Consider the following 143,526-nt stretch of genomic DNA (forward strand, 5'->3'; position numbering starts at 1 on the left):
CCCCGGTTTATGATCTCTTTGGGTGGTTCTGTGGTTTGACTTGACAGAGTTAGCTCCCAGTGCCAGCAATAAATAAATCTTTAAAAAAAAAAAAAAAGAACATTTCCTGAAATGGTCCCATTTCATGAAAGTGAAGGCAATATTCATAAAGCAGTGTTTCTGACTGCCAGGCTTGTGTTAGATCGAAATAGAAATCCTTCCAACATGTAATTAATTAGTCACACTTTTTTCTTTACAATTTACTGAGGTGTAATTGTCCTACAATAATCTATCTGCACATGATTAAGGTGCATATACATACATATACCTATGAAACCACTATCTATAGTTAAGAAAATAAACATATCCATCATTGTCAGAAGTTTCTTCTAAGACACCTGCATCCTACCAAAATGCCCATCAGTAGAGGATTGGATAAGAAAGCTATGGTTCATCTACTCCATGGAATACTACTCAGCTATTAAAAAAAACAAAATGCAGTTCTTTGTGGCCAAATGGGCCAAACTGGAAACCATAATGCTAAGGGAAATGAGCCAATCCCAAAAGGTTAGATACCACATGTTTGCCTTAATTTAAGAGGATATGATGTTATGTAAAACATGTTATTTTATGAATATTATGTTATATATTATGCATAAACTAAAATTGAAATGTCAATGAGGTGGTCACAGAATGCGGTTGAGAACCCGCATTTATTTTTAACATATTGGTTACTCATTGCTATGTCAATTAATTCCATAACAATGTAAATGTTTTGCTGATGGTATATTGGAAGGGTCTCCCCAAAAAGCCATCGAACTAGGCTGGACAGTAAGATGCTGGACTCTATGTTTGGTATATGCTTGCAGTGAGGGAATCTCAACTGAACTTCACCTGTGGTCATGTAACAGAGTGGAGCAATCCACCAAGGGGGGAGGGTGTGGGAAGGGGTGGGGGAAATCCCAGTACCTATGAAACTAATACAATGTAATTAATGAATAAAAATAAATAAATAAATAAAAGTATTATAGTAAATATATAAACATTAAAAAAAAGACACCTGCATCCTGTACTGGAGTGCCCAGGTTCAAGTCCCTGTGCTGCTCCCTACTGCAGCTTCCTGCTAATGTGCAGCAGCAGGTAATGGCTCACGTAACTGGTTTCCTACCACCCTTGTGACACACTCTTCTGTTACTTCTGCCCGCCCACCTCCACCCATTCTTTCTGTCTCCCACCCTGGACAATCACTGATCTGATTTTTTGTATCTAAAGATTAGTTTGATTTTCAATAATCTTATAAGTCTTTGCACAACTTTCTCATTTTTTTGCCTAATTTCTTTTATTCAGTATGATTTAGCTTGATCCAGATGCTGTGTGCTTCCGTCCCTTTCTTATTGTTCAGTAGATAACCTATAATTTGCTTTCCATTAATGTGGGAAAGATGTGATGTATTTTTTTATTTATTTCCTACTTGGGTCTATAACAAATAATGTAATATTTACGTGTAGTGTTTTTGTACCTGTTGTTAGGTCGAGCAGAACAAACTCCTGAAGGGGCTGACTGCATCAATGGACAAAGAAACTCATCACAAGCCAGGAATACCTGGTGACCTTGGAACACCAAGCAGTAGACGGAGTCCCGGTGCTAGCTCTCCTTCCTGCCTCCCCCTGACAGCCATCAACAGAAGAGAGCTTCACTAGCCTCAGTGCTATCTCTGCTGAGGTCAAACAGACACTCCAATACAGAAATGTTTCAAATGCGCAGAAAATCAACACCCACCATGATGACACGTCAAAGTCACAAGCATGAGCAAACTGAGGAGCATACTGCCTTCCCCCAGCCCCCACACCTAAGATGGGTAAAAGCCCAGGGCAGCCATTTCCCTCATGGGTCACCCTGTCATGTGGAATGGTCCTGGGGTGTCTCCCATCAGGGAGCAGTCTGTCAGACTCTCTCTCTGCTATCTCCTCCCCCACAGTCCCCAGGGGCGACTTTCCTGTAATGCCGTCTGTGCTGGAGCAGTGAACCCTCCCGGGAGCTCTCCTAGTAAAGTCTGCTTTGAGCTCAACAGTACTTTGTGTGGTTGTCTGACTCTGAGCCCGAAATCAAACCTGACACCTATGAGCTTTCATTTCACTTGAGTCAATTCCTGGGACTGGAAGGGCTAGAAAATGTGTTCAGCTTTTAAAGAAACAGAGGCAGGAATTCGGTTACCAGTTAAAACACTACATCCCACATCCAAGTGCCTAGTTCAAGTCCTGACTAACACATTCCATCCAGCTTCCTGCTAATGTGTGCCCAGGAGAAAGCAGATAATGGCTCAAATACTTGAGCATCCACACGGGAGACCTGCATGTGGAGTTCAAGACAGAAATATCTTCCATCTGCTCTTCTACTCCCTAAATGGCTACAAGGGCAGGGAGTGGGCCAGGATTAAGCCAGGAGCTTTATCTGGCTCCCCCACGTGGGTGGCGGGGCACAGGGGCTCAGGCCATCATCTGCTGCTTTTCTTGGGCCATCAGCAGCGAGCTGGTTCAGAAGAGGTGCAGCCCGGACCCTAACAGACACCCACATGGCATGCTGCCACTGCTAAGTCACAATGCCCCTCCTTGTACTAATATGATCAATGATGTTGAACATGTGTTTATATTAAAAATTTCTGCTCACTTTAAAAACTGGGTCACAGCCTCCAAGTTACAGTTTTTAAAAATATAATCTTTTTTAAAAAATATTTATTTTTTGCTACAAAGTCAGATTAGCAACCTGCTTCAAATGTGTATTTCCATAGATACTTTCTACAATAATTTACTCTTGATATTTTTTGAAAAGCAGAAGTTTCTCCTGTCTGAAAAACAGAAGTTTTAAATCCGAAGAAACTAAATAAACAGCATTGCCTGTAAGGTGTATGAAGCAGTATTTGGCACACAAGAGAGGCCGGATGATGGCAAGTGCTACGATACCCTGAAAAGCAACACTAACCGTCCACTTGTTATTCATGAGAAGAACTGTGCCAAATTACTTCCCACGTGAGGGTAACCATAAAGAAACAAAGGCATCAGTCGCGGGTTGGTGGCCTAGTAAGTGGCTTGGAACCCAGTCCTTAACAAGACCGCGGCTTCCCCTACACCCGCTGTCACGGTGGCGTCAAGAGAGCCGAATACAAGCCAGCCCACGCAGCCCTTGCCTCGAGGAACCCGCCAAGCAAGGTCTCTCCAGATGCCATTTGGCAGGACACCCTCCTTCGACCTGGCCACCGTCCCGCCCCTCTCACAAGGCTTCCCCGGCTTCGCCTACCTGGTCGCCCAGTGAGGCGCAGCGCCGGGGAGAAAGGCTGGGCCAGCGTTTCCAGGCAACGCGCCGCGGGACCGCGTGACGTCACCGAAGCGCGACAGAGTCGCCGACCGAGCCGCCGGCGTCCGCGGGTCTGAGCCGCAGGCGCCTCCGGAGCGCGATGCCTTGAACTTGGGGGTGAGCTCCGCAGGCTGTTTTTCCGCTCTGTCCCTTCGTAGGTGCTCTACGACTCTCAGGCGGAGAGTAGAAACTTGGGCCAGCCCTCTGCTGTCAGGTCGGGCTCTCGAAGCGAGAGCGGCCTGGCCCCGCCGCTCTTCCCAGGCCTCAGCTTGGGCTGTGAGGCTGCCCGTCTGCAGACCTGGCGCTGTCCAATTGCCGGGGGTGGCAGTGCCCTGTCCTGCAGTGGGGGTGATTCTGGGGAACCCAAAGAGGGTTTTGCCTGAGTGAATGCATACCGTTTTTTTGAATATTACCGCCGGCGCAGCCCGTTGGCCACCGGTACTTGGCTGTTTGTTCAGATTCCGGGCGCGCTTTAGGTGGGTCTGAGGCCGCGGTGAAGAATGACCGCCGCGTGTCTGTGGGGTAGGCCGCTCCCGATAAGAAGCCCTGAGCCTGGTCCTGCAGCTCGGCGGCGGCTGTCCACCTGCCTGACCAGCCCCACCGTGGCTATATTAGCAATGGCTGATAGCTTCCCAGCGGCCTCTGCTTCGCAGACGAGCTGCTACCCTAAAACCCACCTGAGGAAAAAACGCTTCCCTGCTAGCAATTGTAATAATTACGTGACGAAAAGAAGCCTTGTGTGTTCGCCTTTGCAATTATTTCTCATCAGTTGTTTGTGTCTTGGTAGCGGAAGTGGACAGACACACTGTTATTCCTTTGTCCCCAATCACCCTTGTTAATTGGCGGTACACTTCCGTAGCCTGAGTCTGACCTGCCAAAGGATACCTAGCTTTTTCTCGGGCATATTTAAAAGCTGCTGGAACTCGCTTCCAGCTGCTTATGATTCTTCCACCTTGGCACAGAGTCACACCTTTTCACATCCCCTTTTCTTGTTACAAAATGAGCTGCAGGCATTCACTATTTCAACTGGGACATGAGCTGCCCCAGACCAAGGATGCTGAATTAAGGATCTCTGTGTTGAAGTTACCCCTCTGACCGGTGAGGATTTCTCTATCCAGAACTCCAAAGCAGTATGGAATTTTTTTTCCTGTTCTGCTTTCTTGCCGGTCGGTTTCAGTTTCTGATTATTTTACTTGGAGAATGCAGTTGCTCTTTCCTGAAGTTCGTTAATGCTTTGTCATTTGGAGTGAGTGAACTTTTTCTTTGCCACTTCTTGCTTCCAGTCTAGATACGAATACACTTCCTTTGCCTTTCTCCCCAAAAGGCAAGGAAGATCCAGAGAGAATTCTTGCAAACCTAATATGTTTTTTCTAAATACGAAATGTATGCAGTAAATGCGATGTTAGAATCTATGTGCTGCTAGAAATCTGTGTTCTTAATCTCTCAGTACTCTCAAATCCTCTCTAATGCTTTCTGTAATTTTTGTAAGGTCTTTTCAGCCAAACATTCTGATTGGTGATCATGGCCTGGTTGTTTTAACTGTGTATAACTGCATTGCTTTTTTCATCTTAAACAGCTGATGTCTGCTTACAGTGCCAGAGATTGAGTAAGAAGTAGTTATAGTACTTAGTATTTACTTAGTGGTGGTAAAGTAGTGATAAGTATCTATCTTATAAGTCAAATTGCTAGAAAATTTGATGGAGAATAGTTTTGGAGAAGTTTTCTGAATACCACAGTATTTGTCATCTCTGTTAAATTTTCAATTCATACTTTACAGTTCTTGTTTAATCCTTCCATGAATGGATTGTTGTACATTTTGGAGTTTTGTGTAAGTTTTTTGGTTTTGCTGCCTTTGATGGAATATATACTGTGGGGATGAGGAGAGGCCCGAAGGCGACACGGGGAGATTGATAGATTGATTTTGAGATTGTACCCCCTTTGCCCTTAACTGCTAGTTCATTCCCCTAATGCCTTCAAGGACTGGGGGCTAGTCCGTGGTGAAACCAGTAACCTAAAACACAGTATCAGTCTCACATAAGTGACAGGAGCCTTGCCACGCAAGGGCTGTCACCACTGGTTCCCGGGGTCTGCATTGGCAGGAAGCTACTGTCAGAAACCAGAGCTGGGGAGCGAACCCAGGGTCTCTGATACCAGCTGTGGACATTTTAGTGACTAGATTAAATGCTTGCTCCTGAGTTGTAAATTAAATTTTTTTTCTTTTTAAAATTTTTGGTCTTTGAGTTATGAGGCATAATTGAACTACAACAGTTTGTTTGTTAGAAAAAGAAGTGATGAACTGTACGAGGATGTACCACCCACTAGAGAATGTAGCGTTTTTGGAATTCCTGGTGTTTTTGTGAGTTTCAAAATAACAATTCTTTTACTTAGAAAAATCCTTCAAATTTTTTTTTGTCTTTTGAAAGCACATGGCTCTATTATAGGAAGCTCTGTAGTTTGACATCCTCCAGTTCTTTGAGAAATCAGAACTACATATCCTTTGCTGAATTCTGTACCAGTGCTTTGCAGACCGTGTTCCTGTGCAGGATGCTTGCTCCATGATCTACAGTGGGCTGTTTTGTTCATTTGAAATAATGAACATTTCCAACTTGTATAAATAACATATTGACAAGCTGGTTTTACAGTTTTCTTTTAAGTGTCTTTGACTTGTGCTTCTAAGTTAGCAATAAGAAATGAACACATTTACAGGAGTCAAAAGAAATGCCAGGTGAATGACAGAACCTCTCAACAGTATGCACTGCATTGATTCAGTAAGCTTTTGCTGTGTACCGGAGTAGCTGCCAGGAGAGAGAATGCAGCTGCCATCCTCAGGATCTCCCAGTGGGGCAGGCCTGCCACTTCCCTGGTTCCAGTGCCATGCTGGAAGTCTATGCAGAGCCGTGGAACCTGGACTCTGGAAACGGCACTACGGCGCAGGACTGTTGTGAGCATGCAGCTTTAGCTGTGGTTTTATATTGCATAGAGCACAGTGTGCAATTTTTTTTGTGCTGGTGATGGACATTCATGTGTATCAGTTTTCAAAATAAAAGTTCTAGGCCATCCCCTCCTGAACCAGGTTGAAAATCAGTATTTCAGGCCGTCTTGTTCAGGTGGTGACTATTTCTGTATTTTGATCCAAGTTGTTAGTAACGAGGTCTCCTTAATACCAAACACAATCACAGGATGACAAACTGAGATACTGTCCTGCATTGTAAACCTTATCAGTCAAAGGGCACCAGAATAAAACAACACAGAAACAAAGGGAAATATTTTAAGACTCAGTAAGGTACTGAGATTGTTGTAGTATGGGTTTGATCGACAGTGTAGGGGAGTGAAATATGCCACCCCAAATATGCTTTGCGGCTTAAGGATTATCTTGGTTACAGGCACTTTTTGAACAAAAAAGTTTTGTTTTTATTGGAAAGGTAGATATGCAGAGAGAAGGAGATACGGAGAGAAAGATCTGCCTGCTGGTTCACTCCCTAAGTAGCCGCAACAGCCACAGCTGAGCTGATGCAAAGCCAGGAGCATCTTCCAGGTTTCCCATGCAGGTGCAGGGTCCCAAGGCCTTGGGCCATCCTCACCTGCTTTCCAGGCCACAAGCAGGGAGCTGGATGGGAAGTGGAGCTGCCAGGACATGAACTGGCGCCCATATGAGATCCTGGCATATGCAATGCGAGGAATTTAGCCACTAGGCTACCATGCTGGGCTGGTTATAGGCACTTTAAAGAGCAGCAGATGTAAGAGGACAGGTTGACCTTTGTTTTTCTTCCTGAAAGTAGAATAAACTCCTTTGTGAAAGATCCCCTCCCACAGCAGGAGGAAGGAAACCTTGCGGTCACCAGGGCTGGCCATGGACAGCCTTTTTTTGTTGTTTTTCTAGGTACTATCCCACGGTATCCTGCTCTGACCCAAACCTCTTTGGTCACATCTTCACACTGTACTGTTCTTTTTCCAATCCAGTTTGAATTACTTTCAGCCTTCAGTGTCTCAGTTTTTGGGTCTTCATTTTTTTTTTAAAGATTTATTTATTTTATTACAGCCAGATATACACAGAGGAGGAGAGACAGAGAGGAAGATCTTCCGTCCGATGATTCACTCCCCAAGTGAGCCGCAACGGGCTGATGCGCGCCGACCCGAAGCCGGGAACCTGGAACCTCCTCTGGGTCTCCCACGTGGGTGCAGGGTCCCAGTGCTCTGGGCCGTCCTTGACTACTTTCCCAGGCCACAAGCAGGGAGCTGGATGGGAAGTGGAGCTGCTGGGATTATTACCGGTGCCCATATGGGATCCCGGGGCGTTCAAGGCGAGGACTTTAGCCGCTAGGCCATGCCACCGGACCCGGGTCTTCATTTTTATTGTCAGAGTTCATGTACATGTACAAATCACTAAATAAGACTGTGCTTCTCTTATTAATCCATTGTATAATGCTTTAATTCTTAGGCCCAGCCAAGACCATGAAAGGGTAGAAATCTTTACCTCTTCCACAGCACATTGATTCAATTATTGGGCATATGTATATGTGTGTGTGTGTGTGTGTGTGTGTGTATATGTATAGATAGATAGATACTGAATGTTGGAACCATATTTTAAAGTTTCCTTTATTGAGTAATGTAGGTAGAGTCAAGTTGATTAGACTCAAGCTATAGTTTAACTGGGTTGGTACAGGAAAGTTGTAGGAATTTTCTTTAGGGCAGTAAAATACTAGGTTAAAACTGAGCTGATCTGAAACCAGGAACTTCTTCTGGATCCCCTATGTGGTTGCAGGGACCCAGGTACTTAAGTCATCCTCCATTGTGCTCCCAGGCCACAAGCAGGGAGCTGGACTGGAAGTGGAGCAGCCAGGACACAAACGCACCCATATGGGATACCAGCACCTCAGGTGGAGGATTAGCTTTTTACTCCATAAGCTGGCCTCAGTTCTTTCATTATTTGAACAAAGGTATCATGTTATTACCAAACTATGATTATTTTGAGCAAATTACTTTGTTACCTTTCCTAGACTCTAACACTTTGAATATGTTTTAATTCACTGGTATCCTTTTTAAGTAAGGCTTCTCAGAGCTGAATTCAGACTTCAACATGATCTAGCCATTGCAAAGCGATGTCATGGAAGGTTCCTTATTCTGGACCTCCACTTCTATCAAGAGTAAGGCATATTTAACCTAATTTGGTTAAAACTAAGCTCAGGCCTTTTATATTTTAACTTCTTTCAAATATAATATTATCTTTGTTTTTATATAGTTGGCTTTTCAGACATTTAGTATTTATTAGACACATGAATATTATGTATTTAGTTTTAGCAGTTTCTTTTTTTTTTTAAGATTTATTTATTTTTATTACAAAGTCAGATATACAGAGAGGAGAGACAGAGAGGAAGATCTTCTGTCCAATGATTCACTCCCCAAGTGAGCCGCAATGGACTGATGCGCGCTGATCCGAAGCCGGGAACCTGGAACCTCTTCCAGGTCTCCCACGCGGGTGCAGGGTCCCAAGGCATTGGGCCGTCCTCGACTGCTTTCCCAGGCCACAAGCAGAGAGCTGGATGGGAAGTGGAGGTGCCGGGATTATTACCGGTGCCCATATGGGATCCCGGGGCGTTCAAGGCGAGGACTTTAGCCGCTAGGCCCAGCAGTTTCTTTTTCAATCTGGAGTCTGTTATTCAATTACTATCATTTGTTTTGGTTTTGGCCATTTATATATTGGGCAGGTGTGTAGTCTTGTCTTCCAGTCATCAGTAAAATGTTAGTCCATCTATTGTTGCCATTCTGTAATCTCCCTACCACACTCCTGTCCCCAAACTGGCATGATCTCAAATCAGTGTTGTTTGACTTCCTGGACATGAAACTGAAGCCTCCTGTAGCAGTTTCACTTAGCACTTCTCATTTGGTTGCTGCAGCTTTGTGTTACTATTCTCTTTGTATATGGAAAGCTTGGTGCTATCAACAAACCTGTTGCTGCTGCTCACCATTGTAACTTCAGCTATGTCCCATGACAAGAAACACAGAGGCTCCTATCACCTGCCACCATTGGCTGCTTGCAGTATTTTGACAAGATTGGATTAGAACAATAAGGGCAATTTATAGTGTTGAAATACAAATTTATATGTAGAATATTTCTGGTAAATTTCTTTTCTTTGGAATGACTTTTTTTTCTTTTTTATAAAATTTATTTGTTTGTTTATTTGAAGGAGTGACGGAGGATAGATAGGAAAATCTATCCACTGGTTCACTCCCCATATGACTGTAATGCCAGAGCCTGGCATTCCATTCTGGACTCTCATGGGGGTATCTGGGGCCCACGTCCTCCTTTGAAGAAACATCAACAAGGAGCTGAGTTGGAAGTAGGGCACCCAGGGTCCTAACCAGCACACATACAGGAGTCCAGTGTCCCAAACAACCCAGCCCCACTGTACCAACACAGGCCCCGAGACCTCTGCACTGTAAATTCTTATTATCCTTATAATCACCGCTATAAACCTTTCAGATTATACTTTTTATGTTTTATAAGGTTTTTTTGTAGGAGGGGGGGCAGGTAGTTTTCAAAACTGCCCCTGATTGGCCCAGCACGGTAGCCTAGCGCCTTAAGTCCTCGCCTGGAAAGCACTGGGATCCCATATTGGCACCAGTTCTAATCCTGGTAGCCCCGCTTTCCATCCAGCTCCCTGCCTGTGGCCTGGGAAAGCAGCTGAGGATGACCCAAAGCCTTGGGACCCTGCACCCATGTTGGGGACCCAGAAGAGGCTCCTGGCTGCTGGCTTTGGATTGGCTCATCTCTGGCCGATGCGGTCACTTGGGGAGTGAATCAACAGACGGAAGATCTTCCTCTCTGTATATCTAACTTTCAAATAAAAATAAATCCTAAAAAAAAAAACTGTCCTTGCTTAGAATAAAAAGAGGCATTCAATACTGTGTGCTTTGAAATATCCCTAGTCTGTAACATTCTAATCCCTAGTGTTGAACACTCTGAATACCTCTTGTAAGCTAAGGTCTTTAATTGTTTCTCTTTGGATACAGTTGCTAAAAATCCATCTGGCTATATTTAAAAGTATGATTTTGTCTTTAGACATTTTTTGTTTGGATGTGCTTGTTTTTAGTGGCTTGGATTCTCATCAGCTCCCTTTCATTATCTTTTTAAAGTAGGCTCAGATTCATAACAGTAATTGTAGAGTTTATCCTTTTATTTATTTATTTATTTTGAAGATTTATGTATTTTTATTTGGAAAATCAGATATACAGAGAGGAAGACAGAGACTTTTATTTATTTTTTAAAGATGTATTTATTTTCATTGCAAAGTCAGATACACAGAGAGGAAGAGAGCGAGGAAGACCACAAATGGCCAAAGCTGTGTCCATCTGAAGCCAGGAGCCGGGAACCTCTTCTGAGTTTCCCACGCGGATGCAGGGTCCTAAGACTTTGGGCCATCCTCGACTGCTTTCTCAGGCCACAAGTAGGGAGCTGGATGGGAAGCAGGACCACCGGGATTAGAACCAGAGACCATATGGGATCCCAGTGCTTTCAAGGCGAGGACCCTTAGCCACAAGGCCACCGCGCTGGGCCCGAGTTTTCCTTTTTTAGTATAAGTGCACTTTTCCTATGTTTAGGGTAACAAAGAATAAAACTCAGGTGCAATGCATTAAATTTTCTTAGCAAGGCAGAATTTATGTATTTATTAACTTTACATGTTTAAGTTATAATTCTATTTTCTGATTAAATGATTAGGTAAGTTTCCTGGCAGTTTTTTCCATAAAACTGATACTATTATGCCTGATTACATGGTATGAGTGTTAGGTGAAACAAAATGATAATCTTGGACAAATAAATAAAATAGAATTTCTTGGGGGATAACCAGATAATTTTACCATTGATTGGGTTTTCATTTTCTGTATTTTTAAATACTGAGGAAAAAACACCCTGTGATTACCTCATGTGACTCTGGTAAGTCCTTTTAGCCTCTGTGTGCCTGTTTCCTCCACTGTCCTATTCATCTGAAAAGAGATTAGCAGGGAGTTTAAATGAATGCATTGGTGAGCATATGTAGAGTGAGTATGTCACACAGGGGAAGTGGTCCACAGATATGAGCTCTTTGTACCATCAGAAGTGGTTGTGTTTGTATTGAGGAGATTACCTATATCACAACAGGCAAATACTGAAATGTTAGCTTATCATCAGTTCTAACCACATGCTCAGGTCATTGCCTGATATTCTGGTAAAATATTATTTTCCAGAGAAAAAGAGATATCTGTAATAAACACATGCAACTCTTCACTAGCCATCATACATGAAGTTGTACCTTTAAAGGCTTTGCAAGATACAGGATGAACTGTGGTTAAATTTTAAACTCAACAAATTACTGATCCATATTGATAGAGATGACATAAGTTGTAATCTAACTTTTTAACTGAAATATTTCCATTTGTATAAAACAAATGCTTTTTTTTTTTCCTTTGTATTTATTGGAAAGGCAAAGTTAGAGCAAGCTAGACACACACACACACACAGAGAAAGAGAGTTGCTCCATCTGCTGGTTCACTCCACATACAGCTGCAGTGGCCGAGCTGGGCTGGTTTTCCACACGGTGCAGGCCTTGCCCAAGGACCTGGGCCATCCCTCTGCTGCTTTCCTGTGCACCTTAACGGTGAGCTGGAACAGAAGTGGAGCAGCCAGAATTAAATGAGTTCCCGTATGGGATGCCAAGGCCAGAACACTATCCCCAGAAAATAAAGTATATAAATTCTAAATTGAAAACACCTAGAGGAATTAAAGAACAAAAGAACTATCATTTTTTTCCCTAGGCGGAAAATGTGAGGAGGCTAAACTTTCTAGCATTTTAGAAACCAAAAAATATATTTTTAAAATTTAAAGGAAGTTGCACCTTTATAAATAATCCCAAAACAAAGTTTTTAGTTGCTGTAATTCAATCTCATGAGGCAGTCTATCACCATGGGCATGAGTGCAAACACTGGAATATGAAAACCAGAAGTTCAAAGTTCATTTTCAACAGTTAGTGACTGTACAACTTAAAGACACGGAGTTCCATTTCCTTACCCAGAAAGTAGATATAACTGCTCATTAAGAATATTTAAGAAATAAATGATGTAACAGGTAGATAGTTATTGTCCATAGAAAAATTAAGTAAGGAAAATAAGCTTCCTGTTGAGCAAAATCATTCAAATGCTGTTTGTGTGCATATATGTGTTAGTAGTTTTTTGACATGGCAAAATTATAGGATTTAGAAGTTTGTCACTTTCCCAATAACATTTGTGATTTTTTTTTCATTTAGCTATGTGATTCTGAAAAAAAAATAGAAATATGTCTTTAAAAATTGTCATTTAGTAAGACTTTTAGACTCAATGTAACTCTGCTTGCATTTTTAGCTTTTTATTTTTTGAAGGATGGATACATTATTGTTTTTATATATTGCTGTGTAAACATAACTTTTATATATATTTGACAGAAACTATGTGAAGCAACATTCTTTGGATTCTGAAAGACATCATTTCATCATGGGACAACAAATTTCGGATCAGACCCAGTTGGTTATTAGCAAGTTACCAGAGAAAGTAGCAAAACACGTCACATTGGTTCGAGAAAGTGGCTCCTTAACATACGAAGAATTTCTTGGGAGAGTAGCTGAGCTTAACGATGTGTAAGGCTTGCTCTTTTACATGTTACTTTTTACCCCCACCCCACCTGTGCCCATTATTGTCAGGGCTGTGTCAGAGGTAACCAGAAGAACTGTTTGGTTAGACAGTGTGTTCAGTTGGAGATAGCAAATACTTCCTGCATGTCTGTTACAACTAGACTTTCTGTGTAACTGTAAATTTGGGATGAGAACAGAAGAAATGGAAGGAATTTAAAATGAAATCTTGAAATGCAGACCACAAGCACATTGACACAGTTCTGAGTTACGGTAGTACACAACCATCTCCGCAGTTGTCTACTTAAAGACTATAAATTGATTCTTGCTTGAAAGCACTAAAGGGGTCCATAACAGAAGTGGATGTTGCTGATTAGCTACTCTAGACAAGACTCCCAGTAACACTGAGAAGGTTTCTATACAGCAGCCAGTTCCCTTGGATGTGTATGTCCTGTGTGTGTTTACGTAGTCATTATTTTATCAGGAAAAAATACATAAAATACACATATATATGATAGATTCTTTTCATCACTGAGGAATAAGATACTCATTTATATTCCTAATTAGTCAACACCTTTCAGTTAACTTTGTTGAATAAATTTTCATCTAAAAATGGAATATGAATTTCTCTGCCTTTTTAGCATACCTAATAGGACTTAGCCTTCTGTGAATTTATTCTTTATTTAATCAGTTTTTATATAATCTATAAGTTATTAAAATTCAGAGCTCTTTGTTGCTGAATGACCACAGACTTTTGTAATTTTTAAATACTGCCTTTTTGCATTTTTTCTGCCTTATAAAAAGGTGAGAAGTCACTTCTTTCTATGAAATCTTGCTCTGATACTGCTCACATACCTTTTCTTTATGTATTTCTATCCCTGGAATTACTAGAACTTATTACAGATGCCTTATGAGATCCTCCACTTTAACCAACACTGACTGAACTCACATAGTGAGTGTACAAAACACTGCTGAGGATTGAACATTTGGTTGCCTCGATTGTCCAAATATTGATAGCTGAGCCAGCTTTCTCTGAGCCTGAAGCTCTTTCTGTTGTCTATATTATCTTTCTTTTAACCCAAAAAGCCAGATAAAATCACCTGCCAGTCCAGGACCATGTGGTATGTAAACTCAAGATACTGAATTCACTAATAGCTTAGAGTAAGGTATATGAACCTACTTCTTAGGTTTTATATTAGCTTTATTAGATGACAAGAGATACACTTGGTAATCTGGACTACATTATATTAAAATGGAACACCACCTGAATAGACATGGCTGCAGTCTGCTGCTAGTAGTCAAGAATGAAAAAGGAGGGTTGGCATCTTGGCACAATGGTTAAGACTGCCACTTGGGATGACTGAACTCCTTATCTCAGTGCTTGGGTTAGAGTCATCCACATCTACAATCCCAGCTTCCTGATGATGCAGAGCTTGGGAGGCCACAGGGGATGGCTCAAATGCTTGGATCCCTGCCATTCACCTAAGAGACCCAGATTGAGTTCCAGGCTCCTGGCTCTGGCCTGGCCCACCTCTGGCTGGCACAGGCATTTATTTGCATGGCAAATCTTCCCTTACCTCTTTTTCCTGCCTCCTGAACAAAATGAAAATAAAAATTTACAAGAAAAAGATCTCCTAAGAGATCATTTCTTTAAATTATCGTAGATTTTATTCATTAAAAATTGATGTGGAGATACATGTATGTAAAAGTAAGCTAGACGAGGACACACCAAAATATTCCCTATACTTGTCTCAGGAACAGGAGAGGAGCAGGGAAAGGAAGCAGTGAATGGGATTGTACATTTTACTATTTGTATCTTGTCTGATCTCACATAAAAATATAGTCATAGGTTTTAAGAGTTTGGTGTTTGATTGCTTTCAGCCACCCAAATGGTATGTGTAAAACATTATTTCTGAGACTGTTTTAAAGTAAAATAGGATGGAGAATTTAATAGTGTATTAAAAATAGAGTACTTTTAATGTCTACTCATGAACAGTGATCACTGACATTTGCCATTCCTTTAGAGTCTTAGAATAGATGCACGCAAAGCCATCTATTATATAAAATTTGGCCTTTTGGCCAAATATATTTGATAAAATGCTCCTATGAGATCATGCACAGGGCAGGATACTGGATAATACAGAAGTGATAATTAAGAGTATTTACCTTTTGTTTGTTTAATACAGGACACTTTGAACTGGGTTTGATGCTTGAGACTAGTTGCCATAGGTCATTGTGGGCCTTTCACAAATGCAAGACTGTGAGAGCTGTAAAGTTACACCAGTGTGGGAGAAGTATAGCTTGGTGGCGTCTTTGCACTGATAGACTATTTCCTAAGACAAGTTGCTCAATTTTGATTCTCTTATTTTATTTAGCTGTGTTAGTCACTTAGATGTGATATCCCCACTGGTGCTTGGAGAGAAATCTTAACAATGATAAAAGGAAACTGCAGCAAAACAGTAGATCTTTGAACTCATTATCTTCCAAACAGGCTACATTTTTATATTAGATCCTTTGGCTCTCAAATTACTCTGGTAGGAGAAGACGGTAAAGCTATACTTAAGATGTCACAAATAATTTGTTTTCCTTGATCAAGTCCCAATTATCTTTAAGAGATAAACTTTTACAGAGATGTATTGTGCTGATTAAATAAGAACTCAACCAAGAACAAATCAAAATTTGGATGAGTAAAACCAGCTAAAATTTTTTTAAAGATTTACTTTATTTACTCAAATGGCAGAGTGACAGCAAAAGAGGGAGAGAAGTCTTCCATCTGCTGGTTCACTTGCTAAATGGCTACAACAGCTGGGGCTGGACCAGGTCAAAGCCAGGAGCCTGGAACACCATTCTGGGCTTCCACTTGGGTGGCAGGGCCCCAGTATTTGGATCATCTGCAGGTGCATGAACAGGGAGCTGGCTCAGAAGGCAGGCAGTCAGGACTCAAACCAGTGCTCTGATTAAAAAGTGCTGACATTATCACAATGCTAGCCAATAAACTTTTCCTTTAAGCACCTGATTCGTTGGACTTGTGTTTCATAAATGTTGTAGAATCTTAAAGGCCATATAGATAGAAAAAGATATGTATAAATATTCCACTAAGTTGTTAATTTTAAAACCTTGAAAATCATATTGTGTTTATGTTTGAAATATTATGTATCCCTATTTTAAGAATCTGATTATTACAATCATTATTGGTGCAATTCTTTGCATATTTCCTGATGTTTGAAAGTACTTCTTGAATCTGGATTCATAGCTCTGTTCTGTAACATTTTATAAAATTAATAAATGTACTTGTCTTTTTTTAGAACTGCTAAAGTGGCTTCTGGCCAGGAAAAACATCTTCTCTTTGAGGTGCAACCTGGGTCTGATTCCTCTGCCTTTTGGAAAGTGGTTGTACGGGTGGTGTGTACCAAGGTGAGCCTGAGAGAGACTTCCTTTGTGGAGCTTACATTATTTTGATGGTTAGAACCACATCTAATAGTATGGTGCAGTAGTATTTTGGTGGTCTTATAAAACATAATTTTGATACTATTATTGCTTTCTAGTTAATTGTTTGAATCTCACCAATTGTGGATTTTTTTTGTGACTGAAGAAAATGATAATAAACTTTCATCCTTATCAACCGCTTCTCTGTCAGGATTTTAGGTGACTATGGAGTTGTAAGATAACACTGCTTAGTTCTAAGATTGTATCATTAAAATTATCTCAGGAGATCACTTCTTTTAAGAGCACATTTTAGTGCTTGTTCATAATTTTCTTTTTAAGTAGAATAAGTTCTTTTGTTGTTTCTTATTTAAGAAAAAAATTTTATTTGGAAGCCAAGGCGAGAGAAAGAATCTTCTATTTACTGGTTCACTCCTGAAATGAATGGTTGGGCCGTTCCTGAGGCAGGAATCAGAAACTCCATCTAGGTTTCCATGTGGGAGACAGAGACAGAGACTCAAGTATTTGAATTACCATCTGCCGTGTCCCAAAATGAACTTCAGCAGGAAGATGGTTTGGAAACACAGTAGCCAAGATTCCAACTGGTTCTTGTGTATGGGATGAAGGCGTCCCAGGCAGGAGCTAAAGCAATTGCGCCACAACACTGCCCTACCTGAAAGGCAAAAGACAGAGAATCAGACTGATGGAGTCATGTGCTAGGTAACTCCAAAAATGCCTGGGCCAGCCATGATGGGCCAGGCCGGAGCTGGAACCAAGGGCTCCAGCTGGGTTTCCCACATGGTTGGTAAGGAATGAGTACTCTGTCTCTTTCACCTGCTTCCCAGGATGCACATCAGCAGGAAGCTCGATGGGAAGCAGAGGAGCTGGGGTTTAATCCAGGTGCTCCCACATGGGAATGTGAGCAGTCCATGTGGTGACCCAAGCACTGTGCCAAACGCTCACCCCCATTTTTTAAAAATCCATTAGAAAACGTGATTACCAAGATTAGTTTGGATCAGACTAACTAGGAATGCTCCTGAATCATTTTAAAAAGTTGTAGATATTAAAACAGATTCAGACTCTGCCAACCATGTTGAGTGAGAATGGTGTTGCCCAATCGGTCAGTTGTTTCTGCCGCATTCTGCATTTACAGTGTCTTTAAAGGTCCACCTCCAATACCATCTTATCTGCTTTATGGGGTTGAGTGTTGAATGATGTCATAAATACACGGAACCCCATAGATGTAGGTAATGCAGTATTGTTCATTAGAAATCGTGTTTTTGGGCCCTGCGTCGTGGCCTAGCGGCTAAAGTCCTCGCCTTGAAAGCTCCGGGATCCCATATGGGCGCCGGTTCTAATCCCGGCAGCTCCACTTCCCATCCAGCTCCCTGCCTGTGGCCTGAGAAAGCAGTCAAGGACAGCCCAATGCTTTGGGACCCTGCACCCGTGTGGGAGACCTGGAAGAGGTTCCTGGTTCCCGGCTTCGGATTGGCGCAGCACCGGCCGTTGCGGCTCACTTGGGGAGTGAATCATCAGACGAAAGATCTTAAAAAGATCTTCCTCTCTGTCTCTCCTCCTCTCTGTATATCTGACTTTGTAACAAAATAAAATAAATCTAAAAAAAAAAAAAGCGTGTTTTTGTTTTTGGGGGTTTTTTTTAGGTCCTTTACAGACTTTGAAAACTTATTTTCTAGGATGTTTGATTAAATATTTGTTTTCCCCTTTCTTGGAAAGTTAATCAGAGAAACAACTTTTCTTCCCATCTTCTTTGTGTGTTTAGATTAACAAAAGTAGTGGCATTGTGGAAGCATCACGCATCATGAATTTGTACCAGTTCCTTCAGCTTTATAAAGACATCACAAGCCAAGCAGTGAGTGTGCTGGCCCAGAGATCCGCCTCTCCAGAACCCGAGGAAGATTCATCCTCTGGAGCGTCTTGTCAGGCCAGTTTTTGGATGGGAAGGTATGCTATTCCTGAACACCTTGTGGCACTTCTGTTTCATTGTGCAACCGCTGAAATCTCACTAATGGTTTTCTTAGTGCTCATTGTGGCCTCTTACATCCTATTGTCTGAACTAATACTCCCTCCCAGATCAGTTCTTGGATTATTCTTGCTTTAGACACTGTTCAAGTGCTAAATTAGAATAGCTCAGTACAGTGTTTCTGTCATCCCATTCTTCAGGAATCCACTCTCTGTGTTTGCATTTAATGACCAAGGAGGTAATTATGTCCCCTTGTAACAGGCATTCAAGGTGTTAGACAGTCAAATCTCCTTAAGGAAGTAGCTCCAAAGAATTTATCAAAGTCATTCCAGACTAATTGAGCACTCAGCTTTGGAACATTCACACCAGGACTTGGCAGTCCATTCAGGAATGAACAAGTACTGGGTGCACATACTGTATATACTGAGTTGCCACAAGGAAATGAAGTCAGCCAGGATTTTTTGTGATGGTATTTGTTTACTCAGGCTTAATGTGTTACTATTCTGTATAAACTTTCTTTTCCTTCTCTGTTATGCTTTTGGTGTGTGAAAGCCCCCACCTGTTGCCATCTGACAGTCACGACCATAATTTAAATCTGTAAATGTCTCATTGGAAAAGAGATTTACGGGATCCAAACATGTTGACATCCTGTCTTTCTGTCACACCAAGTAGACATCAAACATCTCTATTGACAGTGTCATTTACTTAAGGAATGTGTTTAACACAAATTTCTTTTCATTGTTCCTCTTAACAGTTGTATTTTCTGGTACATTCTTAACCAGTCAGCCTGCAAATACTGTGTAGTAAATCATGTTTCCCAGTTACTGTTTCCTGCTTCTCTTTAGCAGTTTTCTAGCTTTGAGCTGTACATATATTACTGCCATGCCAAGTTTATACTGTTGGAGTATAGGTAAATGCTATGATAGTATATTAATATGCTAGAACAGTATGTTTTTATTGGGCAGTGTGAGATTCCCTTGTGCTGAGGAAAACTGCTACTTTGCTAGGCCAGGAGGCGCCCGGACTTTGAGAGGATTCCTCTTCAGTGATAAATCTGTTCTTTGCTGCCTCGCAACTTTGTGAACCCAGGTGCAGGGGGTAGGCGGGGGGAGAGCAAGTATGCAATTCTTCTTGGTCCCAGGAACAGGAGGAAGATGAGGGTGTGAGAATGGGATGAGCCATAAAGATAGTGGGCATGGGAACGGAACAGGCTCCCTGTGCCTGAAGGCCATAAACAATTAACATGTCTAAGGTTGTTACTTTTGATGTATTTCCCAGCCCAGAAGGGCCTATATAATCTTCTGTCTTGGGCTCGTTTGGGGTCCGACTGCCCTGCTTGGCTGGCCTGTGTGCCCCAAGTGCGATCTGACCCCAGCATGCTGGCGCAATAAACTCCGGGGGCTTTGGCCCAGACTCTAACAATACCATTCTAGGTTGTGTTGAGGCTTCTCGTTCAGTGTCTCATAGTTAATCTTTAAAGACAGGGATTCCCTCTTCAGAATGATGATTTTTTTTTTAACTGTTTTGAAAGCTAAGGATGATGTTTACTCATAGGTTTACAATAATATTTTTTTCTTCTGCAACTTTAATTATGTTCATGAAGAATATGTTGTCTCTTCTCAGATGCTCTCAAAAGACTGGGAGACATAATAATGCCTGATTGTTTAGCTAGGACACTTTCTTGACTTCTTGTGATTTTTTGCTTAGTTTTCCATGGCACCTGACAGTATTTACTTGTATGCCCATTATCAGCATCAGCATTATCCGAGCCTAATGGCAAGAACTGTGTTTTAAAGAACTTTGTATCCGGTATAGTAAATACATTATATATTGTTTGAATTCATTTATGTAAATCCAGTGTGATTTAAATGGGCTGAGTTATTTTCAGAAGGACTTATTTCCTGTTTTTCTTCATTTTTATTTAGTCACTATAGAATTTATCTTTTATCCAGTCTGAAATTTACCTCTTAGTACTTATTCCATAATACATTTGCTATCTCAAAAATCTCTGATTTTGCACATATACTATGCTTTATATAGTGCATTTAAAGAAGCTCAATAATGCTTTTTAAAACCTCAAAAATGAAGTATAAAGCATAGTGAGAGAGAATATCATTGTTTCAGCTCAGTTTTCCCATTGCAGGGTCAAGCAGCTGACCGATGAGGAGGAGTGTTGCATCTGCATGGATGGGCGAGCTGACCTCATCCTGCCATGTGCTCACAGCTTTTGTCAGAAATGCATTGATAAATGGTAAGTTATCCATGGCCTGGATGGAATGGACAAAGATCAAATGGAAAACTACCCATGAAGAAACTTTGTGAAGTACAAACATAATTAATGTGAGATTTTACTCTTTAGTACTTTAAATTTTATGGTTTGCATCCTACTGTTTAAAACTTATTATAACTGAAATTTATTAGATGTAGGAATGTAACTTAGTTTTGACACTTCTATTATAAGGAGACTTGGGACTGGCTTGAATCTAGAACGAAACACTTCCCTTTTCTGGCTTTTTTCTCATTTCTTTTTTTAAAAAGATTTATTTATTTGAAAGGCTGAATTACAGAGAGAAAGAGTGACAGATCAATATTCCATCTGTTGTTTACCTCCCCAAACGGCTGCAATGGCCAGGGCTGGGCCATACCGAAGCCACAGCCTCAACATGGATGCAAGGGTCCAAAAGACTTGGGCCGTCTTCTCCTGCTCTCTCAGGGGCATTATCAGGGAACTGGCTTAGAATTAAAGCTACTAAGACAAACTATTGCCCATTTGGGATTCTGGCATTGCAGACAGAGGCTTAACCCACTTGCCACAATGCTGGCACCTGTCCTCAATTCTACATATATCCTTTGTATGTATTGAGAAGGGCTAAATCCCTGAAAACTGGATCTGGGGCAAGCTTCCAAGGTCAGCTAGTAAAGATCATCATTTTAAAAGCATTTGAGAGAACACTTCTTTGTATGCATTTGTACATACTCAAAAATATCATTACAGTCAAGAAAACAAATCCATCACTCTGAAGATTCCTTCCACTCCATTTTAAAGCCTCTTCACCCTTTTATTCCTGATTCTTGATATCTGCTGGTCTGCTTTCAGTCACTACAAAGCAGTTTGGGTTTTCTATAATTTTTTTGAATGAAATCAGACAGTATACTTTTTCTGGTCTAGATTCTTTTGATCAGTATAATTATGTAGGGTTGTTTGTGTACATGAGGTACCATGTGATAAAAGTTCATTCCTTTTTATTACTGAGTACTGTACATATTTAGATATACCACTGCTTGCTTAGTCATTTTCCTATTGGTGAAAAATGGATTGTTTCCAAATTTTGGCTGTTAACAAATAAACCTGGTAAACCCATTTTTGCAGACAAATGTTTTTTGAACATAGGGATTTTCTTACATAAAAATCTAGAATTGGGATGGCTAGATCAAGTGTTGGGTATGTGTTCAACTATTGAAGACATTGCCATTTTTCAAAATAATTATGCTATTTTACATACACCCACCAGCATCAGTTCTAGTTGCTTCAAATTTTTGCCAATATTTTTTAGCTTTTCTTTTTTTTTATTTTTAGTTTTTCTAATAGTGTATAGTGGTATCTCTTGATTGTAATTTGAATTTCCCTATTGACTCAAAGATGTTGAGCATCTTTTCTTATACTCATTTACTCTGTATGTCTTTTATGGTGAAGCGTCCATTCAAATCTTTGTTCATTTCTTTCTTGGGTTATTTCTGTGTAACTGAAAAATGAGAGTTCTTTATGTATTACAGATACATGTCCTAAATCAGAAATAATGTGATTTTCAAATATTGTCTTTTACTCCATGGCTCATTTTACATCTTCTTAAGAATGTCTTTAATAGGGCCCAGTGCGATAGCGTAGTGGTTAAGGTCCTTGCCTTGCACACGCCGGGATCCCATATGGGTGTCGGTAATAATCCCAGCAGCTCCACTTCCCATTTAGCTCCCTGCTTGTGGCCTGGGAAAGCAGTCAAGGACGGTCCAAAGCTTTGGGACCCTGCACCCGTGTGGGAGACCTGGAAGAGGCTCCCGGCTTCGGATTGGCTCAGTTCCAGCCGTTGTGGCCGCTTAGGGAGTGAATCATCGGACAAAAGATCTTCCTCTCTGTCTCTCCTCTCTGTATTTCCACTTTTCCAATAAAAATTTAAAGAATAAAATAAATCTTTTTTTTTAAAAAAAGAATGTCTTTCATAGTGAATGTTGTGGAACAGTAAATTAAGCCACCACTTGGGACAACCTGCATCCCATATCAGGGTGCCAATTTGAATCCCAGAACCTCTGCTTCTGACTCAATTTCTGCTCATGCATCCTGTGAGTTAACAAGTAATGGCTCAAGTCCTTGGACCCCTGCCACCCACATGAGTTGCAGACTCCTGGTATCAGCCTGGTGTAGCCCTGGCTGCCAGGCGTTTGTAGAGAAAACCATCGGTTAGCAGCTTTCTTGGTCTATTACTCTAGCTTACAAGTAGATGAAAATAAGTCAGTAAACACAAAAAGGAGTAGCTTTCACAAAAAGTAGTTTTTAATTTTGAGGAGGTCCAGCTTACCAGTTTATGATGTGTAGTGATTTTAGTGTCCTCTTAACCTGTATTTATTTTTAGTTTGTTTACCCAAGATCATGGAAGCTGTTTCTTCGACAAGTTTTATAGTTTTTAGTATTACATTGAGGCATTTAGATGTGTGACCCACTTGAGCTTTTTTTTTTTTTAATATATACTATAAGATGTAAATCAGATTCCTTTATCCTTTGGTTACCGCTTTGCTCCAACACAATTTATTGAAAGACTTTTCTTCACCTATGTATCTTTGTCAAAAATCAGTTGTTGAAATATAGGTCTATTTCTGGCTCTTCTATTCCATGTATGTATTTTGTATAATACTGCTGACTAGCGTCTCTTTATAATAATACAGTCAGGACACATTTACCTACTTTGTTCTTTTTCAAAATCATTTTGGATATTTGAAATTTTATTCATTTCAATATAAATGTTAATATCAGCGTATCATTTTCTACTGAAAGTTTGTCAAGATTTTGATTGATTGTGTTAAAAAAAAGATCAATTTGGGGAACATTGACTTAGAAATATTGAATCTCATCAAAACACAGTATGTTTTCCTATTTATTTATTTATTTATTGCTAAGTATTTCACATTTTATGCTTTGTTTGAATTTTTGATGATTGCTAAGATATAGAAATGTGGTATTTTTGTGTGTAACAATGTCGTGTCCTGCAGTCTTACTTGAATTCATCTATCCATTAGTTCTGTCTGTGTAGCAGCTTTTTGCAGTTCCCTGGGGTTCTCTGGATGGTCTGGACATTGTTAGGTATAGAGTTCTAGACCTGGAGGATTTGCATTACCTTATTACTGTTCCTCCACCTTCATTCGGCCTGCATTGTCTCCCTGAGGGGCTGCCCTCTGTGGGTAATGTGCCCTTTTACCCTTCTCGCTACTAAGATTTTTCTTCAGAGCTTTGGGCAATTTGGATTATGATTTCCTTCATGCTGCTTATACACTTATGGAACTTGTTGGATTTGTAGGCTTATGATGCTCAGATCCTGCCTATTAGAACACTTGGTGATATCATTTTCCTCTCTGGGCAGTCTGTTTTGAACCTCTCTCTGTGTTTTAAGTTGAGATAGTTGCTGTTACTATGGCTTTTCAAATTCACCACTCCCCACATTGTCTAATCTGCCAGTAATCCCATCCAGAGCGTATCTTTTTTTTTTTTTTTTTTAGCTTCAGATACTAGTTTTCATTTCTAGGAGTTTGATATTTTAACATCTTCTGTGTCTCCTGAATGTCTGCTCTTTTTTTTTTTTTGTTAACGTATGAAACATACTTGCAGAGTTGGTGGATGTGGCACAGCAAGTGTAGCTGTTGTTTGTAATGCCGGCATCCCATAGCAGAATGACAGCTTGAGTCCTGGCTGCTCTGCTTCCAGTTCAGCTTCCTGCTAGCACACTTGAGAAGGCAGAGGATGGTGGCCCAAATACCTGGGCCTCGGCTGCCATTGGCATTCCTGTCTCTTGGCCTTGGCCTGACCCAGATCTGGCTGTTGTACCCATTTAGGGAGTAAACGAGCTAAAGGAAGCTTGCTCTCTTTCAAAAGATTTTTTTAAAAACAGAAAACCAAATACACTTGTAGTTTTCTTCTAATTCTGATACCTGTATTAGTTCTAGATGGTTCTGATTGATTTTTCTTCTCATTATGGGTTATGTTTTTCTGCTGCTGCCTGGTAGTTCTTAAAAGGATGCCAGACATCATGAATCTCACCTTTTTAGGTCCTGATGTTTCTGTATTTCTATAAATATTCCTGAACTTTGTCTGGAATAGTTAAGTTACTTAGAAACAGTTTGATCCTTTTTGGGTCTTGCTTTTATGATTTGTTAGGCGGGACTAGTGCAGTGTTTAACTTAGACCTTGTTATGCCCCATTTATCCAGCAAACTCTTCTGAGTGCTCAGCACCCCAGAATTAGGAGGCTTTCCCATCTGACTAGTGGGATTTCTTGGAGGTTGTCTCCTCAGTCCCGGGTCAGGACTGTGCCGTCTGTGCAGTGGGTCATAGGATGTGGGATTCTCTGGGTAGCCCTCCATGCCAGTGCCTTGCCCTGGGAACCACACTGCCTTGGCCTCCCAAACATCAGCTCTGTCTCTTCAACGTGGGGAGCTGGCCAGGCTCTGGCTCAGTTTCCTCTTCTCAGATGGGCTCGAGGAACTCTCAAGGCAGCAAGCTGGAATGATTTTGTCATGTGTTTCAGTTGTTTTAAGTGGGAAAATAAATCTGGTTCCTGCTAGCCGGAAGCACAGCTTGACAATTTTTAAATTGTGACGTTTAGTGTACAGAAGAGCACACATAATTATCTTGTAAAATCTCTCTCAAAGATCCAGGAATCAATCTGAACAGTATATGTCAGCTCTAGCTTTCACATTTAGTTTTTGACAGATTTCTAAATTTTTGCACAGATGCCCTCCCCCCAAAAAAAGTTGATATAATTCTATTACTTTAGTCTTTGATTTTACTGAAAGGTAAGAAAAAAAATAATTTTTCTGGCATAACATGTGTCTGGTTCAAATATTGCATTTCTGAATTCCAAAAAATCAATGCTGATTAAAAAAAAATACCTTTGGAAAACAGATTATTTAAGTGATCCATGTACGTATGCTCTTACCCTATCAGAAAAATCATCGTCCATCTCTTTATTCAAATGTTGCTCCATTTTTATATTTTATTAGATCTTCTTATTGCTTGTTAATCAAAGGGGCTTTCCTCAGTCCTTTTACCAGTGTTATATTTTGAGGAAAATAAGTAGTAACCCGTTTCTGGCTACTGTATTCCACTGGCTTCCATGTAAACCACCATAAAATTAGAATAGGTCCCAGCAAAGTAGCCTAGTGGCTAAAGTCCTCACCTTGCATGCTCTGGGATTCCAAACGAGCACCGGTTCATGTCCTGGCTGCTCTACTTCCTGTCCAGCTCCCTGCTTGAGGCCTAGGAAAATAGTCAAGGGTGACCCAAAGCCTTGGGGCTTTGGGGAGGTTCCTGGCTCCTGGCTTCATATTAGCTTAGCTCTGGCTATTGTGGCCACCTGAGGGAGTGAATCAGCAGATAGATCTTTCTCTGTATCTCTCCTTCTCTCTGTAATCTGCCTTTCCGATAAAAATAAAAATTTTAAAAAACAATAAATAGCTGTAGTATGGGCAAGCCTGTTCAGCCTGAGGCTGTCTTGAGAGGAAACTGATTCTAAGAAGGTGGTAGAGGTGGGTGGTCCCTGAGAGGAGAACTGAAGAGGATGGGAAGGGGAGATTTTTCACTGTGTAGTTTTGTGCTGTTGGTTTAAAAGAAATAATTTATTAAGTAAACCCTGTTGGAGAAAATGTTTTGCTATCTCTCACAGGAGTGATCGACACAGGAATTGCCCTATCTGTCGGCTACAGATGACTGGAGCAAATGAGTCTTGGGTGGTGTCGGATGCGCCCACTGAAGATGATATGGCTAACTACATACTGAACATGGCCGATGAGGCCGGCCAGCCGCACCGGCCGTGAGCCCCGGGAAGAGCTGCTGCTGCGGGCCACGCACTTCGACCACGGACGAAAACTGCTGTGGCACAGATAAACAATAAGTTTCTCTACCTTCCTATTTTTGCTATACTCACACGATGCCCCATGTTTTTAATATAAACTATCCATGTCTTCCACTGATCATAAGCTAAAATTTGCTGTTTCAGACCATGTTTCCCTATTTATTTGTTTTAGAGTGCATTAGAACTAATTGCTCTTGAGTCCTTTGCTAGCCAATAACAGCAATATTTCCAGAGGCTTTTGATCACACTGCGGTTTTTCAGGGCAAGAATATTCTGGAGTCTAGATTTAAAATAAGCCGTGAAATTAAAAACTGGAGAAAGCGTTAAGTGACTAAACATGTGGGCCACATCAAAGTGTGTGGTACTACTTAGGTTGTGTCTTTCTGCTGGGCTCTAAGGACTGTGTCTGCCCCCTTGTGGTTAATTACCGCTTTTAATTTTTACTTGAATGCTCCATCCACCGTTTTCAGGACTTCAACAATGTGTTTTGGAGCTGCCTAGTGTTGTTGCTTCTAAAGGTGGTGGTTTTTGCCCTGCTGTGTAAACTGGATGAGGACTGTAGAGCTGGGCATGGCCGCTTCATAAACAGACCTCCACAAGGGACGCTCCGGGGCTGTTCTGGAAAGGCCTTCCCCCAGCAGAGCAACTGCTCTCATGGCTTCCGGGAATGCTCACAAACTGAGTCTCAGAAGGAAACTTTTCCTCATCACAAACACTAAACTTTATATTCCCAGCTGTGATAAGTCATTCAATATTGGTTTGTGGTATCTCTGTTTTCTCAACTTGAAAGTGTGTTTCTAGGTTTCATGGTCCTCAAATTTCAAAGATTGAGAGGAGAATATAGGGTAAGCCAACCCCCCTTTTTTGAACTACATAGTGTAAAACACTTCTGAAAATGACAAATTTTGCTTACTCTTTCACTGTACTACTTTGAAAGTGTCTGAACAAGTATATAATTATCCTTATTACCTCAAAACGTTTTTCAAAATTTTTGTCTATAGCGTACAATCCTTAACATTAGCATTTCAGCATATAAAAACTAGGGTTTGACATCACCTTTTAAAAATTTTGTCACTGTCCATGTAAGTGTTCTGACCTCTTATTGATAATTTGCAAATGCTATTTTCCGAAGTACCCAGGGATCATTGTGTAAGTCACTGCTTATTAATGACAAATTTTGAAAGCTAAGATTTTAATAAGCATGCCTGTAAAACCCATCTCAAAAGTTTGACTGAAAGTAGCTTCATTTTTACCTCTGAGAACTAGCCCAACCCATTAACATGCGTGATGAGGACAGTGAAGTACCAAATGGTTAAGTACTTCACCACAGCTGTTGAAGTCTTGCCAGCCTGCGGATACACTTGATGGTTGTGTGACCTTGAGAAAGTTTCTCATATTTCTAAGTTCCTACTTTAAGAATTGACTTCATCTGTACTTTTCCTGATATTTCAACACTTGAGCCTTTTCTTCCCCCAGGCAAAAATCTTAGAGTTATTATATACAAACACCCTATCTCACTATTTTTAAAAACAAAATTTCATTAGTACAACTTTCCTCATATGAACTTGATATACTATAGTAACTAAAGTCAGCCAATGAAAACAGAATAAAGCATTCTAGTACAAGTGTATTAAAATTTGGTAACAAGTCTGTAATGGGAGTTGTATTTGTTTACACACACACACAAATTCAGGTCAACTTTACAGAAGCCTGAATCTCCTGCATTTATTCCTAGCAGTCCATGGATGAGGATTCTGGAAGCCTTGGGAGAGATGATTCTCTGAGAACTTCAGTTGGGATTAGACCTGCTGAGTCTAACTCAGGTTGCCTAACTTTAAAACGTTTCTGAAATGCAGTTGCTTTACAGATGTTTGATCTTTCCAGAGACAGTGAAGATTGTCTCCTAGAATTCTTCCTGTCAAGGAGTTATATCATAGCAGCCCAGCAACTCAACCTTGCCCAACCCTTTTTACTTTACAATATGAACTCCAAGATATTAACTGATCTACTGTGAAATGTGGAGTGTTTTTATTAGCCTTATCAAATCAATGAGCACAGTTCTTGCTCACTCCATTAAATTGGGTGGTAATTCTTTAGATGTGAATGTTCGGTAGGTTCTACTGTAATAACTAATCATGAAAGTTGTAAATTTGTTTCGTGGATGAAATGTACACTTTTTGTATTCTGTATAGCTTTTTCTTTTTAAAATCAGAAGTACTTAAATGCACTCACTATGATAGATATAATGTGTGCCTTCTAGGATTTGTGAAATGGTCTCATGAACTCTAATTCGTATTATAGATCATACAGATTTTCCTAACTCAATAATGAAGAGTTTACTTGTATTATAATGCTATAAAACTATGGTTTGGGAAAATGAGTTTGCTATGTATTGAATTTAGAGGCGAGAATGTTAGTTTGGTTTTATTCTTAGGACAGACTAATAAATTGTGCAATAACTAATCTTTAGCCAGAAAATGTTAGCTAATTGAAAAATGTTTTTCTTACCATGTAACTTCACATTCTTACATATGAAATGTTTATATTCCTTAGAGGACTATTTTATATTGTGCTCTGGGGGGCGGTGATGTTTGTGTGCTGTTTTAAAATTCATTTCAAGTTGGACTTGATTTTATGATTGTATTTAATATTTTTCCGATAATAAGGTTGCTTGAAAATATGTTGGTTCAACAGTATTTTTTAACATCGGGATAGTTGGGCTCATTAAAATGCGGTCTAAATAATTTGCACTTTTAATTTTTTTTAAGTCAAGCTTACTTCAACTAGGAAAAAGAAAACTACTTGGAAAGTAGGGAAATCAGCTTTTATGATGACATGGTAATACAAGCGATTAACAGCTGTATTCATGGCTTTTTACTCTGTGGGACAGTAAAAAATAATAAAATATCAACCCCTGAGGTAGTTTAATTTCTGCCCTACAAAATCATTTCCAAGATGCATTAAGTGACTAGAGAGGCATCTTAGAGCTGAGGGAGACATTTATGAGACCAAGTTTTGCAGTTTCTGACTACATTGACTGATGCATGTCAGCCTCACAGGCATTCTGCTGTCACACGAGAGAAGCCTCCCCAGATGTTCCTCCTACAGCTGTTTACCATCTCAGTCTCCCTCTAAGTTACAAGTAAATCATTCTTTAGAGTTGGAAGGTGCAGATTTCCAAGGAACTATGTGTGTTGTTCATGTTCTTTTATTGGAGTCAGAACAACCCTAGTTCAGGTAGAGAGTGCTTGGCTATATTGCCAACATTATCATCTTCCCTATGACCACGCCCAGAAAAAGAGGAACAAGCTTTCAGCACCTCAGCCCTCAGATCCACCTGAAGAGAGGAGGCGGCGTGGGCTCTCAACCCTGCTTGATCCAAGGGAGAGAGGAGGTCCCACACAGACCTTGAGAACTACCGACTCCGAGGCAGTTTTTCACGCAACAGAAAGCAGTGGCATCCATCGTTTCAAAAATAGAATGTAAAGCAACAGATGAACTTGAGCTCTTTAGAGCTCAAGGTACCATGAACTCAAACACCAAGCCCTTCAAAAAGTAGATGAGTATATAGCTGCCTTTGCTTCCACCTGTGATCAAGGAAGGAGGACTCTGCCCCCTGAAAGGCCAGTTCAGTACAGTGGTGGCAAACAGGCACACAGGGCTGTAGAAAGAGGTGCCTGCAGAGCTTGTAGAGTAGGTGAAAACACAACATGTTGGCTAAATGGAATAACATCCACAGAGCAGGAAATGAACATGTGTGGCTTCACAGATGAACGGATTAGAAGTTAGAGAAATGTAAGTTTACCTCCAGAGCCTCATGTGCTGTAGTTGGAAAACTGTAAGTTGCCTAGTACCAATCATCCGTGTCCAAATCAGGGAAATGACAACAGCTACTGGTGGCTTTTTGTGATGCCCTGTTATAAAGCAAAAGTCCTGAACATCTGCTTTGACTATTAACTTGAATAGGTTTACATTATTGAGCCAGTCCTAATAAACTTTATTTAATAATTTAAAAAAATCGTTACAGATAAAATGACAATGAAAAACTGTACAATACTTGCTGTTTTGGGCCAAATGTTTACAAATGGGGGGTCTTTCAAAGACAATGAGCCCATAAGAACAATGGGCTGCATTCAGTTTCCTGATTTGCTGTAAGATATCATGTACTTGGCCTTGTAAAAAAGAAGACTGCATTAGCAATTCCATAAGCTAAATTGGCCAGGGGAGGAGACAAGAATCAACGTCATAGGGCGACATAACCATGTTCATGAGCAAAAGTAGGGTACTTCTAAGTTGATGATGTCTCAAATGACTTCCTGTAGCTTAAGTTTGCCTGTGGAAATACACAAAGTCCTCGAGTGGCTCAAGCACTAGGAGCACTTATCCTTAGCAAGTTGCCCCCAAAGAAATTCATTGTTAGTTTTTATTCAGCACCTACTACATACTAGGCACTAGTAACATAAAGAATACATTGATAAAGCTCAAATTCAGACTGGTCTGAAGAAATACCCTTTATCTAGCCCCTGAGACCACTGTATTATCTCAAGTCTTCATGATTAGGTAAGGGAGAAGTTGCTTTAAAAAAAAATGCAACAAGGTTACAGCAATTTCAAATTAAAAAATATATATATCAACACTTGTGAAGCCTAGCAAAGTAGGAGGAGACTGGATTAGGAAATCTAGTTCTCATTACTTATTCACTGTGTTACCTTAAGCAAATTGCACTTCTCTGGCCCTAACTCCTCCTTTGTAAAACATTAACTAGGCTACAGTTGTAGAATATTAGAGGCAAAAGATTCAGGGCTCATCTAGTCTCGGACCCTTCAAAGCCCCCAGTTCAAATGAAAATGTTCTCCAGCGGCCCCATTATAAAGCCAGTAAAAGCAGTCACTTTCTTTCCTCCCAGTCCTGAGGTGGCCCATGAGGGGACCCCAGAACACTCTCTGGAAACCACTCAGCCAGGCCAGCCAGGAGGAAGTGGGTGCCTGGAATAGGAATGACCGCTTCAGCGCATTCCTTTGGCTTCCGAGCTGGGAGCAAGGGTGGAGGCATGTGTAAAAGCAATTTAGGAAATTTAAAAAAAAAAATTTTAAGGAGGGAATCTTCTATTTTCATTCTCTCCAAGTGGTCCCTTTATGAAAGGGAGCTTTGAAACTGCTTTTAAGGCAGCCAGCAAGAGGCTGAAAGGAACAATTTCCAGTTAGCCTGCAGGGCCTGAAGGGGAGCATGTGGCAGCAAACCACACAGATCTCATGTCCCTTGGCATCAGACTGTGGAAAAGCCTGGCCCCAATCATTCACGCCCCAGTGGTTTCAAGAGAAATATTTCGAAAATCAGCAACAAGTATAGACAAGTGCCCAGCTCCTGGACTGTCTGAGAAGCTGCCATCTCTTAGGCAGAAATAGCATCAGAAATAGGTGGGTTAGCTCTTAAAAACAGGGCAGCCAGAATCATACGCTGGACATCTCTCTAGAGGCCTCCTCTTCAGGGAGGAAAGCCCTCATTGGTGTCTTGACCACTGTTTGGCCACAGCAAACCTGAAACAGAACCGAGCGTTAGGATGCACGCCAAGGGGGCCGGGCCTTATTTGGCAAAGGCTGTGATCTCCTCTGACTTCATGGCATCGGACAGGAAGCTGAGCTCATTGCACAAAGTCTCGTAGCGGAACGCCATCCGGATCTGAGCCACGTTTGTCTTCCGAATGTCATTGCCCTCAGGGCCTTCTTTGTAATAGTTTTGTCCCAGGAACTTCTGCTTTTCCTGGGGACCAAGAGAAAGCCATGTGAAAACACACCTTAGGTTGACTTTATGAATCCACATGGGCAGCTCTGACATGAGACACAGCAGGTCACACCAAGTCACCGGATGTAGATCCTCAGGTGGCATTGTTGTCTATGTCCCCCTTCTTAACCACCTCCCTTATCCTCTTCCCCAAGAACCCAGAAGGCACCAGTGTGGGAAGGGCAGGCTGGGCGGGCTGGGCCCCATCAGCCCTTACCTGATGTGAGAGGCCACTCTGCAGCACACTGTTGCGGGCGATCTCACACAGGTCACATGTACTCAGCTTCCACACTTGAGCTGCAATGGCATATTCTTCCATCAGGGCTTCCTAGACCCCTCCCCCAAAGTACACAGATTAGACAGGGAACAACAGGGCCAACACTGCACACATGGCCAAAGCCACATGTAGCCAACTTGGCTGACTTTTTCTCCCCCTTAATCATCTGACTGCAACATGCCTTCAGTCCAGATTCCTAAGACCTCTTCTGGTATGAGATCACAAGCAGAAATCACACAAACACCCCAGAAGGCAGGTTCTTTCCCTGAGAGCCGGTCACGACCACAGCCAAGGCCCCAAGGCCAGTTCTGGCGGCCCCCGGGCTGCCAGGCTTTGGGGACTCCTCTAGTCACAAGGCTCTTCTTGATCCCTGCTCCCCACTTCTGCTTTGCACTTAACACCCTATGTTCTACAGACTGTCAGAATGCAAAAGTCAAGAGAGGCCGTGTACTAAGAGACAGGACACAGAAGCAGTAGGAGCGAGTGCTCTCCAAAGGCTGGAAGCTCGGCCTGCAACTCTGCTGGACTAGCTCTGGGACATAAGCTAAGGGCCACTTAGCACCAACCGGCCCTGGTCTCTCCTCCCACGCCTGCTGTCATCTCAGTCTCTCAGAGCCGTGATTCTCAAAGTGGGCTCCCCAGGGTGACCGAGGCCTCTCTGGCCCTTTTGAGAAGTCCTCTATTTGCCAACTCAGTATCTTTATGAGGCAAGATTGTTTTCACATACTTTGATAGAAACAACCAAATTGAATGCAGAAGCAGATAGCAGCGTCCAGCTGACTCCTATTAAGAATGATGGTAAAGAGGTTTGCAGAGGTGCAAAACACCATGCTCAGTATTTTTATGTTGTTTTTTTTTTTTTTATGTTGTTTTGAAAAACCATTCTTTTCCATAAAAACTGCTATGTAGGTAACACCTAATATGTTTACTGCACTTTGAAAGTCCACCTTGTTTTCTAACCAAGTATCCATACATGGAACTCTAAGGGCTTCCATTTTCAAAGGGGCAGAGGCCGGAAGGTCGGAGAAGCACTGTTCTGGAAGACTAGTCTCTACTTTGGCTAACCAGGGGGCTGGACCTGCCCACACACCATCAGAGTGGACAAGGACTGTTCTGCAATGTACTCCTTGAATGCACAGTCCTTCCCTGCCTCTCTTCACTTTTCCCGGAGACCCAAAGCACAGCAATGACACAGCTAGCCTTTGTTAAAAAGGTAGCTACTACATCGCATGCATGCTACAGGCACATCCTCCATTAGACTCTTTTGTGCAAGGTCTCAATTAATCACACAATAAGATAACAGTAGAGACAATTTTTCCCCATGATGCAACACTCAGTCTGGAGAGGCCGAACCACTCAAGGTCACAGAATAGGAAATGTTAAAGACAGAACTGAGACATGCTAAGCAATGGGATTGTGCCTTGAAGCATCCCAGGACCCCCAAGAGAAGGCTTCTGCATCAGACAGCCTTTTTTTTTTTTTTCGGTCATCAGCAGTGTCGTTCCTCTTGTCCCCCACTGAGTCACCAACCCCATCTCACAGAGCAGGATGGAGCCATGGATGTGAGTGAGTGGGGCTGGAGGGCGGGCCAGGGCACTGCTGGCCAGTCCTAGGGTGCTCACCTTCGTGTAGTGGAACTGCATGGGGTCATCCGTGGACAGTGACACATGCAGTCCCTTGTGCAGGAACTCCCTCAGGGGGTTCTTGGAGTACTCCAGGAACAGACTGTTGTTGCTGAGCGGGGACATGGCGATGGGGATCTGGGCCAGGTAGTAGAGATACTGCAGCACCGGGCTCTGCAGGGGAACCACAGGTTCTCATCACAGGGCCAGGCCATGGAGAAAGGTGCAGGAAGAAGCGGGGATGGGGAGAGGTGGCAGCAGTTCCTAGCAGACACCACGGGTACCCACAGAGCTCTGTAGCCAAGCCCAAGCTCCCTCCCCGACTCCTATTCCTCTCATTCCCACTTCAGACGTGTAGCCCTCCTGGCCACTGTCCTCCTGTCCACACCCAGCCTGGCCCCACCCTGGGATACCCACAGCTTTGGGCAGGAAGGGTTGCTAACTCCAAGTCCCATCATCCTCATCTCCCCTTCTCCAGGCCCTGGCTCCCATTAGGCCAGGAGATGCCACTTAAGCTGTTTTTTTTGTCACCTGGACCATAAAACTTCCAGCTCCTAGGGTATTGGGAGGGGCAGACCTTGCCAGGCGAGCCTGGTCTTCTGATGTGGCACCTGCTCCCAAACTCCATAGAAGCGCTGATGCTACCCAGACCATGCCAAGACTACAGTGTCCCTGAGGAAGTGACCCAAAAGGCAGAGAACACAACAAGGACTTCATGTCAGCCCTGTTTCCACAGTGAGGTGGATGGACGCAGTGCGTCCAACTACTGGGGACTGACCAAGGCCGTTACAGACCAAGTGACAGATGCTCATCTGTGACAGGAGGCGCAGGTGCGCTCTGTCGGCGGGATGCAAAGTTCTGTGTTCATTATTGTCATTATGAGCATAAATACATTAGAGCCACATTCTGCCTAAAAGATGGGAAATGAGAAGCACGCTAACGGGCATTTCCAGTTTCACCATGAGCAATAGGGCTTTACATCTCCATGTGTTGGAAAATCTACCTTACAAAGTGTATGATGATCTTGTTTTCCATAATCTTAAACAAAACCATGATGACCCTAGCCCAGGAAAGAGCGGCCTTGCCTGGGGCCTTACAGGGGACAGGCAGGAGCGCCAGGGAACCCTGGGCCGAGCAGTACGTCCAGGTTGGGCTCCTGGGAGTGGCCTGCTTACCTTTTTGAGGAGCAGCCCATGGGAGATGTTGTCAGCAGTGAGGAAGGCAGAAACGAGGTGGGTGATCGAGCCGGCCTCCCCACAGTGGGGCCGGAAGAGGAAGGTGCTGAGCCCTCGCTCCCTGTGAGGGAAGGTGGCCCCGGGTCACGAAGGCAGCTGCTACATCCACAGCTCAGGGTCAAGATCAGCACCCTGGAGACTGTTCTTTCAAACCCAGAGCCCCTCAGGCCCAAAAGGGGCTGGGGAGGCTAGAAGGCCTAAGTGTGTCACAAGCCTGTCCCTCCCCAACTCTCCCCAGTCCCTGGTCCCACATTCAAGGCCTCCACAAATACCAGTAAAGGCCACACGAAGCCACAGACTCCAACCTTCTGGTCATAAACATGGGCAAACCAAGGCCCAGAAACTGGTGTGTGTGTGTGTGTGTGTGTGTCTGTCTGTCTGTCTGCAGCCATGTGAGGCAATGCCAGAAGCAGAAGCCTGTCTCTGAGAGCTCAGCCATGACAGCCGACTTCCTTGAACCACAGCCCCAGTGAAAACCTCCATTCTCACAAGCCTGTCCAGGATCCTACTGGAGATGGTTCGGGTCCTGCTACCAGGGGCATCCAACTCCTGCCCTTGTGGGCCTCATCTCCACATGACTAGCATGACGGGAGTGCCTTGCATGGAAGACCATGTATGACAGCGTATGTGGCTTTAGCATGTCATGCTCTCTGTTGTATGCCCAGTGCCTATAGTGCTTCAGCGAGATCACCTGCTTGAAGCACAAACGCCCAAGGGAGCACTGTTGGTGTGCTAGGATATGAACAGGTGTATGAGTAGACGTTTCCTGTTTCCTCTTCCCCTGGAGTGCCACAGCTACACCTGGAGCCATGCAACAGTGTTCTGGTGCATATGTGAACTTGTGAACAACATGTATCTGCATGGTGGTGGCATGCTTTGCGCGAGAGGAGGTGTTCCGTGGACCCTAGCCTTGTGAACATGGTCTGGGGGTATCTGTTTTGCAACACATGGACAGGTGTGTTGGTCCAAGTTCACGTAGACATTTGGATCACATGTGAATGTAGGCGTGCGCATGCCTGAGTCCTTGGACCCACCTGCGCAGGTTGTTGAGCACCATGATGTTGGCATACATGTAATACAGGTAGTAGCTGTAGGGCGGGTTCTGCTCACTGGTCCAGATGTCTGGGCTGGGGCTCTTGTCTGAGAACATGTGGTCGCTGTGCTTGGACTCATCATCCACGCTGTCAAATCCCGTCACCTGGGTGGGGGGTTAGAGTGATTCTGAGCATCATGCCCGAGGAAAAGCCAGGCCCAGCACTGAGCTGCCAAGGGCCTGGGAAGTCAGGCCTCGCAGGTGCTCCCACTTCAGCTGGGATGCAGAGTGGGTACAAGGTCAGGTCCATTCCCTCCAGGGCTTCTCAGGTATGCAGGAGGCCAGGTCAGTGAGTGCCAAGCCCTCCCCATGACAGTAGAGGAAATAGACTGGGGCAGAGAGAGGCAGCCCCAGCCTCCCTAGCCTGTCCCTCTGCAGCCATTAGTAACAGGGCCACACTGCGGTGGGGCTGGGAGTGGCCAGTACCACATAGTTCCAGTCCTGTAGGGCTTGGGCCAGCAGCAGAGAAACACCACAGGCCATGGCTCATATGCAGGCAACACGGGCTTGGGACATCACCCAAGAGAGGCTCCAGACTCCCAGCCCAGCCAGGCTCTGGGTCTGGCCTCCCTGAGGCTATAGGCAAACACAACCCTAGTGCACATACATACATGGCAGTGAGGCACCTGCAGCCCTGTGAGCAGACCGAGAACCTAGCAAGGCTGAACCAGCTCCTGGAGGCCACACTGCCACCAGTCTCCAAGCAGGATGCACCTGAACCAGCTCTGGGCGCACTGAAGGAACTGTGCCCCCTCCACTGGGACCCAGACCGGACACATGGGGCTGGGCTCCACTGGAACCCAGACTGGAGACACGGGGCTGGGCTCCCTGGGGTCAAGGCCCAACCAGGAGGGCTCCTGCTGAGAACACAGCTCTCAGGCAGCCTCCTGCGGTGAACTGCTAAGGGATTCCCTCCTACTCAGCCACAGCAGAGCTTCAAGAAGGGGCTCCCCACAAGCTGGGGGCTACTGGGCTGAACCCCAAACTCTAGCCATGTCTGCCAGGCCTGCTACTTCAAGGAAGAGCTAAGCAGTATGAAGGGCTTAGCCAGAGTCTCCTACTGATGGGCCTGGGAGCCAGGACAAGCCTTGAAATGCATCCTGGACAAGCAGGTTGGCATGGGGACGATGCCAGCTCCCTTTCTGAGCTCCAGCCACCTAGCCAGGCCTCACGCTAGCCTCTCACACAGGCCTCAAACACAAACCATGTCCAGACTCCAGCTCTTCCTCCTCCACCTCCACTGTGAACCTCTTCTTCCCGCATTACCATGGGCTCTCACAGGCACCTCTCAGTGTGCCCAGGCCCTGTGGCACATACACAGCCCACCTCTGCCCAGGGTCACTCATCTGACTTTGAGGCCACCCACACAGCAGGGGTCCAGGGCATGCCCTCTGGAGTCAGGCGACTGGCCAGGCTTCCAGGCACACAGCCATCCTAGCTTTCAGATCGCTCTGTTTTAATCTCCGTGTGTGCCAGCTGGAGCTGGCGGCTGCCAGGGGCTGCCAGGAAGGTTACACGAGAGGTCCTGTGGGCAGGGAGCACTTCGTACAGGTCTGACATATAGCAAGCCCCAATGACCCCAGGTTCTGTGGCAAGCACTCTGTCCCTGCCATCCCTCCCCTACCCCTGCCCCAACTCTCCACTCGTCCCCTCCCACAGCATCAGCTGTACTCTGTTCTGGACCATATCCCACACGATGGCCACACGCTGTGTGTCTAAATTGAAGATTCAGCCCGTGCCCCTCTACCTGTCCAAACTCCCCTACACACAGACTCAGCCACCGCTTGTACCACCTCCTTCCTGGGTAGCAGGTGTTACCTCTGCGGGGGTCCAACCTTGCTGTTGCTGTCCACTGCTGCTCCCTGTCATTCCAGGTCTCCAGCGGGATGGAGCTCCCCACCTCCTCAACTCCCTGCTCCCTCTCCCCTTCTCCTGTGACTCACCATGGAGGAGGAAAAATACCCCCTGGGGCTTCCCACACTCCTGCAGGGTGGTAGGACCTAACCTGGGACGCCAATTGCCCCTGGGGGCTGGAATGGAGTGGGGAATGTGCCCTCCGTGGAGGCACCATGATTCTAGAAACGCAGTGACTGTGATTGGTAAGCCCAGATCCGGTCAGAGGGGACAGGACTCAAGGGGGAAGCCAGATAAGCGGCAAGGTAGAAGCAGGAGCAAAGCCAGGACTGTGTGGGGTGTGTACTCCATGGCTCCACTTACATATTTCAGGAAGAGGTGCAGCTCTCGGTGATCTTGGGGGTTGATCGTGGCCTTGAAGAGAGGCAGGAAGATGTTCTCCAGCATCTTCCCAAAATTTGGCAGCAGTTTCTTCGACCTAAATATGTCACTGGTGGCAGCGACAGACACACGTACCAGGTAGAGCCGACAGCCCTGCAGCCCATGGAAGTCAACCTCCCTGGGCAGCCAGCGTCTCCACAGTCATGGTGATCAGGGCCTTCCCTCCCACTCCCAGCTGTGTCTAGGCAACAGTTAGTGACAGTGCTGGCCTTTGAGGAATGAGGCAGTAGGACCCAGGGTCCCTGAAATGAGTCCCCATGCCCTCGGCTCAGATCCCTCCCCTTCAATAATGGCCAGTCACCTTGGACAGAGAAGGGTATCTTGGAACAGGGCCAGTGCCCAAGGCCACCACCAGATCCTCTCTCTCCTACCACAGCTCATCCCAAAGACAACACTCCCTCAACCAGCAAGGAGAAAGTGGCAGGGGAGGAGGTAGCTCCTCCAAGGGCTTGTCCTTGGGACATGTTCACCTCCCCCAGCTGTGGCCCAGCATCCTGCTAATGGTGTCCCAGGGAGTGGGCATGCCCAGGAGGGGGCCTTACGTACTAGATGCGAGGGACCTGGATGATCCAGCGCATGTTGGGCGAGTAGACCTTGTGTTGGATGAACCAGCGGGCCAGGTTGGGCCACTCCTCGGGACTGCGGCCATAGATGGAGAGTCGCGGCTCCGAGTACTGGTACTTGCTCTCCTCCAGCTCCCGGGCCACCTCCTAGCCCCAACAAGAGCCTGGGTTAGTCTGAGAGCATCTGCCTACCTTCCACCTGCCAGTTCTGAGTCACTGGCTGGGTCCTATGGCCCCATAGCCACCAGCTGCCAGCTGGGAGGGCTGGGCTGCCGTTTCAAGTCACCAGAGCTGCCTGCTGCCTGCTGAGCACTTGCTGCATCCCAGCAAGAGTGCTGCAAGCCTGGCACCTGGCAGCAAACACATAGCGACATGGAGCTAACCCGCTCCCAGCCAAGTGTAAGCTTGAACAGAGAGCCAGGGCAGTGAGCCAGGACAAGTGCCCTCCCTTCCTGGCCCCTACAGCCAGCAGGCATGTGCAGCACTGCTCTCCCTGTGCTTGGGAGGTGAAGGGGCAAGGGGGTCACACAGAGCCTCCAGCCTCTGTGGGCAGGGAGAGGCTGGGAGCTCACTCACCTTGACCATCCGAGCAAAGTACTCTCCTCCCAAGTAGTTTTCCGTTTTCAAATACAGGTCACGCAGCTCGCTGGCCCCCACAGGGTTGTATTTGGAGTTGAACTTGTCAAAGCGGTGGAATGTCTGCCGGCCCTGGAGGAGAGAGCCACCAGCCAGGTCACCACACTTGTCAGCCTGGATCTTGGGTGGGTCTGAGAAGGAGCACTAAGGGCCGCACTGAAGCCACCACCGCAGGGAGCATGGCCAGCAGAGGGCGCTATAAACTGTTGAATAATCACTCAAGTGGTTCTTGTCCCTTTCAATTGAAAGGTTATTTGTTTATTTGAAAGACAAACGTGCCCCCATTTGTTGATTCATTCCACAAATGGCTGCCATGGTCAGGATTAGGCCAGACCAAAGCTAGGAGTCAGGAATGTGTATGAGACGTTGGACAGACAGGACCTGAAGCAGCACTCCTTACGGGATGCTGGCACTACAAGCAGCTTCATGTGCTGCTCCCCAACCCCAGCCCCTCCTGCTTCTTTTAAAGACTGAACACCTTTGCACTGTACGGAGATGCCAGTCACCTGCTGAGGAACACCTGGGTTTTGCTTTGGTTTTGGGGAACAATGCTGCTGTAGATGCGGGTGTACAATCATGTGTTCCAGCCCCACCTTTTAGAGGAGCAGAATTGCCAGATCAGAGGATCATTCTGAGGAGGCATCATAGTATTTTCCACAGCTATTGCGCCACCATGGGTGCTTGAATAACTTTACAAAGTCAACAAATTGCATGGCTGTCACCATTTCACAGGGAAGGGGGGCTGCGTCAGGGTACACAACTCCAAGGGGCATAAGCAGGATTAGAACTTGGGCCCATCTGACCCTGTGCCACATGCCTGACTGCATGGCCGCCCCAGACCTCTTGTTCTCTGAAGCCAAATTCCCTCGGCAGCTAGGCAGCCTCTCTCCAAGCAGAGGCAGGGTGGCCTCCCAGGGGCCTGAGTCCCCAACCCCAGCTGCTTTCCATGGCAGGCCCTGGGCAGTGGCTCACTCACTGCGTGCACGTCCAGTGAGTCCACAGTGAGGTCGTAGGGGTCCATGTGCAGACTGTCAAACACCTGCCGCAGGGTGATCTTGCGGCCTCGCTTCTCGGCCACGGTCCTGTCGGGCTCCGTCTGGTATGTGTGCTTGATGAAGCGCAGCAGGTGCTTCTGGTTCATGCAGGCTGCAGCATGGATGTGCGTGTCCACCTGGAACCCAGCACCCACCAGCCCATGAGCAGCTGGGCTTCCATTGGCATGGCAGCAGGTGTCTGAGTCCCTGCTCAGAGGGGAGCTCAGGGCCTCTGCACCTGGACCTTCTGGGCCGTGTCATCCCCACCAACTCGTTCAGACCTTGGAACCCATCTCCTTCCCTTCAAGTCTTATGGGCTAATCGACCTCCTTACAGCAAAGCCCAGGGCCTCCACCGGGGATGGAGGCTTGTCTCAAGTGCTGACTTTCACCTTACCACTGCTCCAGGCATGACACACGGGGACCCAAACAAGGCACCTAGCTGTGCCACACTGTCGCCCTGCCCCTGTGTACCAACTCAGCCTGGGATACCTTCCCTTACCCCTCAACCTCCTCTATTTCCTTTGCTCCTCTTCTCTCTGCATGTCTGTCACCATGCCCCAAGCACCAATGCCCTCCTTATTCCCTTGGCCACAGACGTACCCGTGGCTGCTGTTCTGCTGGGCTCCAGCCCCTTTCTGCAAATGCCTCCACTGAGCACAGACAGGGACTGCATCTGGTCTCCAGCACTACCCCACGGGCTGGTACATCAGTGAATGAATGAATGTTACAGGTGCAGCAGGTGCCCATGGTTCCAATGATACCCACAACCTCTTATCACCCCCCAGGGCCTCCACCAAAAAAAATGCCCCCACAAAGTCCCACTCTGCTCATCAACCTCTGGGTCCTTCCCCACGGGGAACTTCCAAAGCAGACCCTCAAGCAGAGGAGAGGGAAGAGGGCAGCCAGCTCTGCCTCCCCCAGATCCCAAGCAGCAGCTCTAAGCCCACGCAGACCTGGGCTGCAGGAGCCCGGCACCCAAGGTCTTAGAGTCAATCCTAAACTGCAGAGATTGGCAAGGCATTTGGGATTGCCCACACTCCGTGAGAAGGCAGAGCTTTGCAGAAGGTTCCAGAAACACATCTGGAGGATCTCAAGAGGCCTCTTGGGAGTTCTCACCAACATCTGTATCGCACTGTGTGCCTGTGACACCACACTGCATCCTCCCACCTGGCCTCCCTGGTCAGCTCACCTCCACCAGCACTCTCTCCCCAAAGGTGACCTGATCCATCCGCCCAAAGCTCCAGAACTGCACGTGAACCAGCCTCCCAGCTTCCTGCATCCCAGGAAATGCTGCTCTGCACCAGGCTGTCCATCCTAAAACACTAAGCATCATCTTATCTAAAAGGTCACTTTTTATTGATTTGAAAGGCAGTGTGACACAGAGACAGAGGCAGACAGAGACATTTCATCCATTCTTCAAACACCCCTCCACAACTGGGCCTGGGTCAGGTCCAAGCCAGGGACTGCATCAATCAGTCTCCCACATGTGTGGCAGGGACTCAAGTGGGGCCATCTTCCACTGCTTTCCCATGTGCATGAGCAGGGAGCTGCATTCTAAATAGAGCACCCAGGATTCCAACAGGAACTCCAATATGGGATCTGGGCATTCCACGCAGTGGCTTATTCCGCTGTGCCACAGCTGGGTCCCTGGGAGACATCCTCGAGCTTCTCTTCTCCCCTCTCGCCCACCAATCAGTCTGCTCAATTCCCAACAGACCTCAACCCCACAAGCTTCTCTCACTGCCACCAGCCCCAGTATGCATCTTCCTCTGGAATTCACAGAGACTACAATATTTCTTGCTCCACCTCAATCCATCCTCCCACAGACCAGAATCAGAATGGATTGTTCTAAATGCCATTTGATTCTCTCACTCAACATTCTGCCCTCATCTTAGGATGAGGGTCCTGTGACTGTCACGTGGTCGCTGAATGTCATTCCCGCTCTCCCTTTTTCACTGTGTCCCATTCACATGACCGACATCAGCCTTGAAGAAATAAGAACCCTGGCTAAGCTGTGGGATGGCCTGGTTTTATGGGGTTTAGGGGACTCATGAAACCCCTGCCATGAGTCCATGGGGCTTGTAGGGGTAGTCCCCCAGGGAGGGAGGCAGCACCCTCATAGGTCAGGGTGCCACCAGCTCTCCCTCTGCGTGCAAGCCAGGCCTGAAGCAGGGAAATGGCTGACCCAGGCCAGGGAATGCTGTCCACAGCTGGTCAAGTATCTCCAAGGCGTGCCAAGCTGACACGCGATCCACTGGGCCTCTAGCAGCACTCTACCAGCCAGCCCGGGGCATTAGCCACATCACTCACTCATCAAGGTCCTTCCTAGCCATCTATCCTGCCACTCTTACTGCAAACACGGGCATTAGAACAGAGAGGCAACCCACAACACCAGAGACTAAACAAAACCCACAACCAGCCGCATGCCAGGGCTTTGTGGGTGGGACATGCCCCAAGTCTGTTAGTTCAGCTGGCCACCGCCTGGCTGGGCTGCCTCAGCGTGACTCAGCACATTCTGGACTTTCTGGCTGTGTTCTCCAGCAGTGCGGTGACACACCACAGGGGGCTCAGCCTGTCCTTGCCCCTTGTGAGTCACAGGATAAAGAAAGAACTCAGCTGGGCCATCCAGGAAGCACCTAATCCAAACGGCAGAATCTCCAAGGCCAGGGTTTTAGGGACAGGCGAGAGGCGGTCTCCAGCCGTGTTTTTTGTTCTAAGGCTGTTTACTTCTGGGGCAGGGCCCCAGATTCCAGTGCATGTCCCGCTTTCACCCAAAATCCAGAGCTCAACATGGACAACCTCCGAACAGGGCAGGGCCAATCCCTGGCACCTAAGCCAGACCCAGGGCAGGCAGCAATAATCGATGTCAGCACAGACTTCACTACACTTCGTGTTAGAACTCTCCATCAGTCATCACATCTGTGGCCTGTGATGTGACTTCAACCAGGAGTAGACAGTGCCTCCTTCTACCCAGTCCCCAAGCTACAAACACACTGAGTCCTCCCATTAGCTCTGAACAGAAAGCAAGAGTCTCAGCTCCCATGGGCTGGACGCTACACTGTCATAACCCTTCACCTGCCATCACCCTGTCACGGCACCTACTCGCAGATCACAGCCTGGCTGCTCCTGCAACGTGATAGCCACATGGGATCCAGGAGGCTACCCTCACAGCCCACTCTGGAGTTTTGAAAGCCAGAGAATTTTGAGGGTCAGGTAACAACCAGTGCCCAGACAACAGGCCTCCCTCTTACCCAGAGGAATAGCTACAGGCCTGATCCATGGCAAATCTAGGCACACGTTTCCGGGCCAAGCCAGAGCATCAGTATGCCATGTACAGCCCAGCCATTAAGGCCATCTCCATACAGAGCAAGGCAAACCCCTGGACTGACTCAGGACATCGCCAAGGACTAGCCCTGACTGGTGACCATTGCTCTGATCTGTAACTGCAGCTCTTGCCCATGTGGTTGCCAGGGAGCAGCAGGCAGCCCAAGAACACCCAACTGCAGGCATCACCGAGCCAAATGGGGAGTGTCCAGGGATGACCCCTGGGCATGCGCTGACCATGGAGGCACTTTGGGCAGGGCTGCGAGGAGCTGGTGAGATGACTGAGGCGCTGAAGGCTCACAAAGAAGGACCAGATGCTGTCAGGAGCTGAAAATTCCCCAGCAGGTGGCATCCACAACCTTTCACCTCTGTGAGAATTCCCAGGAGAAAAAGCCAAACTGCCAACTCTGATGGCTCCTGGTCCCATCCAGTGGGGTCGATGTTTGGAATCCTGCCATGTAACAGAGGCGGTCTTGGGGGTCTCCCAAAGGGGACCCTGAATTTGCATTGCTGAGTGCTCCAGCCAGGGGTTCTGAGGGTCTGAGCTGAGGTTTCCCAGAGCTGTCACATCCTCCCCTCCCTATCAGAGCTGGTGCACCAGGAGAGATAGCCCCCTCAAGGGATCCAGGACAGAGAGCCCTAAGCAGACAACACCCCACTGTTGGCTTGGGTCCCAGGTATGAAAATCAGCCCAGGTTTGTTCATCTCCTTGCAAAGTAAGGCCTCATGTCTACCCTTCTACCATCTCCCAGCCCATTCCCAGGGCTTGGTCCACCCTCCTACCTTCTCTGGAGAGCCCATGGACCCCTGTACCATCTAGAATCTGACCCTCTTCCTTCCCTGCCCCACCCCCATCACTTCCCTCTGCCCCAACATTACAGCCCTAGCCACGCTGCTCCACTTGCCACTCTGTCAACACAGAGCCCTACCTGCCTCGTCCCTATCCCACATCTCCCTGCCTTCTGGCATTTGCACACACTGATCTTCCTCCTCAACCCAGTCCACCACCTGGCTAACTCTCATTCACCTTTTGCAGGAGCTCAACATGGACAGCCGCCACATCACAGCACTGTGCACTGAGGCAGGGAGCATCTTGCAGCCAGGCAATGCCCCATGCTTAGCAGTGACTCTGTTCCTTCCTGCAGGCTCTTAGCAGGAAGTACACAGGACCACTAGGGGCTACCCTCACCCCAGTCCCAGCCACGTGACTGAGGATGCCAGAAACCCTTGCCAACATGCTCAGGGAAAGCCAGGGTGGAGGGGGTTAGTGAGAGCTGAGCACAGGGGATGCTTTTCACTAAATACACCTGACCCTGAAGGCTCTCTCTGTACCAAATCACCTACTCTGGAAATAACCCAGGCTCAACACTATGAGCATTGTATAGGCCAGGCCCTATCTTTTATCCTGCACACCCAGTGTCTATCACACAACAGGGATTACACCCAGAGCAGGGAGTCTTGTCCAAGGCATGCCTGCCGCCAGTCCACATCCTGTTCCTCTGGCCAGGGAAGGCCATCCTCAGCCAGTAGTTCGAATCAGTTCATGGTGGACTGGGTCCAAGGCAGCCCACAGAGCTGGGGAGACAGGGGGTGTATCTGGCCACTGGCCACTAACCCACCTTTCTCACGTTATAGAAGTCTCGGTGGGGATTACTCTTCAACTCTTTGAATTCAGACATTTCATTTAACATCTCATGAAGGCTGAACTTGGATTCCAGGAAGTTCAGTCGCCGGTGGCAGTAGGTTTTCCTGCAAGTTGGAGAGGGGGAAGAGACCACAGTTGAGCACAAGTGATGCCATACTCTCCAGCATGAGCAGGCCTCAGGTGCGGAGGGTCAGCACCCCTAGGAGGGAGTACAAAGCAATCTCCAGCTGCCACACACCCAGTGGCCCCATCACCTGCACCCATGTGCTCTGTAAGCAAATCTAGTGTGGGCAGCAAGAACAGCCTCAGGGCCTCACCCAGGCTCTTTGGCTTCTGGCCTTGTGGGTGTAGGCCAGCAACCTTGAACCTCCACTTCCTGTGTGAACACACTGGTGGGTAACTCCCCAGGGTGAAGGGAGGACTTCACACTGAACAGGGCATTGCTCCTCAAAGCCTCCTCCTAGCTCTATGGACACCCTTAGTTACCAAAAGAGGGACTGGCCTGTCTGTAAGTGGAAGACACAGTTAAGCTACAAGGCATGCCCTACCCACCTCAGGGTGCAGAGGCTCCAACCACACCCTGACCATGCCCTCAACCCAGGACCCCAACACCTCCCAACAGGAGGGGGCTGGGCAGGCAGCTGCCTGCTACCAGCACAGAAACCTCCATGAGGACAGATGTCCCTGAGATGTGCCAACTCAGGGAAACCTGTGTATAGAGGAGTTTACTCCCAGCTGTGGCTACCTCTAGCACCCATGCACCCAGAGGCCTGGCACAGGATGAGGTCCATAGCCACTCAGACCCTGTGAGCATAATCCTCCATGCCACCCTACTCCTTCGTGCCCTCAGACACATAGAAGCTCCCTCTGCAGCCTGGTATTTGGATGTTCACATGGGTGCCACTGACCTTTCAATGGAGCCTGGCCCCAAAGTGCAGCCCAGGCGCATCTCTAGGCAGGCAGCGAGCCCAGAATGCATCTCCTTGGCCAGTCTCTTGCCCTAGGCATGGCACAAACCCTGGCCAGGACAGGCAAGGACAGCACCCCAAAATACCTCCTTCCTCTCCCACATCTCAGTTCCGCCTTGACCCTCCAGTGGTGACAACATTGCACCATGCCCAGTCAAAACCCAAGGACAGCAGCCAGCGAGCAGGTCCCAGGCCTGACTGTACCCTCTCTTGAGGACCAAACTCAGTCAGGTCATCTCCAGTGGAGCCTCCAAGTGTCTGAGGCCATAGTACATGTCCCAAGCACCCTGCAGGGCCTTCACTCCTCCACTGTCTACAGCTGTGCCTGGGCTGCCATTCCCCCTGGAGGAGAGGCCATTGCTGCCTCCTGGTGTATATGGCAGGGACAGACAGGAAGTGCCCACTCTTAGAAGGTGCCAAGAAGAAAACTTATGCAGAAATAAAGTGCTGCAGAAAGAGGAAATCCCCCTGTAGGGGAGCATTGGGGCGGCCCCGTCAGCCTGTCCCAGTTCTGTCCCCTAGAACCAGCACCCATGCAAAGGCAGGCAGACTCAGGGAGGCAGGCTCACGTGGGGCCATCGGTGATGAGAGCCAGGATGTGGCTCATGTCCACCGTGTAGGTCTCCAGGTCAGGGTAGGGCAGGCTGTGCGGCTCCTGGCGCTCCAGCATCTTCTTGTCATCATACACGAACAGGATGCCCCCCTGCATGCGGACCAAGTAGCCCAGGTTCGGGGGTGCGTCATCCAGGCAGTAAGGGTCCTCTTGGGGCAGTGGGGGAGGGTGAAAGTCTGCAAAACAAGATTGGGTGATGGCCAAGGGCTCCCAAGTCCCATTCTGGGTGAAGCCTGCCCTGACCGCACTATCTAAAATCTAACCACACCCACCTGTCCCCACATTGCACATACCCTTCCCTGCTTTACTGTGTCTCCTTAGCACTGACGTCTTTTTTTTAAAGATGTATATATGTTTGAAAGGCATTTGAAAGTTACAGAGAGAGAAAGAGAAATAGAGTGAGATCTTTTAACCATTGGTCCGCTCCCCAAATGGCTACAACAGCCAGGGCTGGACCAGGCTGAAGCCAGGAACCCGGAACTCCATCGAGGTCTCCAGGGGGCCCAGCACCTGGATTGCCTTCCACTGCCGTCCCAGGTGCATTAGCAGGAGCTGAATCAGACGTGGAGCAGCTGGGACGCAAACCTGCACCCACATGAAATGCCAGCATGGCAGGCAGCAGCTTAATCCGCAAAATACTTCAAAAAGGTCATAGAAAAGGGAGGTAAAGCACAAGTTTGTTCTGATGTAAAAAATTTTAAATCCACATAAACAAGGACTCTTAAAAAAATATCTGAGAAACATATTATGGAAGATCAAGGTACATGGATTTAAAAATATCTTTGCACCAGATTAAATGTGTCTTTTAATTCCACTTTCCCACAAATGTTTGAAACCCCCTGGTGTATCTTCTCTATTCACAGACTAAGAACTCTGATGTAGGCATGCTTGGATCCATGTTGTTCAATGCTGTGTCCCGACCATCCGAGATAGTCCTTGACACATGGCTAGCACTTTGACAATTTTTAAGAATTTAACTTAATTGGGCTTCAGCATCCTCAGTACTCCTGGGACCCCAGGAATGTTGGGGGGGGGGTTACTGTGTTTCCTCCTAGCAAGAGACAGCACTTGTGACGGGCCAGTGTTCCTCCTGAACATGGGTCAGCCAGAAGCCAGCCCTCCTCCAGAAAGGAGCATGAGTGGGTAACTTGTCTTCTGCAGAGCAGGAAACACCAACTACAGAACCACCTGCTCCCCAGAGCTGTGGGTTGAGTAGGCCCATGGAAGGAAGAAAACTCCCCTTTGTGATTCCCCAACTGAGAGATTTGGAGCAAATCTCTTGGGACATACCCATCGTATGCTTAAGGGCATTCATATGTTCACTACTCTCACTGTGAGTTTTCCTGACCATTTCTTGGCCATCTCTGCCTCCAACCAAGCAGTAGGAGGGTGCGATAAAGAAATAACCTGGGGGCTTCAGCCCCCTGCAGCTCATATCAGCTGCTTAACAGGCTCCCTAGCAACAAGAGCTGACCAACCTGGTCTCCACAAGTACACAAGAAAAGTCAGAGCTGATATGAGGAGTCACACAAGTAAAACAGGCCTGGGGCCAGATGCCCGTCACCAGGCATGGCCGCAGCCAGCTCAGGAGAGCCTGCAGCACACCAGAGGTGCAGGTGGTGGTTATGGCAATGGCCCAGGTGAAGCCACAGGTTGTGCCCTTGGAAGCTGCTCCACCGCACCCCCTGCACCTTGGCACACACACTCACACCTAAGACTCCCCAGATGTGCTGGGACTCCTAGAAGGTACACATCCGACAGTCATTCCCATCTGCCCTTGCCCATGTGGGTCTTACCTGGCACCTTGGGGGTAATACATAACTCAAGGATGCCGAAGACGGGACTACTTGGGACTGCCGATGCCAGCCAGGAAAGTCAGAGTCCCAGACATTGGTGCAAACTATCAGGTCCTCATCGGGTGCCCACCCTGACTTGTCCTCATGTAAGCTTTAACTCAGCCCCCACTGCCCTGAGATCCTCCACTGGCCAGACACACCCCAAAGGAACTCTGCCTGCCTCTCCAATCTCTACTTCCTTGAACTCTGCAACACAAATAAACACAGCTGCTCTTGACTGAGCTCCAGTTGACACCAGACTGGTGCTATGGGCTCCCATGGCACAGTAGGTAAAGCCACTACCTGTGGCTCTGGCATCCCATATGGAAACAAGTCCAATTCCTGGTTGCTTCCTTCCAATCCACTTAATTCACTGGGGAAATCAATGGAAGACGACCCAAGTGCTTGGGCCCCTGCACCTACATGAGAGACTCAGAAGCAGCTCCTGTTTGCCAGTTCCAGCCATTGTAGTCATTTGGGGAGTGAACCAGTGCATGGAAGATCAATCTCTCTCCATATACCTATACGACTCTGCCTTTCCAATAAATAAATCTTTACAAAATATACAGGAAGAGGGAGACATTTCATCACAGCCAGCGAGGGCTTCCAAGAAATCCTTCTTTGCACTTCAGCTTCCACACAAGTAGTTTTAGGAGAAAAGGCGGCGGAGGATTGCCAGACCCCATGAGGAACACAGGTGGCCTTTGAGGCCATCTGGAGAGTGAACTAGCAGATGGAATATTTCTTTCTGTCTCTCCTCTCTAATTCCGCTTTTCCAATAAAATCAACCAATCAAGAGAAACACAAGCAGCCAGTTGGAAGCCCTCACCAACTCTTGGGGACAGGCCCTCCCTCTGTACCTGGGAGGCCATCTTCAGGTGGGGGGACATCAGCCCGCTGATGGCCCAGGTACTGGGCCGTGGTCCGTGGGAAGCGATGGTAGGCCAGCCGTGCATACTTCTCCCGGATCATCAGAGCCTTGGCCAGGCTCTTGGCAGCCTGCTCGTAGTCCTCCACGGTGATCTGCAGTGGGGGTGGAGCAGGCATGCAGAAAAGACCTCACCTGAGACTACCTTTCTTAGAAAGCCTTGCTTGCAAGGTTGGCTCCTGGTTGGCATCCAGGACCCAGGTTTCCAGAGGGTTTGCACCATTCCCTAACTAAGAGTGGTCACTGGGTCTCAACTGCTTGTCTGGACAATACAGTTAGTGATGGACAACTGCCTTCCCTCTGGCCGTCCGGAATCTGGGGATGTGCTGTGCACTATAGAGTATGGATATCATGTCTCTACTGAGCTTCCCTGGCAGACATCACTGCCCGTGTGCTGCCCTGGGCATGGACCTGCAGAAGCCCACACCAGGTGTCTTTCACCACGGATCTTTTCCCTTGGTTGATGTCCCTTACTTTCTTTCACTGTCATCAATCACAGTCACAGGCTAAGTCCTGTGAGACCTCCTCACAGATCGCCAAGCTTGGGGGTGGCCTTGGGGACCTCCCTCCCATCCCCTGCCCAGAGGAGATGAGGTGGGGCTGAGTCCGCACACCCAGACACTGGCCCCACCTGACGCTGATGGAACCACAAGCCCACTGCTGCACCTGGCATGGGCAGAATACAGCCTGAATCCTGTCCTTGTGAGGACGAGCATCATCACTTTCAGCTGAGAATACTCACAGACCCTCAGATACAAAAAACAAACAAACAAAAATTTAAAAACTGTATGTAGGAGCTGGTATCGTGATGTAGCCAGTTCAGCCACCATCTGTGATGTTGGCATCCTATATGGGCACTGGTTCAAGTCCCAGCTGCCTCACTCCTCACCCAGCTAATGCACCAGGGAAAACAGCAGATCAGTCTAATGTGAGACCTGGATGGAGTTTCAGGCTTCTAAGGCTAGTACAGCTCAGCCCCAGACAAACATTACAGTCATTTGGAGAGTGAACCAGCAGATGAAAGCGCTCTCTTTCCCTCCTGCTCTAACTCTGCCTTTCAAGTAAATAAAGTAAATCATTAAAAAAAAAAAAAAAAAAAAAGAAACCTGTGCATGCTCAGGGCTGCTCTGCCAATACCAAGCCTCTCAGGAAATTTGCTGCTCACCCAACCTAGCCAGCCAAGCAGTTCCTCCGCTCATGGGTTAGTTGCAAGACCTCTCCATAGGCTCCACTCTGCTCCTCATTGTAACTCTTCTTACAACTGGAGAAACTGAGGCAGTGGACAGAGAAACCACCTGCCAGGAAATTATCAACCTGAACCTGCAAACTCTGATCTGACCAAGTCCCAGGGGCTGAAGAGGTTCAGTTTTCCCACAGCTGCCTCATATTCAAAGATGCATGAGACAAATCCCAGCCTTCTGGCAGGCTTGTCCATCATGTCTGGGAGTGAGGGAATCAAAGATCTGAGTGTGCCTGTGGGGACAAGGAGCCAAGCCAACTTAGCAGCAAGGATGCAACACAGCAGAGCGGGGGCAGGGGAGCAAGACTCCCAGAGAGCACACAGCAGGAAAGGCAGGGGCCTGGAAGCTTCCTCCCCTCATTCACTAAAACCTTTGCTCATTTTAAAATGTTACACATACACAGACAAGCCCAGAAGATGGTATAACCGGATACCCATGCACCTGCCTTCCAGTGCTCATGATATTAGTGTTTTTCATAATTGTTTCAGCCTGTTACCATGGATACAGCTAAAACTCTCCCCTCCCAACTCCTAACCTTAGCAGGAGGCGGCTGTTGTCTCTGTTTCCCTTGCATGTTTTTAGATTTTTACCAAATATTGCACTTTGTACTTTATCTCAGTGGTAGCTGCTGCTTTCCAGTGTCCCCATTAGGGTGTGCAAGTTCCATTTTATACCTTCCAGCAGCTGGCTTAGGAGAGCAGAGGGAAGAGGCAGACATAAACATATTAGATTCCAGTATATCCCTGCCAATATGAAACCACAGAACCAAACACCAGCTCTGTGAAACTAAGGGACACAGCATGACAAAGCATTCAGGCCACAGGCAAGGATTTCAGAGAGTGATCCCAGGGGACTGGCGGCCACCAGCCAAGCTGGCAGGCTCAACGGCTGTCCACAAGACCACCCCCCCCCCCCAGGAGCTGGGGAGATATTCTAGGTCAGCCTGCTCCTCGTGGACACCTAGCTTTCTGGAGGCCCACTGCCCAGGCCAGTGGTTCCATGCTCTTCCATGTGCCAGCAGAGAGAAGCCAGCTCCCACTCCAGGGCTGGTGCTCCTGCTGCATTCAGCACACCTCAGCTCTCTCCCTCAACTACTGGGCCCACATGCCTAAGGCCGCATGGATACCAAACATTCCTAGTTGTAATGCTTATCTTTAGACAAAGCCTACCTTGTTTCCATGGCATAAAATATGATACATCCACACACTAAGCACTTGTGAGGAACAGGGAAGTTCTTTATGTATTAACACAGCATTATCTTTAGATGGACTGTTAAGTTAAAAAAAAAAAGTACAGTATAATAATATGTGTGGTAAACTATTATCTGTGTAAAAACTAATAGGCCGAGTATCTATAGTTCACTGCAGGTATGTGGACCACCTGTGTGAGAATACACAGGAAACCAAAACAAAGGTTGCCTCTAGAAGGAGAATTGGTAGCATGTTTGTATCTTTTCAGTTCAGGAAGCATTTTCTATTACACACAAAACTGAAATCTGGGGGGAAACAAAAGACAACGATGAAGTCACTTGGATGAGATGAATTACATATTTTACAAATACATTTTAAAAGGACAGAGTAACAGGACCATGGGAGGCCTGAGTAGTGAGTTAAGAGCCAGGAGACAGAGCCCAACTTCATGCTGGCAACCAGTGATCTGAATGCAGAAACAATAAGAATACTTTTACCCATCAGGTAAAATGAACATCATTTCCAGATAACCATGATTTTGCATAGGCTAGGCTCCTCCAGAGTCTGTCTCTCCAGTTGAGGGTTCCAGCAGTATGCAGGAAGAGCTAAGTCAGCAATAACCAACTTCACACAAAACACTGGATGCCACGACTTCTAACCCACTACACTTGTGGGGACTCCAGTGGACCCCAACTGGCACATTTCTCAATGGGCCACAGGGACACCCTCTGTAACGCTCTGGATGTAAAGAACATATGGGGAGCTTCCAGGCCATGGTCAGCATGCCAGCCTGCTGCTCTGAGCCCTGTGCATGAGCATGTGGCAGTCGCCTGGATATACCCATGCCCCACTAACTCCGCCAGGAGCCTCCTTCCTCTCCGTTCACTACACTTCCTCTCCACCACCGCCCAGACTCTCACAGATGGGCCAAGCTTTGGAGGATGGCCCAAGGGTCTGGGATACCTGCACACAGGCTCCTGCCCACCCACCTCCAGGTACCTTACCCCGGCACAGTAATCTCCGCTGATGGTGACCCGCTGGTACTCAGGCATGGCATAGGGCACTGGCGCAGGCTGGGAAACAGCTCCAGAGACCACAGGGGTTGCAGGAGACATGGCTGGACTGGCTGTTGGTGGGGCCTTCCAATCTTGTTGTGTTGGCATTTGCAGAGACAGGGACTGGGATCGAATCATCTTGAAGCTTTTCTTTCTAGGAGCCAAGCACAAGGGAAAGTGGGAAACATCAGTAGCTCATTCGGCCAAGTGATTAGGAGTCTGTTAGGCCCAGGGCAGGAGGACTTTGCTGCAATTAATCCCCAGGACTGGCCCAGCCGTCAGGAAGCTCGTAACTGTTGACACCTTCCTGAGACAGAGGTCTGTGCAGGTGACACTGCAGGGCCCCGAAGACACACAACTTACCTGCAGCCATTGCAAACAGTTGTGGGCTACATGTGCCAATGCCACAGGAGATGAGCAGATGGATGTATGGATGACAGCCCACACCACAGGACCTCTCAATACCACAGGGCATGACAGATGCGCAGGACATTAAATTAGCCAGGCTTCTCAAAGTGTAGGCAGCATGCCACCTTCAGTTAGCCCAAGCTCTCAGTCCCAACATATGGACAAATTCAGAAAAGGCTCTGGACAGAACTGAGATCTTCACAGAAGGAGAAATGTGGGGCACTGGGACAGGCTCAACCAGTCCGTCTCCTTGCTTTTTTGGTTTTGTTTTATTTCAGAGGCAGGCAGGCAGAGTTCCCATCCACTGGTTCACTCTTCCAATGCCTGCCATGACCAAGCTGAGGCCAGGTCAGAGCTGGGAGCTAAGAACTTAATCCAGATCTGTCACATGAGCAGTAGGAACCAGTCCTTAGCACCTTCTTCCTAGGGTCCACATTAGCAGGATTGGTAGCTGGAAATATATACCTGATCCAGATATTCTAACCATAGGCCAAAGGCCCAGCCCTCCTTATTGCATGGGTATCAGGGGTCCGGGATGGAAACAGGGCTTGCATCAAGTCACCCAGCAAGATGGATGCTCCACACTGCCACCTGCCTCACTCCTCCTTCCCAAGCATGACATTGGCCATCCTAGTCCCTGCTACTGCAGCAGGCACAGGGCTATGTCTTTGCAATGGGAATGGAACCAGTCATGGCATGGCATGAATTTCAGCACCATCTGGACCGGTCACCTAGGCACCAAAAGATGACTTCACCAGCTCCTGGACACAAAATTGTTTTAAAATGCTGCAAGCTCATGCACACTCACAAGGCTCATTTGTGATGACTCTGCCATCTTCATGAACTCATCCCAAGCCCTGGAATCTCTATGGCAGGATTGAGTCAGCAGTCAGTAGTGCCGGCCTTGTGTGGCCTCTCCCCAGCCTCCAGGGAATCCCAGGTTCCCTGCAATGCCACCTCACAGAGGCCAGCGCCAGAAACAAACTGATCCCCTGTCCCACTTTCTGCCATAGGGGCCCTGCACTCTCCTAGTACTTTCCACCCAACAGCACAAGTAATCACCAGCAAAGGACTCAGTGGTAACTGTGACACCCACACCGCCACCCCCAGCCAAGGGATCCCCTCCTCCTCTCCAGGCACCGGTAACACCTCCAGGATGTAGAAAAACTACTTGAACTCCAAAAAGGGCCTGGAGGCTCTCCTGAAGTAGCTGTCTTCTCCCCAGTACTTGGCCGGGTTCGCTCACCGTCAAACCTCCAGGAACCAGTTCCCCTCCTCGCTTTATATCCTCACCACTTGTCATGCTGCTCTGTGTCTTAACTGCCCACCTTGAATTATCTCCTTTTACAACTGGAAGATGAAGGTGGTACCTTTTCAACGATTGACCCTTGGAGCTGGGGTGATGGCACAGCAAGTTAAGCATCCATCTATATGGGCACCAATTCAAGTTCTAGCCACTTTTTTTCCCTTTTCCATTTTTTTTATTATATCCCTGGCAATCTTTACGTAGTTAATTAGGGTAAAAAGATTCAAGGGCTATAGAAAAATGGGTAAGACTATTAGTTCCATATTGTTTCCTTCACATATCTGAGGTAAAGGGGGATTTTAAGGGAGAAGCCCCACCCAGTCTCCCACCCACCCCAGGTCCCTGATGTGGGGCGTGCTCCAAGGGTCTTGCTGGTTCAATAGTTATGAATTGTTGCCAATCTCGCCACTCCAAGCACAATGAGGTCGCTGAAGATTCTTGTATGTACTAGCAAGTATAGGGCCCGCCACAGTCCATCGCCCCGAGCAGCTGGTGGTTGCAATTGCTGGGTTGTTCTGTTTCCAGCCCCGACTTCCACTGGAACCAATGGATGTTGCAGTCTAGCCTGGTTTTGCCCAGCACACTTGGCCCTCACATAAACCAGTGGGAGCTGTAGCCTAGTTGGAGCGACCCACAATAACCCCATGAGGCTCGCCCCCTACCCTGGTTTGCCAGTATGGGTAGCAGTAGTCCAGTCTGTCCCACACCCCATTCGGCTCTCGTACATCTCAATGGGTATTAAAGCTTAGTTTCATCTAAACAGCTCCACTATGCAGCCCACACAGATGCTCTTGGATGTCTGTCTAGCCACCCCAGCCCCTGTTCTAGTTTTCATGCCCTCCTGTGGGAGTGGTAACCCAAGAGGGAGGAGCCCACTATTTCCCTCCCAGGCCTCTCCCACTGCCAGATTATGCACTCTCCAGGTGGTTCTGTGATTTAACTTGACAGAATTAGTCCCCAGTGCCAACTTCTGCCAGCTGATGCCACAGCTAAGCCCAAACAACCCTCACCCACTCTAATTGTAGTTTTCACCAGCAGGAACAATCAGCCCAGCCTGGCTTTTGCCTGATCTAGTTCTCATGAGGCCCACAGGTGTTGTAGCCCTGCCTAGTCTGGTCTGCCCTCATCCCAGCTTACGCTCTCCAGTAAGAGTAGCTGTCCAGCAAGGGAACCCTCCATATACTCCCTGCTGGCTATGCCCCCTCCTTCCTGGTTCAGCGCTGTGGTTACATCCGGTACAGGCAACCTCACCTTGGCATTCCATAATGTGCACTGGTTTTTGTCACGACTGAACCTGGCTCGACCCATACTCTGTTCTGGTGCTCGGATTTGCCAGTGGATGATGTGAACTGATTCAGCCTGGTCTGCCCCTGGCTCATGCAAAACTGTATGCCACTGGGAAACTTCCCATGGCCTGTTCTGGGCTGTTTCCTATCATGTTTCTTGTGCTTACCTGCCAGATCTGTGTTCTGCTAGAAGAGTTGCCCAGGCTCCTCCATCAGAACCTCTCCCAATGCCAGATTTTGCACATACCAGGGGGTCCATTAGCCAGCCCTACTCAGTTCACCTCCTGTCCTAGCAGGAACAGTGGTTTTTCCTGGCTGGCCTTCAACCCAAACTGGTTCTTGCTGTTGGATCCAGCCACGGCTCGTCCATACCCACATACAGTTCATGCATGGCTCAGTAGGGGTTGAGACCCAACCTAGTTTGTCCCACATCTACCTGGTCCTCCAGAACACTAGACGGTGTTAGTCTGGCCCGGCCTGGTGCGTCTAGTCTCAGTCCACACTTGTGCCAAGGGAGACTACAACCGTACCCTGATCAGAACGAAGCCTCCCATTCCAGCCCACATGTCCCTTGGTGGGAACCTCAATCCAGCTATGGTGTCCCCTTAGCTCCCCAACTGGGCCTATTCCCAGCCATAGATCACGCGCATGCCAGTGGTTGCTCTGACTCAGCTTGGCACAGCCCCTCACCTGTCCCGACACTGTGGCTTAGTGTCCTTGACTCACGTAGACCAGTAGGTGCAAGAGCCAAGCTCGGCATGACCTGTGCTCCATCCTGGTTTCTAATTTTACTTATGGGCTAAGATTTGCTCAGTCCTGCCCAGTCTACCCTGTTCCATTACCAATTCACCACTGGCCAGCTATTAGAGAAACCTTGCCCAGCTTGTCCGACCCCCAGGTCTGGACCACAGTTCACCAGCGGGAGCTATGACCCACCAGGGGAGTTTCCCAAGTTCTTCCATTTGATCCACTCCCAGACCCAGTTCTTGTACATGCCATTGGGATTTAGGCCAGTGCCCGGCACAGTCTGGCCTTCCATTTGGCCGTGTATGAGCTGGTGAATGTTGCAGACCGGCCCACCCCACACCCTATTCAGGATGCACATTTGGGTGTTGCTACCTTGACCAGTCCAGACTGTTGCGAGTTCTTTTACCTGTGAGTGATAGCAGGCTCCTTGACCACACCTAGCTTAGTCCATCACCACCCCATCTCTTGAACTAACCCGAGGGGCTAGGATTTCCACAGGGTTTGGCCCACACATCCCCCAAAGAATATACCCCCGGAAATGGTTCTCTCGTGTGCTAGTTAATGTTATGGCCCTGCCTAATGTGACCCATCTCCTGACCTACCATTATGTCAGGTAATAGGATATGCTCCTGCTAGACAAGTCTTAGGTTTCATGTGGACCAGTGTTTGGTGGTCAGCATTGTTCAGTGATTACATGTTCTTCAAAGGAAAAGTTACTCTGTCATTGGGAATCTATAGGATTGATTCACATCCCAGAAGCACAGTGGGTTCAACGTGGAGCTACATAAGCAGTGATTCAAAGAACCAAAACCCCAGAGCTCGCATGCATGCAGTGGCATGGAAACGCCCCAGCCTAAGATCCAACAGCACCCAACAGGCTGCCAGAAGTTCCAGCCCCCAGGCCTAAGGTTGCGCCCCTCCCCAATCCCATCCCCTCATCCAATGATGATGGCGGATGGGCCCTGTGCCCGCCAGGGGCCCCGAGACACCTCCCCCTCGGTGTACTCACCATGAACAGAGCAGCCTCTGGAGCCCAGCAGGCCCGGGGACAGCTCACCACATGCACGTGGTGCCTGGAGTCAGGGATCTGAGCATGGAGACGCCCCAGCCTAAGACCAACCAGCAGCCAGTGGGCTGCTGGAAGTCTCAGCCCCCAGGCCCAAGGTTGCGCCCCTCCCCAATCCCATCCCCTGCCCAATGATGGTGACAGGCGGGCCCTGTGCCTGCCCGGGCCCCAGAGACACCCTCCTCAGTGTACTCACCCCGAAGGGAACAGTCCCTGGAGCCCAGGCAGTCTTGGGGACAGCTCACCATGAGCACGAGGTGGCTGGAGTCAGGGATCTGAGCATGGAGACGTCCCGGCCTGAGACCTACCAGCAGCCAACAGGCTGCCAGAAGTTTCAGCCCCCGAGTCCTAGCCACTTCTAACCCAGCCTTCTACTGATGCACCTGGGAAAGCAGCAGAGGATGGCTCACATGCTTGGGCACCGGCCAACCCCACTGAACAAAGTTCCTTGCTCCTGGCTTTGGCCTGGTCTGGCCCTGGCCATGACGGCCATCTAGAGAGTGAACTAGCAGATGGAAGATCTTTCTGTCTCAACTTCTCTTTCAACTAAATGGTTTTTAAAAATAAAAACAAAAATAGAGCTGACCTTTGCTCTGCAGCTGGTCCTGTATACCAGACCCTCTGTACTACTTCAGGAAACTCAACCGGAACACAGGAAGCCCCCAGCCTGCCACTGGTCATGTAGAACTGAGCCAAGCTTCCTGCCTGCAAGCAAGATGCCAACATGTGCAGTCAACCACCCCTCAGAGGCAGATTCCCCTCAGGCATTTTTTGGACATTCATGTCTGGAGGAAGAGCCGTTATTCTGGGCTCTCTCTCATATCCTGCCATGCTCAGCTGGGTCTCATAAGCCCTGGGCCTCCATGTCACTCATGCCTGTCAAGATGCTGCCTGTAATCTCTGTGCCAACCTCATCCCCATATATGTCAGCCAATGCTGAGGTCTGGGTGGTCCTACAAGGAGATGCAACAAGTAACCTCCAAGGTGAGTGACAGGTAATAAGAGTAAAAGTGCACACACACACACAAACTAGAAGGCTTGCTGAACCAAAAGCCCACCAGGCTTTTCCCAGGAATGTTCATATTCTTCTGCCCCAGTGAAAAGACCAGTGCCACTGGCTTGTGCAGGCTCCTTCTTGTATTATAACTATGGCCTCGATCTTCCATGAGTTTCAATTTGTCACATATGATGACCCTTGGGCTGGGAGACTGGACTTGGCAGGTAAAGGAATAGGTTTAATAACAGATGGACCAATCCCTAGGCCCATCACCTTGGACAAGATCTTGGCCTGAAGCTAACCACTGAGCTTGTATCACAGAAAGTTGGTCATGCTGAATGGAGCCCAAGCAGGGACCCTGTTTTTGTTGCTGCATAACAAAATATCACCAACTTGGTGGCTTAAAACAACACACCCTTATATCAGCTCAAAGCTCTGTAAGGGAGAGATTTGGGTGGCCTTGGCTGAGCTCTTTCAGCTTAGGGTCTTAAAAGGCCAAAACCAAGATGTTGGCCACATCAAGCTCTCAACTGAAGACTCTGGGAAAGAACTCACTTCCAAGCTCATTCAAACTATTGGCAGGATTCAGTCCCAAGTGGCTGTAAGAATGAGGTCCCAGTTCCTTACAGATGGTGGGTCAGGGGTAGCTTTCACTTGCAATAAACAGCACTCTGACCCTTTCTGATCCTTGCATGTAGCCCTTCCATCATCAAAGCCACAGGCAGCCTGCAGTCTCCCCAGCTTCCCCTCTTCCTAGCAGCCCAAGGCAGCTTTCTGTCTGGAAGGGCTTTTATGACTGGATCAGTCCTATCCCTGGCCTTCTATCCTCAGGCTCACTGTGCCGCACTCCATCCGATGTTCATAGAAATTCTCATCTGTCTACGGCCATACCAACCTGAACGCATCCGATCTCGTCCGATCTCATCCGATTTCGTCTGATCTCGGAAGCTAAGCAGGGTTGGGCCTGGTTAGTACTTGGATGGGAGAAATTCTCTCTCATCATATTAGACAGTTATCTGCTAAAAAAAAAAAAATAAACTGCTGTGTTTGAAAGCAAGACACACACAGAGATCTTCCATCTATGGATTCACACCTCAAATGTCACAACAGCCAGGAGGAACTGGCCCAAGCTGAAGCCAGGAGTCCAGAGCTCCAGTCAGGTCTTCCACATGGGTGGCAGGGGCCCAGATACTCGCTCTGTCCCCTACTGCCTCCCAGGATGCGCACTAGCAGGAAGCTGGAACCCGTAGCAGAGCTGGGCCTCCAACCAGCTGTGAACTTCAAGTGGATCTTCACTACTCTAACACCTGCTCCTGGAGGCCACCTGGACAGCTCTGACATAGGCCCATACCTCATATCTACTCTCTGCAACCAGCCAACAGAGGTGGAAAGTGGCAGCACATGACATACAGTATGACAATGTGCACCCACACATGACCTGGAAGCTCACACGTGTCACAGCAATGCAACAAGGACACATAAGGAACCACCATAGATCTACCTAAGTCACAGCACCACAGGCTTCCCTAACCAGGAAAGACTTGAAAGGCCATGCATCCCTGCCTCTCCCTGTGGTAGCCTTTCCTTGACACCTCTAGCAACAGGGAGCGCACTACATTCCTGAATCAGCAGTCAGTCACTCCTTCAATAAACATTTACAAGCATGTTCTCTGGGCTGGGCACAGCTAGACACACAAACACACAGTGGAACAAAACAGGATCTGCTGTCACTGTTAGAAAGCACTTCTTCGTGATGGGCCCAAGATCTGTCTGTTCACAGTGCCACCTGTCACACCTCATGCTGGCCCCTGGGGCACGGGGAAGCTACCTCACTGTGCTACAGCTGGCTTACCCCTCCTTCCCCCACCACAAACACCTGGCAGAACCACAGCCCTGCCAGGGAGTTGAGAGGGCAGGGATATGAGGACATGAGCTCCAGGCCACACTAAGAGCCTAAGAACCCAGGGGACAGCACTGTCATCTCTAGGATAGGTGGTGACCTGTCACAGTGCCCTTCTTACTGACCAGGCCCTCAAGAGAAGCAGGGGATGTAACCATCCAGGCTGTTATTACAACACCTCATTGCCCAGCACCTGTCAGCACCCTCACCTGCTCTACCACTGCCCCACCATCCACGGTGTCACCACCTATCCATGTTCCCCAGCCCTTCCTGCCATGAGAACAGGCAGCCCTTGGCTGAGCCCTATTTTGGACAGCCCCCAGCATCTCCCAGGACCTCTGAAGCCTACAGGAGTGGCAGCAAAAGGCACCAAGGCAAGCCTCTCTCCAGACTCATGCCCACAGCACCCACAGAAGCACCCAGCTCAACCAACTGCCATGTGCCAGGCTGTGGGGGTAGAGGGCTAGGTGAAAAACAGCCCCAGACTCCAGGGATTACGTCTGAATGACAGAGCAAGACTCAGACAGACTTACAGGTTGCTATTAAACCATGTTGTGGCAGGAGTAATGAAATGCCCGGATATTCTGGGATCCCAGAGGAGACGCCTAATCCCCACTGGGGGTGGCAGCATTTGGGACAGGGTGGGAGGGGTCATTTCACATGGGAAAGTTTGTTCCTCTCCCACATACACACAGCGACACACATGCATACGTACACATGCACACACACTGAGCTCACGCTGCTATTGCCTCTCCCTCTGATGGCAAGGATTGCCGTGCAGGAGTCATAAACCAGTGTGGGAGCTCAGCCAACAGTGCAGGGGGCAGACCCACTCCATTGCCATGGGCTCCTCTGCTCCTGAGGTCCACAGCACCACTGCTAACTCCCCTGGCATCTGCACTCCTTGTCAGTGACTGTGACTGACAGCAGAGGTCCCAGCCCCAGTGGCAAGCTGGGAACTGCTGATGGTGCTATAGGCTCCCTGATGGGTGGTGTGAAAGGGGTCTGCAGAGAGCCTGAGGGTTCACACAGACACTACCCACTCTGCACGCAGGCCTGCTGACCAGCAGCCTGCCAGGCAGGTGCAACTCTGATGCCCAAATCTTTGAGTCGGAGGGTCAGGTGTAAAGACAACTCTACCATGCCCGCCTCCTCTGCCACCCTCCCATAACCTGCTGCCTTCTCCCTCTTCTACTTGGCTCCGGGCCCAGGTTGATCTCCATTTCTCTCCCTTTCCATTTCCTTCTCAGCTGCTCTTTCTTCTATAAGACCCCAGAGGTCAAGGTGAAGTACAGTCCTCACTGCCTTTTAAAGAGCTGCAGTCTCTTTTTAACTTTAAAAGTAGGTACATTAGCAATTACAAATGAAGCTCCTTTGCCAAAGGCCCCGAATTAGAATAAAAATATTGCCTGACTCTGATTTAAAGAGATTCAAAAACAAATGATTTAGTAACACTTTAGCTGGATCTGTTTGTCGATTTTACTGAAAACATTCTCTGGGAAAAGCTCCAAACAGCTAGATTTTTCAGATAACAAAGTCTGTCCCTTTTGAGTCTCATTTTTCTTTTCTTTTTTTTTTAACGAAGGACTGATGCAATATTTCAAAGCCCCTCCCTGTTTGCAGGTGCGAACCAGAAACCCCGTAACACCTGGAATTAGGAATAGCACCCCTTGAGGTCATCCTTTGGGGTGCAAGGAGTAATCCTGCCCTGAGTTGGCCTGGGTAACTAGACAATGCAAGTGGCTTTTCCCAAGGAGTGCTTCGTCCTGCATTCGGACTCAGAGCGTGAGGAGCATAATCTGCAGCCCTCTCGGTGACTCAGGGTCATCGCCAGATTGCCCCGTCATGATCCTACGGGCGTCTTGCCCTCGGAGTGTTGTGCTGGGGATTCTGTGTCTGCTTGCCTAATAGCTCTCTTTCCTCTCTTGCTGGCGACTGTCAAATCACAACAATAACAAAAACAAGACCAGGAATGATGCTTCAAGACCTGTGCCACGCATTTCATGTGAACTGGCTCATCCGATTTTCACGAGGCACGTCATCCAATTCCCCTCATTTTGCAGATGGGGGTAAAGGCTCAGGCCAGTAAGAGCCTTGGGCAAGGCCATTGGGCAGAAAGGAATGGCTGTTGCATGGTCCCAGCTGGTTTGATCCCAAAGCCCATGCTTATGGTCACCATGCATCATGCCTGCTCCTTCATGATACTCCCTCCCATATAAGTCCATAAAAGCCTACCTTCCCATTTTGAGTGCATTGCTAAGCCTGGCACAGGATGAGAAACAAGAGAGCCAGCAAGAGAAAAATCCATGCCAAGGGGGGGGAGGAGGGGATGTGATGGGACGGGACGAGCAGGAAGTGTCGGCTGAAGGGATTCTTTCAGGGGAGATGAACATGCTCTAAGACTGTGGTGACAGCTGCATGACTCTGTAAAGACGAAAATCACCAAGCTGTACACCATCAATGGGCGAATTGTATGGCATCTGGGTTATATCTCCATAAAGCTGTGTGGAGGTGGAGGGCAGGGAGAGACAGAGGAGGGGCCCAGGCAGATTTCCTAAGTGGCCCCAAGTCACACAGAGTGGCAGGACACTAAGTGTACAGTGGCACTGTAAGAAGCCACAGGGCCCCCCTTTACCCCATTCCCAAACACCACAAGGCATTTGTGGCAACAGTGGGCATACAGGGCATCTTTCCCCTGCCCTTCCACATGGCCAAGGCCCAGGCTGGGTCCTGAAGGCACAGCAGGAGTCAGAGCCAGTCACACCCAGGGAGTTCACGGGCCAATGGGACAGAGAGACATGAGCTAGGACAGCACCCTGCCCAGGAAGGAAGAAAGGGAGGGCACAAGCTTGGCCAGGGCTCGCAGAGGCTCTCTGGTGGAGGGAATGCCAATGTCAGACCTGGACAAGCAGGGCACAGTCCCTGCGGAGATGTCAGGCCCAGGGTCCCTCAGCAACGGAAGCTGGCTGCAGACACTGATTGTTCCAGGCAACAAAAAAAATTGCTAGGACCTCTTCTCTTTTCAGCATTAACGGTGCGAAATGCTCAAATTAGCACAGGTGTGTGGCCCCTCTGTTAGGCCAGCAGAGGGCTAACCCTTGGAGTTGTCTAGTGGCACCAAAGACTCCTTCCATTGGTAGCTTTCAGCCCCTCTGGGGAAGAGAATCACCAGCTATATCCACAGTGAAGCTGGTAGCTATATTTTACTGCTTTCCCCCCAAAAAAGTTACCGAGGCACAGACAATCTGACACTGGGGGGGAAAGAAAAGGGCTCACTTGGAATAGTCAGGAAGGGGTCCAATCCTCATCCAGGTCTGAGAGAGGCCTCAGGGTCCCACTGCTCCAGTCACAAGGACCTGCAGGCATGGCCAGGCAGCGACACTGCTGCAGCCTGACATAGCTGCTCAAGGCTTCTTCCTGTCCCCTTTCTGCTCTTCCAAGCAGAAGACCTGTGAAAGGACGATGGTCAAGATCCATACTTCCCATCAGGCACCTGGGTCTGATCCGGGTACTGCCTGCCCCTGTAACCACACAGCACACCACTCCTTCCTTCTCTTCTGGTCATGGCAGCTTCCGTAAGTCCTCAGTAGTCCTGGCCAACTCCCCTACCTGCAAGGCTGCCCCCCACCTCCACAAAGCCAACTCTTAGAGTAGGGGTTCTCTGGCTGTCTCCTGGGACACATGTTTCCTGAATGCACAGCATACAACAGAATCTTGCCCTCACCCCTGAGTTCACTGTTTTCCTTGCCTTTGTACTGGGCTGCACCTGTTCGTCCAAGCCTCCCTCTCTCCCACCATGCCAGGTTGTGTCCATCTGGCTTTCAGTGTGGTTTGGCCCGCGGTAGCCACTAGGGAAAACCTGAAAGGCTCAGAAAGGGTATAGCCAGATATGGCATTTCCTCCCTCCATCTCCACTTTGGGGGTGTCACTTAGTGGCTGCATCGCTTCCCCATGCTCGTTTCCACTGACAGGCCCCCAGGGTTCCAACTCACCCTCTGTGTCTAACTCTACCACCTGTTGTCACCCATTTCCAACATCAAAACCTACACCTATGCTCAAATGGCTTATGGTAATGTGGCTAGATCCTGGCTACTACACTTTCATTCACTTGCCCAGAATTGGCTAAAACCACCATAGGTGTCCTAGGGTGGGAACTACACTGTTGATTATCATACCTATGTTCCCAGTAGGGCACCTGGCAAAGAAGGACCCATGGGAATCAGCACAAGATAGGAAGATGGGGGATGAAAAGAAGAAAGACTGGGGAATCATGAGAAACACCCACATTTCCAGGAAGGAATGGGAGCCGCTCCATGGAAACGTGTATGTGTGTGTGTATGTGTGTGTGTGTATGTGTCTGCACACAATCTGTTAAGAAAACAGCAACAGAGATAAAGTGGGTTCTGATTTTCTCAACTGGATGGAGGCACCAAAGCCTCCTTGAGCTAAACAGTCATGGTTAAGAGGTCCTTGCAGGTGCATGGACCCGCCAGGTCCCCTGAGGAGCCATGCCATGGCCCTCCTGAGTCTGTGCACATGCATCCTTCGCACAAACCTTTTGGCCGTCTCCACAGACTTCTGCTCAGCCAGCTCCTTCTGCAGCTCCCTCTCCTTGGCTTCCTTCTGCCCAATGGGGCAGTCCTCTGGGACGGTGAAAAGGGACAAGGCATCCTTGCTGTCCTCTTCTCGGAGTACTTTGGCAAACACCTTCTCAGCCAGGAGCCGAACTTGCTCGTCCACTTCAGAGATGTTCAGCTTGGGGAATTGACGCGGCATCTCGGCTGGCAAGACAGAAAGAACAAGCATCAGCCTTGGGGAATTATTGCAGGTGCCTGAGTCACCAGACCAGCAGAAGACAGAGCTCGGAACGAGGGCTGCCCCACCTGGTCCTCCGCATCAGCCATCCCTCCTGAATGCCCTAAGCCCACTACTGGGGCCATCACCCGCTGCCTCCTAGGGTGTGCATTAGCAGGAAGCTGAATCGGCAGTGAAACCAGGACTTGAACCTTGGCACTCAGGTATTCAACACAGGTTTGCGTAAACCTTCAGGCCAAATGTTCAGTCTCCAAAAGGGTTTTCAATCATGAACCTCAGGCCCTAAGAGATAAGAGAGGAGCCTGGGAAATTCACAGTTGCATTCCTCTTTTCCTCAAACAAGGGCTTTTTGCTGAAAGAAAGAGTGCCCCCATACACTTCAAATCCCTTAGCAATTCACAGAAAATTTTAAACTTTGGGACAAGAACACTCTTTAGCCAACTGAAAATTCACTTCCCCTAAAGAGGTTCTCCCTGTCTCCCTTCTGCATACCTCAGGGACTGGCCCATATCCCTCAGTGTATTTCTTCCCTCCTCTTTACTTTAGAAACACTAACACAGCCCTAAACATATTCCCAGCCAATCATGTTCCACGGATTTTTTTTAAGAATTTTTTTTTAAAGAGTTTAACTATTTGAAAGTTACAGTTAACAGAGAAAGAAAGACACAGAGGTCTTCATTCCACTGGTTGGTTCACTTTCCAGATGGCCAGGCTGAAACCAAGAGCCTGCAGTTTCTTCTGGGTCTCCCACATGGGTACAGGGGCCCAAGCACTTGGGGTCATCCTCTGCTGTTTTCCCAGGCACATCAACAGGGAGCTGAACTGAAAGTGAAATAGCCAGGTTTCAAATCAACAACTATTTGGGATGCCGATATTGTAGGCACCAGCTTTACCCACTAAGCCACAACATGAGCCCTGCATTTTACTAAGTAATTCAGGTGATCTTATTCTATTTCCATTTCACAGGTGAGAAAATGAAGACACAGACAGCTTACTGGTCCAGGGCCACCCTTCTCGTGGGTGGGCAAAGGTCTGCTCTGTTTTCAGCCTCTCTTCCATCTCTCCACCTCTGTGCCTCTGCTCAGGGACCTGACGCAAGCACCTGGATCCCACACCTGTGCCCTCAGCACCCAGCTGTGCTGCTCCCAGTTGGTCTGGGCATCAGGAAGGGTCTCCTCACCATCCCCAGAACAGCACAAAACTTACTGGCCTCACACCTGGGAGAGTCACAGGTGAGACTGTGTCACCTTCAAGGACTACAAGTAGGGTAATTGTGGAGAGCCCAGGGGTCCCTAAGGTTCTGGGAGGGCTCGCTGCTCTGGTCTTCACTTGGCAACAGATAGGAAGGAAGGAAGCAGGCAGGTGGCGGGCAGGCAGCTGGGGAGCCCCGGATGCTGACACCTGTGTCCTCTCACTTCCTGACCCAGGGACATGGGTCTCTGCCACTGGGAGGGTGAGCAGGAGGGAGCTGAGGGAAGAAGAGTACCTCAGCACACAACCGTGACTGCGCAGGTGTAAGGGAGCCCACTCTGAGACAGCAATGGTATTGAACTCCCGGTCCTGGCAGCAGGCAGAAGAAAGGAAGTGGGACAGTGGCACAGCAGAGGCTCAGAGGAGATGACCAGAGAAGAAAGCTGGAGCAGCATGAAGAACCGATGCTGTATCAGGCCAGGAACCCCCCAATTCCAAGTGCCAAGGGCAGGTGCAATGCTCCCTAACCTCACAGAGCATTGCTGAGGCAGATATTACACAGGTCCCAGCAGCATGAAGCAACCACCCTGTTGGAACAACTAATCTCTCTTTTAGAAATTTCTCTAAAATAAAGTGTAGGAAGGAAAAGGTATGGAGATGTTCACCTGCCTTCTCTATACTCACTCTGAAAGCCTGCGTCCCATTATGCCCTACTTGCAGACAGTGTTAGCTAATCAATGTCATAATTATGATGCAACCATATGAAAAAAAAATCTTGTGAAATCAGTGACAAAATAACACATAAAACAGAGCCCACATTTTATTTCCTTGATAGGAAAATAAAGCCCCTTGTGGAAGAGGGCTCTGGGAGACACACACACTCGCCAGGCCTGGAAAGCAGAGTCACCTGTGGGTGTTGGGGTGGGGACGTCTTCTTTGGCTAAGGGGTCATCATTTTTCAAACAGGTACCAAGAAAATGAATGGTGGGGGGGGAACAAAACCTCTTTTCCTGTAGGTTTTGGTCATTTGGGCCTCTCCCACGTAACCCACCCCCACTAAGGAGTGACACCACGATGCTGCCCGTAGCCATCACCTCCCTCCCAGCACACACTGCGTGACCCAGACCCCCAGGTGACGCCCCTGGGGACAAGACAGCTGGGAGGAGTCAACGTGGCTGAGGCTCAGCATGCCAGGGCCTGTCCAGGAAGCATTTTTAGTTCAACTCAGCCAAGCATACATTCGAGGATGCTTCCTCCTAAACAGCCTCCTCTTTAGCTCACACAGCTAAATCTTCCTTAACCTGTGTCCCCCAAGAGAAGTGATGTTCATGGCTGGTAAAACAGGCCCTGTGGGAGATACTAAGTGTCACAAGCCTGCAAAACAGGTCCCACCAGCTACCCCTTTCCTCTAGTGCCTGTGGTCTCCTGCCCCCCACACTCCCCACATCCCCCATTACAGACACCTACAAGGCCAGGCCTGCCAAGGAAAGCCCCCTTCACAGATGCCAACCCTAACTCTAGCTCTAGCTGCCTGCTCAAGACCCACACAGGTACTTGTCAGCTGCAGGCAGTAGGCTGGAAGGTTCAACTGTGAATGCACGGGCAAGGGTCAGCCAGCGATAGGGCTTATCTCATAGCTGCACATGGACCCTTCAATGAGCTTCGAGTGCTGTCCCCCAGTTTGAAAGCTCCCAAATACCACCAGTTCCAGCCACCAGTAGCTTTGCCCCATACTCAACCCCTGTTCCAGCAAAGTACGCACCACCACCACAATCCCTTCCTAGCACCTGGCAAGATACTCTGCTCTTGCCAGTCTCCCATGGTCAGAGCCCACACCACCAACCTGAGCCTGCCGCTGGAGTCTCCATGACTGATGGCGAGGAGCCACAACAGCCAACCAAGCACACTGGGGGGTCAGGTGCTGCCTGCCTGCCTGCTGTAGGAAGCTGAGCCAAGTCAGGGTGTGAGCACTTCTGGCTGGGTCCTGCCTGCAGGCTCCAGTGGGAGGGCTCTGCTTTGCATATCTGCCAGCAGCCAGGAGGTAGGGCAGCAAAAGTTGAGCTGGAAATTCTGCTGTAAACACGGAATGCAAGTGGAAACTTTCAAAGAATCTTAAAGGCCCCAGGTCATGTTGGCTCCAAGGCAAACGATAACCTGGATGCAAGTACTGCCCGGTTTGCAGCCTCAGCAGAAGAAACCACGAGGTGCTGCCCCCATGCAAGCCCCTGCAGTACTCTGTGGAAGCACAGAACATCAGTGCACCTCCTGGATACACACAGAGCCCTGGGGAGAGTAGAGTAGCAATACCCATACCCTCCCAACACACATCCCCACAGCCTTCACTGCTTTCCTTGGAACCCCCTCAAGTCTGACCTGAAGACAGGATCATCTTACCACGGGGGAACTCAGCTATGGCACAGCTTGTCCTGTCTCAACACAGAGGACCCTACCAGCCATGACACCCTTCTAATGGCAGCTCGGACTGAACCCCCATGTCAGCACACGCTCCTCCCTCCCCATCTCCTCCCACTTCATGAACTACTTCTTGCTCTACTAGAAGGGGACAGAGATCCTGGCAGAGACCCCAGAAACTGCAGTCCTGCCTACTCCCTCCCACCTTCCTTGTAAGAAGCCAGACACTGCAGGGGGCTGAGCAACTCTGCCAGCCACACACACCCCCACCTACCCATCCAAGAAAGAAAGAAACCTCACCTGAACCAACCCTGTACCCTCTGCTGCCTTCTGGGCTCCCAGCTCCCGAGTGAGGCTGCAGCACGTGGTGCTCTCTCCCAGAAGGGCAGTTCTAAGGCCAAGCTGGTGGGTGAAGCCAATATCCCAAGGGGCAGGGCTCTCACCTGCCCTGTGGGAGAGCAGGAAGGTACACACCGGCTCCCAGCGACTTTGACAAATCACTTGGGCCCGGGAAATAACCGTGAGCAAAACGGCTATTTCTGGGGTGCTGTTGAAACACTAGGGGAGAAGAGCCCAGAGAACATGGGTCAGCTGTTTGCCAGGAAACCAGCTGTAGCCCTAAGTTGGGCCTGAGTCACCTCCTCATGGCCATGCCATACTGAGGCCACATCCTAACTCATGCGAGCACAGGGCACGATTACACAGTGACACTCAATCCCTGTGCTGCTGCTGGGATTAGCCAACCAGAGCTTATGACCCACCTGTCCTGACAGCTGTTTCATAAACAGTGCAATCAGCAGGCAACGAGCAACAAGAAGGAGGGTCATATTTATTCATTAAATCATTAAACAGACACAGCATGTGAGGAAAAAAATGCCAGGGGGTGAATGATTTCTGCAGGTGAGCTGAAATGGGAGCATCCCAGTTTATGAATTACATCTTGTACCTGTAACCGGATCCTGGCCAGCCTTAGCCTAGTCTAAGCCAAGTCTAGTCTGTAGACCAGAACATATCAGAAGGCCTGGAATACAGGAACAATCACTTCTGGGACTCCACGTACATGTTCTAGTCACAGACTCAGCACCAGTACAGAAAACCGCTTAATTTCATGTAAGCCAACACACTTAAACCATCCCACCACTACTGCCATTGGGGGAAAAATAATCACCTATGAATACCCTGTGGCATGGGCTTTGGAAAATGCCTTCCACTTGGAGTCTTCATTTTCCAAATCCAGAGGGAGCTGTCTTCCTGGGGTCCAGCTCCAAGGGGATACCCACTCCATTGTGTCCAGACACCAGGTGCCCTTCTAGGATGCCACAGACCGGAACAACAGCCAGGAGTTTTGTTGGGGCCTAGGGAGAGGCAAGACCCTTGGGAAAATGGCCAGGGTGGGCAAGTTCTGCCTAGGACCTCATGGCTGACCCCACCTCAAGCCTAACACATCGCTGCTGCTTGTAGCTCACACAGATAGTTTCTGGGACAGACAGGCACTAGTCCCCAGCACCAAGCCTTGCTTCCTGCTTGAACAGACACCTACATGGTTTATGATAACCAGACTCAGTTCTGTGTCTCCCGTCCTGGAGACCGGATGACATTTGCTTAATCACTGAAGTCTTCCTTACGAATGCTAAATGTCTGGGAAGGCCAATTAGGTCTCATCAAGAAAGATCTCACTCTCCTCCCCCAAAGCAAGGCATGCACCTGCATCAAGGGGTCCCAGACACCTTGTCGTTGCAGAGTGTGTGTGTGACTCACCCAAGAAGTTGGGCACAGGGGGTCAGCTTGCTGAATCGCAGCTCCACAACACATTCCATGTGTCTCCCTCAATGCTTATATCCCCCAGGGCCCACAATATGACAGACAGTCAATAAATACCTGCTGAATGAGTATGTGTGAAAGAATGAGTGAGTGAGCCAAGTAGATGACTGCACCCATGGCCAATCCAAGAGAGAGCACAACGTATGGTTAAGAACAGGGACCCAAGCCAGACTCCTTGGGTTTGTGTCTTTGACCATTAACTTGTGTGACCTTGGCCAATTCCCTGAACTTTCCTGTGACTCAGTTTCGTTCCCTATAAAATAGGAGTCATAAAAAGTACTGACCTCAGGGCTTGGCATGACAGAGCAGGGAGAGTAGGTAACATGCCTGGACTCGAAACTGGCATGAACCATGTGCTTTGTCAGCACCATCTTTCAACATCATCACTGAAGGAGGACACTGTGACCCTAGAAGGTCAGCGAGCACAGGATCACAACTGATTGGATAATATTTGTGTTATAACAACCGAATGGATACTTTTGTATAACTGATTGGATATCATTTGTATGAAAACAGTTGAGTGGATGTGAATGAGAACACTTGGTAGAATATACAAAACAAAAGGAGTTCCAGGGCTCAGCACCATGGCCTAGCGGCTAAAGTCCTCACCCTGAATGTGCCGGGATCCCATATGGGCGCCGGTTCTAATCCCAGCAGCTCCACTTCCCATCCAGCTCCCTGCTTGTGGCCTGGGAAAGCAGTTGAGGACGGCCCAAAGCTTTGGGACCCTGCACCCAGGTGGGAGACCAGGAAGAAGTTCCTGGTTCCTGGCTTCGGATCAGCGCGCACCGGCCATTGTGGCTCACTTGGGGAGTGAACCATCGGACGGAAGATCTTTTTCTCTGTCTCTCCTCCTGTCTGTATATCTGACTTTGTAATAAAAATAAATAAATCTTTAAAAAAAAATAAGGAGTTCCAAACAGAAGTATAAAAACAGTTGATGGGTTTTGTTGGTAAGCTCAGTACTTCCTCCCTTATTCCATATGACCCTCAGTGTATAAAGTCTGATGCCACTAATAAACCTCAGCTTTTGACCATCAGAGTCCATCGCTGCAGGACAGCAGCAGTCACCATGATTAGGAAAACACATGACAGTCAACTAGAGAAACAAACATGCAGTTTCATCCAAACTAAAAAGTTTCCTCCTTTTATTCATTGAGTGCCATTCCATGACCAGCACTATCCCCAAAGAAGAAAAACCCATTGAATGGTACTTCTCAGTGACTGGGCCAGGCCAGCACCCAAACCAGGGGCCAGTCCCTTCTGTACCAGAAGCCTAAAGCCATGTCTCTTGTCCTAGATATGCAGCCAGCACATGGGAGGAGCTTAACAGACTCAGTGGAAAAACCAGCAAGGCCAAGGAGCAGCTTTCCAGATCAGGTGATTTCCTGGCTTCGCCCTGGGGTACCATTTATCTGCCTTATGATGTTCGCAAGACCTGGTTCTGATATCCAAGGCCATCTGAGGAGTGACCCCCACATGTGTAAGGACAACAAAGCCAAGCCTCGAGGAACTGCTTGACCTGGCAGAGAATCGCTCACTCCTCATCTAGGACCTCAGACAGCTGAGAAAGGGGCTGAGCGCCCACCGAGCCATGTGCAGGCACCACCAGCTCCAGCAGAGAGAGCAGCACCCCAAACTATCACCTGCAGAGCCGGCCAGGCCAAGCCCACCACCCAAGGCCTGCTGGCAACAGCTCTGAAACGTGGACAACAACAGAGGCCCTGCCTGTAGGGCCCAGTGGTTCCACCATCACTCAGCATGGATGCTGGGCAGCCAGAGAAGGATGCTCCTTGGTAAGGATGCCAGCCTAAAGATGGTCAAATGTTGGGCACCACATCCAGGCATACAGCCAACCAGGCTCAGCCTTCATCCCACACTGAAGCCCTCCCAGACCTGCCGGCTCTCGCCCAGGTCTTTGCTCATTTGTCATCACTAGGTTCCCAACAACCTACAGGAGGAATGATGCACTGTAGTCAGCAAGCCTCTCCTACTTCAAAACTTCCAGAGCAAGACTCATCCCAGAGGAGGCCTCTGCCAGCCTACAAGAGCAATGAGCCCCATCGCCTGGGAGAGTAGCTGCCAGGAAATTCAAGAGCGAGAACAGACTGCCCAGGCACAGGGCCGACGACCTCCCCAGCTCTCTCTGAGAGAGTTACAGTGGCCAGGATGAAGCATCCAGGGACCTAACCATACTGTCCACTTACCCCCACACCCTTTCCTGCTAATAGCCCCCCCCCCCCCCCCCCCCCCAGCTGTCCAGGAGCACCTAGAAACCTTCCCAGAGCAGTGGCTCCTCCCAGGACCCTTAATTCCCCTAAACTTGGCGAATTCAATATAGGCCACCAGAGAACCAGGATGCTGCACCTCACCTGATGCTACCCCAGGGACAAGGAGCAGGAGTCCAGGCAAAAGCAAAGCAAGGGAAGATCCTGCGACAGAGATAGTGCCACCTTCCGTGGGCCAGGAGTGCAAGGGAATCCTGCACTCCTCGACAGCCGTCCCGGGCTGCAGGGTCCTCAGGGCGCGTGCCAAGGTCAGCCAGCAGCATCGCGCGCACTCACCAGGCTCAGAGGACAGGGCCATGCCGCGGAGCGCAGGTGACTGCTGAGCCGGCGCTTACCAAGAGCTGCGGAGCTGGGCTGCCGGGGCTCTCCAGCCCGCCGGGCCCCGGGAGGGACCAGGCCGCGCCCCCAACCCGGCGCTCTGCGGAACCTGCGGCGCGCCCCGCGGCAGATGCAGGAGCTACGGGTTCCGAGGGGTGCTTTGCGGCGCGGCCGCTGCCCGAGCTTCCGCCGACCCCGGGCTGGCCCAGCGGGAGGAGGGCGGCCGCGTCCGCAGGGAAGAAGCCGGCGCCGCACCTGAGGCCGGAAACTTGAGAGCGCCCGGCGCGCAGCGGCCGCCCAGGGCCCGGCCGGAAGCTCGCGCGGCGCCGCAGCAGAGTCCGATGCCCGGCTGGTCCCCGGCTGGTCCCCGACTTCGCTAGGACGCCCCCCGGACTCTGTGCCCTCCGAGTGAGGGTCTGCGCGACCTCCTTCCGCCCGTGCCAGTGACTTACTCTGAAGCTGAGGCGCCCGCCGGCGTGCGCTCCCCACTTCGGTGTCCGTCGGGTCCCTGGGATCACCTTCCTGCCCCTCCCGGCGCACCGGCTGCCTGCCCAGCCCGCCGCTCCCCCGGCTTCCTTACAAACCCGCCCCTGAAAGTCCGGAATGACCTTTCAGGAGCCCCAGCCCGAGGGTGCCTTCCAACCTCCCTTACTCACCTCTTCCCAGCACAGAGCCAGCCGACCGCGCCTTGCTTGCGGGAATGCTTGGCGTCCACCAGCTCCTGCCCGCTTGGCTTTCTGTTGCTCAGGTCCCCAGGCGGTGCCAACCGTACCAGCTCTCTCACTAACCCGCCGGCCAACTCCAGGGATCCCAGCCTCTCCCATGGTTTTAAAAACTTCCTGTCTGGTTGTCATTTTTTTTTTCTTAGTTTTTAGCTTATTTCTATTTGCTTGAGAGAGAGAGAAAACTTCCATCCACTGCCTCGCTCCCTGAATGCCCGCAACAGCAGCCTTGGCTAGGCCAGGCCGAAGCAGGGAGCCAGGAACTTAATCCAGGTCTCTCACGTGGGTGGCAGGGACCCAAGGAGTTGAGCCAAGGAGCTGCTGCCTTGCCAGTGTGTGCACTGGCTGGGAGCTGCACCGGGCAGTGGAGCAGGTCAGTAAGGCTGGGCTGCAGGCTTTGCAATGTGGATTGCATACTGCGCTGCACACCTGCCCCGCGTTGCTCAAGCAGGTCGCCCAGCTGCAGCCTGTGCTCTGATTTCCTTGAGGCCCCTAGAACCTCCTTGCTTCCCGAAGCAGAACCTGCTGCTATGTTTACAGGCCTAGGTAACGACCCCACCCACCTCCAAGCCACACTAAGGAGGCAAGCTGGATGCCTCTGTGCCTCTCCCACCAAATGGGGAAAGGGCACCCTCTGTGTCCTCACTGTGCCACCGTTTCACAGGCTTGTCCCACTGACTTCTGGAGTTTATTCCTTCTGCCTTGTAGCCTGGTGATTGCCAACTACTTAGTTATAAATGAGACACATCTGAGATAGCATTGCTTTATACGTTTATACATAAAATGAAGCACACTGTTAGGGCTGTGGTTAGATGAATCAAGTTTAAATGAATTCATTTTGGAAGATTGCTACGATATACCTTATAATTTCACAGTGATTAAGCCTTTGTTCAGTGAGAACAACATGATTAAAATTTATTTTAATCAATCTTCATATGAGACTAGGAAGTATGCTTCTAAGTTCAGTTCATGCTAATCGTTGACTCTTGGCTAATATTTTTTTTTATTCATTAATTACATTGTATTACATGACACAATTTCATAGGTACTGGGATTCTCCCCCCTTCACCCCAAACCCTTCCCCCATGGTGAATTCCTTCACCTTGATGCATAACCACAGCTCAGGTTCCGTTGGGATTCCCTAATTAAAAGCTCACACCATACAGAGTCCAGCATCCCACTTTCCAGTCAAGTTCAACGGCCTCTTAGGGAGGCCCTCTCAGGTTTGAAGGCAGAGCCAGCAGAGCGTCACCTCAATCAATTAGAAGCTCCAACATATCATCAGCAACAATCCAGGTACGATGAGGCTGGTGCAGAATCCACTGATTGACATAGTCTATCTTAGAGTTTCCCCTTGTCCAGTTTTCCGCTGCAAACATATAGCTGAGGTGGTTGATTGATCTACTCCATCTTCCATCTTTTCTTGGTTAATGTTTTGATTCCTCCATTTTGTTCAGGGGAATCCCCAAAGAAACTTTGAGGCATTCCCAGTCCAGGCTCCTACATGTACTACTAGTAAGCACAGTGCCCGCCACAGTCCATCACTCCGATCAGCTGGTGGTTGTAACCCCTGGGTTGGATCTATTGTGAGCCCCGACCTCCACTGGAACCAATGAGTATTGAAGCTCTTCCCGGCTCTGCCCATCACACACTAGTCCCTCACCTGAACCAGTGGGAGGTGTGCTGGTTGGGTGCTGCATTCCCTACTGGCACAGGCCATTTCACCTTGGCATTTTGTGTTTTGTACTGTTTTTTTTTTAGCGCAACCAAACCTGGCCAGGCCCCCACACAGTTCCAGCACTCGGACTTGCCAGTGGATGACGTGAACTGACTCAGCCTGGTCTGCCCCCAACCCGAGCCAAATGTATGCCAGTGGGTCACTTTCCAAAGCCTCTTCCTGGTTGTTTACCTCCATGCTTCCTGCGTTTATTTGTAGGGTCAGTGTCCTGTCAGAGGAACTGTTCAGATTTCTCCATCCGACCCCTTCCTGGTGTCAGGCTTCACTTAGCTAATATTTTTAAAACAGAACCTCACAGAGATAAATAGGCCCAAAGAGAATTCTATCTTTGATTGCATTTATAAAATGGTAAACTTAACTTTTAATCCCATCTACCAATTTTACAAATGGGAAATTCCACAGGATGATTCTTTTATGAAGTTTATTTTCGTTGATTATTCTTGCAAGCATTTCAAACAAGTGGGATTTTTTTTAATTCCTTAAAAATGCACTTGGAAGGTTGAAAGATGGATTTACAAGTATGCTTCTAACAAGACGGGAATTGGGCCTGGACACTGGACTCGAGCATGGAAGCCGCACTACATTGATCAAGGAAACCATTCCTATGCCAGTTAAGTATCTTCACATAGCAGGATCCTTTCATCAAGTTCTTTTCTAATTCAGACCCTGTGTGTCTGTGCAATGTAACAAATTTGTGACAGTCCCAAGCCAGCATGTTAGAAATCACACTTGTGTTAAAGAAACTCATCACTGAAAATCAGAACTTTCAAGTTCTTTGCCTTCAGAGACTCAGTATTTGTAAGTCCTCGCGAAGCACCATAAAGATTCTGCTACATTTTATGTTTTTAAATGAACCACATTTTGACGTCCTGTATTATTGTGTGCTCTGCCAAATTCAGCGTCTTTGTTGCTGCTGTTGCAGGGGAGTGATGCAATAACAAGTTTCATGCGAGCTCTCCTCCACCCCTTCCTCTTCCCAGTGTTATGTTCCAGCCACGGCCGTCTCTCCAGCAGCGGTTACTCTTGTACGTAACCACAGCGTGTTTTGCTAATTAAGTCACGGACTGTTATGAACGTAGCTTGTTTTCCTAGCAGTTCACAAAAAGCATTTCTTTGTGAACATCATCATGGAAAAGTACGGCAAAGACAAGATGAATCACGTTGACAACTCCCATCCATGCTCTGCAGCACCTCCTGTGTTCTCAGGCCTGTGTTCCAAACCCCTCACAGTACATTCTCTCTTGCAGCACAGTGCATTTTGTTTGGGTGTCGCCGTCTTCTGCCTGCGCTTTTTCAGTCACTTTAACCGTGGCAAATAAACGGGTTATTTTTTTTCCCAATGATTGCAAACATTTTTATGATACTTAGTATTTCACAAAAGCATGTAAATAAGTCTGGTCTGACTTCAAATATCCCTGAAAAATAAAGTACAGAGGTTTAGCTGCATATCATGGGTTAATAGGATTGCTACATCTTGCTGATTACATTGGCATATTTATATTATTATTAGCTAATACCTCAATTCCAATAGGTAGCCATGGAAATTCATATCTGAAATAGTGAAGGTTAGTTTGGAAATAAAAAGTATCAGTTTTAATTTTGCTTTGTATTTCTTTTTGTTTAATATTATTTATTTATTATTTATTTTATTTATTTTCACTGGAAAGGTAGATTTCCAGAGAGAAGAAAAGACAGAGAGAGAGAGATCTTCCATCTGCTGGTTTCCACCCCAAGTGACTGCAAATGCCAGAGCTGAGCCAATTCAAAGCCAAGAGCCAGGAGCTTCTTCTGGATCCCTCACATAGGTGCAGGGGTCCAAGCACTTGGGCTACCCTCTGTTGCCTTCCCAGGACACAAAGCAAGGAGCTGGTTGGGAAGTGGGGCGACCAAGACATGAACCAGTGCCTATATGGGATGCTGGTGGTTGGAGGTGGAGATTAGCTAGTTGAGCCATTGTGTCAGTCCCAAAGTACATTTATTTTCATTTTAAAGCAGATTTACAGAACAAAGGGGAGACAGAGGCAAATTTCTTCCATCCACTGGCTCACTCCCCAAATGGCCACAAGGACTGGAGCTGGGCCAGTTCCAAGCCAGGATCCAGGAGCTTCTTCTTGATCTCCCATATGGGCACAGGGTCCCAAGGCTTTGAGCCATCCTCTGTGTTCCTAGGCTACAAGCAGGTAGCTGGATTGGAAGTGGAGCAGCTGGGACACTTCCAGTGCCCATATGAGATCTCATTGCTTGAAGGGTGGGATTAGCCAATTAAACTACTGCATCCGGCCTTTTACTTTGTATTTCTTTTTTTCTTTTCTTTATGAATCATTTTTATTGCAAAGGCAGCTTTACAAAGAGAAGGAGATATAGAGAGACAGATCTTCCATCTACTGGCTTATTTCCCAAGTGGTCACAACAGACAGACCTGATCTGATCCCAATCCGAAGCCAGGAACCTCTTCTGGATCTCCCATGCAGGTGCAAGGTTCCAAGGCTTTGGGTCATCCTCTGCTGCTTCCCTAGACCACAGGCAGGGAGCTGGATGCAAAGTGGAACAGCCAGGACATGAACTGGCACCTATATGCAATCCCAGTGCATGTTTGGTGAGGATTAAGCCACTGAGCCATTGCACTGGGCCCTGATTTGTATTTTAATGGATAATTCTGCACACCTCACTTTTAAAAAAGGATTTATTTTATTTGCACCTGAAAGGCAGGTTTACAGAGAGAAGGAGAGACAGTCTGATCTACAGGTTCACTCCATTGATGGCCACAATGGCCAGAACTGGGCCGATCTGCAACCAGAAGCCACGAGCTTCTTCTGGGTGTTCCATGTGAGTGCAGGCGTCCAAGGACTTGAACCATCCTCTGCTACTTTCCAGACCATTAGCAGGGAGCTGGATTGGAAGTAGAGCAACCGGACCTAACTGGTGCCCAAATGGGAATGACAGCGCTACAGGCAGAGATTTAGCCTACTATTCCACAGCACTGGCCTAGCATCTCACTTTTTTTTTAAAATTGTACTTACTTTTTTAGTAAAGCTGATTAAAATACAATTTTCATCTGCTGGTTTTCTCTCGCAAATGGTCACAACAGCTAGGGCTGGAGCAGGCCAGAACCAAAAGCCCAGAATTCAATCTGAGCCTCCCACACGGGTAGCAGTAGTCCCTCTGCTGCCTCCCAGGGTGCACACCCCACCCTGATAAGCACTGTTTATCACTTTCCCTTTCCTTGCTGTCTTGCAGCTGAGTAGGAATTCTGAGACTAAACTGAAAAAGGAAGCCCCGTGTGAGAGTAAAAGAGTGTTGGAGCCACTCACAGGGCTGTCAGGGTGGTCCGCCGTCCTGCCACGAGTGCACCTGTCCCCCAAACTGGCTGGCTTTCACTCTCACAGATCCTCAAGTGGCATTCCTTCATTATTCTCTTACCATTTCCACTTTGGCTGGGACGGGCTCTCCTCCCCACTACCTTCTCTGCCACACAAGAGGCCAAGAGCCAACAGCTTCCCTCTGAGCTCCAAAGATGAGGTTCTAGAAGGAAAAGGCCAAACCTGAACACTTGGCATATTAGTGCAGCTGACAGTAACGCCCAGGCAGTCTACTCTCAGGATGTGATAGGAGACCAGGGAGGAAGTGGCAAGTGCCACCCCAGGCCTGGAGGCAGACAGAGCTCAGCAATAGAACTCGGAGTATTTCGTTTTTACAGATTTATTTATTTGAAAAGCAGAGTTACAAGAGAGGAGGAAAGAGAGTTCATCCATCTGCTGGTTCACTCCCCATTGAGCACAAAGACGGGGCTAAATCAGAACCCAGGAGCTTCATCTGATTCTATGGCGTGAGTGCAGGGATCCAAGTTGTCTGGACATCCTCCACTGCTTTCCAGGGAGCTGCATGGGAAATGGAGCAGCCAGGACTCAAACGGGGACCAAGTGTCACTGCCTCAGCTCTCACAGCTGCTGCAGTCACAGTTCCTCATCCAGCGTGTACCCCGACATGTCACCACCAACAGCCAGGCAGCAGGACACCCATACAGCGTCTTTTCAAGGTCTTGGAGCTTAAGTCCCTGGCTCCTGTGTGGGCTATCATGAAGGAGGGTCAAGGAGTACAGCTGTCAGCCTTGGGGCCTACAACATTTGACTATAAAAATCTCTCCCCCAGTTTAAAGGCATGGTAGGGGGCTGCGGCTCCCTAGGGCATGCTCATCTGTTGATGGGCACACAGCTTCTGTCATTAGAATCCAGCACTAGCAGTTCTTCCCCCAGTTGCCCTCCCAGCAGGACTCCACACCTGCCCACTCCAGCTGCACAAAGCAGGCAGGTGGGCTTGTGGTTCATGCCAAGCTGCTCCCTTCCTGCTCCACATCTTCCACTCCCTGCAAAGCTCCCACCTCCACGGGACAAGCCAGCGGGTTATCCCGCCCTTGTAACACCAACCCTGCAGCTTCTACGTTTGGCAGTCACAACCTCAAGTGGCCTCACACACCTAACCCATCCTCTGAGCCCCCAATCCTCTCCATCTCTTGGCTTATAATGGGAAATACAGATTTCAAATTCTAGCTTGGCCTGTTTAAAATCAAACAAACGAACTAGAAGCAATTTTGGAAGCTGGGAGAGACGAGTGAGCCCATGCTCCTGAATCCCTGTTATTTAAGAATGAACTTAATTATGAGCTCATTGAGGATGAAATCACTCCTAGGAAGGTAAGAAGACTCTGCTGAAGAATTTGACCTAGAAACCAAACGTCAAAACATGGTGGGGGTTGTATAACACTGGGAGTGTATTTCATGCCACTGAATTGTAGGTGTAGAAGTGATCAAAATGGCAAAGGCTATGTCACCTATGTTGACAGTAACTTTAAAAACCATTTTAAAAACAAAAAGGAAGCCAAGGAATTGAAAATCAAATTTTTCTTTCAGTTGTGGTTTCAGAACATTACTGCTTGTCTGCCTCATTAAGCATGACCAGGGCAGAAGAGGTGGCTCCTTGCCAACCATCCAACAATCCCTAAACCTTTGGGCTAAGGAGTCATGGCCCTCACTGGGAGGGCTGGGGAGGAGAGCTTCCGCTGGAGAAGAGGCACAACGGGTTAGGTCTTGAAGGTCACCATGACACAGAAGCTCCATCCGGGGCTTCAGAAACCCTGAGAAGAGCACTGGATGAGTCCCAAACAGCTCTCTGCATGGGCAACAGTTGCCCTAGCCCATAAATTATCCAATGCCTGAGTCTTTGGAAAGAGAAATAAATCCATGAGAAGTCACTGGGATCCATCACCTGTCAACTGCTCCCGGAAGAGACATCCTAGTTACTGTCCTATCTGCCGATTCCGTGTTGGTATCACATTCCAGATCATTCCCAATTGAGCCAGTTGCTTACCTCAAAGTTCAGAAACTTTCTAAAATAAACATAGTGAAAGCTGCTAGTCAGCCAATGATTCAGTATTCTCAGAGGTATTCATTGGAATTAGGTTCAGCCGAGGATATCAGAGCTCTAAAATAACAACGGCCTAGACAAAAAAAAGGCTCTTGCATCGACTACTCCTGGAGTTGGAAATAATGGGCTGATCCACAGAAACCCCTAGATTCCTCCCAGCCAGCATCCCTCCATCCCTCAACCTTGTGGACATCAGAAGTCCTCCGTTTGCTAGGGGACGGCCGACAGCTGAAGCTCCGGGAACGGCATGCATGTTTCATGGAGCAAGGGAGGGGAAGGTGAGCTTATGAAGAGTACCAAACAGAGGCCTGTATCACGCTTCGCACTGAACACTCCACACTGCTCGACACATCACTGGCCAATGTCATGGCATTCTGTCATGCATAACTCCACCAAGGACCCGCCTGCCTTTCCAAAGACAGCTGCTATTGATCTACGTGGTTGATTTGATTACGTACCATGCCTGGAATCTTGCACCAAAGAAAATAGAGAAAACTTCCAGAACTCGAGACACTCACCAGCTCAAAATTTCTACTTTGGGCACCACAACGTTTGCATTGTTGTAGCAGTCCCAGCAAGATCCAAAACTTCTGAGTTCGGTGAAAAGCTTTTCTACAGTTTCAGGAGAATCAAAGTTGCTGCGTGTCTCTTTTGCTGCTGTGAAAGCAAGGTCTGATCTGCTTTGAATCGTCACTACCCTTCCTCATCAGGTCCTGATGCCAGCCAGTAGCATGCTGGTGTGTTGTCAGAACAAATGACCTTTACACAGAGGAACATGGGCAGCACAGGTCTGACACTACCAGGACTACGTATCATGCATTACCTTCTCTTACTTGGGGAGCTAGTCTCAACTTGACCTTTTTAAAAAGTCATCAAGACAGAGGGCCTGCACTGTGGCATTGCACGCTAAGCTCACGCCTGCCGTGCCAGCATCTCACTAAGGGAGTCAGTTCCTGTCCTGGTTGTTCCACTTCAATCCAGCCTCCTGCTTATGATTTAGGAAGACAGTGGAGGATGACTCAAGTGCTTGAGCCCCTACATCCATGTAGGAGACTGGGAAGAAGCTCCTGGCTCCTGACTTTGGATTGGCTCAGCTCTCGCCATTGTAGTCATTTGGGGAGTGAACCAGTGGATGGAAAATCTCTCTTTGTCTCTGTAACTCTGCCTTTCAAATAAAAATACATGTTTACAAAATGAAATCAACAAAGCAGTTATCCATAAAGGGTCTAGTAGCATCTAGCAGGTGTTAGGCACCAGGTCCAGGAACAGTTCTGGCCTTCATGGAGTTTGTCAGCTGGTGCAGAGACAGGACAGGAATCAAATGGCTCCATGGAAGCATGACTTCTATCTGTGATAGAGCCATGGCAGCAGAACATGACTTCTCTCCAGGCACAAGGAAAGAGCAGAAGGTTCCAGACTCTGGGAACAGTTATGTGCAAAGGACATGGGAGAATTTGTGGAAACAATACCTGGGCCATTTTCCCCCACTTTATTTCCCTCACATGCCTGTTATTGGACATTCTGTTGTGTTTACACAATACAGGCTCAATTTTCAATGTGTATAAATTCCTGACTTTACTATGAGGAAGTACTGTGAGGCCTGGGTAAATAAAACCAGATTTAGAGGTCTAGGGTGGTGCCATTTTTCAATTAACTTTTCAAAATCTTGTTGGGCTTCCAGCATTTATTAAATTTATAACCAAACTGTCCTAAAATCCCTCATACCCACCCACCCTCAACCCCTTGTGTCTTCTGGATGCTCCTGGCTTTCTCTCTCTCTCTCAAGCACTCCGTCCATGTGAGTGAATTCTGCGTCAGTTGGGGAAAAAATGTTCCTTTCCCCGTGGCTGTTTTACGAGCACCTTCATTCCTTCCGTGGCAGGGATGCTGGTGAGAGCCACTTCCTGGGCAGACAGTCCCATGTGCAGTACCAATTAATCCCGCCCTGCCTTCACATTTGAACTGTCCATCCTACCCTGAGATCTGGCCTAATCAGCCTTACTCCAGAAAGCAAGTGGACTGGATCTGAGGTTATTGGCCCTGGGCTATGGCTTTATGACAGTCTTCCTGCCTCCCTCTGTTCTGGCCTATTCTCCACCCAGGGCAGTGAGTTAGGTCTAAATGGGTACAACCTCCCACCAGAGCTCTCTGGTTTATGTCCTTAGTTTCCATGCACTAAAAGCACCAGCCCTTTCATCCCTTGTCCCCACTCTCTACTACCTGTGCTGTTTGCTAAGAGTTAGAGCCCAAAGGGAGTCCCCAAGCCATCCAAAGAATGGTCTTTGTAGCAGGAGGGTCCTGGTAACAGAGGGGATATTTTTTGGTCTAATAGATAATTTCATAGAGTGACTATTAGGAACCTCAACAGTAGCAAAGCATTCATAGAGGGACATATCAGAATCATCAGTTTCATAGAAGGCTTATTTACAAAGGTGTGGGGTGGTTGTAGGAGGAGCCTGTGGGTTGCATATTACTTAAGGGCTAGTAACATCAGGGCTGTGGCATCCTGGGCCAGAAGGTACAAGGTAAAAGCACAGCTACATTTCTAGAATGCCAGGTTCTAAATTACCCTGCTCATCCCACATTACCTGGCCTACTCTTGGGGTCTGATCAGACCCTGGGCCACATCACCAGACCCTCAGGATTGCACCAGGTCCTTCCCCAGGACTCCTGTTCAGCCTGCAGGCCTTCCCATGAACCTGAAAGAACTACGTGCCCATCCAGGCTAAGCTCTAAGGAACAGCGCTCAGGGCTGCTGTCTTTGCCCTGTGACCAACATGGTTTCTTTAGTAGCTGGTGGCCGGTGCTCCATCAACCTGGACGTGGAGGTCATAGTTAAGAGTTTGCAGCCGGGCCCGGCGGCCGTGGCCTAGCGGCTAAAGTCCTCGCCTTGAAAGCCCTGGGATCCCATATGGGCGCCGGTTCTAATCCCGGCAGCTCCACTTCCCATCCAGCTCCCTGCTTGTGGCCTGGGAAAGCAGGAGAGGACGGCCCAATGCATTGGGACCCTGCACCCACGTGGGAGACCCGGAAGAGGTTCCTGGTTCCCGGCATCGGATCGGCGCGCACCGGCCCGTTGCGGCTCACTTGGGGAGTGAAACATCGGACGGAAGATCTTCCTCTCTGTCTCTCCTCCTCTGTGTATATCTGGCTGTAATAAATGAATAAATCTTTAAAAAAAAAAAAAAAAAAAGAGTTTGCAGCCGAGCCAGTCTTCCGACTCTCCATATCTCTATAGCTCAGTCCAGCTCAAGGCTCATGCAACCGTATCCAATGTGTTCCTAGACATTTTTTTTTAATCAGATGATGGAAGAATCCCTCCTTTTGCTGCTCTCTGTCCCCTGTGGTCACTGTTAAGAGGAACACAAGACAGAATGGCTTTTGACTCCCAATCAGTTTCAGTGACCTGCCCCTATTTTAGTTACTTTCCATTTCATTGAGGCGCCCTCCCTCTGGGACTGGGCCAGAGTAAGCAACAACCACAGGCTGGGTCCTTTCCCAAGAAGTTTCTAGATCCTTGGGCCAACAAACTGCTGCTTGCCCTGCTCTAGACATGTCCGAATACACCTGATTCTGGGTTGCTGCTCCTTGGGACACTAGGATGTCATAAAGCACTATGTCCCTGTTACGATTTGACAAGGGACAGCAACCATTCCGCAAAACATACAGAAATATCTTTCCTTCAGCAATGGAAATCATGTAGCTCAGCTAGTTAAGTGAACTCTGTCCGGTAGGTGAGATGTCAGGGAACTATATCTCCACATTTCCTTTAGGTTTGGTTGTTGTGGTTTTTTTTTTTTAATGGGGGAAAGGAGGATGTGAATGTTAATAATAATAATAATAAGTATCTACCAAGATTACAATAAAGTAGTAATCACAATCAAGCAGTAGCTTATCAAATTGGGATAGACACAAGGGCACAGCTCTTTTAATCATGTAAAAAAATAATAAAATAAGAACATGTGTTTGGCCTAGTTTGGACCTTGCACCACTGCTTGGGGTGCCCACATCCCATATCAGAATGCCTGTGTACAAGTCTTCATTCTGCTGTTAATTCCAGCTCCCTATTAATGCACACCCTTGGGAGACTGCAGTGACAGCCCAAGTAGTCGAGTCCCTGCCATTCACAAGGAAGACCTGGATTGAGTGCATGGCTCCCAGCTTAGTTAGCCCCAGCCCAACTCTGACCATCACAGGCATCAGGAGAATGAACTGACAGCTGGCTGGGAGCCCACCTCACCCCATCACAGCCTCTCAACAAGGTTCTGGGGAGAAGTTCTGGGCTTGGCAGGATCGGCCCTGACTCCCTGGCTGACCCCAGCCCTGTGTGTATCAGATCTGAAAGGGTCTTAGGCAGTGGGAAAGAGACCATGGGTAAGAATCAGTTCTTATCCTTTCTTTGAGAAAAGCTTAATATCAACACAGGAGAGTTGGGATTCTCAGGAAGAAGGGGATTGGTGGGAAGAGAAAATACGACTATGAGAAGAACATCAATGGAAAAACCCGGCAACAGGACTAGGCCAAATCCAAAAAGTGATGAATTGAGAAGGTCCATGTTGTTTCGTATTGTATGTTGCAAAACCCCTCCGTTATTCCCATATCTTCCATAAAAAATATCTTCTAACAAAAATCTCATCATACTGATATTTGGGTGGAATATAGAGGAGAGAATCATAGCCAACTGCAATGTAGACCCATAAAAGAGTTGATGCAAAACATGCTCACATGTGTTAGCCAAGAAAGGCAAGGCTATATAACCAACCCCTCAAAAAAATTCAGTAATTCAACATACGTAGTGACTATGTACATATTGCAAACCACAACAGGCTGGGCAGCTCTCCCACATGCCTTTCCTCCAAAGCGTGACCCATGGGAGGTAGGAAAGCCAAGAACTAGATACTAAAGTAGTACCTAGAAGGAAACATACCTTCAGATCAAAAACCAATGATCAGGGCTCGGCAGTGTGGCCTAGTGGCTAAGGTCCTCGCCTTGATCCCATATGGCTGCTGGTTCTAATCCCGGCAGCTCCACTTCTTCTCTATCTCTCCTCTCAGTATATCTGACTTTGTAATAAAAATAAAATAAATCTTTAAAAAAAAAAAAAAAAAAAAAAACAATGATCAACATTTCTAACTCAAAAAGCCAGAAAATGAAGAGCAAATTAAACCCCAAAAAGTAGAAGGGAGAGACAGCAGAGATCAATAAACTAGAAAACAGACATGCAATAGAGAAATTCCAGAGACAAATGCTTGTTCTTCGAATGGATGAATAAAATTAATAAACTCTCAGCAAGACAAATCAAGGAAAAGAGAGAAAAGAGACAGCATGTAAATACCAAAGCCAGATTTGAGAAGGAACTATCGGGATAAGACTTGGGGCAGTGGTTAGCACACTGCCTGGGACATCTGCATCCGTATCTGAGGGCCTGAGTTTTCTGCTCTTCTGCTGATTCCCGCTTCCTGCTAATGTGCGCCCTGGCAAACAGCAGGTGACGGCTCAAGTGCACTTGGGAGACCTAGACTGTGTTCTTGGTTCTTGGACTATGGCTTGGTCCAGTTCCATTTGTTGTGGGCAGTTAGGGAGTGAACCAATAGAAGAGAAATTCTCTCTTTCTCATTCTTAAATGAAATAAATAAATAGGCCTGGCACAGTAGCCCAGTGGTTAAGTCCTTACCTTGCATCTACTGGGATCTCATATGGGCACTGGCTCATATCCAGGCTGCTCCACTTCCCATCCAGCTTCCTGCTTGTGGCCTGGGAAAACAGCAGAGGATGGCTCAAAGCCTTGGAACCCTGCACCTGTGTGTGAGACCCTGAAGAAACTCCTGGCTCCTGGCTTTACATTGGGATCAGATCAGGTCTGGCTGTTGAAGCAGCTTGAGAGTGAACCAGCAGATGGAAGATCTATCTCTCCTCTCTGCATATCGGCCACTCCAATAAAAATAAATAAATCTTTTTAAAATGAAAATAAATATTTTTTTAAAAAAAGGAAAAGGGGGTTATTATTAAACCTGTAGACACTTAAAAATATAATGACAGGATAATATACATAACTTGTGTCAGTGTTCATGCAAATCAATCAGAATTTTTCACTGAAATATACAAGCTCCTTAAATGCAATTTACTGAAGTGCCCACAAAAAAAAAGAATACAATACCTTCTATCTATCAAAGAAATTGACTCCAAAGTTAAAATCGTTTCCACAAAGAAAACTGTAGGCCCAGACGGCTCCAGATAAACAGTGAATAATACATACATATCTGGAAAACAGAATGCAAATTCATCTTGTCAGACCTGAAAAAAAAAAAAAAAAAAAACCTCACACCAAAGTCTCCAAGATACTGGGCAAGAAAGCAAACAGCCTGGCCCGCATCTGCAGCTGAAACATTTCAGAATACACAGGGAAACTAACTAGTAACAGTCTGCCCCATGGCACACTTTTCTGGTCTTTACATGTCCCCTGTTCCTGTCATTCCACAAGTAGAAGAGCTTTGGCCCCTGTTCATGGGAGACCCCCCCAAGATGCTGACTAGCCTTGCAGGCAGTATCCCTCTCCAACAAGAAAGGCTGTGACTTCTTACAGATCCAAGAGCTGGGCCTAAAACATACCCAGGCCAGCATGCAAACAATGTGATGACTGGACAGACACAGGAAAACTGTAACACACATTCTCATTGCACCCCACGGGAGCATGGGTGTGGACCGACCCGAGCCACTAACCACAGAGGTTGTGCAGGCTGCCTGGCCTGAACACGGGCTCGCTCATAAATTGTTCTGGAGGATCCTAGGCACCGCTCTCTCAGGGGTTTCCTCCCAGGCCCTCATTCCTCCTGGCCACACAGAAACAGAAGCTGGGAGAACGCTTGCCCTGCGTGTGTGTCACTTCCTGCTGAGGGTTGCTTTGAGGCCTTACTGACTTGTTCATGCTTTTTGCAAAGGCTTGTGGTTTCTTTGACAACACTGCTTCCTCTAAACTTCAGGAAGCTGCTCATCTATTTGCATTTGGTTGGTTTCATTTGTCACTGCTCACCCTCAGCAGCCCTTTCGTAACTTACGAATTCAAGTTTGCTTTCTTTATCTTCCATCTTTTCACCTTCTAACTCCCTCCTTCCAACCAACAATGCCAAAATCAAAACTAGATGGAACAAAGGCATACAGTCATCTTCTTATCCATAGATTCACTGTTTAAGGACTTGACTAATCATGGTCAACTGAGTCAAAAGCAATAGTGTTGGGCTGTGGAGCCAACCCTCTGCCAGCACATGAGCCAGTTTGAGCCTGGCTGCCCCACTTCTAACCCAGCTCCCTATTAATGGCCTGGGAAGGCTTAAGTCCTTGGGATTCTGCACCCACATGGGAGACCTAGAAGCTCTCGGCTCCTGGCTTCAGATCAGCTTGCCTCCAGCCTTTCCAGTCAATACGGAAAAAACCACTGGATGGAAATCTTTCTGTCTCTCCTACTCTCTCTTAATATAACTCTTTCAAATAAAAAAAAATACATTAAAAATACACCAGAAATACACAATGTGTATTTTAATAACCTTTATCACAATGTTATTGTAATTGTTCTATTTTATTAATAGTTATTGTAGCTCATCTCTTGCTGTGCCTTTTAAAGTTTATAAATTAAAGTTTATCATAGCTATGTATGCATGAGATTTAAAGTTATCCAGGCCCAGCGTGGTAGCCTGGTGGCTAAAGTCCTCACCTTGCGCATACCGGTATCCAATACGGGCACTGGTTCATATCCGGACAGTCCCACTTCCCATCCAACTCCCTGTTTGTGGCCTGGGAAAGCAGTCGAGGATGACCCAAAGCCTTGGGATCCTGCACCCATGTGGGACACCTGGAAGAAGTTCCGGGCTCCTGGCTTTGGATCAGCTCAGCTCCGGCCGTTGCGGTCACTTGGGGAGTAAATCAGCAGATAGAAGATTTTTCTCTCTGTCTCTCCTCCTCTCTGTATATCTGAATTTCCAATAAAAATAATACATCTTTTTAAAAAATTAAGTTATCAATAGCTTCTGGCATCTACTGGGAGTCTTGGACAGCATGCTCCTAGGGTAAGGAGGTCTTCTGTACACCTTAAGAACTGTTTTTAATCAACTGAGACACTTGCTTGGCCTTTGGAGCATAGAACCTTTTACTTTCTCTTACTGTTTGGGAATTTTAAATAGTCAGCTTTTCCAGTGCTGCACATTTCAACTCAAAATTCGGCACACTGTCTTAACCATTTATTTTCTTGTTTTTAGCAGCACTTGAAAAACCAGTTGAAGTATCCTCATTTATTATTGTTTTTCTGATAGATTTTCTTTTTACCACACTTCCTTTAAAAATATAATAGATAAATACAAGATCAGAGCAATGTCTATCTTTGGAGGAAACACACATTTCATGCTTTCAGGTAATGGCCAACTAGGCTGCAAATTATAAGCATTTAGATTTAAATATGCATAAGGTTTTATTGGGGATATTTTTGAAAAAATCTTTGCCTTTTGACTTCTTTTTTTAATTGACAAATACAAATTGTACACATTTATTCTGTATGACATATTTTTGAAAGGTGATATATATTTTGAAGATTTATTTATTTTTATTGGAAAGGCAGATTTATAGAGAAAAGCAGAGACAGAGAGAAAGATCTTCCATCTGCTGGTTCAATCCCCAAGTGGCCACAAGAGCTAGAGCTGAGCCGATCCGAAGCCAGGAGCCAGGATCTTCTTTCAGGTCTCCTGTGCAGGTGCAGGGTCCCAAGGCCTTGGGCCGTCCTCTACTGCTTTCCCAGGCCACAAGCAGGGAGCTGGATGGGAAGTGAAGCCGTTGGGATATGAACTGGAACCCATGTGGGATCCTTGAGCATATATATTTTGAATATAAAATCCTTATCAGCTGTTTGCAAACATTTTCTCCCATTCTGTATGTTATTTCTCACTCTTTTGTTGTCCACTTTGGCTATAAAAAAGGTTTTTAGTTTGATGGGATCACATTTGCCTATTTTTGCTTTTCTTTTTTTTTTTTTTTAAGATTTATTCATTATTTTTATTGGAAAGTCAAATATATAGAGAGAGGAGGAGAAGCAGAGAGGAAGCAGGGCCACCAGGATCAGAACCAGCGCCCACATGGGATCCCAGCGCGTTCAAGGCGAGGGCTTTAGCCGCTAGGCCACCATGCCAGGCCCTATTTTTGCTTTTCTTTACTGTGCTTCTGGGGTGCTACCCAAAAAAATCCTTGCCCAGACCAGTGTCTTGGAGCTTACAGTTTCAGGTCTTATATTGAAGACTTTCATCAATTTTTTTTAAGATTTATTTTATTTTTATTGGGAAGTCAGATATACAAAGAGGAGGAGAGACAGAAAGATCCTCCATTTGCTGATTCACTCCCAAAGCAGCCACAATGAGCAGAGCTGAGTTGATCCGAAGCCAGGAGCCAGCAGCCTGCTCCAGGTCTCCCACGTGGGTTCAGGGTCCCAAGGCTATGGGTCATCCTCCTCTGCTTTCCTAGGCCACAAGTAGGGAACTGGATGGGAAGTGTAGCTGCAAGGATTAGAACTGATGTCCATAGGATACCGGCATATGCAAGGCAAGGACTTCAGCCACCAGGCTACTGTACCGGGCCCCTTTCATCGATTTTTTTTTTTTTTTTTGATTGGTTGATTTTATGTCCCCAGACATTTTCTTGGGTCCTTGTTACGTAAAATTTTGTAAATTTCCATCTGCTACTATTTGGGCACTAGAAGCTGTCAGCTTTCCCAACTCTGCAGGCCTACTCTTCTAGACTTCCTTTTGTCTAATTTCTACTGACAAAACTGGCAATTATATTCCTTTTCAATTTTTAAAATGGAAGTATAACTCACATACCACTGAAGTCACTTTTTAATGTGGCTTGTGTGTGGCTTGTAGCATATTCACAAACTTGAACCATCATCACCGCTATGTAATTTTAGGAGATTTTCACCAGCCCACAAGGAAATCCTGTAATTATTATCATATTCTCCATTTCCTGGTCCCTGTTTCCTAAAAACTGCTAGTCTGTATTTGTTTTTATATATTTGCCTATTCCCAAAATATCAGATAAATAAAATCAAACACCACGTCACCTTTTTTTTTTTTTTTTTTTTTTTTTTTTTTTTTTTTTACCACGTCACCTTTTAAAAAAGTATTTATACTGGGGGCTGGTGCCATGGCTCAAAGGCTAATCTTCTACCTACTAGTGCTAACATCTGGTTTGTATCTCGGCTGCTCCACTTCCCATCTGGCTCCCTGCTTATGGCCTGCAAAAGCCGCAGATAGAGGGTGGTCCAGAGCCTTGGGACCCGCACTTGTGTTGGAGATCCGGAATAAGCTCCTGGCTTCAGATCAGCTCAGCTCCAGCTGTACTGACCTTTTTGGAAGTGAACTTGAGGATGGAAGATCATTCTCTCTGTCTCTCTCCTCTATAAATCTGCCTTTCAAGTAAAGATAAATAAATTTTTAAATGTATTTTTTTTTTATTGATTTCAAAGACAGAATAACAGAGACAGGTGGAGAGAATTCATCTGCTGATTCATCCCCCAGTTGATCACAACAGCCAGGGCTTGACCACACCAAACCCAGGAGTCCAAAACCTCATCTGGGTTTCCTACATGGGTTGCAAGTACTTGAGCCGTCATCTCTGCTTCCCTGGTACTTTAACAGAGAGCTGGATCAGAAATGGAGAAGCCAGGTCTTGCACTGCACGCTGATGTAAGACAGCAGCATTGCAAGCAATGGCTTACAACACTGTGCCACGATGCCTGCTCAATATATATTACATGATCTTCTGTGTCTAGTTTTTTCACTTAGCTTAATGTTTCCACAGTTTGTCTATATCGTAAATATGAACTAGTAATTCATTTCTTTGTGTGATTCAAAGATTTGTGATACTGAAGTTTGTATTCCATCGTGTGATAATCATTTATATTTCATTTATTCGTCCTCTGATGGACTTGCAAGTTGTTTCCGTTTTGAACTATTATGAATACTCCTAGCATGAATGTTTGTGTGTAGATTTTGATGTGGATGTATGTTTTATTGCTCTAGGTTAGTTACTGAAGAATAGAGCTGACAGATCATATAGGAAATTTATATTAAGCACTTTGAGGAATCTTCAAAATTGCTGCAGGCAGTTTAGTGCTGGCCAGGCCAGGCTAGGCCACAGCACCTGCTGGTGTGCCAGAGTCAGGAGGCTGGAGAGGACCTGATAGGAGATCATCAGGGTCGCCACAATTGGGCTGCACTACTGGTGTATGGGGGACCAAAACTGGTGGCCAGGTCAAACTAGGCCACAGCATCCACCAGTGTATGCAAGAGTTGGGGCTGGGGACTGGCTTGGTGGGAGTTTCTAGGCCACAGCACTCACCAGTTTGCACAATACTGCGACCGGGGCCAGGCTGGGCCAGGCCACTATACCAGCTCGCACATGTAAGAGTCAGGTCTGAGAACCTCCTAGGTGGGGGTTCTTGGGAGGACTCCCCAACTAGACTGCTGCACTTGATTCCCAACAAAATCATACAGGTATGTGGTCCAACCCCAACACATGCTGCAGGGTAGCGCTACCTCAGCTGCTAACTCCCATGCAAGGGCAGAGAACATACCCAGATGCACAGGAAGGAGAAGACAGCTGGCTCATCCAAGCCAACAGAAGACTTCGAGTACCTCTTTAGAGGATGAAGGGAAAAGCAGGTGGAACAACATTCCAGGCTAGGTTTTCCAGCAAGCACCTGAGTCTGTGGACACACTGCGGTGGACATGGACAGCCAAGAGGCCTTAGAAAGAATTTCTCACCTTTGGCATATGGAAACTGACAACACAGATCAATCGAGACCAAACAGGAAACACCCTGGGAACATTCTTCCCCACATAGGTGACCCTCTGACACTGATGTAATCGGACAGAAAGGACTGACACACCCATTCCCCCACCCCACCCTGCAGACACAGGAGGGAAGATTAATACATTTATCTCACCCACCTTCACCCTTCCCTCCGGCTCTTTCCGTCCTAATTGGAGGCCCACATGGGTCTGCAACCCCCTCACCTTTGTAATAAATATCAAAATAAAATAAAAATCACAGAGTATGAATACACAGAATAACAGCATGACTCAATAAGGAAGAGCAAGGCAGACTGTGCCTGGTGCTAGAGACTGAGGTCAGACTGAGGGCAATGATGCGTTAGTGGGCCAAGTGGCCACGACCCAGACCTGCAGGTGAGGGTCCACAGTTGGGCAATGGTCCAAGACCATGCAACTGTGTGCTTCAAGGATATTCCTGAGACAGTCATATACTGACTTCTGTACTTGGGCCACAGGGTTGCATCCTGATCATCAAGCATTGGCTGGTTAACATTATTATGCGGTGTAGCTAACAAAGTTTGTGCCACTAGACTCCCCAAGCAGGTCAATAAAAGGCTGAGGCAGTGAGCCTTCCAGGTCGACCTCCTCCCTTAGAGAAGGGGGTTTCCCTCTGGCTACCTAGCTTTGATAATCTTTACCTTGTGCCCATGTCATTTCTTATTTTCTCAATCATCTCCCTCACCAACCCTGTTCATGCCACTGTGAGCAGTGGTAAAAATATTTTTGAAAGCAGTCATACCATGTGACATTCCCACCAGCAATATACAAAGGTTCCAGTTTCTGTATATTCTCACCAGAACCTGTTATTTTCTCTAGTTTACTATGGCTCCAATGAGAAGCATAAAGTGATGGCTCATTCTGAGTTTGATTTGCATTTCCCCAGTGTATAAGCCTGAGAATCTTTGTTATGCTTATTGTCCATTTGTGGATCTTATTTCAAGAAATGTCTATCAAATCTTTCACCCATTTTAAAATTAGTATACTTTCTCTTTTTCTTCATGAATTATATCTCCTTATATATTATGGATTCTAGACTTTTATCAGATACATATGACTTTCAAGTATTTTCTCTTATTCTGTGAGTTGGGTTTTTTTTTTTTTTGCTTTTTCGTAGAGTTTTTTGAAATATAGAATCTTTTAATTTTGATCAAGTCTATTTTTTTCTGTTTAAGATGTACTCAGTTATTTGAAAGGTGAATTCACAGCAAGAAGAGAGACAGAGGGACAGGTCTTCCACACATTGGTTCATTCCATAGATGGCTGTAATGGCTGGATATGGGCTAATATGAAGCCAAGATCAGGAATTTCTTTCAGGTCTCCCATAGGAATGCAGGTACTCAATCGGTTGGGTCATCTTCCAATGCTTTCCCAAATTCATAGGGAGCTGGATTAAAAGTAGAGCAATCAGGACTCAAAGTGGCACCCATATTGCGACATCAGTACTGAGGACAGAGATTTAACCTACTAAACCATAGTGCTGGCCCCTATATTTGTTTTGTTGGTTATTGTTGCTTCTATTACATTAAGAAATCATTGCCTATTCTAAGCCATGAGGTTTTACATCTAGGTTTTCTAAAAGCATAATATTGTAGCTCTTAAATTTAGACCTTTCGTAAGTTTTGAGTTAATTTTTGCACACAATGTAAAATTTCGCATATATATTCAGCTTTCCCAACTCTGTTGAGGAGACTGTCTATTCCCTATGGGTTTGGCATACTTGTCAAAACTCAACTGATTATAAGCAAGTGGGTCGGTTTCCACACCATCAACCTTATTCCATTTATTTATATCTCTATATTTACACCATAACACGCTGTCTTGATATTGTAGTTTTGCAGCAAGTTTCAAAACCAGAGACCACAACCTCTCCAACTTTGCTCACCTTTCTCAGGTTGCATTGGCTATTTTGAGTTCCTTGGATTTCCATGATTTTATCAACTTGCCAGTTTCTTATAAATCAAGCTGGAATTTTTATGGAGATTGTGTAGATTTAGATTGGGTTGGTATGAGGATTCTGTTGAGGATTAATGCCATCTTAACAATATTATGTCATCACATTTATGAATATGAAATTTTTCAGTTGTCTTCTCTCATTCGATTCAATAATGTTTGGTTGTTTTGGTATACAGTATTATGTTTAACTTTTCTCTTAGGATGCCACCAGTCCCTTAAGTTATTCTGGCAGTACCCTACTTTAATGTTCTACTATCTTAGCATAAAATTTATGTTATTTGAAATAAGCGAAACTAGACTGTGACAATGAATAAATCCTAAACTCCAAGGCTAATCTTTTGTCACCATCTGACGCAGGGCAGACAGCTCTCTTGGGTAGCTCTCCCAGTGTGATAACAGGAAATTCAGCCATCTCACTACAGAACCACAGAAAAGAGAAAGGACAAGCAGTTGATAGAACAATGGGATTGGTTCCAGGCTCAAAAGTGGCACATCCAAATGGTTAAGTACAGTTATATGACTCCAACACAACTGCAATGGACACTTGGTAACACTACCATAACCTCATCCCATAAAAATATCAAAAGTTCACCTTTGAAAGGAGAGAAGGGTGTTCAAAGACCGCTATCTTATGAATCCAAGCCACCTAGGGCGCTGCAAGTTCTGACCGTTCCGTGGTATTGCCTTCTGGCTTTGAGTTATGTTCCAGGAAGCAGAGGATGAGGGGAGAGTCAACTCCTGGCCTTTATTTCCCTACATGCCACATTGAGGGTTGGTTGTGATGCCATCCCAAGGAGCACAGGCAGCCTTCCCCAAATGCCCGCAGTGGCCCTTGGCAAGGACCTACATCAGAAAACCATTAACTCAGTGAAGGTCTCCTACATGGACGCTAGGAGCCCAATCATGGGAACCTACACTCTGCACTATAGTCTCCCAGGGTCTCCACTTGGAGGAAGCGGGAATCTGGAGCCAGAGCCAGCATAGAGCCCAAGTATTCCAGTGTGGGATGCGCAAGTCTCAACAGACGTAACCCACAGGCTGAAGAGCTGCCCTTCTGCATGTTAGTCACTCATCCCTGTCTTCTGAGGGCATTCAGTGCATTTCTTCTTTGCTAACCAAAACCAGCTTCTGTGACTTAAATCCATAGAACCTCAGCAAACCCATGGCCTCACAGAATTTTCGTGAGCTATATAAGCATGTGAGATGTTTCACCAAGAAACATCTAACATCAGAACCTTCTAACAGTGACTACCTGTCAAAATAGAACTCCCAATCACCTCAGAGGTTTGGTGAAAATTAAATGAGTCCAGGCACTTTCTCTTAAACCCTGATGGGCTCCCACAGGACTCAGGTATGGAAAATTAATTTGAGGCTGAGTACATCTCCCTGGGCACCAGTGTACCCAAGGGATAAATTGGTCTTGAGTCTTATTTGCAAAAGTAAAGAATGAAGTGAGGTCACAAATGTGGATAAAGTACACCAAGATTATTATTACTATTAAAATAGCACTCTCAGGAGGATAATGTGTGATCTTCCTATGTGGCCATTAAACAGCTAAAAGCCAGAACTACTGGGCCAGGCCTTTGGTCTAGCACTTAAGATCCCATCTAGACCTTGGGGGGAGGCCACAGGGAGGGGATGGGGGAATCCCAGAGCCTATGAAACTGTGTCACATAATGCAACGTAATAAATAATTTTTAAAAAATCCCATCTAGAGATGTCCACACCACACACTAGAAATCCTGGATACGGTGATGGTGCCAAGTGGTTCGGTTCCTGCCCCCAACACAGGGAAATTGGCCCCAACCTGTTCATTAGTGGGCGTTGGAGGAATAAACCAGCAGGGGTGTGCTCTCTCTTTCTCTCTCTCTCTCTCTCTCTCTCTCTCTCTCTCTCTCTCTCTCTCATTCTCCCATACTCTCTCCTTCTACCAAATAAATAAACATTTTTTACAAGCCAAAACACTAAGAGGATACAATAGGGATGCTGAATGGTAGACCAGAAGCATGGAACTTCTGGTGGTGAGGAGCCTTTTGTGATAGACAGGGGTGGGCCTTCTCTCATGATGTGGCCCAGCAGGATACACAGAGAAGCCAATCCTAGGCATAGTTAGAGACTTGCAGAGACACTCAGGCATGTTGGGGTCTTTCCTATTTCCCAACTGGACAAACCTGGTGAAGCCATCCAAAAGAATCTAGGGTGTGGGAGAGTTCCGGAGACAAGGTTCAAAGTATTTTTATCCAGTAGCCATAGGCAGACTGGAGCTGGCAACACTGACCAAACATCAGGTGCAAAAGAGAAAGCGAAGTCAGGCATGGAAAAAATGCCAGGTCACCAAGTGGAGGGATCAGGAACAAGCCAAAATACAGTGTATGGAGCTGTAAACGGCGGGCATACTCACACTAGATGAAAATAAAGCCACCCAGGCAGGCACTCTGCCTAGTGGTTAAAGTACCTGAATCCCACATCAGTTCACCTGGGTTTGAAACCTGGCTCCAGTTCCTGACTCCAACTTTCTGCTGATGCAAAACTAGTGGGCAACACTAATGGCTCAAACAATTGCACTCCTGCCACTCACATGGAAGACCTGGATTCAATTCCTGGCTCTGGCTTTAGCCCAAAGCAAATACAGCCATTTCAGGCAATTAGAAAATAAACCAGCATATGAGAGTTTGTTCTTTCTCTGTCTCTCAAATACTTAAGTAAAAAAACAAAGAACAAAAAAAAAAATACACACACACACACACACACACACACCAATAATAGGGTCCAACACGATGGCTCAATGGCTAAGTCCTCACCTTGCACAAAGCTAGAATCCCACATGGGCATCGGTTCATGTCCACGTTGCTCCACTTCCCATCCAGCTCCCTGCTTGTGGCCTGGGAAAGCAGTAGAGGATGGCTCAAAGCCTTGGGACCTTGTACCTGCATGGGAGGCCCAGAAGAAGCTCCTGGCTCCTGGCTTTGGATCAGCTTAGTTCCAGCTATTGTGGCCACTTGGGGAGAACCAGCAGATGGAAGATTTTTGTCTCTCCTCTCTGCATATCTGCCTTTCCAATAAAAAAATAAATCCTTACAATAATAATAATAATAATAGAGCCAATGTCCTTTGAAACACAGCTACTAAAGACTTTCTCTTACTGTGAACTTTGGGCAATTGCTGACAGGGAGACTGAAATTTTTTTATGATGAATGTTAAATTCTGCTTCAAGAAAGGAAATCACTTAACACAGGCAACATGCTTGCAGAGCACTTCAGATAAAAAAGAGGATAAGAAAATAAAGCCAGACTGAGACAACGGAAGAAGAGGCTGCCAGTGGTGGACCGAGGTGGTCTTCTTGGGAACCCTGTCTGTGGTTGTCCCTGTCTCCAGGGAAGTGGCATTAGGGTTAGCACCAACATGATCACTCACATCTACCAGGGTCAGCTTAGTCACTTCTGAGTAACCTTTGTGTGGTCATTGTCTTGGCCAGGCTCCAGGAGAAAGCCGCTCTCTTTGTACGGCACCTGTTGTTAGAGTGACACCTGAGCCAACAGGGACTCACTGCTTAGGTCCTAGGGCCCATGAATAAACCATGTAATAGCCATTCCTGTCCCTTAGGGAACACAGAATGAGCCAGAGAGAAAATGAAGCCTGAATGCACTTTATTGCTCTGAGGGTGTGCTGCTTGTTACAGAAGCACATGGACTCATGAAGAAGCGAGGTCTGGACTCAGGATGGGATCCGACACCCATGGGCGTGAGGACCAGCAAGAGCTCTGATCACTGGAACGTGCTGTAGGAACCTGCCAGCCAGCTTACTGGGAAGGCAGCAGGAACGTGCTGCTGGGAGATGCCAGGACTCTGCAAGATGACCGCGCATTTTCTCAGCTGCAGTTGCCAGCAGAGTGGCAATGACAGCCCCAGACTGCTGGTGTCTTGGCCGTGAAGACAGAAGGTCCCTGTGGAAGCAAGTCACTGCCAGGAAATGGCTGCTGAGGCTGTCCCCGAGGCAGCTGCAACCTGCAACCTGTGTCGTGGGCAACGGCAGGGGATGCCAAGGTCCTGCAGATGCGGTCTACCGCATGTCAAATTCCAGAGCAGTGCTGTGCTGTGCTGCTCCGACATCTCCCATCTCTCATAAAGGAAATATGCTCAGGCTCTCTCCCTTTCCCTCCTCCCCAGCTTCAAATGTTCAACTTTCTCTCAATCTCTCTCTGGTAAGTATGTAGCTATTTTTGTATTTGTTTTTTTCTTTCCCTCCAAACAAAAAACTTCAATAGCCACAAGAGAGACACAAAGGAAAGAAAACCGATAAATAGTCATTTCCCAGACTCCAGCCTTAAATCCTGGGGAGAATTTGCATCTTAACATCAGTTCTGAGCAGCAAACCACAGACCTCAGTCCTCATTTGGAGGAGCAATAAGCTTCTCTGATGATAGAGAGGAAAACCGACTCAAGTCTCCACCATAGGTTTGCAGCACAGACCTCCTTCTCTGACCAAAATGGGTGGGGATTTCTCCCCATCAGCAAGCAGGTGGGCAGTTCTGCAGTGGACACCAGCTGGGCATCTTCCAGTTCAGCTCAGTTCTGACACCGTCCACCTAGAGATGGAGTCAGATCCCCCAAGTGCAAGGCTCAAGTCTAACAAATCTACCTCATGTCAGGCCCAGGGATGAGTCTGGGCCTTGGAAACTCCTTCACAATTGGCTGTCAACTGATGTTCCCACAATGTTCTCTGCCCCCTGTTATTCTGCACAAGCATCTCACAAGCACCACAGGGACTGGCTGACTAGAAGAGGATTTAAAGGACATCCATAGGGACTAGTGCAGTAGCCTAGTGGTTAAATTCCTCGCCTTACATACCCGGGACCCCATATGGGTGCTGGTTCATATCCTGGCGACTTCACTTCCCATCCAGCTCCCTGCTTGTGGCCTGGGAAAGCAGTGAAGGACGGCCCAAAGCCTTGGGACCCTGTACCTATATGGGAGACCCAGAAGAAGCTCCTGGCTCCTGGCTTTGGATCGGCTCGGCTCCAGCTGTTGCGGCTACTTGGGGAGTGAATCAGCAGATGAAATATCTTTCTGTCTCTCCTTTACTCTGTAAATCTAACTTTCCAATAAAAATAAGTAAATCTTTAATAAACAAACAAATAAATAAAGAACATTCATAGGAAACCAGATGGAGGACACAGAGAGCATAGGCTGGGCAGGTCCCTACATGAGAACCTCCATCTCTGTGGAGCTGGGCACATCCCCTCCAGGCACAGGGATGAGTCCTTGCTCCTCTCCCACATGTCCCACACATGCAATTGTGCACATTGTCCCAGCCCTGTCCTCTGGGTGCTGATGGAGACTGCTGCATACCTAAGTACACGGGCAGGATGCATACTGCAGGCCACAGGAGAGCCTATGGGGCCTAACTTTTTGTATTTTTCTGATCACCATGCAGCTCCTTCCTCCTAAAGCCAGGGACTTCAACGTCCACTGACAGACAACATGGACCAAGAATTTTCTCATGGCCAGCTTGGAGGCAGAGAGGTGGGAAGAACAGGTGTATTTTGCATTTATAGGACCCCACTGGGGAAGACAGACCCCAGTGTCTGTGGCTTGAACTAGTGAAAGAAAGGAGCAGGAGTAGAGGGTGTGTGTGTGTGTGTGTGTGTGTGTGTGTGTGTGAGAGAGAGAGAGAGAGAGAGAGAGAGAGAGAGAGAGAGAGAGAGAAAAGAAGAGAAGAGAAGAGAAGAGAAGAGAAGAGAAGAAACGAGACGAGACGAGACGAGACGAGACTGACTTTGCTTTCCGAGATTGCTTCTAAGGCCTAAAGCACCCAGCATTAGGGTGAAATTCTGTCTTTCGGCTGCATCACTCTGAAGTTGCATTAGGAACTAAGGACAAAAGGCCTTATTGTTATAGCCATTTAGGAAATAATAAGGGCTATGCAAGTTATAAGCCAGAAACCCTGGCTGAAAACCAAAAAACACATCAATCACAATGTCCCTGCTTTGAACCATCCTCTTTCAAAAAGAGCCACAAAGGAACGTCCTGTGCATCACACTCCAGGAGTGCCTGGGAGGCAGCACCAGGTACAAATGGCAGCCTGTACCCTCCCTCCCAGAGACTCAGGCTGTCCCACATCTCACTCAGCACAGGTGCATGGGATGGAGCTGGCTGGACACAGGAAATGCTACCTGCAAAGCTGTGAGAACAGGCGTGAGGAAAGTTCCAGAAGGCTACAGCAGGAAGCTACTTGGCTGTCAGAGGGGCACCCACCTGTACCTTTGCTGAGCTGCCACTTTCATCCATGACTCCTGCCCTCATCCTTGTACCTCCTTGTCTGGCTGCTCCTTTAAGAAACTGGCAGACAGCAGGAACCTTGGCAAATTCCAGCCAGAACCAAACAAAAATTTCTGCTCACAGCCCCTTCCCTGGGAACTGCCCCTACTCCCAGTCCCTTCAGCCTAACTGATCACGCATCCATTTGTTGCACTGACAGTAACTGAGCACCCACTCTATTCCGGGTCCTGTGGCAAGTGGAAACAGGACAAATTAACAAGACCCATACAGGCCTTTCCTCTTGTGATGGGGAGAGTCTGACGATATGCAAACAAAGAAGATAATCTGGGGTTTCACATTCATTTCTAAAACAAACAAGAGTGCTCTAGAAAAGGATTTGGGAGAAGGGCCCACATGCCATAGAAGAGATGAAGGGCACCCTCCCCACCCCCAAGAGGTAAATGGGAGGAGGAGTTGGGGCTGCAGAGGACATGGAACTCAAAGGCAGGAGCCAGAAGGCAGGTCCTGGGCAGAAAACCGAGGGTAGCTGGCAAGTGGGCATGGCTTCCACCTGTCCAGCCCTGAGGTGGGAAGAGAGGGGGGCTTCAGAATGGCAGCGGCCCTGGAGAGGAACTTGGACTTAAAGTCAGAGCAGGTGCTTGGCCCGGCGGTTAAGATACCCAAACCCTATATCAATGTGCCTGGGTCCAATACTCAGATTGGCTTCAGACTCTACCTTCCTGCTAATGCACACCCTGGGAGGCAGTAGGTGGTGACTCTAGTGCAACTTGTTTGCTGTCCATGTGGGAAACTGGAATGGAGTTCCTGGGTCCCAGTTTGGACCCTTCCTAGTACTAACTGTTGCAGGCATTTGCTGAATTAATAAGTAGTTTGAAGATATCATATACTCTCCCCCCTACCTGTCCCCCTCTCTCTCCGTTCTCCCCTCTTCATCTCTGTTTCTTTATCTCTCAAATAAATTAATAAACGAACAAATAAATAAATAATAGCACAGGGTAGGTGTTGTGGCACTGTAAGTAAAGCCCCCACTTGGGCACCTGTATCCCATATTGGAGTTCTGTTTCAAGTGCTGGCCACACCACTGCCAATCCCGCTTGCTATGATGCATCACGGGAAGGAGCAGAAGGTAACTCTAGTGCTTGGACCTCTGACATCCACGTGGGAGACCCAGATGGAACCCTGAGCTCCTGAACTCAGCCCTAACTGCTGCAGACATATGGGAATTGGGCACGAACTTGCAGATGGTTAAGTTCTCCCTCTTTCTCTCTCTGCTTTTCCAGTAAATGAAAATAAACCCAAAAGTGTACCTTTTTTTTTTTTGAAGAATTAGAATTCTGCAGATATTCACAGAACAGCATGATGTAGCCAATTTAAAAAGCATAACAGGGGAGCCAGCACTGTGGCGCACGGGCTGTGGGAAGTGATGACAGGTGCGGACAATCCTCTAAGGGGGAAGTTGAGGTCATGGTGGTAGCTAAGGTCATGATGGCAGTGTTCCTGGCAAGAGCAGCCAGGATGGTGACAGAGAGAAGTGGATGTGTTGTGACATATCACAGAGGAATGGGTGGGGCTTGCTGAGATGCCATCAGGAGGGTGAAGCAGAGGGCAGAGCAAAGGCCCAGCCTTCAACCACCAGCTTTAACAGCATGTCCTTTCCTTGGATCGGGACTGTGAAGAGGAGTGGATTGCAGGCTGGAAGTCACCTGCTCCAATGGACTCAACTAAGGTCGGAGAGGCCCAGTGGGCATCCTAATGGGGATGCCCAGTGAGCAGCAGGAATTCAGGGTTGGAGACAACCATGTGGGCATCTTCAGTAGACAGGAAGTACTCAAACCTCCAGGACAAGAGCGGACTCAGGAGGAAAGGAATGGAGATTGAGCAGGAAGAGGACAGGAAGAAAGGCTCAAGAAAGTGCCCCAAAGGGAGGGAAATGGCAGGGAGCAGCTGTTAGATTCAGTGCTCCTATCCTGCCCCCATCCCCCTTTTCCCAGGATTCCCAGGTGCCTTGCTCAATCCACTAACTACAGCCCCAGAGAGATCCCCTTCCTGCAGCCAGAAACTGCCTTTTCCCACCACAATCAGCCTTGGGAGCCCACAATGGAGGGAACTTGGCAGTTGAAACTTCCTCTTGTAAGAACTCAAGGGAGTGACAACCTGGGGTTCCGAGGTTCATAAGGAGTCCCAGGGCGGTTGCAGCTCTCCCACCTGCTCAGAACCAGCACACAGCTCTGCTCTCTCCTCCTCTATGGGAGACCCAGAGCCTCATATGCCCTGCTGTCTGCCTCCTGCCCTTCCTGCCCTCATCAAGTACCCTCTGGGTGTTTACCTTGTCCCTACTGTGGGCATGTTCCAGGTCCCCCTCCTGGCTGTCAGCCCACACTCCCTCTGGATGCCCTGTGAGTAGTCCTGGCAGGGTGCCTCTGAACACAGAGACAGCCAGGCACCCTTAAGGGCAGAGAAAGGGGCTGCCTATAGTCTTCAGAACCTGACCAGGCCTGGGCAGATTCCACGTGGGAACTGCTGATCCAGTCCCCACCAAGAAACAGTATAAAGCTTCATCCTAAGGAGCTGGCACGTTGATGCAGCAGCTGAAGCCTCTGTTTGCAATGCCAGCATCCTGGAACAGAGTGCTGGTTCAAGCCCTCACTGTTTCAGTTCCCTGCTAATACACCTGGGAAGGTAATACATAATGAGCCCCTGCAACCCATAGGAGAGACCCAAATGGAGTTCTAGACTCAAGTCCCGGGCTTGGCCCAACTCCCCCTACTGGGGAAGTAAATCAGCCGATGGAAGATCTCTCTCTTCTCCAACCCCCATCACTCTGCCTGTAAAATTACTTAATTAAATATTTTTAAAAGCCCACACTGGTTTCAATCCTGTCCTAAGTCCTGGAGGCACAGCTGCATGGCAAACCCAACACAAGCCCATCCCAAGGGCAACCAGGCCAAAGCACCACTACTTTAACCTGCTGGCTGCACAGAGAGGAGTTGTGGTAAATGGAGAGGGGGATGTGGTGCAGGATGAAGAGGTGTTGGGGCAGCCAGCCCTACTGTGGCCATATCACCCCATTACAAAGACTCAGAGGGTTGGCTCCCAGCAGATCATGGTAGAACAGCAAGGAGGGATGCGTGGGCCCTGGCAGGGGAACAGATGGGAGGAACCAAGGATGTCTTCCCACCCCGCTGCTCCTGAGCCAAAGCAACCTTTCCCTTAATTCACAAAGGCCCAGGGGAGCCTCTAAGAGACCCTTCCTTAGATACTGCCCTGCAGTATCAATGCCTGAACTCCTGAGAGAAACAAGATGTTGTTGTAACCAGGTGTGGGGGTAGAAGGCTAACAAGAGAAAGGATTTTGGGGTGCAGACCCAGCCTGGGACAAGGGACCTGAGAGAATGAATGCAGCAGCAAAAAGCAGAGCTGGCAGAGGATATGCATGCTGCCGGGCACACAGATGTGCCCCAAACAGGCCTGGCTGTGGCATGCTACCAACTGGGGCAGTGGGCTCACCTGACCTTTGGTCTATGTGCACTTGACTCCCACCCTGGACTTCTCTCAGCTTGGTCACTCCCATGTCCCTTATTGTGGACCTCAAACTAGGATTCAGTCATGCATAATCTCTGGTTCTTAGCACATTTTTGCATTTACTCATTGCCCTCTTTTGTCATGCCCAGTGAATTTCTGGAAAAAACAAACAGACAAACAAACAAATAAAAAACACCTTGAAATAGTCAGGTGACTGGAAATCACACGGTGCGTTTGTATTATGGATGGGAATTGTCATCTTGGGAGACACAGGAACGGACAGCATCCCAGAGAGGCTCAAGGTCAAGTCTCCTTTGACTGTTGCACTCAGAAATCCAAAAGTCACCTCCATCCCTGTGACCAACACACCTCTCCAACCCCAAGGTGAGCCCCATGGTATCTCCTAAGGCCTCTGAGTGAAGAATGGTCACCATATTTTTTCAATGGCTGGGCCAAAAGTCAGAAGGACACATGATATTTTATGAGCCATGAAAGTGACATGCATTCAGATTCTAGTGTGTATAAATCAAGCTGTGTCAGAACACAGCCCCAACCAGTTGGTATTATTTCTGAAAATTTCACATCACAGTTGCAGAGCTGAGTAGCTGTGATTGACATCACTTGGACCCTATGGCATTTACTATCTTGCCCTGCATAGAAAACTTGCCCACACCTGCTCTAGACCAAAGCCCGAAGGGGAATGGAACAATGTAGTGAGGTAGGCAGCTAGTTCAGGGTCATGCACTTGGAAGCCACTCCCCACCCCCAACCACCTAGGTGTTCCCTCCTGCCCACTCAACTATCATTACCTGGAACCTGAGGTGGGATGGGGGCTGTATTGCATCGTTGTATAACCGCTCCCCTCACAAGCCCCTATAAAGGCACTCTCTTGGCCATGTGCCTCCATCGCTCTGCACTCCAATTCTTGACCTCCCCAGTATCTGCTTGCTCTCTGGCTTCCCAAGGATAGACTGAGGACAGGTATCCCCTGAGCACGGCCCCTGAATGTCTGCATTCCTCACTGACTGTTAACGATCTGGGCGGAACAGTAAAGATAGCAATGTTAAGATGCTTTGTATTTTGGGCCCGGCGGCGTGGCTAAAGTCCTCGCCTTGAAGGCCCCAGGATCCCATATGGGCGCTGGTTCTAGTCCTGGCAGCTCCACTTCCCATCCAGCTCCCTGTTTGTGGCCTGGGAAAGCAGTCAAGGACAGCCCAAAGCTTTGGGACCCTGCACCCATGTGGGGGACCTGGAAGAGGTTCCTGGTCCCGGCATCAGATTGGCGCGTACCAGCCCGTTGCGGCTCACTTGGGGAGTGAAACATCGGATGGAAGATCTTCCTCTCTGTCTCTCCTCCTCTCTGTATATTCGGCTTTCCAATAATAATAAAATCTTTAAATAAAAAAAAAAGATGCTTTGTATTTCTAACTTGTGTACTATCAAGAATTTCAGGAGAGGTGGAGCCTAGCAGTAATAGAATGTGGGGAGAGAAGCCAGGGAAAGGTGAATGTCTGCAGCTTTGTAAGTGTGCCCAGGTTATTCACTGCATGTCTCTTAGGGTAACTTATATTGTTGGGGAAGCTGGGACATAGGTCTTCAGCTTAACGGATGGACTCCAGGGTAATGACCATTTGTTCCTCTTGGGGTTTCGATCAACTAGATTGCTATATGGACTTGTGATTTGCTCTTTCTGGTGGGCCCTGTTATCACTAAGCTTGGTCAATAACAAAGACTCCTTAATAAACCTTAGACTTGGCTGGCGCACCCCACAACAACATGGGTGTCTGATTGTTCCCCTTCCCCACCACCCCCAACTCTAGCTTTCTCCCCCAATGACCAAGAAGTGGGCTTGTATTTATCTCCTTTATGGCAGATCCTACCTTTACAGACTCCAGTCTCCTGAGGCACAGGAGAGAGTAACCTCCCTAGGCCAACGCCTCCCGGTAAGTGGCACATGGCCTGTGACCTCAAGTGAAGGGGCCCTGGAGCTGTGGGTGGGTCAGTCCCAAAGATAACCTCAGCTACAGCTCCTTAGAGAGTGGCCAGGAGCCACGAGGTCTATGATCTTTCCCCAGACAAAGAGGGAGGCCCCACAGCCTGGACACATCCCTCAGCATCCATCTGCATAGCGTACTGTTGTCCACTCCAGGCAAAGAACCCGTGGAGTCACTGGAGACAGTTGTCCACATGTGCAGGGAATCAGAGCAGCCAGGAGAAGCCAGGAGAGCAGGGGCACTGCTGCTGGACAGACGAGCAGAGAACAGCACTGTATCTCTCTTCATACCCATCTGCAAATCAATTATACAAACTGGCATGTTTCGTTTAAGCTTTATTTTTATTCATTTGAAAGGCAGACTGGTGTCGGGGTAAGGGAGAGACACCTTCCATTCATTGACTTACTCCCCAGATGACCTCAAAAGCCAGGGTTGGGCCAGGCCAAAGCCAGGATCCTGGAACTTCATCTGGGGCTCCTAGGTGGATAGCAGAAATGCAAACACTTGAACCACCCTCAACTGCCTTCCAAGTCACAATAGCAGACTGTTGGCTCAGAAGTGGAGCAGTGGAAACTAAAACCATTTCTCAATTGAGATCATGGCATTGCAGGTAGTGGCTTAACCCAATGTTCCACAACATTGGCCCCACACTGGCAAACTTTTTTAAAGGTCTACTTTAATGAGAATACAATTTACCTCCAATAAAAGGCATTCATTTATTCATTTTAAATACACAGTACTATGACTTTTCACCAATGGATGTGTTGAGGGACAACTGTGAGATGAGTCTAGGTTCATGACCTGGTGTCGATCACAATTTACGAGGCCGAACATAACAGTGAAAGCAGAAGTGAGATGTGAAAGTAAGGAAAGGAGAAGCACCCCACAAAGGGGTGGGGCTGCTGGAAAACAGACCAAGCTGCTGAGGTGCCCCAGTCTACAGGTCTTTTCTTCTTTTTTTAAATAAATATATTTATTTAAAAGGCAGAGTTAGAGATGGAGCAAAGGAGAGATACACAGATCGAGAGCTTCTTTCTATCTGCTAGTTCACCCCCCACCCCCAAATGGCTGCAATGGCTGCAATGGCCAATCAAAGCCAAGAGTCAGGAGCTTCTTTGGTTCTCCCACATGGGTACAGGGACCCAAGCACTTGTATCATCCTTCACTGCTTTTCCAGGAGCATTAAGAGCGAGCTGGATCAGAAGTGGAGCAGCAGGGACACAGCCAACAATATGGGATGCTGGCTCTGCATGTAGTAGCTTTACCAATAATGCCACAGCTCAGGCCTCTATCTGTAGGTCTTCAGCATGTCCTCTCCAAAGAGCAGGTGAGTAGTTAGTTGTACAATAGCTTCTCTAAAGGCAAGGCCAGTCTTAAAAGAGCTTTTTAAACTTGTTTTTCTCAAAGCTTAAATCTTGTTATCTGTTGGCAAACATATGTTGCAAATTCATTCCATCTTGTTCTGTTCAGTGTGTACGTGCTGGCAAGGAGCTAGGGGATGGCATTGGTTTGGCCTGCTTCTGGTCCCCTACTCAGATGTGTCTGTGTGACCCACCAGTGTATCCACCAGCACACAATCAAAACAATGAAAACCTTGTCTTGACCTCCAAAAGTTTCCACGTGCCCCTTGGGCGTCGCCCCTCTTCCACCCTCACTTCCACTCATCTGGGTTCCATCACCACAATTCAGCTCGTCCTGTTCCGAATTGCAAATCAACGGAATTCTCCAGTGTGTCCTTTTGCATATCTGGCTTCTGTCACTCAGGCTGGTGTTTTGAGATTCATTCACGTTGTGTATATCAATACCAAATGGGAACACTGTGTCCTTGAGTGAAAGGAGGTTCTATGAACAGTCACATCAGGTCAGAGGCGTGCCCTCAGGACGGGTCAGGCCCCTGGGTCACAGGGGCTTCTCTGTCTTGCACAGCCAAGCTTTACTAGTGGCATGTAGGCTGGTGACAGGTGGGGAAGGGTACCAGGAACGCAATCATGGTCTGCTCTTCTGTGGTCTTAACGCACTTGAATTGAAAGGCTTGGGAGGAAGGCGGGTGTTGTGGAACAGCAGGCATGGATTCACATTCCAGCTCTTCCAGTTCGAATCCAGCTCCCTGCTAATGCATCTGAGAAAGCAGGGGAGGATGGCTCAAGTGGTCAGGTCCCAGATCTTGTACATGTGGGAGACCAGAGGAAGCTCTTGGCTCTGCCTTGGTCCTGTCCTGGTCATTGCAGCCATTTGAGGAGTGAATCAGAAAAGGAAAGACTGTCTCTTTCTCTTTTTCTCTGTAACTCTGACTTTTCAATAAATAAATCTGTAACAAAAAGAAAAGGAAAAGGCTGGGAGGGCATATAAGATTTCAACACCACATTTGTCAATGGAAGATTACAAAGGGTTTTGTAGTCTAACACATTTTCAACTTCTATATATTTTTGAATGGTTATAAGTAGTTTCTAATTTTTTTTTTACCAGTTTATATAGAGAAAATTTCTTGTCAATGATTGCTTAAAATGTGAAGAAATCATTAAAAACCTTTTTTAGGCATTTGAAAGGCAGAGTTACAGAGAGGGAAACACACAGATAGAGGTCTTCCCTCTTCTGGTTCACTCCCCAGCTGACTGCCATGGTCAGTGCTGGGTCAGATGGAAGAAGCTAGGAGCCAGGAGTTCTATCTGGTTTTCTCATGAGAGTGGCAGGGGACCAAGTTCTTGGGCCTTCTTCAGCTGCTTTTCCAGGACATCAGCAGAGAGCTGGATTAGAATCAGACTAGCCAAGATTCCTGTTGGCACTCTGATATGGGATACCAGTTACTAGCTACAGCCTAACCATCACACCACAATGCCAGCTCCAACTTTGTATTTTATTGTAATTATATGACGTGAAGGAAATGTTGTGGATCTTTGCAGTAATCCCTATAGAGGTATTCTCAAGTCTCCTTTATTCCATCCCAGTGTGCCATACACACACATTCTCATTTGCTGTCAATAGGGACATCAGTCAGCCCTGCCATCAGCCGCTAGGAGAGGCTCTTGGCTGGGGCTGGGAAACCCGTCCTCTGGCTAACGAGGTCTTTCTCGCCCTCTAGTGATCATTTTTGTAGCTGAGTATTAGAGAGACAGCAGTGTCATAAAGGATGACTAAATTGTATTTGCAAAACCACCAACCCTCTTACACAGGTATGCCACCTGCCTCAGGCGTTGGCATAGGCAGTCCATCACAGGCATACCCCTGCTCCTCCCTGGGGCCTGGGGAGGGCAAGCTTGTGGCTCTTCTTCTGGGATACCAACACTCCTCTGTGCCCTCTTCTGTTCATGGGCCAGATGGTCAGATCCCCAGCCAGAGAGGCCACCCTTGTCATCACCTAGAGCCACCAGCTACTGAAGCCCCTCCCTGTCACCAGCAGTTGCAAGGACCACAGGTGGGAGAGAGAGCAATGGGATGCAGAAGAAAATACCCACCATTCAGCACTTCAAGGTCAACAAACTCCAGATCCCTGGCAGCCAGGGGATGTGGGGTCCCTTTGACACATCATTTCAATATATCAATATACAATTACGGGAAAAAAATGTTATATGAGAGCTGGCATTGTGGCTCATCAGGTAAAGCTGCTGCCGGCAGTGCTGGCATCCCAAATGATTGCTGGCTGCTCCACTTCCAACCCAGCTCCCTGCTTATGGCCTGAAAAAGCAGCAGAGGGTGGCCCAAGTACTTGGGCTCCTGGTACCCACATAGGAGACTTGGAAAAAGCTACAGGCTCTTTCCTGGCCTCAGCCTGGCTCAGACTTGGCCTTTGGGGCCATCTGGAGACTGAACCAACAGATAGATTTCACTCTTAGTCCCTCTTCTGTAACTCTCGTTAGCCCCTTCTCTATAACTCTTTCAGCTAAATTATTATTTTTAATTTGTTCATTGGAGTTTACAAAAGTTGGGAATCATTTATGCAGACAACAAATTGAAAACAACTCGATTTTCATCTGAAATGAGAACTATAACCCATTTGTTAAATGAGATCATTCAATTTGATTCTGAGTACAAATGTAACAAACTTCCAATTACACAGGGGATGTGCCATCTTCTGTCTTCTCCCATCTTTCTCCAGGCTGCCAAGCATGGAACCTCTGTAGGCCAGAGGGTGGGGTCTCCATATCTAGATGTCTCTTTTCCAGATGGAAAATCTAATGTTCATTCTGGGAAGAGCCATCTAAAAAGTTAAATCATAATCAGAGGTGGCCCCTTAAACTATCTCACTGGGCATCAGAGGGACACAGGATTACTCTCCCAGCCTTTGTTTACAAGTGGGACTGAGGGGAGCACCTTCCCTCCCAAGCATACTTGCCAAATCCCAGTGTTGGCATCAACCAATGGTCTTTCCTTGGACTGCATGAGCCTGAATAGAAGTTAACGGCAATCAACCCAGTCTCCTAGTTACAGAGACATACAGCACATCAAGGCAGGTACACCAGTGTGTCCGTGGACGCAATCTGGCCTTGCCTCACTTGAGGTCATAGAGCAGCTCTGTCCTAGGTCCCTGGGATTCTGGTCTCTATTAGGGAGAGATTCCCAGCGAGGTAGAGACAGGGACTGGGGACCTCCCCCTATCATGTGCAGATCAGAAAAGTCCAACAACCTGCTTCTGCCAGCCCTGTTCACATACACGTTAGTCCTTGTAATTAAGGTTCTTCTGTGCTGTTGTAACTGATCTGGAGGAGATGTTTCATGTACTTTCTGTTCAGTCTCCATTGGAACGGTCATCCTATTGGCCAATGAAAGGAATCCCTTGCCAGAGCCAGTGATGAGAACATCCCTTTAACAGTCTATGGAACCTTACAATCAGTTGTCAAGATGGCTCTGCCTTTAGGGCCCCTCCTTGGTACAGCTGGGAATTCTTCTCTTTCACTTTAGCTTTCCTGAGGGATCTCTCTTAGTACTGTTGCAATTTTTTTTTCTCTTTCACTTTAATATTATTTGATTTCTTACATAACTTTCCTGCTTTATCCACCCTTCCCTGTCCCTGCTCCTCATTTTTGTGAACATGAGACAAGAACCCAGCAGAGAAGCAAAATCTACAGAGTCCTGCAACGCCTGAACCAATGGGTCCCCTTTACCATGGTTGTCAACAGAAGAGCCCCCCATTAGCCTCTGGCAGCTGAGGTCTGATGAGCTCATGGGAACCCTCTCCACCCTCCCTGCCGACCACAGCCCACTGATTGAAAACAAATCTTTGTATGGGCTCTGTTCTCAGCAGGGTTCCTGGGATTGCAACTGATTAACAAAAAAAAAAAAAAAAAAAAAAAAAAAAAAAGATTCTGGAGCCCACATTATGGCATGGTGGGTTAAACTGCCACCTAAGAACACCTGCGTCCCATATAAGAGTACTGGCTACACTGCTTCTGGTCCAAATTGATGCTCCTAGGAAAGTAGCAGATGATGGTCAAGTGCTTGTGCTCCTGCCACCCACATGAGAGATCCTGATGGAGTTCTAGGCTCCTGGTTAGCCTAGACCATCGTCCCATCCATTGTGGTCACTTAGGGAGTGGACCAGTAGACAGAAGATCTTTCTTCCTGCCTTTCAAATAACTAAATACATCTTTTATAAATAGGTAGGGCCTGGCACAGTAACCTAGTGGCTAAAGTCCTCACCTTGCATGGGCTAGGATCCCATATAGGTGTTAGTTCGTGTCATGGAGGCCCTACTTCCCATCCAGCTTCCTGCATGTGGCCTGGGAAAGCAGTTGAAGATGACCCAAAGCCTTGGGACCCTGTACCCAAAAGGGAAACCTGGAAGAACTCCTGCCTCCTGGCTTTGCATTGGCTCAGCTTCTGGCCATTGTGGCCACTTGGAGAATGATCAGCAGATAAAGATCTTCCTCTCTGTCTCTCCTCCTCTCTATCTGTCACTTTCCAATAAAAATATATAAATCTTTTTAAAAAGAATAATAAAAAATAATAAATAAATAGGTAATTTTAACTGGTTATGGTAGCTAGCTACAGACACAACTCAAATGACACATCTCCTGGTCTGACTGGGTCTCTACTCTGCTCTCCTCCCTCCTGCCTTCAGTCCCAAGTTTTGGGGTCCACGAAAGAACCCACCAGCAACTCTCAGCTTCATATTCCCAGAGACCAGTCCAATGAAGAAAGAACAGGTATCTTCCCTGAAGTTCTTTCTCAGAACCCCTGAAATCTACCCTGATTTAATCTTGGGCCAGGGCCAGTTCCTAGACTCATTGACATAGACATGATGACAAAACAGGACAGATTCCCAAAGCAACCAAGCTATGCTGTCCTCTAAGCCTGGCTACCAAGACAACATCCAACTCAAAGTCCTGCTTTCTGAGTTAGACCCACCTGCCTCGGCCATTTCCAATACTTTCCTAACCTCAGCTTCTCCAGAACTCCTTATGCATCCATTTCTCTGTCTCTCTCCTGGGCTCTTTGCCTGACAGTCTACCCCACTAAGCCCCCACCCCATAGCTGGCCTTCCCTGCTTCTCAATGTAATCTGCTTCTCCACGCTCCCATGTCCTCTTCCAAGTTTAGGCTTTGACTCGGGGTCTGGAGAGAGCTTCTCTCAAAACCCTTGAGTCCTTTAGAGCCAGGCAGCCAGATTTCTGGGGAATTCAGGGAGTTCTGAATAGCTTCTTGGTGCTCAGGGGACCTGAGGGTGCCTGCTGGGGTCTACACAGCATTTGGCTTCCAAACTTCAGCCATTTAAGCCTGAAGTCATGACAAGTTCTAAGAGAGTGGGAGCTTGATCCAATTGTGGTGTCTAGGAAGTGAGGCTAGCAGAAAGGCCTTTGGTCATTGTGGGTGGGGAGAGGTGCCCCCAGAAGGTCAATTTCACGAGATGGCCAGACCCTGCAGCCTTCTGCCTACTGGCTCCATGCATGAACTTCCCTCTGCCCAAACTCCACACTCCACCCTTGCTGCCCTCATCAGAGGCCAAACCAATGGGGCTGCCTGATCTTGGACTTGACCTCCAAATCCATATACCTTTTCTCTTTACAAAGTTAGTTTCCTCCGGCCATTCACTGGAGTTGTGGAGAGCTGACTAATCCAGGGCCCCTGCCGGCCTACCTGGCACAGGAGATCAGCAGGCGTTGCAGGTGTGTGTGGGTGGAGTCAGAGATCACAGCAGAGCAGTTCAGAAACCAAACTCTGATGCTGTCCCTAAGAAGGCAGCTCCCACTGTGAAGGGCCTTAAACTGCAGGCCAGTGAGTTGTTAAGAGACAGGGAGGAGCCACAGGCTTGGTGGGCTGGTGAGCGGGTGGAGGAGTAAACAAGTAACATGAACACAGAGATGAAAAAACTTGACCCACATCACACAGCAAGAGGCACAAACAGAATCAAACTCCCGGCTCCCTTGTGTGCACTGTGAAGCCCCAGCTGCCAGGGCTCTCAGAGCTATCTGGAGACCCTGGGGCCTCTCAGCCATGGCTCTATCTCTCAAGGGGCCAGACCTGGGTTCCTGGGCTCCAAGCAAGAGCATGGCCACAACCAGGCAGAAGCAGCAACTGGGAACTCTTAGGGAGATTCGAGCAGGCATCTAGAGCGGAGGCTTAGGAATTAGAGTGATGCTGAAAGCTCCGAGCGTGAGGTGGAAGAGGAGCAGTGGAAGCCCATCTGAAGCTCAGCTGGAATCAGCCAGATCCTGAGGCCACCCCATTCCTGACAAAGCCCAGGGCTCAGGGCCAGGCAGGACATCTTCCGGGGAAGAAGGCAGTATGTTAGTGGATGTTGGTGGCCTCCTGATGGCCTTGGCAGTGTCCCTACTGGGCCTGGCCTTGTGCCCCAGGGCACAGGGCTGTAACTAACAGAGGGGAGGGAGTGGCATTGAGGGCAGAGGGGCACCTGGCCCCTGGTTTAGAAGAGGCTAAAAGTAGCTTAGGGGGCCCGGTGGCGTGGCCTAGCTGCTAAAGTCCTCGCCTTGAAAGCACCGGGATCCCATATGGGCGCCGGTTCTAGTCTCAGCAGCTTCACTTCCCATCCAGCTCCCTGCTTGTGGCCTGGGAAAGCAGTTGAGGACGGCCCAAAGCTTTGGGACCCTGCACCCGCGTGGGAGACCCGGAAGAGGTTCCTGGTTCCCGGCTTCGGATTGGCGCGCACCGGCCGTTGCGGCTCACTTGGGGAGTGAAACATCGGATGGAAGATCTTCCTCTCTGTCTCTTCTCCTCTCTGTATATCCAGCTTTCCAATAATAATAATAATAAATCTTTAAAAAAAAAAAAAGTAGTTTAGGACAGGATGCTTTGGGACGTCAGAGATGAGGGACAGTCTAGAATTTCTGTGAGAGCAAGGACTCGACTGCACGCCCAAAGTTTCATGCGTGCACTAAGTGCTCAAGAAATACTGATGGGATTAATCGTGAAACCTTGAAAGGGATGGAGTCACGGAGCAGCAGCCCATCCCATGTGGAACATTGCTATCTCAACTCCGGCAAACATGTTTGTTGGATGCAAAACATACTAGCTTGGAAATTAGGACATTTAAGTCTGAGGAAGAGCCCAGTGTCTACCAGTGACAGATGTGAAAAAGGACTTTTCAGAACACTGTCACAGTTTCTCTTCCTAGTGCCAGTCCCATTTCACAGATGTGAAAACTAAAACCATGGCTGACTCCAGACCATGTAGCCCTAGGGTAACTGCCCACCAGGTAAAAAACTGGCTTTGATACTTCTTGTCCATGTTTGGGACTGCTTTCCCACCTGTGATCCTGAGATCCAGTAGAACCAGGAGGTGCGACAGATAGCAGGACTGCTGGGTCACTGCCTGAACCTTTGTCTCAGCAACCTTCCTCCTAGGCCAGGTGTGCCAATGTGGACCTCCAGGAGTGCCAGTTCAAGTCCCAACAACTCTCTGCCAGTCCAGTTCTCTGCTAACACACTAAGAGGCAACAGGTGATGGTTCAAGTACTTGGGTCCCTACCACCCATGTGGAAGACCCAGATGGAGTGCCCAGCTCCTAGCTTCATCCTGGTCTAGCCCTGACTGGGGAGAGAACAGGGGATGGAAGATTCTCTTTCTCTCTCTCTGCCTCTCTCTCTTTCTCATATACTTACTCATTCTCATTCTTCCTTTCAAACAAATAAATTATTTGAAAAAAATTACACACATAAAAAGAGAACTACCATGTGCAAGTACACTATGTTCATGGCAGTATGATTTACAACATCCAAGGAGTAGAAACAACTGAAGCATTTGGTGGCAAATGGATGCATAAAGAAGCTGTGGCTGGTCTATCCAATGGGATTTCTCAGCCTTATAAAGGAAGAAACCTTGAAGGCAGCACAGTGGCATAGTAGGCTAAGCCTCTGCCTGTGGCACTGCTATCCCATGTGGGCACTGATTCAGGTTCTGGCTGCTCCATTTCCAAAAGAGCTCCCTCTTTATGGCCTAAGTAATTGGAGGAGGATGGCCCAAGTGCTTAGGCCCCTGCACCCACCTAAAAGACCTAGAAACTCCTGGCTCCTTGCTCCTGGCTCAGCTCCAGCTGTTGCAGCCATTTGGGGAAGAGCTCCGTCTCTCCTCTCTGTAACTCGTTGAAATAAAATAAGTAAATCTTTAAAAAGAGATTTTTGTCATTTGCTACACATGGATGAACCTAGAAAACATGCTAAGCAAGACAAGCCAGGCGCTGAAAGAAAAATACTGCATAATCACATTTCTATATGGAATCTTTAAAAAATAATACATAGAAATGAGAGAGCCGTGGTGGGGGGAGGGTAGTTTTGGAGAAAGGCAGGTCATCAGGTAACAAGCTGGAGGTGAACAGCAGTAAGCGGAGACAGCGCAGAGACTTAGAACTGTGGTCTGTAGTGTTGTATTGTTCACTGGAAATGTGTTAGAATATGCTAGGTACTCTCACTGAAAAGTGGAAGGAAGGAAGGAAGGAAGGAAGGAAGGAAGGAAGGAAGGAAGGAAGGAAGGAAGGGATGGATTATGACACAGATAGGTTAATTCACTTGATTAAATGGTAATCACTCCCTCATACATGTGTATGCAAAGCATGATAGCCCAATGCCCTCCAATCTCTGCATTCCACTGGGGTTCCCTAGCAGGAGGCCCATCCTGACTTTCACCCTCACCACCCCATACAGTGACCTGGAACCTCAGTGTTCAGGGTCTGGGGATGCAGCCAGGAGGCCCAACAGGTGCTGTAACAGCCCTCCTTGGCCCCTCCCTGCTGGGAGCCACTGCAGGAGCCACACACATGGGGTATTACTGCCACAGAGGGTCCAGGATGGGGGTCCTTAACTCTGCTACCCAGTTAGCTGTCACTATAAATTTATTGTCTTAAACATATATTTATTTAAAAGACAAAATCACAGAAGGAGACAGACAGATCCTCCATTTGCTGTTTAGTCTCCACATGGCTGCAATGACCAGGATGGGACCTGGCTGAAGCCAGGAGCCAGGGCTTCCCATGGAAGCAGTGGGGCCAAGCACTCAAGGCACCTATTGCTGCTTTGCCAGACACATGAGCTGGGAGATGGGCCAGAGGTGGAGCAGCCAGGGCCTGAACTGGTGCCCATTTGGGATGCCAGTGTTGCATGCAGTGTCTCCACCCACTGTGGCACCATGCCAGCCCCCAGGAGGTACTTTTTAAGCATGATGAACCTGTTCATCAGGGGGCTCTGAGTGAAGCTGAGGCCTCTCCATGCTGTGGTAGGTCTTGTCTGACTAGTTGAAGGGCAGAGACTGAGATCTCTTGGCGCAGAGGCTCAAGTCTACAGCACAGAACACTGACTGTCTGAATTTCCGACTTGCAAGCCTCCTCACTGGAATGAGGCAGGTCCCTAAACAAGCATTGCCAGGCACACACAGAGAGACGCATACGAAATGCATCTATCATGCTAGGCATGCATCCTATTGTTCTGCAGAACACTGGTAATTCATCCCTTTCCTCTGTTTGGTCCCGTGTGACAGGGCTGTGCGATGACTGTGGATATCCCTGCAGTGCTGTACCCTGTCCTCAGACATCAAGAACCCCGGGCGCCAGCTGGAGCTGGTGGCCTGTCCTGCTGCTCTGCGGTCTTTCCAGGAACAGCCTGGCTCACAGCCCACTCTGAGGAGGTCCTCTGCATCAATGAGACAGCACCATTGGAAAACGGGCTTTGTTAGGAGGCAGTGTTGATAAATGTGGCAAACACCCCCTCTCATGATGATGTGTCAGGGCTAGTGCGTCGCCAGGCCCACTCCTCTCTGCACAGGCAGGCACTCTTTCGCTCAGTCAGTAAGTATGTACATGTATGTACATGTGGTCCTTGCACTCACCCTTCACCATTGCTATCCTGCATTCAAGCCAACAGGGCCCGCCTAATCTTGACAATGTGAACCTCCAAACCTTGAAGCACCTTCCTTCATCAATAGCTTTTCTATGGCGTTTGCTGGAGGGATGAAAAGCTAGCATGTCCAGAACTTAGAGAAGATGTGAAGCCTTTGGTCTGTCCAGGGAAGGTGAAATAACTCTATGAAATTGAAAGAGGTGGAACAGAAAAAAGGGAGCAGTCTTGATTCTAGCACCCAGTGTTTCTATGCCAGCCATGCCCAAACCACATTGACCCTGTAGAGGCCTCTATGAATGGCTTCTGCACAGCTGTTGCTGGGCTACCCCAGCACATCGTCCAGTCCCCAGGGTTAGAGCCACACTGAGATGGGAACGGGAGATGGGTAGCGAAGGAGAAGGACCAGCAGGCACCACGCTTGGACCATCACCTCCAGCATCTCCACAACTTAACACCTGTGCTTCCAGCCTTGCTTCCTCCAACCTTTCTTTATGTTGATCCTAAGAATGGTGATGTTGACAAAGCACCTTGGAAATCATCTTCAAGCAATTCTTACCTCCCTGGGCCCAGTAGGGTGTGAGTCTCCACCCTCTCCTTTCTCCTCGAAGCTGAAAACCACAGCCTGTGACCCCAAAAAGGGCTTTCAAAGCAAGAGGAGGTGGGAGGGGAAGAGGGAAAAAGAGGTGCAGATGGAGAGGGGACAGGGAGAGGAGGGGAGGGGAGAGGAGAAGGGGGAGGGGAGGAGAGGAGAAGGAGGAGAGGAGAAGGGGGAGGGGAGGGGAGAGGGTGGGGAGGGGAGAGGAGAAGGGGAGGGGAGGGGAGGAGAAGGAGGAGAGGAAAGGGGAGGGGAGGGGAGAGGAGAAGGAGGAGAGGAGAGGGGAAGGAGAGGGGAGAGGAGAAGGGGGAGGGGAGGGGAGAGGGTGGGGAGAGGAGGAGAAGGAGGAGAGGAGAGGGGAGGGGAAGGGAGGGAGAGGAGGCGAAGGGGAGGAGGGGACAGAGGAGAGGGGAGGGGAGGAGGTCCAGCAAAGCAATGAGCAGTCTGGAGGAAGGAACTCAGGAATCTGCATCTGGTGAGGAAGGACAAGAAGCCCATCAGGGAGGACTCTGCCTCTGCAGCCATGCCCCTTTAAGCCAAGAATGACGGCAACGGGACTCTCCACTCGGGATCAGTCTCCAATCCCAGCGAGCTCAGCCACAGAAGGCATTCAGAATCCTAAGCAGGACACATTCCTTCTGGAAACCAGAGACGCACACGGTGTTCTCCACAGAAATGATGCTTTCTCCTCCTTTTCTGATTGTCCCCTTCCTGCCTTGAACATCAGGTCCAAGGGCCGGTCCCTGCCACGGCATTGTGTAACGCTCCGCATGCATGGGTGTCTCAGGAGTGCAGAACGCCGATGACTCAACCTGGCCACCTGCGTCCACTTTCGGGCTCTCTGGCCCGTGGCGCTTCCTCAGGCATGATGATCTCCATGCCACAGGGCAAGATGTGGCCTCTCTGTCTTTGCTGCATCCACATCCAAGAGCATTTTTCCATGATTTGTCACTTTCTGAAAGGACTTACATAAAGAGCTGTTCTTTCCAGGACAAAACAGGGAATAATGAGTGGAATTCAGAACAATGCGAGGAAAGGTCAGCCCAGTGGAGAGAAGGAAGTCCTGCTGTCCCGGTTGAATCACTCCTTGTGCACAGTCCTCCTGGCCCTGCAGGAACCCGGGAGCCCTCTCTCGTAGAAGGAGGTGTCCCAGGACCCCAACCCTTGACCTCTTTACTCAAACCTGTTTGAAAGACCTTGGTTCCATTGCAGTGCCACCAGGAGACAACAGAAGGGGAGCCCTCCTGCTTTATCTACCCCCACCATGTGCTATTAACTCAGCTCTGTTTAATACCAGCCCCAACCTCTACAGAGATCTGGTCTCATTCTCCTCACCGCCTGCTGACCTTCCTGGATGCCTGATAGGGTTCTCAGCCCTCATGTGCCCATCTCACAACCCTGATTTCCTCCTGACACTCCCTGAGCTCACCTGCTTGGCAGTCAAGCCCACTGTCAAAGGCTCTGCTGTGGCACAGCATGTGAAACCATCGCTTGTGATACCAGCATCTCATGTGAGCACTGGTGGTTCAGGTTCCAATTACTCCACTTTTTCAGTCCAGATCCCTGCTAATGTACCTGGAAAAAGCTACCAGGAGACCCAGAAGTTTCTTGTTGGCTTGACCCAGCTCTGGCTGTTGCAGCCATCTAGGAGCGAACCAGTGGATAAAAGACCCTTCTCTCTCTGTGTGTCTCTGGTCTATACACCTGCAGAACCATCAGACCACGCCACCACCTCTCAGCCGAGAGGCTAATCATTCCCAGCTGGTCTCCTGCCTGCACGGAGCCCCTCCAATCTGTTTTCTGCATGGTAGCTGGAGCAATCTTTTACATCAAATCCCCTCAATCCACTTCAGCTGGCCCCTTCCCAGCTCCCTCATCTTCACTAAATAGCTGTGCATTCAGAAAGTTTGTGAGGAATGTGTGTATGCAAAAACCATGAATGGCCTTCCAGAGCTATTGCACCAAAATAAACAATTTTTTCCACAGACCTTTCAAAATTCTCCCCCAGGCTCCCGCTTTCCTCCCTGTCTCCACTTGGCTCCACTGTTTAACTCGTGCTACTTCAGCCACATTGAGTTTTCTTTCTGTTTCTGGAACATATCTTCCTTCCCACCACGGGCCCTTAGCATTTTGTATTTCCTGCTGTCTGCACTTGCCTTTCCCCCTACTGCCTTCTGATCTCAGCTTAAGGGTCACTCAGAAAGTTATTGCTAACTCCTAGCTAAGCAGGCCTCCCTCCTAATGCTCTTCTGCTGTCCCATTTGTTTCCTATGTAAATAATTAGCCAATGAGAGGTTAATTAATAACTAATTCTTAACAATTAGCCATATATTTACTTACTGATTGTCTCTTGTCCACGCAAGAATTGGCCCGGTGTTGGAGGTAGGCACATTATCACATTCAGCAAACCCTGGAAGGCAGAGGGCGGGCTCAGAGCTTCTGGAGAGAAGAAAGCTTATCTGGCACTGTATTCCCACTGCATAGCATAGGGCCTCATAGAGCATTTAGTGGATAATCAGATGGGTAGATGGCAGATGGATGGTTGGGAGGATGGATGAATGAAGAGAGGGAATTTTAGCTTTGGAAAAAGGCAATAAAAATAATTTTTGAGGGATTAGAAGGTGTTAAGATAGAATGACTCTGTACCTGTAGAAAGGATCACATAGGCTGAGTTCAGAGATGTAGACAGGATCATCCAGCACCCATAGAAAGACACTAGCAAAGGTTAGCCTTGGGTGTGCTCAGGTAATGCCTTCCTGAAGCAGGGGAGGGAGGACTAAACCAGGCAGGGCGGGCATTGTGATCATCAGGGTAAGCTTCATGCTTAGGATGTCTGCATCCCACAGCAGTGTACCTGCTATGCCTCTGCTTATGATCCAACTTTCTGTTCATGTATCCTGGGAGGCAGGAGGTGATGGTTAAAGTGCTTAGGTTTCTGTCACCTAAGTGGGAAGCCCATTGAGTTCTTGGCTCCTTGGCTTTGGCCAGGCTTCGTTCTGACAGTTGCAGTCAGTGAACCATTGGCTGGAAAATCCCTCCCCCTCCCTTCTGTTTCTCTGTGTTTCAAATATAAACAAGCAAGCAAGCAAACATTTTTTTTAAAACCAAAAGAATGAGGAATGCAGTCTGCTTTTCTCTGTCTTCACTTTGGGTAAAAGTGCCAGGACTCAGGTTAATCCCACGTGTTGATGAGCTGATTCAGAATGACCCATAATACCTTACGATATGTTTGTATGACAGACTTGATTTCTCCCGTTCATCATCCCTTCCTGGCATACTTGAAGAAATAGCTGCTGTCCGTGGACAGCCTCTGCAACCCCCCATCCTTAACACCCCTTGCTTCAGTCAGAAGGGAGACAGATGGAAACGATCAAGAAAATTCCTGGGCATGGCTCAGCGGGGCAGGCAGTACAGCCCATGCCAAGTGACACAGAGTCAGTCTGTGGAGCCAGGAGGAAGAGCAAGAGGAAGTGGAGAGCCCTTCCTTGCTATCCCTGAGCTAGGGATTCCAGCTCAGCTGTAAAATGCAACAGTGCCTTCAGCAGGCACGTCTCAGGAGCTAGCTGTCTGATTTGGCTTGGGACTCTCCTTCTGTCAATGGAAAAGGTCTCTTCCTCCAATGCCCCTTTACCACTAGAATTCCCTGACTTGAGCTGGGTCTGAGCGGAGAGAAGCCCTATCTCCCTTCCCTGCCCTGGATTTCCCCACATTCTGTCTCAAAAAGCAGGATTAGTGCTGTGGCATTAATAGCTGAAACTGCCACCTGTGATGGTAGCATCCCAAAATGGCCCCAGTTGGAGACCCGGCTACTCCACTTCCAATCCAGCTCGCTGTTAATGGCCTGGGAAAGTAGCAGAGGATGGCCCAAGTGCTTGGGCCCGTATACCCAAGTAGGAGACCTGGAAGAAGCTCCTGGCTCCTAGGTCTTGGCTTTGGACCAGCCCAGTTCTGGCCATTGTGGTTACTTAGAGAATGAACTGGCAGATCTCTCTCTCTCTCTCTCTCTCTCTCTCTGTGTGTGTGTGTGTGTGTGTGTGTGTGTGTGTGCATGTCCTCTCTCTGTAGCTCTTTCAAATAAATAAATAACTGTTTTTTTTTTTTAAGCAATGTCCAATAAAGAAGGCCAGAGCAGCCTGTCCTGATCTCAGACACGTGCCTTCTGATAACTTCAGCCACCCCACTGCTCTCAGCTCTGGGTTCCCTCCAAGGCCAGCCAGCAGAATGCTCTATAATCAACACAGCTTGTTCTGCGGGGCTCCCAGGGGAAGCTGCACAGGCATTGCCTATTTCACAATGATTGGCTTCACATCAGGGCCCTTTAGGGTATAATGGAAAGAGCCCTGGGCTGGGAATCAGGAGGAGCCAGGTGGCAACTGTGGGGTGCTTCTCTACAGCTCTGCCTCTGGCCTCAGGTGGAGCCCCTCAAAGCAGAAGCTGCCTGTGACCCTTGTTTACTGTTCCTGAGCAAGAACTGCCAGGCATGGGACCCGAGGGCAGGCTCCTTAGCCCCACACAGCCCGGTGCCCCAAGCCTCTGATCACAGACAATGGCACCATGAGAACCTCTCACCCCACCTGTCAACAGCCGCCTTTAGAAAGGAATTTGGAATCAGACGAAGAAGAAGAACTGGAGAGAAAGGGAGGAGGAAGACTTCAGTGAGCTCAGGGTCAGTGCCTTGTTTTCTGCCATGTCATCTGGAGGGCAGAGAACCCCACCCAGGGATGAGAGGGGAAACAGAACCCAATTGGAGACTGGCAGATGGGGGCATCAATAGGATACCCAGAAATGCAGCTGTGCCTTTATCAGCTGGCTTTAACTCCCTGACCCCAACTGCATAGCGGTGAAGGCCGTGGGATATTGAGGGCTTCTGGGCAGTCAGTGAGAGTCCTGCTGGCCCCGCTCAGCCCTGCCCTGGGTTCCAGGACCCAGCCCTGCAACTCGCTGCAGTGGGTATTAGGCTGAGAGGGAGACAGTCCAAAGGCACCATTCTTCCCTGATGCAGGGATGTAGCTCCCCGTGGAGCAGGCAGCTCCTCCCACCACTCTGCTTCCCCTCCCCATGCAAAGCAGCCTGACCCGCCGGAGCCCTTCCGGCTTTGCAGTTCCTGACCCTGCATGAGGCCAGGACTCAACCTCTGCTGCAGCCAGCCCACCACTTCCCAAGTTTTATTTTTATTAACCCAACTGGAAAATTGGACTTCACTCAGGACTGTGCTGAAAACCAGATGCTGGAACTGGGCTCTGGTTTCCTAGATAAACACGTTGAAATCATTCGCATCTACCCGTGAAATGCTCTCTGTGGCAGTACACGGCAGCTGGCCAGAAGGAAGACAAACAGTGTCAACACTACGTTTGAGGCTTCTCACTCCCCTTCCTGGTGAAAATCGCCAACATTTGTTGCTGGCCTCACTGCAGGCCAGCTCCCTCTCGGCTGAGTCCCCTCGCCTCCTCCCTGCCTCTTGGCCAAGAACCTAACCACTTCTAGAAGAACCTTTAGGCTTTCCCCACTTCCCCTATCTGGATCCAGACACTTCCTGGGAGCTCCCGCCATGGCTGGCACAGCCCCCTCTGAGCCCACCACCCAGCACTGGGATGGCTGAGTTTGTCTAGTCCCTGTAGGGTAGCCCGGAAGCTCTTTTAGGCGAGGAAGGGGAGCCTTGTGCACGTCTAGCCCAGTGCCTGGCAGGTGAGCCTTGCTGTTAGTGTTGCTGCCTGAGTCACACATTGGTACAGTGGCTCTGGCAGATACAGCTGCACATATAGAGGAGACAAGGGCCTCGAGAACATTGCCAAGCACTCACCTCTTGCCCAGGAAATGTTTACCTGGCACAGGACCCTGTGGTTGGTGTAGGGATGGGAAGGATTATGACACATCCCAGTCATCTTGGAGAGGAGCCCTTGTGGCTGGCTAAGGTATCCTGTAATCCTCACCTCTCTTCCTTCCTACAGAGCAGCCCACCATCTTTGTAAAGAAGGTGTGTTTCTACATGGTCACAACGTGGTAGAAATTTTGGTGGCAAAAGACCTTAGGCTGTGGGGTAACAACCCCAGCTACCATACAGAGAAGAAAATGGCCTCTCTTTTGCACGCTTCTCTGGATGACTTTACCAAAAAAAAAAAAAAAGACACTAAGACTTAAAGACCTTTGGGGATGCTGCTGTCACCCTTCAATGGAGTTGCAACCCAGTGGGGTGGAGGTGGGAGGGGCAGAAACAGAAGACACAGGGAGAGGGAGAGACAGAGGCATGCGCAGTCTACCTAGCCATGCTGCACCTGTCTGGACAGATGAGTGACTAGATGAGAAAAGTAAGTGGAAGTTTTGCTGCATCCTCCTCTGGACTCTGCAGGTGTACACAAATCCCTGTGGTTAAGAGGTGTTACAGGAGTGGTCAAACAGGCACGGAGATACTCCCAATCAGACAGAGCCCTGCCTTGCTCGGGAATCTGCGGCATCTGACACTGGGGTTCGGTCCTGCCTGCTCTTGTCTCCTTATTTGAAGCCCTGGCCTCTTGGGACCTGGAAGAAATTCTATCCCCCTGTGGGAGCAGATGGGGAGGAGCACCTGGACACCCAGCTGCCCTGCCAGGGAATCACAGCCTCAGCTGTTGTTGTCAGGGACATTGCCCTTCACCCATTCCACAGATTGCCCTCCTGGAGGGTCCTTCTGCCCTGGAGCAGTGTTGTTGTGAGGGCACAGTTGGATGCCAGAGAGGCACTGGGCTGCAGCCCCTCCGCTGGCTCTGGCTGCCCAAGGACGGATCACGCGGGCAGCCTGGAAGCAGGTCAGAGCTCCCTGGAGAAGCAGGGGGAGGCAGGACAGATTCCTCAGCGACTTCTAAGGCTGACGCAAGAGTAAGCAAACACCAAAAAAGGCTTGAAGCAGACAATAAGATGGAATCTACATGCGTGCAAAATAGGCCCGTTGCCCTTTTATGTGTGAAGAGGATAAAGTGCACATTAAGAAGACTGGAGGATTCTACTTTGTGATCTTAACTGAGTTGAAAAGGCAAAAAAAAAAAAAAATGGATACAAAGATTACACTGTCAGCTATGAAAAACCTTTGTCATTTGTGAAAGACAGCGATACCATTTTTCTATTATTTAGGCCTTGGTGTGACTTCCCTCATAGGAAGGGTAACATTCCCTGGGCTCCTGGATTGGCCCGAGGTGCAGGACCACCCACACCTAGGGGATGAGGGTCTCTGAGCCGTGTTGGCTGTGGTGTTCCATTCCCTGGGAATAGCACTTGCCCACCTTTCTAACCATGGTTCTGTTTTACGCTTTCAAAGTTGGCATGCACATTTCACAGATGTGACATCTGAAGAGATATCTCCCACACATCTTTCCCACCAGTCTTTTTATTACATCTTCAGTGTGTGCATGAAATTCACTGTCTCTCCAGAACTCCAGCTCCTCTTGTTGAAGACACAGACTGTGACACAAACTTCCCACAACAGGGACAGCACGTGGAGCCTGTGGAGGAGATTTAGAGGGGGCAGAGCCAAGAAGCATGGAGGAAGAGTTGACAGGGTCTGGGGCAAGAGGAAACAGAAAAACACATGGGAGGGGGGCGTAGGAGAGAGCCTCTTCTGTGGTCTGAATGTCTTTAGAGTGCCTCCACTTGCACAACAGTTGTCTAGATGATGTAGCCACATGTACCAGCCTTTCCCTTAGTAAGATTTCCAACTTCATGGGCTGCGGGAGAGGACGTCTAGCTCGGATCCCGAACCCAGTCCGCCATGTGCCCATGGCTCATGGCGGGCTGGGCCCGGACATGCCTGGGTGCGGCCTGCTTCCTTCTGGGGTGAGTACGCCGAGGGGGGAGGCCTCCGTGACTGGGCATGTCCGGGACCCACCCAACACCCTCATTGGGTGGTGGGTGAACGGGATTGGGGAGGGGCGCAACCTCGGGCCTGCAGGATTTAACTTCCGGCTGCCAGAGGCGAGCCGAGGGCTGCGGGAGAGGACGTCTAGCTCGGATCCCGAACCCAGTCCGCCATGTGCCCATGGCTCATGGCGGGCTGGGCCCGGACATGCCTGGGTGCGGCCTGCTTCCTTCTGGGGTGAGTACGCCGAGGGGGGAGGCCTCCGTGACTGGGCATGTCCGGGACCCACCCAACACCCTCATTGGGTGGTGGGTGAACGGGATTGGGGAGGGGCGCAACCTCGGGCCTGCAGGATTTAACTTCCGGCTGCCAGAGGCGAGCCGAGGGCTGCGGGAGAGGACGTCTAGCTCGGATCCCGAACCCAGTCCGCCATGTGCCCATGGCTCATGGCGGGCTGGGCCCGGACATGCCTGGGTGCGGCCTGCTTCCTTCTGGGGTGAGTACGCCGAGGGGGGAGGCCTCCGTGACTGGGCATGTCCGGGAACCACCCAACACCCTCATTGGGTGGTGGGTGAACGGGATTGGGGAGGGGCGCAACCTCGGGCCTGCAGGATTTAACTTCCGGCTGCCAGAGGCGAGCCGAGGGCTGCGGGAGAGGACGTCTAGCTCGGATCTCGAACCCAGTCCGCCATGTGCCCATGGCTCATGGCGGGCTGGGCCCGGACATGCCTGGGTGCGGCCTGCTTCCTTCTGGGGTGAGTACGCCGAGGGGGGAGGCCTCCGTGACTGGGCATGTCCGGGAACCACCCAACACCCTCATTGGGTGGTGGGTGAACGGGATTGGGGAGGGGCGCAACCTCGGGCCTGCAGGATTTAACTTCCGGCTGCCAGAGGCGAGCCGAGGGCTGCGGGAGAGGACGTCTAGCTCGGATCCCGAACCCAGCCCGCCATGTGCCCATGGCTCATGGCGGGCTGGGCCCGGACATGCCTGGGTGCGGCCTGCTTCCTTCTGGGGTGAGTACGCCGAGGGGGGAGGCCTCCGTGACTGGGCATGTCCGGGAACCACCCAACACCCTCATTGGGTGGTGGGTGAACGGGATTGGGGAGGGGCGCAACCTCGGGCCTGCAGGATTTAACTTCCGGCTGCCAGAGGCGAGCCGAGGGCTGCGGGAGAGGACGTCTAGCTCGGATCTCGAACCCAGTCCGCCATGTGCCCATGGCTCATGGCGGGCTGGGCCCGGACATGCCTGGGTGCGGCCTGCTTCCTTCTGGGGTGAGTACGCCGAGGGGGGAGGCCTCCGTGACTGGGCATGTCCGGGAACCACCCAACACCCTCATTGGGTGGTGGGTGAACGGGATTGGGGAGGGGCGCAACCTCGGGCCTGCAGGATTTAACTTCCGGCTGCCAGAGGCGAGCCGAGGGCTGCGGGAGAGGACGTCTAGCTCGGATCCCGAACCCAGTCCGCCATGTGCCCATGGCTCATGGCGGGCTGGGCCCGGACATGCCTGGGTGCGGCCTGCTTCCTTCTGGGGTGAGTACGCCGAGGGGGGAGGCCTCCGTGACTGGGCATGTCCGGGAACCACCCAACACCCTCATTGGGTGGTGGGTGAACGGGATTGGGGAGGGGCGCAACCTCGGGCCTGCAGGATTTAACTTCCGGCTGCCAGAGGCGAGCCGAGGGCTGCGGGAGAGGACGTCTAGCTCGGATCCCGAACCCAGCCCGCCATGTGCCCATGGCTCATGGCGGGCTGGGCCCGGACATGCCTGGGTGCGGCCTGCTTCCTTCTGGGGTGAGTACGCCGAGGGGGGAGGCCTCCGTGACTGGGCATGTCCGGGAACCACCCAACACCCTCATTGGGTGGTGGGTGAACGGGATTGGGGAGGGGCGCAACCTCGGGCCTGCAGGATTTAACTTCCGGCTGCCAGAGGCGAGCCGAGGGCTGCGGGAGAGGACGTCTAGCTCGGATCTCGAACCCAGTCCGCCATGTGCCCATGGCTCATGGCGGGCTGGGCCCGGACATGCCTGGGTGCGGCCTGCTTCCTTCTGGGGTGAGTACGCCGAGGGGGGAGGCCTCCGTGACTGGGCATGTCCGGGAACCACCCAACACCCTCATTGGGTGGTGGGTGAACGGGATTGGGGAGGGGCGCAACCTCGGGCCTGCAGGATTTAACTTCCGGCTGCCAGAGGCGAGCCGAGGGCTGCGGGAGAGGACGTCTAGCTCGGATCCCGAACCCAGTCCGCCATGTGCCCATGGCTCATGGCGGGCTGGGCCCGGACATGCCTGGGTGCGGCCTGCTTCCTTCTGGGGTGAGTACGCCGAGGGGGGAGGCCTCCGTGACTGGGCATGTCCGGGAACCACCCAACACCCTCATTGGGTGGTGGGTGAACGGGATTGGGGAGGGGCGCAACCTCGGGCCTGCAGGATTTAACTTCCGGCTGCCAGAGGCGAGCCGAGGGCTGCGGGAGAGGACGTCTAGCTCGGATCCCGAACCCAGTCCGCCATGTGCCCATGGCTCATGGCGGGCTGGGCCCGGACATGCCTGGGTGCGGCCTGCTTCCTTCTGGGGTGAGTACGCCGAGGGGGGAGGCCTCCGTGACTGGGCATGTCCGGGAACCACCCAACACCCTCATTGGGTGGTGGGTGAACGGGATTGGGGAGGGGCGCAACCTCGGGCCTGCAGGATTTAACTTCCGGCTGCCAGAGGCGAGCCGAGGGCTGCGGGAGAGGACGTCTAGCTCGGATCCCGAACCCAGCCCGCCATGTGCCCATGGCTCATGGCGGGCTGGGCCCGGGCGGCCAGTGCGCCATTTGGCGCCAGGCTGTGCCTACTGGCCGCCCGGCCGGGGAGCTCTGGGGTATTGGACATCTGAATCGCTGCTGAGATAGCTCTAGAGTGACCCCACTGTTTCTGGGATCTGAGTCAATCCTAAAGATTCCCAATGCCAGTAACTCTTCCTTTGAAGAACTTCCAATCCCTTAATAATGCTGAGCTTTGAACACCTATCAAGTAAAAGATAAGCTCCGGCTTGTGTAGCAGGCTGGCACCTAATGGTCCTCGGAGCAACCACGTGCAGGTGCGTGATTTACAGCTAGGAACGGTCCCAATCTGGGATGCCACAGCTGGGATGAGGTTCCCACCAAGGGGTGTATGTGCTGGAATGGGGGCTGCGCTCTATCTAGGAAACAGTTGCAGTCACCCGAGGCACTAGTGTGGGCTGGGATTGGATGCACCAGGCCGGTTCAGATCCCAGCACCATCTGGTGTTATGGAGAAACAGGGTAGATGTGGGACTGACTAGGCTGGGTCTCAATCCCCTTCTGAGCCATGTGTGAGCTGTATGTGGGTATGGACGAGCCATGGCTGGGCTGAAACATCCAACAACAAGAGTCAGAATGGGGTGAAAGCCAGCCAGGAAAAGCCACTGTTCCTGCTAGGACAGGAGGTGAACTGAGTAGGGTTGGCTCAAGAACCCACTGGCAAGCGCAAAATCTGGCATTGGGAGGGGTTCTGATGGAGGAGCCTGGGCAACTCCTCTGGCAGGACACAGTCCCTGCAGGTAAGCGCGAGAAGCATGATTGGAAACAGCCCAGAATAGGCCATGGAAAGTTTCCCACTGGCATGCATTCGGCATGGGTCAGGAGCAGGCCAGGCTGAATCAGTTCATGTCATCCTCTGGCAAATCCGATCACCAGAACAGAGTGTGGAATGGGCCGGGTTTGGTTGCGACAAAACCAGTACACATTCTGGAACGCCAGGGCGTGGTTGCCTGTACTGGATATGAATGCAGCACCCATCCAGCACACGTGAGATCCAGGAAGGGAGGGGCAGAGCTGGCGGGGGGGTTAAGGGGCTGGTCCCCTCGCTGGACAACCACTCCCACTGGAGAGTGTTGGCTGAGATAGAGACAGACACGACTAAGCAAGGCTACAACACCTGTGCGCTGCATGTGGACAAGATCAGGGCCACAGCATCAGCTGGCAGAAGCTGGCACTGGGGACTAATTCTGTCGAGTCAAATCACAGGACCACCTAAAGAGTGCATAAACTGGGACAGAGAGACCTGGGAGGGAAAAAGTGGGTTCCCCCTTCTTGGGTCACTATTCCCGTGGGAGGGCATGAAAACTAGGACGGGGGCTGGGATGGCTAGACAGAGGCACTCAACAACATCTGTGAGGGCTGGATGGTTGAGTCGATTAGATAGAACTAAGCTTTAATACCCATTGACAAGTACCAGAGCCAAATGGGATGGGGGACAGACTGGTCTTCTGCTACACAAATTGGCAAACCAGGGTAGGGGGCAGGCTTGGTGGGGGTTATTGTGGGTCGCCCCGACTAGGCTGCAGCTCCCACTGGTTGATGTAAGGGCCGAACCAGACTGGACTGCAACACCCATTGGTTCCAGTGCAACTCGGGACTGAAAACAGAACCAACACAGCAATTGCAACCACCAGCTGATCAGGGTGATGGACTGTGCCGGGCCCTGTGCTTGCTAGAACATACAAGAATCTGGTCTGGGAATACCTCAAAGTATCTTTGGAGATCTCCCCACTTGAACTGCTGGACTCAGAATTCTAACCAAGAAAAGACAGAAGACAGAATAGGACAATCATTCATCTCAGCTACATGTTGGCAGCGAAATATGGGACAAATGGAGACTTCATGATGGACCATATCAATCAGTGGACCACCTCATCGAGCGGAACTGGCAGTGACTCATAACTGGAGAACTATTAACTCCACTTGAGCACATATCTCAGAGCATGCCCCACATATGGGACTTGGGGTGGGCGGGAAACCGGGTGGGGCTTCTCCCTCAATACCCCCTTTTACCTCAGATACATGATGGAAACAATATGGACATAATAGCATTGCCCACCTCCCTATCCCCCTGAACCTTTTTTTTTTTTCCTTCTCTTTCTTGATTTTCCTTCAACTATAGTTAACTATGTAAAGATTGTCAACAACAATACAATAAAATGGATTATATATAAAAAAAAAAAAAAAAAAAAAAAAAAAAGATTTCCAACTTCAGTGTCTTCCTTAGAATGATTTTCCCCACTGCAAGACTGGAAACGTATTTTCCTATGCCTTGTTCTAAAATGTTTTGGATAATCCATTTGAAAATTTATTTTTTATGTACATGTGGGCATGGAATTCCAACTAAACTCTTCCAGATAGGTATCTAATCAATTCCACCCTTAGCCTCTCAAGTGAAATAGCATATTCATCATTTAAAAAAAAAAACAATTTTATTGGAAAGGCAGATTTACAGAGAAAAGGAGAGAAGAAAAATCTTCCATCTGCTGGTTCACTTACAAATGATTTTGGCCAGAGTTGAGCCAATTGGGAGCCAGAATCCAGGAACTTCTTGGAGATCTCCCCACATGCATACAGGATCCCAAGCCTTTGGCCCATCCTCCTTTGCTTCCCACGGCTGTAAACAGGATGCTGGATCAGAAGTGGAGCAGCTAAGAAACAAACCTGCATCTATGTGGGATGCTGGCATTTGCAGGTGGATGATTAGCCAGTTGAGCCATTGCTTCCAGCCCTTAGCTTATCCATTATATAAACTAAACTCCCACAGATTGGTGGATCTGCTTCCAGACTCTCCATAATGTTTGGAGTTATTTCTGTGTTCCTGTGCCAGTCCCACAGTGTTCTAATCATTGTGGCTTTATAGTGTATTTGATACATAATAGGACAAATTCTTCACCATTGTGCTCTTTCAAAATGTTCTTGGCTAAGTTTTGTATTTTCTTTTCCAGATGAACTCAGCAATCAGTGGTTAAGTTTCATTAAAAAGTTGAGAACACATCAAATACTTTGCAGCTAAATGTTCTGCCTTTTCTAGTCATTGTCCCATTTTTCCTCCTCTTCATTCCCACTTTATTTGAACAGGACAAATTTTCATCATATGGTCTTCCCATAATCCTAAGAACTAAACTATTGAAATTTTCACAGTATACAAGTAATATATACAAGTAATACAAGTTATATATATATATATATATATATATATATATATATATATATATATATATATATATATAATAAGACCATACAAAACACTTATCATAAGCTACTCCTACAGTCAGAAGCAGGAAAAACAAACCATCCACAATTAGGTCCAATGTTCCTTTTTCCTATAGAAAAAGAGGGGATTTGACCAATAAGCACCAAGGACCCAATACCCAAACTATTTTTCTTCTAATCTCCAATGATCACCTAAAAAGTCATCTGTACAAGCACTTGCAAGGCTGGACACTGAGACTCTCTTCTGAGTGAACTGGGGACCATCCTCAGTATCGACAAAAGTGTCTTCCACACCTACCAGGCTGAGGACCAGGTTCCTAGACAAGTACACATTCCAGGCTAATGCTGCTTTGTGAGAAGCCTGATCAAAGTCAACTGGCCTTTCCTGTCAGCAGCTGCCCTCACTGTGTTCTACTCGGTTACGGGAAGCCATGACAAACTTCACACTTTTTAAAATCTTTCTGTCTCAGCAGGGACATCTTTGTGCAATCTCAAGTACTTGAATTTGCAGAGTATTCACAATGCCAGGATTTCCATTTCCCGATACATGCTTCTCTTTCACCCAAGTCATTCTGGACTGTTGATTATAGGCATGACAATTCTAATTCTGGATTCTCTGGGATGGCCTGGATTTCAATATTTTGAACTTTTTGCCTTAAGCTATTAAAATATTCTTGGAATTCTTAAGATTTCCATGTCCAACTAGCCTCTCCCATGTTGCATTAGCACTGGGAAATGGCCCAGAACAATTTTGTAACATGATGTGTACTTGTTGGTTTGGTTCTGAAAACCCAGTTATAAAACATTCCTGAGCAATGACACAAACACATCCCTGAGCTGTTTCTAATTCCGTTGCCCAGATCCCTATATTTAACCAAAGAAATCCTTTATTTATACCAGCTTAATATTCCTTTTATACATTATGTATCTTTTTCAAGAAAGAGACCTCTTGTATCCAAGCTCCCTTACATTAAAGCAATTTTTTTATGAAAGTAAGGAAGAACAAGAGAAAGACAAGTCATCATTCACAGAACACCAGTGGCGCAGTGGCCCAGTGGAGATGGGGACGACTCCTCAGGTTACTGCGGAGCTGTCCACCAGAGAGGTGCTGACACTTTCCTGGAGTTGGACAGGGGCTGCCCTCAAGGCTTGTGAAAGAATCCCCTCCAGGCGCTTACTACCACTCCATCCCAGAAAAATGCAACACATTGTGAGCATCTGGGAAAACATAGGCCACATCTCCCAGTTGAAACAGGGGAGACAAGCATTGACCTACAGCATCTTTTAAATCTCTACTCCGCTCAAAGCAGACATTTGCCCCTTGCTCTAAAAAGTCTAAACATTCTGTGCAACAGGTGCTAAAGATACCTTCAGAGCATCTTGCACTCCTTATGGAAGTTTTTGCTTGCAGACATAACAGGAAAACAGGAGCAGCTGCTGGAGAGGGAGAGGTGTGGCCTTGGTCCCTAACTTACCCCTGACATGCCAATTCTTCTCCCTTTTCCACACTGACAATAAGGACCTGAGGACCCACCACCTCTCTTTACCCAAAGATTGGAAGAAAGAGGAATGGTTTGCGAAGGCCCAATAGATTGCTGCTGACTGAATGACTCACCCATCTCCAGGCTCGGTCTCCTCACATGTGAGAAGACAAAAGCCAGGGACTCTGAGCCCTTCTGTGTCCCTGTTCTCTCATCACCTTTCTCTCCCTCTCAGTCATGCCTCCCTGCATACTATCCACAACCTTCTTGTCCAGAGTTTCTGCTATTCAAAACCTCCAGTAGTCGGGACTCCTCATGGGAGCTCTGAGGGTGCTCCTGAAATCCTAGCTCCTGACTCATATGGGAGTCAGAGAGGGTGGTCAATGCAAAGAACCTGCGAATGGTAAAGAAACTGCACTAGCATGGTATTCCCCTCTTTTTGAAGATAATAGTTTCTGTTTATAAAGAAATCAGACAATATAGAAGCGCACAATGAACATATTTGTAGGACCTCTAAAATCCCACAGCCCCCAAGTCACCTTGACTGATAGACAAGAACATCACGGCAGCCGCGTCTCTCTGTGTGTACAGAGAGAATATACAGGAGGGTAACCGGGACAGGCAGGTGTATGGACAAATGCATATTGGAAATGGTTTATAAAGGGATCTTACTTGGCATACTATTTAATGAAATCAATAGTATTAAATTTTCCTTGATTTTTAACCAAAGACAAAGACACTAATGTGAAGCTGCTGGAATTGCTTAACTTTGTTTACTCTCCAGTAGATGCATTGTTCAAAAATGCCCCCTGAGGTTATGAAAATATGTGCGGAAAGGAGTAAGAGATTGGAATCCCTTTTTAAAGCATGTCTCATATCTTGGCCGGTATCAGCTGACCAGGCAGCCACGAAAGAAAAGGAAACTCACACTCACACTTCCTCCACTTCCCCTCCCCCAATTCTCCCACTTCCCGAATACTCTGAGTAATCGTTTTCTTCCCCAACTTTTGCCTCGCTGTGAATCATGGTCAGTGCATGTGATCAGATTTAAACAGCGCCTATTATGGAGGAATGTCATGACATGACTATCTGTTAAGTACACCAACAAAGAGCAATAAAAGAGAAAATGAAACATTTTCTCTGGCTACATAAATGCAATCATTTCTACTGTTAGGCACAGTTGACCTCGTGTGCCTAATTATTATGCAGTCCAAGAATCATTATTTTCAAATCAAGATATTATCATTATTTTCAAATACCAGATTTTAAACAGAAGCACCTCCAGGTCCCACAATTGGTGAGAAAGGGACCTCAAATCTTCCCATCAAGTAACAGAGTGACAGCTGGACTGCTGTTTCCTAGGTCTCAGAAACTTGTTAGGTTGTATAGCTGTGTGGCACTGGGTTAATCGCACCTCCTCTCTGGGCTGGAGTGTCTTCTATAAACAAGGGACATATAAGGATTTTCCCATCCTTCACCTCAGGTCTCATTGAGGATCAAGTAAGCTGCACCTGGGAAGCAGCTTTACAAGGCAGCATTCTTATCTTCTTCCCCTTCAGAACGCACCATGGACTGCAGCTGGCGGCCTTTGTCAGGACTCAGCCTCTGCTGATGAGAAAAACATCACCATGAGAACACAAGCAAAACAGTCCTGCTGCTGCCAGAAGATGAGGAGGGTGGGAAGTTCCAAAGGCTCCGAACATTTTATCAAGTCCATGTTCGGGGTGAATTCCATCTAGCAAGTCACTCTTTGCTCACAAGAATCATTGTCAAACCACCATTTGGCAGTAGACATTGTTGTATAATGGGGGCACTCTGAAGTGCCCTTGGTGATTGTCCCCCAACTCCATGGGGTCATCTCATCTCTCAGCGTGGAGCACTAGTCCTCTCCTGGGACAGAGAGCCCTGGCCTGGTTGAGCTACGAAACTCCCCCTCCAGAAGTGACACCTGAAAGGTGAGGGCCACAGAGATACCTTAATCTTAAGCAGCATGACCAAGCAAGTTGCTAGCTCAACCTCACTGCCTTGGGGACCTTGGCAGGCAGGAAAGCTGGCTTCTGGCCCTGACTCAAAACCCTGACCTTGGGCAAGTCCCTTCTCCTCTAAGGGGTTTTGTTTTCCCATCCATAATGCAAGGGCTTCTTGGACGCTCTCGCAAGGCTTTTCCAATTCTGCTGTCAGGCTGACTATTCTGGGGAGAGGTGCAGCGTGGATCTGCCTGGCTGGGATTCCTCTGGGAGGCTTCCACAGAGAAGTCAAGCAAGAATGCAAGACCACAGACTAAGACAAACTGCAGTTTAAGATGCCTTGGTGGAAGGTCTTCGGAACAACAGCTAGGCGCCCTGAGCGGTCCGCAGACACAAAAGAACAGCAAACTTCCTTCAGGACTGGGGAGAGGAGCTTTCTCTGGTCCTTACTTAGTTCCAGCTTTGGATCCCCACCCTCTCTTGCAATGACCATCAGGGTCACTCTGGAGCCCCTTCTCCCAAAACAAACAAACAAACAAACACAATCAGAATAGACAGAGAACAATAAGGAAAGCTTAGAACCAGACAGGAAACAGCTTGGATCCACATATACCTTACTAGCTAGGACACACAGATTAGATATTCCTCACTGGGGAATGGAAGATTTCTCTGCACACCCCTCCTAAAACAGTTCTACACCTCAACTGTTGACATATGCCTTGCTAGAGTTATAAGTCAGTTTAGACTATCCTAAAATCAGCCAGGTTCAGCAGAATTATGCCTCAATGCTATGGACTGCTAAATACTAAAATGAGGACAGACATGAGACAGCTGAATAGTACCCTATAGCCATTTTAAGGTATATAGAAGCTGGTTATATATAAGCCAAAATCAAAATGTCAATGAAGTAATCACAGGATGTAGTTGAGAACTTGCATCTTGTAACATATTGATTACTAAATACCATGACAATTAATTCCATAATGTTGTAAATTGTCGTTGATGTTAAGTTGGGGCTTTTTATTCATCAGGATGATATTCTGCCAGCTCTACCTTCAGACCAGAGATGGTCTCCCCAAGAAACCGTTGAATGTATCTGGACAATTAGATGCTGGACTCTTCGCTTGATATATGCTTGCAATGAAAAACTCTCAACTGAATTTGATTTGTAATACTGCAACAAGGTGGAGGAATCCACCATGGGGGGAGGGTAGGGGGAGGGGTTGGGGAAATCCCAGAGCCTATGAAACGGTGTCACATAATACAATGTAATTAATAATAAAAAAAAGATGCCTTGGTGGGACAAATATCAGATTTTTTCTCTGATATAGGTGACCTTAATGCAAAATACAAGATCAATAGCTACATACGTAAACATGCACATACATGCATTCATCTAGAGGAACTATATAAGGGAGACTGGCATACTGAGAAGTGAATATATATACTGCAGTATGCATCTCTTCTCCTGAATAAAAGGACTCGCAAGGGCCCGGCGCGATAGCGTAGTGGTTAAGGTCCTCGCCTTGCATGCCCGGGATCCCATATAGGAGCCGATTCTAATCTCGGCAGCCGTGCTTCCCATTCAGCTCCCTGCTTGTGGCCTGGGAAAGCAGTAGAAGACAGCCCAAAGCCTTGGGACCCTGCACCTGCATGGGAGACCTGGAAGAGCTCCTGGCTCCTGGATTCGGAATGGCTCATCTCCAGCTGATGCAGTCACTTGGGGAGTGAACTATCGGATGGAAGATCTTCCTCTCTGTCTCTCCTCCTCTCTGTACATCCTCCTTTCCAGTTAAAATAAATAAATCTTTAGAAAAAAAAAAAAGAACTTCCAATGAAACTTTTTTTTAAGATTTTTAGTATTTTGTTGGAAAGTCAGATATACAGAGAGGAGGAGAGACAGAGAGAAAGATCCTCCATCCGATGATTCACTCCCCAAGTGAGCCGCAACGGCCAGTGCTGTGCCAATCCGAAGCCAGGAACCAGGAACTTCTTCCTGGTCTGCCACCTGGGTGCAGAGTCTCAAGGCCTTTGGCCATCCTCCACCGCTTTCCCAGGCCACAAGCAGGGAGCTGGATGGGAAGTGGAGCTGCTGGGATTAGAACCGGTGCCCACATGGGATCCAGGCGCATTCAAGGTGAGAACCTTAGCCGCTAGGCCACAGCGCCGGGCCCCCAGTGAAACTTTTAAAAATGCCTTGACAATAGGATGCTAGACTTTCTACCATTGTCTATACCTACAATGTCATGATACACTTAAATAGCAGAATGGACTTGTGACTGTTGTTGAAGGACTGCACTATTGTAATACTATGTGGGAAAACAGCTGGGGAGAGGGAAAATGGGTAGGGAGAAAGGCAGGGCACTTCTCAATACTGCGAAGGTAGCGGCATTGTCAAAAATGGAGAGGCCTCACTGGCCTGGGAGCAGGAAAGTCCACTAAGCAAAGGGAGAGCCTTGGACACGACCCGGTGCCTTGGTGAAGAGCAGCTGGCCAGAAGGGTCTGGGATCAGAGGTCACTTTAGTTTTGCACATGTAGGTCAAGGTCAATGCCTGTTTCTCTAAAGGCCTCTTGTCTGGGGATACAGTGCCCCTCCCAGCCCTTAGCATTTGCAGCATCGAAGGCCTCAAACCCTCTCTCAAGGATGCCAGAGTCACTGTCCACCCCATTGGTGGCAGGGTTTCTCTCTGAGATCCAGGTGGGGGTCTCTCCTCCCAGGCAGCTGAGTCTGGTCAGCAACAAGAGGGGGCTGCCCACTAGGTTCCCACTATCACCTGCTGGCTGCCGAAGCACTGCTGGGGGCCTCAAGTGTAGCGCAGGCACACAGGGAAGGAGGCAGCTTATTTAGATTTGCACATAGTCCAGGAATGATGACTGCAATGTCAGCAAGTCCACTCATTCAGGGCAGCCTCTCAACAAACTCAAAAGGCTTCTGTGAGCCAGGACTTTGTAAAGATGTTAAAAGGACCATTTGAAAGACCTGAAACCATCCTTGTTATTAATCATATATTACTGTCCATTACTTTTATATACACACATATTCAGGGGCACCTCAAAAAGCTTGTGGAAAAATGGGATTAAAAAATATATTTAGAGGTGGACCTGTGGCACAACACCACCGATGAGGTCTATACATACTGAAGTGCAGGTTTAAGTCACAGTTAGTATTCCAACCACTTCACTGCCTGCTTAGCTTCCTGCCAATGTAACTGGGAGGCAACAGAAGATGGCTCAAGTGCTTGGGCTCCTGCTCCCCACATGGGAGACATGATGGAGTTCCATACTCCTGTCTTTGGCCTCCTCAGGCCCTGGCTGTTACCAGTATTTGAGAAGGGAACCAGCATATAAAAGACCTTCCTCTCTCTCTGTCTCTCTTCCCCACTCTACCATCTCCTCTTGCTCTTTCAGGTAGATGAAGGTAAGTAAAAAATAAGCATGCTTTGTAAAGGTCAGATCACTTTGGGCACCTATTATTAACAGCCAGAGTGGAATTGACCTCCAGGGAAGCTTCTGAGGTACTACACTCCTGCCCAGCAACTTCTTCACCTTGGTGATGTACATCCCCCACACACCACACTAAATCTGGTCAGACCAGCCACTCCTGTCTACAGATGCTATTCACTGATTGTAAAGGAATACATATGTATGCATCCAGATGCATATGCAGAGAGAACATTTTTCCATTCATTAGTTTCTCATCTCCCAAATGCCTACAATATCCAGGGATGGGTCGGGAGCCACAGACTCAGTCCAGGTCTCCTACATGGATAGCTGGGTCCCAACTACTTGAGCCATTACCATGGCCTTCCAGGTCTACATCAGGAAGACGATGAAGTCAGCAGCCAGTGGCAGATATCAAACCAAGCACTCGTATGTGAGCCATGGGAGTCTTAGCCCCCACCATACTGCTAAGTTAAACACTCAACCCATTCTAGATAGATAGATGATAGATAGATAGATAGATAGATAGATAGATAGATAGATAGATGATAGATAGATAGATAGATAGATAGATAGATAGATATTTGTGGCAGATTACACGATGTAGGGTTTATCATCATAGCCATGTCAAAGCATGCAGCTTGGTAGTGTTAAGTGTATTCATATTGCTGCTTTCCATTTCTCCTTCTGCAGTTACCCAAGAGTCTTGAAGGGGCCGAGTCCTCGTTTGTTATGATTAGATTGCTTCTGGGAATTCCACTCCTCTGTGCTCCTTCACAGAGCTCCTTGGTGCAGAGCTGAAGTGCAGGAGGTCCATACTTGACCTCAGATGCACTCTGCTAATGGCTATTATAAATTATCTGCACATTTTTGCTGACCCTGTGGGTAGAAGCAGGTCAGCTCCCTGCAGTCAAGAGTCTTGGGCGGAACAGTGGCATGGGCTCCCTTCCAGGAAGCCCGGCTCAAAAAGGGCTGGATCTATGCGATTTGCACAACAACTAGAGCTGGGTCCTCCAGGTCAGCAGGGGGAACCAGAGTACCATGCCTTTAAGAGTAGTAAGCATTCACCTGTGTGGCCCCAGCTGGACCTCTGGAAGAAGCAAGTTCTGGAACATCTGTAAACTAAGTATAAAATCTACTGTGATTGTTGGAAAGTTTGAGAAACATGCTGCTCATGAAGGGTTGATTTTGGAGTCAGATACATGGTAAGTGCTTTTCTAGAGCTTAATTTTACAATTCATTTCTATTTTGCAGTATACTATACTTCATAAAGTATTTCCTTTTTAACTTGTATTTGTTAACTGACAAATAAAACTGTATCTATGTATGATATGCAACATGATGTTTGACATTAGTACACACTGTGGAGCAACTAAATCAAGCTAATTAAGAGGTGCATTGCCTTACTTGATTACTTTTTGTGGTGGAAACCCTTTTAAAATCTGTCTTAGTGATCTTAAAGCATGCACTATAAAGTTTTTTACTATGGCCACCATGACATACAATTTATCTCTTCAACTTACTGGTCTTGTCCAATTGAAAACGTGCATCCCTTTGATCAATGTCTTGCCAATCCCCCAACTTCACGGAAAGTGCCAGTCTCCAAACTTCCCTCTGCTCAGCAAGTCTCCAAGGCAAGAGAAGTCCTGGTCTCCACAGCTCTGTGCCCCCATGCCCTGGGGCCACCACTCCTGTGGCATGGGTCTCCCAGGGGCATCTTTGTTCCTGAGCAGAGCTCTCTCTGAGGGCATTCTCTGTTCTCCAGGGCCCTCAAGTCTGATGCTGCACCTTGCACCCAGCACCACTCCAGGTACATGGCACCCTCCCATGGCCACACAGGCTCTTTCCCTTTATCACACTCAACAGTAGTGCCCTAACAGAATAAGGCTGGTGCACAGACAGTCTAGGTTCTCTGTAAAATGACTTTAGTTCTTACTTAGAATCCCGTTCAGCATTAGACAGGTTTGGGTGAGTTCTTTGAAACTGGGTCCAGAGACATCTTTAAGGATCAGACACCAAGCTTGCTCCTGCCTCATGCCCGGTCCTCCCTTGGCTGAAGTGCTGTCCTATAGCACTCACACACAGAAGATTTTGCAAAGACTAGCCCTTCAGGTCGTTAGTATGACAATCAAGTGTATCCCAAAGGAAGGACACCACCTAGACCCCTCTCATATTCCCAAACATATGCTCTGTAATCACTGCTTATTGCTATATAGAGTTATTTCAAATTTAAAGCAATGAATATTTATCAAAGGGTCAGGAATCCAGGAGTGGGTTAGCAAGGTGATTCTAGCTCAGGGTATCTTACGAAGTTGTCACCAAGATATCAGCCAGTTCTGCCATCATCTGAGGCTTGACTGGACCTAGAGGATCCACCTCTAAGCTACTGGGATGGCTGTTGGCTTTGCCATGTGAGCCCCTCCACAGCTTCTGACAATGTGGATGTCCTAGAGTGAATCATCCAAGAGGGCATCGGTGACCGAGTGGAGCACCCTCCTCTTAGAGACAACCTACCACTACTTCTACCCTAATCTGCCGATCTCCTAGACCTGCATGAGTACTTGTGGAAGGGGGCAGCACAAGGTGAAAGGAGCTCAGGGTTGAAGCAGTGGCAGGTGACGCGGGGGTCCACAGGCTTGCAAGTGAAGGATCAGCGGAGATCAGAGGAAGCCAGGGGGCACAGAATCTCAAAGAAAGAGAAGAGAGCAATGCTGTGGGCCAGTCACTCTTGGGAACAGACAGAGGAGAGGTGAATCCTGTAATGCTCCCATCCTGCTTTCCAGCAGCATACGTGCTGCCCCTGCTCATGTCAGCCGCCCATGGCCAGACGTGTGCCCAGACTTCCTTCTCATGGGACCCAGGCTGGGAGAGAAAACATTGCCTTGAATATTTTGCAAACACCACTGGCAGAGACGGAGAGAAACAGGAAGAGAGAGAGCTCTGGAGGGTCTTGCTCTGGAAATGAAATGCTGTAGCTACAAAGTGATGCACGTCCCATCATTTTACAACCCCTGGGCCATAAATGCTCCCTCTGGCT

The 143,526-nt window shown here is 48.2% G+C and overlaps 2 protein-coding genes across 9 annotated transcripts; one reads left to right on the plus strand and one right to left on the minus strand.

The window, feature by feature from the left end:
- Positions 1–3,309: 3,309 nt before the first annotated feature.
- On the plus strand, positions 3,310–26,744 carry RNF141 (ring finger protein 141). 3 transcript variants are annotated; one of them, XM_004593789.3, is made up of 6 exons: positions 3,310–3,447; positions 12,783–12,974; positions 16,271–16,379; positions 18,169–18,350; positions 20,513–20,620; positions 26,294–26,744. In XM_004593789.3, the coding sequence occupies exons 2-6, from the start codon at positions 12,832–12,834 to the stop codon at positions 26,442–26,444; spliced, it is 693 nt and encodes a 230-aa protein (XP_004593846.2). In that variant the 5' UTR covers positions 3,310–3,447; positions 12,783–12,831; the 3' UTR covers positions 26,445–26,744. The 3 variants fall into 3 exon arrangements, with proteins under 3 accessions (XP_004593846.2, XP_058519370.1, XP_058519369.1); XM_058663387.1 differs by lacking the exon at positions 3,310–3,447 and adding an exon at positions 3,835–3,852; XM_058663386.1 differs by lacking the exon at positions 3,310–3,447 and adding an exon at positions 8,259–8,474.
- Positions 26,745–31,456: 4,712 nt separating this feature from the next.
- On the minus strand, positions 31,457–75,149 carry AMPD3 (adenosine monophosphate deaminase 3). 6 transcript variants are annotated; one of them, XM_058663389.1, is made up of 15 exons: positions 75,031–75,149; positions 66,085–66,310; positions 53,769–53,973; positions 50,266–50,428; positions 47,527–47,746; positions 45,964–46,093; positions 40,961–41,155; positions 39,925–40,056; positions 39,332–39,495; positions 38,708–38,834; positions 36,432–36,595; positions 35,338–35,458; positions 34,163–34,336; positions 32,481–32,591; positions 31,457–32,242 (listed from the first exon to the last, which is right to left on the minus strand). In XM_058663389.1, the coding sequence occupies exons 2-15, from the start codon at positions 66,303–66,305 to the stop codon at positions 32,066–32,068; spliced, it is 2,304 nt and encodes a 767-aa protein (XP_058519372.1). In that variant the 5' UTR covers positions 66,306–66,310; positions 75,031–75,149; the 3' UTR covers positions 31,457–32,065. The 6 variants fall into 6 exon arrangements, 5 of the variants coding, with proteins under 5 accessions (XP_058519372.1, XP_058519371.1, XP_004593847.2 ...); XM_058663388.1 differs by lacking the exon at positions 75,031–75,149 and adding an exon at positions 74,827–74,971; XM_004593790.2 differs by lacking the exon at positions 75,031–75,149 and adding an exon at positions 74,333–74,755.
- Between the last annotated feature and the right edge of the window lie 68,377 nt (positions 75,150–143,526).

This window comes from Ochotona princeps, chromosome 4 (genome assembly GCF_030435755.1).
Source record: "Ochotona princeps isolate mOchPri1 chromosome 4, mOchPri1.hap1, whole genome shotgun sequence".
Taxonomy (NCBI): domain Eukaryota; kingdom Metazoa; phylum Chordata; class Mammalia; order Lagomorpha; family Ochotonidae; genus Ochotona; species Ochotona princeps.

What these genes read in the sequence shown, in the direction of transcription:
- RNF141 (XM_004593789.3), top strand. Translation starts at nt 12,832, where the DNA reads ATGGGACAACAAATTTCGGATCAGACCCAGTTGGTTATTAGCAAGTTA. An exon ending in GTAGCTGAGCTTAACGATGT is followed by an intron (nt 12,975 to 16,270) that starts GTAAGGCTTGCT and finishes GTCTTTTTTTAG; the next exon opens with AACTGCTAAAGTGGCTTCTG. An exon ending in CAGAAATGCATTGATAAATG is followed by an intron (nt 20,621 to 26,293) that starts GTAAGTTATCCA and finishes TATCTCTCACAG; the next exon opens with GAGTGATCGACACAGGAATT.
- AMPD3 (XM_004593790.2), bottom strand. Translation starts at nt 74,354, where the DNA reads ATGGCCCTGTCCTCTGAGCCTG. An exon ending in ACCTGAAGATGGCCTCCCAG is followed by an intron (nt 47,747 to 50,265) that starts GTACAGAGGGAG and finishes CTTGTTTTGCAG; the next exon opens with ACTTTCACCCTCCCCCACTG. An exon ending in ATGGGCTGCTCCTCAAAAAG is followed by an intron (nt 34,337 to 35,337) that starts GTAAGCAGGCCA and finishes GTTCCCCTGCAG; the next exon opens with AGCCCGGTGCTGCAGTATCT.